This window comes from Paramisgurnus dabryanus, chromosome 3 (genome assembly GCF_030506205.2).
Source record: "Paramisgurnus dabryanus chromosome 3, PD_genome_1.1, whole genome shotgun sequence".
In the NCBI taxonomy this organism is placed as follows: Eukaryota; Metazoa; Chordata; class Actinopteri; order Cypriniformes; family Cobitidae; genus Paramisgurnus; species Paramisgurnus dabryanus.
The window spans coordinates 19,285,306-19,429,484 of NC_133339.1; the positions used below are offsets into that span (position 1 = coordinate 19,285,306).

At 37.6% G+C, this 144,179-nt stretch overlaps 8 protein-coding genes and 2 pseudogenes across 13 annotated transcripts in view; 3 read left to right on the forward strand and 7 right to left on the reverse strand.

Moving 5' to 3' along the window:
* Positions 1 to 1,108: 1,108 nt before the first annotated feature.
* LOC135733707 (GTPase IMAP family member 9) lies at positions 1,109 to 3,265 on the forward strand. The gene is made up of 3 exons (XM_065252499.2): positions 1,109 to 1,229; positions 1,498 to 1,572; positions 2,401 to 3,265. Exons 1-3 carry the CDS (start codon positions 1,109 to 1,111, stop codon positions 3,246 to 3,248), a joined length of 1,044 nt encoding a protein of 347 aa, XP_065108571.1. The 3' UTR covers positions 3,249 to 3,265.
* A 5,936-nt stretch (positions 3,266 to 9,201) lies between these two features.
* On the forward strand, positions 9,202 to 11,062 carry LOC135733706 (GTPase IMAP family member 9). The gene is made up of 3 exons (XM_065252498.1): positions 9,202 to 9,277; positions 9,718 to 9,753; positions 10,212 to 11,062. The coding sequence occupies exons 1-3, from the start codon at positions 9,202 to 9,204 to the stop codon at positions 11,060 to 11,062; spliced, it is 963 nt and encodes a 320-aa protein (XP_065108570.1).
* A 1,476-nt stretch (positions 11,063 to 12,538) lies between these two features.
* Positions 12,539 to 19,136, reverse strand: LOC135733704 (interferon-induced very large GTPase 1-like; annotated as a pseudogene).
* Positions 19,137 to 38,193: 19,057 nt separating this feature from the next.
* On the reverse strand, positions 38,194 to 42,294 carry LOC135768326 (uncharacterized). Its single transcript, XM_065277563.2, has 5 exons — positions 42,151 to 42,294; positions 40,693 to 40,948; positions 39,593 to 39,691; positions 38,417 to 38,553; positions 38,194 to 38,297 (listed from the first exon to the last, which is right to left on the reverse strand). Exons 1-5 carry the CDS (start codon positions 42,265 to 42,267, stop codon positions 38,241 to 38,243), a joined length of 666 nt encoding a protein of 221 aa, XP_065133635.2. The 5' UTR covers positions 42,268 to 42,294; the 3' UTR covers positions 38,194 to 38,240.
* Positions 42,295 to 45,812: 3,518 nt separating this feature from the next.
* Positions 45,813 to 61,486, reverse strand: LOC135733980 (uncharacterized). The gene is made up of 7 exons (XM_065252832.2): positions 61,238 to 61,486; positions 60,652 to 60,821; positions 58,426 to 58,591; positions 57,877 to 57,987; positions 52,800 to 52,928; positions 46,731 to 46,867; positions 45,813 to 46,462 (listed from the first exon to the last, which is right to left on the reverse strand). The coding sequence occupies exons 2-7, from the start codon at positions 60,790 to 60,792 to the stop codon at positions 46,409 to 46,411; spliced, it is 738 nt and encodes a 245-aa protein (XP_065108904.1). The 5' UTR covers positions 60,793 to 60,821; positions 61,238 to 61,486; the 3' UTR covers positions 45,813 to 46,408.
* LOC141281887 (uncharacterized) lies at positions 54,800 to 55,948 on the reverse strand (annotated as a pseudogene).
* A 5,575-nt stretch (positions 61,487 to 67,061) lies between the features above and the next one.
* LOC135733702 (interferon-induced very large GTPase 1-like) lies at positions 67,062 to 72,200 on the reverse strand. Its single transcript, XM_065252496.2, has one exon. It carries the CDS (start codon positions 71,987 to 71,989, stop codon positions 67,652 to 67,654), a length of 4,338 nt encoding a protein of 1,445 aa, XP_065108568.2. The 5' UTR covers positions 71,990 to 72,200; the 3' UTR covers positions 67,062 to 67,651.
* Positions 72,201 to 80,344: 8,144 nt separating this feature from the next.
* The window catches only part of sp100.4 (SP110 nuclear antigen, tandem duplicate 4), a 93,668-nt gene continuing 29,833 nt past the window's right edge, over positions 80,345 to 144,179 (reverse strand). The window contains exons 1-16 of one of the 5 annotated variants that reach the window (XM_065252828.2): positions 86,225 to 86,420; positions 85,834 to 85,956; positions 85,527 to 85,628; positions 85,261 to 85,394; positions 84,581 to 84,634; positions 84,435 to 84,485; positions 84,215 to 84,265; positions 84,029 to 84,059; positions 83,678 to 83,842; positions 83,415 to 83,548; positions 83,213 to 83,278; positions 82,945 to 83,060; positions 82,717 to 82,819; positions 82,503 to 82,565; positions 81,533 to 81,661; positions 80,345 to 81,424 (exon numbers count right to left, since the gene is read on the reverse strand). In XM_065252828.2, coding sequence (XP_065108900.1) covers positions 81,356 to 81,424; positions 81,533 to 81,661; positions 82,503 to 82,565; positions 82,717 to 82,819; positions 82,945 to 83,060; positions 83,213 to 83,278; positions 83,415 to 83,548; positions 83,678 to 83,842; positions 84,029 to 84,059; positions 84,215 to 84,265; positions 84,435 to 84,485; positions 84,581 to 84,634; positions 85,261 to 85,394; positions 85,527 to 85,628; positions 85,834 to 85,948 — 1,383 coding nt within the window. In that variant the 5' untranslated portion in view covers positions 85,949 to 85,956; positions 86,225 to 86,420 and the 3' untranslated portion in view covers positions 80,345 to 81,355. The other 4 variants (XM_065252826.2, XM_065252825.2, XM_065252831.2 and 1 more) reach the window with 4 other exon arrangements.
* Positions 89,260 to 113,121, reverse strand: LOC135733978 (interferon-induced very large GTPase 1-like). The gene is made up of 6 exons (XM_065252822.2): positions 113,092 to 113,121; positions 103,865 to 103,942; positions 103,540 to 103,677; positions 102,886 to 102,921; positions 94,215 to 94,246; positions 89,260 to 94,079 (listed from the first exon to the last, which is right to left on the reverse strand). The coding sequence occupies exons 3-6, from the start codon at positions 103,670 to 103,672 to the stop codon at positions 89,340 to 89,342; spliced, it is 4,941 nt and encodes a 1,646-aa protein (XP_065108894.1). The 5' UTR covers positions 103,673 to 103,677; positions 103,865 to 103,942; positions 113,092 to 113,121; the 3' UTR covers positions 89,260 to 89,339.
* Positions 125,303 to 138,393, forward strand: LOC135733977 (interferon-induced very large GTPase 1-like). Of its 2 annotated transcripts, XM_065252820.1 has the most exons (6): positions 125,303 to 125,338; positions 128,014 to 128,087; positions 128,278 to 128,416; positions 129,055 to 129,090; positions 133,155 to 133,186; positions 133,325 to 138,393. In XM_065252820.1, exons 3-6 carry the CDS (start codon positions 128,284 to 128,286, stop codon positions 138,071 to 138,073), a joined length of 4,950 nt encoding a protein of 1,649 aa, XP_065108892.1. In that variant the 5' UTR covers positions 125,303 to 125,338; positions 128,014 to 128,087; positions 128,278 to 128,283; the 3' UTR covers positions 138,074 to 138,393. The 2 variants fall into 2 exon arrangements, with proteins under 2 accessions (XP_065108892.1, XP_065108893.1); XM_065252821.1 differs by lacking the exon at positions 125,303 to 125,338 and having other exon boundaries at positions 127,956 to 128,087.

Consider the following 144,179-nt stretch of genomic DNA (forward strand, 5'->3'; position numbering starts at 1 on the left):
TACTTTAATGTCATACGCCGTTTAATCTCCGCAGCGGCGAATGAATTTGCCCTTCGCTATAGCTTTACATAAAGAGGAACTGGAAATAAAAGTTTTTTTTATATCATAACGCTGAATAAACTTTTAAAAGGGGAATTTTGAATTATGACAGCCATTAAATTGGCTATGTGAAATAGTTTCGTATTACTTTCTAAATGTGAAGTAGTCCATAAAAAATGCAGTATAGAAATCTGCAACTTACTTTCTTTATGTTTCAGGTTTTGCTTATTTCGGTCACAGCATTGTTTTGTAACATCCCACAGCAAAAAAGACAACACTTAACAAAATAACTCTTATGAAAATTAACCATGGGTAAGACAAACAAACAAAAAACAAACAATCAACATTAAATAAATAATGGTTACTACCAAAAACTTTTGAATGCTTTTCCATGACCATTTCAGCTAAATAGTCAGAAAAACACATTAAATTAATAAATATATGTAATTAAGTAAAATATGTATTTATGCAAATTCATTTAATCACTTTATTGTGACTTTATATTTGGTTTCCCAAAAATGTTACTTTGTACATGGTTGCTATTTGTTATTTAATCCTGTAATCTAAAGACTGAAACAGAGAAGTGCATACCAAACACACTTAGTTTATATAGTTGACTAACATGTTGAACAAGTTTTCACTGTCTGAATGAAACCCTTGTTTTGCCCTGACACTAAACAGGACCGGCCCCCTTAAGGTCCTGAACCGATACCTGTTGCAGATGTTTGCTTTTTACTAAACATCTACCTTGTTCAGCAAACTCATATCTTTAACTGCCAATGATGAAACCAGAGTATTTGCTGTAGATGGTTTACATACAAGCCTTAAGGTGCAGAACAGATCGAATCTAACAAACAGTATTATCAGCTGGAGACTGCAGAGAGGAGAACTTACTGTAAGGACAAAGGACTATGGCATGATACACTTTATTCATATAAATAAAGTATCCATATTACAAACTGGATTTTATGCTAATTAGTTCTCATCAACAACTGGAGATTTTAGCACAATACAACTTTTCATTTCTACATTAATGTGAAACTTTTTTGTTTTTATAAAAAATAGAAAAATGACTCTTGTGGATAAACTAAACAGTATGAAGATAAATGAAGAACTAGAAGATTCGGATGATGAGTTTAATGACTCCGAGGAAGATGGGATTGATTCTGCATTGGATTCATCACCGAGTCGTGAGTTTCTGTAGGACTTACTTTCTCATGTAGTCAATGTCAATGTTAAAATTCATTAACTTTTTCAGTGAATGTGAATGGTGAAGGTGCCAGTCACTAATATAAGCATGTGACATACTTTTGGGTGAATTATCCCGGCAAATTACAAGACAATTATTATCTATCTAAGTTCTCAAAATGTTTAAAACCTGTACCAAATTGTTGTGCATTTGTAAGATGATGTAATCATGTCGAAAGGAAATTGAACAACAACTTTGTTTATTTATAGTTGTGGCAAAGGAAGAATTGTATGAAAATCTGCCGAATGCTAAGAAAACCTGTTTTACAACATCAACGTTACATGGTGAGACACTGAAACGCATCCACATGTAAATCATATTTCTTACAAATATAAAATTTTTATAAGTAATATGTCAAGCATTTGTCTATAATTTTGTATGTCGATAACTGTGATGCCTAATGAACTCCAAACTCATGCACTGAACACTACATCCCACTCGGACCACATACTGTAATATTTAAAACTGTATACACTGTAAAAAATAATGCAGCATTAAGTTTAAACAACTTGAGTAAATTCAACCTATTTTTTTAAGTTTTGACTTGTGATAAGTTGCCATAACTTAAAAAATCAAGTTGTAAGTTAAAAAATGTTTAACCTATTTTTTAAAGTAACATATAAATATTCGTTGATTTAATATCATTTTTCTACAGTGTACAAAAACGTTTTCCACTTTGCACATTCACAGTGTTGCCTCTTTATATTTATCCTCAATCCTTTGGACTCATAATGCCGCTTTCATTATTATAGTCACCAGCTATACAGAAGTTATTTATATGTATTTTGTTTCTGTAAAATGCACCTTCTGTGTTTGTACCTCATTTGCATCTTGTATTGCATTGTGTAGACATTTGCATTGAGCTGGTCTGTTTATACTTCGTCATTTGCACCATGCGCTGTATTCATAGACATTTGCATTGAGCATGTCTTTGCTTCTCATACCTTTGCACTGCATAAAAAACTCTATTGCATTTTAAATACAATATGCACAATCCTATATAATGTGTACATATTATCATTTCATATATATATATTTTTTTACTTCTTGTTGGCTCTGTACTTTAATAAAGTTGAATCTAATCTGATCTAATGCACGTAATCTATTTATAGCTGGGACCGATGAATTGCGTGTCCTGCTACTGGGAGCAAGAGGGGCAGGAAAAAGCTCCACTGGAAACACCATCCTCGGTTGCCACACCTTTAACACGGACATGCAGTTGAGCAGAGTTACGCAGGTCTGTGAAAGGGCTTTTGGGATCATCCACGACTGGCCTGTGGCCATAATCGACACTCCAGGTTTAAACAGATTCGGGTGTACTGAGAGAGAAGTGACCAGAGAGATCCTCAAGTCCTTCTCCCTCTATGCTCCAGGACCACATGTTTTTCTGATGGTTATGCCTATAGGAAACTTAACTCAAGATGATCAGAGCATGCATAAGTTGATCGAAAGCATGTTTGGCAAGAGCATCTGGAAGTACACCGTTATTGTGTTCACACATGGAGATAGATTGGGGAACAAAATACCTAATGATGTCATCGCATGCTCCGACGAGGGGCTTCGCGAGTTCATCCGTAAGTGCAGCGGTGGGTTTGTGTTTTTCAATAACAAAGACACAGACAACTACGCGTATGTGAGTGAACTTTTAACGAAAATTGACACTCTGCTGGCCATTAATGGGAAAGGATGCTACACGACGTCTTTTTACCCGTCGGCAGAGAGAAAGATAAGAAAGAAAATGGAGAGGATTTTAGAAAAGAGAAAACAAGAGATTGCAAAAAAGGAGAAAGATCTGGGGATGCTCTGCCAAAGCGAGCTGGAGTTAGAAAGAGAGAAGCAACAAATGTGGCGAACTGAAGAAGACGAAGCAAGAAAACGGGCTGAGAAATCATCCAAACAAAGAAAGAGCATAACCAAACCTCACGCATTTGGCCGAAAGACTTCCACATTTATCAGCTGATTTAACAAATCCATTTACATTCTCCCTCCCATTTTTTTAAACAAATATAATTTCTGAAATTGTCTGCCAAATTGTATGTATTTTTATATACATTCAGGCATATATACTAGAGATCGGGCTAGTTGTCACATAAGGTTGTTACAACAGTTATATCTTTATAGTTAAAAGCAGTGTTTCTTAGCTAAGGGGGCAGTTGCCCACTTTAATGTAAGAGGCCTCAACAAACTTCCAAGGAGGCCTTAAAGGCAGGGTGCGTGACTTTTGAAAAATACTTTGAAAAAGGGAGTCAAGCTGAGTACCAAAACACACTTGTAGCCAATCAGCAGTAAGGGGCGTGTCTACTAACCGACATCGTTGCCTGGGTTGCGTATGTGTGGCGCGGGTCTATAAAAAAGGCCCAGATTCTATTGGGTTGGGGGCGTGTTTGTTTAGGTGATTTAAAATATCAACATTAGCTTTCAGAGATCATGCACCCCACCTTTAAGGTGACTTAAATGATTAAAAATAAGACAAAACCAGCATTTAATAACCAAAACCATCTAAACATCAAGATATTTCTCTATAGTTATGCCAAGCAGTATATTTTATTTTGGTAGAAATTGTGAGTAGGGTAGCTTTCAAATATTGTTGTGAACAATAGAAAGGCCTTGAAGGGAAAAAGATCGAGAATCCCTGGTTTTAGGAGGTACAATATAAGTGAAATGTCCAGGCTGGGGAAGGTTGTATGTTTTTATATTGAGTATTCAGGAGCTTCTGTTGTTATTTTGAACCAGGAAGATGCAGCTCATGCATTTTTTGGGGGCATCAACTAGGGATGCACGATATATCGGCCGGCATATCGTTATCGGCCGATAACTGCTTATTTTTAATATTATCGGTTATCGGTCTTACAGCAAAATTAGGCCGATAAATGAAAGCCGATAAATTATGGATTATTTCGGTTTGTTGAACCACTTCACTTGCTCATTGCTGGCCATGTGGAGTTTTGATTGGTGCTTTCTGTGATATAGCACGAAGATGACACGTGTTGCAGGCTTAAGAAGAGTATGCTAGTCTAGCGCAAAGACAAGATGTCCGCGGTCTGGGAGTTTTTCATTGTGAAATTAATATGAATATTTATCGGCCTATATATATATATATATATATATATATATATATATATATATATATATATATCGGTTATCGTCCCCCAAATACAAAGAGTTATCGGTTATCGGTATCGGCCAAAATTTCCATATCGGTGCATACCTAGCATCAACGCTTTATTTTTCTTATGAAAAAGGCAAAGCAGATGCCATGGGAATAACTGAGCATCAGATAACAACCAAAACTTCTGGTTAGATGAAATCCTTATAGAAGGAAGTGACAGCATCACACAAAGGTCAGCCATCCAATCTAATCTAACGTTGTTCCATGTTTCAAATAATTGAAATAGTTTGCATACTAAAACGTAATGATGTGTATGTACTGATAAACAGTTTGGGAAGTCAATATAAATGCCTGACATATGGCACAGTGGCACATAAAACATTACTTAATGTTAATGTAACTTAACATTTTATTTTAATAAAAGCTAGGTTTTCCTACATGTTTCCAGTGGCGTGTTTACCCACCACGCAAACCACGCAATTGCGTAGGGCCTCGCGGGCTTGGGGGGCCCCCTACTGGCCAGAAGGTGTGCGAAAGTATTTTACGTTTATTCCGACCCAAATCTAAGGCACGGATAAAGCACGCACGCGCGAGCGAGAGATCTGCAAGTATGCACGCAGAATAATATTTGCGCGCATCCTCGCAAGGGCACAGACTACTTCATGAGCGAACTCGACTACGGGACAGCGCACCTCTGCACAGCGCGCACAAAAGCAGCCACACAAGTGCTGAAATGAGCGCTCGTTCGACTCGCTCTGTGCTCTCGTAACCGCACAACATTTACTCGATGGTCAAGTTTACTTTAAAGACTTCGGGCTTCACACTTGTGATTGGTGGTTTGGTTTGATCAGTGACACGCATCTTTTGTTCCACACTCGTACAGGTACTGTATAAACATGATAAAGACACCACGCAGGGGTTTAAATCATGTCTAAAATACATAAATCATTCATATATGTCTAGTCTATATGCTTTGTTGTACCTCACAGTAAGTTTGTTTTTGCAATATGAACATGAGAGTTTTATGTGATTCCCATCCATAAATTCAAGCAATAACCAACTTACAATATTGTTTGCTGGTGTTTGTTAGTTCAGTTTGTTAGATCAGTCTGAATAATAATCTAATGCTTCCTCTTTTTCCTCATTTAGTTTTTTTAGTAAGATGTCAGATACTGAAGTTGCAGTTTTAATTACATTGTTTTAAATACATCCTATAATACATTTGCAAGCAAAAGATATATCTGAGAGGGGCGTGAAACATTTTTTAAACCAAAAATTTTTGTCATACCAAACTAACAATTTAGTGTTATTTTAAGCAGTGTAAAACAAAATAAACCCGGTTTATATATCTCACTTAAGTCTATATACTGAATATTATTGTTGTGCAATTCAATTGAAAAACCTTGGGCAATGCTGGGGCATGGGGGGCCTTGGTTCTTGGACTTTGCATAGGGCCCCCAAAATGGTAAACACGCCACTGCACGTTTCCTATATGTTTAAGTGCTTTATTATATTCTGTACCATTATGACTTTATCACAGCATTTACATTGGGAATAATACATATAAACGCATAACCAACACTAACCTGACTGTTTTTGCTGCTATAGTTCCCAATAAATATAATACAACTCTAAGTAGGGGAGAGCGTGGTAAATGCTTTAATCATTCAAAAACTGTTTGACACAAGCAACACACATATCTCTGCTACAAATGAACACTTAAAGTTTATATAGGTAACCTACCAATCGCATTCTGTATAATTACACTAAAAGTGACAGAAGTACAAATGTTACAGCTTACCCCATAGGTGCGGTGTGTCGTAATAGACAGAGGGTTTGTTGTAACACTTTCTAGAAGCTTTTATATAAATATTCACAAATAATTCAATAATATTGCATCTGTAAAGGTTGACATTGTTTTATATTTTTCAAGAATAGATAGATATCTATCCATCCATGATCCTTTATCTTACCATCCTTGTATTATACATCAATGCATATGGATAGATATTTTTGAAAGAGTCGCACAATAAATACAAAAATCACAATTGTCAATAAATTTAAATAATGACATTGTCTGCATTTCATCATCATTGAATACTTAGTTACACTGTGTTACAAACCCTGTGTAAAAAAAATTTCACGTCTAGTTATCATTTACTAAAATTTGTTTACATATTTCAAAATGGTGCTATGTTTTAAATAACAAGACAGTGATTAAGATAATATAGGGTTGGATTTGGTGACTTATTTACACCCAGCTCAGATATAGAAAAAACATTCGAAGAAATGTATTTTATGCCTCCAGAACACTCTTTGCCCAGCATTTTAACAAAACACATCAAAACATTTCAAAAATTCAGGAGATCGTCTTCTGAGTGAGTGAAAAAGTCCTAAAGCACATTTGCTTGGCCCTGTGTAACTATGTCAAGTAGCTGTGCTAGTTTGGGCCCTGCTCACCCCTATGCAACACTGGTTTGACTACATGCTCAGGTTATAACATCTGTGAGAGTCACAATTCTGCCCTCTGCTGGTTATCAGAATGAACTGAACTGCTACATTTCTGGATTATAAGAGGGTTGAGGGTAACTCTGAAGCATATACTGCAATGTGTTTAAGTTTGACAGACAGGTTTATAAATACATAGAGGTTTAAAGAATGAAGTTGCGCACACTTTAGAAGGGTTAGCCACCAAAAAAGGTGTTTATTTATAACATTTATATACAACATTGACAAAAGCTTAGTATTAAGTATTTGAACATCATTTTAGGATAGCAGAGCTAAAGCAATATTGTTTTTATAATTTGTGCCAGGTGTAGGGTTAAACGTTAAAACATTAATTTTGGAGAACTCAAGGAAAAAAAATATTTGGATTTTTATTTATTAAAGGTGCAGTGTGTAAAGTTTAAAAGGATCTCTTGGGAGAAATGCAAATAATATACAAAACTATATCATTAGGGGTGTATAAATACCTTTTTATAATGAACCATTATGTTTTTATTACCTTAGAATGAGACTTTTTTATCTACATACACCGAGGGTCCCTTATGTGGAAGTTGCCATTTTGTGCCGCCAGTTTCTACAGAAGCCCTTAACGGACAAACTTTTTTACTAAGATTTCTCCATGATGATACGTTTTCCCGGTGGTGGCTACAGTAGCTTCTTTATGCGTTTCAAAAGTGGGGGGTGAGCAGTGGACTGAACCGTTTGTTGCAATTCGCAACCTGACCACTAGATACGCAAAAATGTACACACTGCACCTTTAATTTCCAGGTCATGAAGATTATTTGTACAGTAACTGCAAATTTTGTCAACTGGATTACGAACAATGCATGAATCATACCTGTAAGAAAAATAGTAACAGGTAGCAACTTATGAAGAATTTTTTTGACTGAAGTGGAAACGTTATCTCAGTACAGGTATGTACTTCCTCTAAACCAATCCTTCCTGTAAACCAATCACCATCATCATGCCATTATAAATCCTTACGTTTCTAAAAAAAAAGACAAAATCTGCAGTCATATTTAATATCAGTGGAAAGGTTCACAAGGTGTTAAAATTACAGAAAAATAGTATTGTTTATTAATGCAGGTCTTGCATTTTGTGCACAAATACCTGTGTGTCAGATAACAAAAACATGTCTGGTTGGATAAACTCCTTGTAAAAGGAAGTGACAGTATCACTCACAAAGACCAGCCCTCCCATCTAACATACTAAGGTATCGCAGGCTTCATACAATTGACACAGTTTGAACCTAAACCTTAATTATTTCTAGCTAAATAGAGTATCAGTAAAATGCCTGACAGAAGGTGATAGAGATGATTCACCGCACTTGTGCAAATCTTACTGGTTAAACAAAGACTGCCAGTGAGGGAAGCGTTTTTGTTCTTTGACGGTGGATCTGGATTTCAAAAATATTGTGAGTATATTTTCTTTATAGTTTATTTAGTTGTCGGGGGATCGTTTGGGGGGAATAAGACACAAAGTAGTGTATATGACCTTATCCCACACTCTCAAAAAGTTACAAATGCTTTTGCTGGGCCGGTACCCTTTCAAATACACCTTTGTACCTAAAGTGTGCATATTAGTACACAAAAAGAAGTACATATTGCTGCCTCAAAAATACATATCTTTTAAAGGAGCTTTTAAAAAGGTATACGGTCCCAGCAATTTTTTGGCCAAAATATGTTTTAAATATGCTAAATACAGTTTGTAGAAAGTTGAGCTTAATTAAACATATTTTGAATTTGATATTTAGTTTTAACCTTTATATTTTAACTCAAAATGTATTTTTAGGGGCAACTAATACATTTTTTATTTTACAACCCATATGGTATAAAATGTATAAGTATGTATAGAATATAAAATTATAAGTATATTTTTGCACTTGCAAATATATTTTAACATTTTCAAACCTTTTATATTTACAGGATTGTAACATACAAAGTTGTTCTTCAATGTAACATGATTATGAATGCTTTAAATATATATATGAAATATATTTCAAAATATACAAAAAAACATTTTTCAAAATATATTTCAGTAGGCCTAGACATATTTTTTATCAATTTTTGAATATTTTGAAAAAAATGTAAAATTATATTTGAAAATATATTTTTTGCCATATGTGTTTGTACCTTTTTTGACAGTGCAGGACACTGGGACAAAATGTTGTACTGTTAATTGTTTAAGCATTTTACAAATAATTTTATATTAAATGATTAAATATGTTTCTTTCCAAAAGGAATCAAATTGTTTAAATATTTCTTTAAGTCTATGAATTTCTTTTCTATAAAACAGAGCAATGACTTCAGAGGAGATTCAGTTGGCCTTTGTAAATATTGAGAAAGACACTTTTGAACTGGAATCAACACTGAGCTGTGAGTTATAAATTCAGAGGAAACCTGGGCTTGTTGTCACAGTTTTTACTCTAGTAAATATACCTGTATATGGTGAATAAACATTTATGTTTGTACTTATAGTTATTGAGATATAACCCGTCCCCATGTGTCAACTAGCCCAGGCCTGTCCTATATCAAATCATTTCATTTTTAACATTAAACAATCATTCTGACAACCTGTTCTTTTGATCAAAATGTTCTTGTATTATAACAACTAAGTCATATTTTAAATATTTTAGTTGAAACGGAAGAACTGTATGAAAATGTGAAAAGTGATTTAAAATCTTTGCGAGGTATGTTACAAAGTTTAATTTTCAGAGCAAATATATAAATTGCTAATTACTATACGATACATTCTAAAATAAAGCCTATATATATTGTAAATAGTGTATTATGTTGTGTTTTATCTTTTTTGATAGACTTCGGGACTAATTCAAAATCACCATCTTCGCACGGTAAGCAACATGGTGTAAAATCTATTGACTTGGCAATCATAATAAATTATTTAGCTGCTATGTTGTACTCCATGTGCAGAGCTGTCAGTACACAGGGAATTAGGCCAATCTGACATAACACCAAAAACCAGAAAAACAGAAACAAGATAAAGGAGAGCAAGTCAGAAATGACACCTTTTCACATTCCTGACATAAAGCTTGTTTCAAACAGTAGGCGTACGTGCATACATCCTACTGAAAAAAATATTTTTGACATGCACACAAAAAATGCTGGGTTATTTTCAACCAAGCCTTGGGTCATTTAACCCAGAAAATGTTAATATGGGTTAAAAAAACTCAACAGGTTAAATTACAACGGGTTGGGTTGATTCTTTTAGACACAACGCTGGATTGTAAACGCATTTATAAAATAGTTTAAAATCTTCAAGTATTGTAGTATGTGCATTATCTTTTTCCAGGTGAGACAGAAGAATTGTGCATCCTGTTACTGGGAGCGAGAGGATCGGGTAAAAGCTCTTCTGGAAACACCATCCTCAGGTTTAACGCTTTCAACACAGACATGCAGTTGAGCAGAGTCACACAGATCTGTGAAAGGGCATCCGGAAACATCAACGGCCGACCTGTGGCCATAATCGACACTCCAGGACTGGTTAAAGTCAATCGAATGGAAAAGTCTGTGATCAGTGAGATCTTAAAATCTGTTTCGCTCTATAAACCAGGACCACATGTGTTTCTGCTGGTTCTACCTGTAGGAAACTTAACTATTGAAGACAAGAACATGCATAAGTTGATCGAGAACATGTTTGGGAGGGACGTTTGGGAGTACACTGTTATTTTGTTTACACACGGGGATCGTCTGGAGGGGAAGACTCCAAACGATGTCATCGCCAGCTCAGACAAAGACCTCAGGGACTTCATTCGTAAGTGCAGCGGTGGATTTGTGTTCTTCAATAACAAGGATGTGGAAGACTCTGAGCAGGTGAGCAAACTTCTGGAGAAGATTGAGACCTTGATGGCCGTTAATGGCAGAAGCTGCTACACAACGTCCCTTTTCCCAGCTTCAGAAAGGAAGATAAGAGAGAAACAGAAAAAGATACTGCAGCATAGAGAAAGAGAGATAGCACAGAAGGAGAAAGAGCTGGAGGAGAATTATGAAGATGAGGAGTTAGAGAGGAAGAAACGCGAGCTCTGGAGAGAGGAAGAAGAAAATGCACGGAAACTAGCGGAGAATCCACAAAGACACAAATCTTTGTCAGGAAATCTCACCAAAACCCATTTATCTGTAACAAAATTACAAACAATTCACTGATTTATCACTTTTGATACAGTAGTTACCAGGGCCGTGCACTGCAGAGACCTTTAAAGCGGCAGGTCCTTTAAATATAAAAAGGGCACATTCCTCGCTGACATGCACGCACACGATTGAAACAAATAATAAAGCAAAACAGAATAGAAAAGATCTAATACTTTTCTTTATTTTCCTTGCAAATAGAGTAAGACAAAAAATCTATATATAGTTTTATATCTATATATTTATGCACAGCAAAATCACCATTGTTAAATTTATCAAATTTACCAGCAATGCACATTTAACACTGATGATTTTGCTGTATTTGGCAGATGCTTTTATCCAAAGTAACTTACAGTGCCTTACAATGTATACATTTTGTGTGTGTGTGTGTGTGTCAACAGTATGCAGTTTTGATTATATATTGCATTGTGATTTGTGTTTTTTGTCATTTTTAAAATATAATTATATTCTAATCCTGTTCTGAATTTATTCTTTTTAATTATTTAAATAATAATAAAAACAGCATTTATGAGGATAAATCAGAGAATTACAGTATAAAATCTGTGTGAGTCTGTTTACCAGTGATGTGAAAACTATTTTTATGTCACTCTACGTTTTTTTTTTTTTATAAAAACTGTTATAATAGTTATTTGAAGTATAAATAGTTTTTAGTCAAAAAACAAAGACCAGTGGCCGGTTGCATAAAACTTTAAGACTAGTCTTTAAAGTTAGTCATGAATTTTTTTCTTCAAGACTGATCATAACTGTTTTAAGTATGTTACATAGAAAGGTAAATTGGTCTAATTTAAATCCAAATAATAAGACTGATTAGCCTTAACTAATTGCTAGTTAGTAAGAATCATTCTTAAGACACAGTCTTAATGTCACGGCTATGTTTATGCAACTGGCCACAGGGTAGGGTTGCACAAGTCGTTCGTAAGTTCTTACTTAAACTGCGACGTAAAGTCCAAACTAGAGGCTTAGTAACTACTAGCTAGTTTATAACTAACTCTTTACTTTATTTGGTTGCACCATTTGTTCTTAAGGCAGAACGTAGCTAGTAGGTTGTAAGTTTGACGTCTATTTTTCTTAACCCAATCACAAGCCTTCTAATAAGTAAACAGGAAATAGTCTGAACAGCACATTATTTTAAACTCATTCTTGACTGGCCTAAACTGAAAGTTAAAAAAGGTGGTAAAGCATACGTTATCGAACTCAAAAAATTACACTTTTAATTGAAAATATCTATCCCACACATGGAGGAGAAAATAAACAGAGTCATGAAGAAATTCTTATTTTAATTGATGGATACAAAGAAAACAAAACTGTTCTTGAAAACTCGTTGACATAAAAAAACTCGTTGCATAAAAAAATTGTGAATATGAGGTTAAAAGAAAATAAAAGAAATTCACAGGCAGTGCTTTTCCCAGCATTTGACATAATTCCACCTATAGGTTTACTATTTAGAAACACAGTAGTCTAGTTTAAGTACTATCTGACTAAAATCTGGAAAGCTCCCCCATTTGTTGAATCATCCCTCATTTGTTAGTCACTTTGCCTAAAAGTGTCTGCTAAATGAATATAATGTAAAATCTACTGCTGAAGAAAAATACATCCCAAGACTAAATTATAGTGGTAAAAGTAATATCATTGTAAATAACCACATGCCGTTCAAATTGAGTATCAAGAAGCACATTCCTAATATTTTTACAATTATTTCATTAAAGCAAAACTATAATCAGAGAACATATTTGTAAAAAACTCAGCTTTAGATGTATTTATCCAAACATTCAATAGCTTCCTCTTTTGTAAAGGACCTCCAATTTTCTGGAATTGTACCTTCACCATCAAAAGTTTTGTCATAGCGCTTTTTCAAATCATCCTGAAATCGACACATAAACCACTTCCAGTAAGGCAGCTCTGAGAGATCAGGTGTGATGGACCAGTTAGCAAACTCAGGACCTGCGGTTCTATACTCCTTACATAAAACTGTATCATCTGAATCATCACGTGGGTAAAAAAACATGTCACTTGCCACTAAAGATGTGCAGAAATTCACACAAAAAATGTTTGTATTCTTATATTTCCCCCCTGTCATCCCAGTGTTTCGATGAAAGGGAGCAATATGATCTCCATTATGGTCTTCCATTGTGTTAACACAGACAACTTTACAGAGAGGACATTGAACCCAACAGCACTTACAGAAATGTTCAATCAAAATCTCATCTGGTTGTTTCCTGAACATGGTCATGTTGATATCAGATGCATTTATTAAACTTCTGTTTAAGTCTTTTGTGATGTGGCAAAGTTCTTTCTTTAAAACCTCTTCTAGAAGTTCAAAGTCAGTGATGTCCTGACAGCTGTCACCTATCAGATGTTTGTTTTTGTATTCAAGCTCATCTTTCAAACAGCATGAGAAAACATCCAGCCACATATTTGCATCTCCTCTTTTACCCTTGACCTTACCTGTTGCTGTTTCAGCAGCTGTAATAACACGTTGCTCCTTGTGTTTAATGTTTGTTTTTAAAATGGCAAGAGCTGAGGAATTCTCTCCTGTTATGTATGCTCTAACTTGAGCTTTGATAAAATCTTCAATGTAGTCTCTGGGATGATGAATGTACTTAATAAACTTGTCAAAGTCCTCCTCCTCTGCTAAGGTTTTCAGAATGTGTTTCTCCAGGTTGGATCTGTTGCCTTGGAAAGCTGGAATATTTGTCCCCATCTCTCCTGCAAGATCATTTGCAGTTTTGTTGTAAACGCTCTGGATAAAGGCTTCTTTCAGTTCACGAGAAATCAAGGATCCAAAAACTGCAGCGGATGTAACACCTCTGCAGAAACCTTGAAAGACGCTGTAGAATTCAGGTTTCTTTTTCTCTAAATAAATCAATGGATTATTAGACTCCATGTAGAGATGATGAAGTTCTTTAAACATCATGCCTGCCTTTTCACACACATAAATTGTCAAATCCACAATGAACTCTTTCTTGAATTCATATTTCGTGCAATTACACATATGTTCTTGTACATTCCTTTTTATTAATTGTTCAATTTCTTGAATGTAGCTTGGTTTGTAACCCATCTTTGCAACTGATTTCGACCTGACCTGGTTCTCAGTTTTACGAATGATACTTTGCACCAATGTCTTTATAGACACTTGGTCATTTGGTGTTAATGCTTTGGAGCCATTAAAACATTTGGTATTTTCAATGAAATTTACAGAAGTGGTGAAATCAGTAATTTCAATATTGTTACTGTATTTGGTTAATCTTTCATTTACAAGTGATGCTCCATAAATTTCATTTAGGATTGTAATTATATCATCTTCTATGTTGACATCTTTAAAAGGTGGAACACCCCCTGCTAGTTCAGAGACCCACTTTACCCACACTGAATCAAACTCTCTAGTCAGGGCTTTCTGATCAAACTCTTTTGAGCCTAGAAGCAAGATCTTTTGCTTTCTCAAAGAGTTTCCTTTCACACAAAGTTTTCTCCCTGTCCAGTTTTGCAAGAGCTTCTCTTTGTTGGATTATGTTATCTAGCCTTCTTTTTGCTTCTTTCACAAGCTCAGAATTTAATTCTTTAATTTTCTCTTGAAATTGAAATCTCCATTGACTCAGTATGTCATTGTCTTTGTGTTCTTCGAAGTAAAGTTTCATAGAGTTGTTGACTTTTTTAGTGGTATCTGCTATCTCCTGCACCAGGTCTCTACTTTCAACTTTATGCAGTTGCCTGTTGTTGATTCTGTTATGCAGTTTATCTTCAATCTCCAGCATGGCACTCCTGAGACTCCAGGTCCACTTTGCATACTCCTCTTCTAATTTTCTGTACACTGCAATCTCCAGAGTATTCTTAAAGCTGAAAACAAAGTTTTCATTCATAAGTGCATTCCAAAGGTCACCAATCCGATCTCTGAATTGTGCCAGTGTTACACCATTAGATTCAGAAGCATGAGAGAGTATAGCTTTCTTAAGCTCCTGCACATTTTCACTGTAGCGTGGATTGGGTGGAGCCATAGGTGGGCTGCCCTCCCAGAGTTGGGCAAAATACCGCACATCAGACTTTATATCAAATTTAATGACATCACTGAAACATTCAGCATCACAGACTTCCTCCTTAGCAGCCAACTGAGTCATCTTATCCAGTTTCTCTTGTAAACGTCTTTTTCCTACCATGTTCTTCTCACCAGCTGTGATATCTCCAACATTCTGATGCACAAACATGCAGCTGGGATTCAGTCGTACCTTCTTCATCCTCAAAAAGGCTTGAACAACAATCTGAAGGACGTCCTGCATCTCTGCTGGATTTTCACCAAAGATGTTGATCAAAGTTATGTTTCCAACACCGACCACAAATGTTGCCAATTGATTGTCCTGCTGTCTTGTTGATCTGCCAGCTAATTCCAGTGCATGAAGCCCCTCAGTATCAACAATAAGAAGGTATTCAAAATTTAAATCTTCTTTCAGTTCTTCTGACACCTTGACCAGTTGCATGAAGGCTCCTCTGGTGCACCTGCCAGCGCTGACTGCAAACTGCAATCCAAACATGGCATTCAGCAAAGTGGATTTGCCAGTACTCTGAATCCCCAAAACAGACAAGACAAAGACTCTCTGGTCTCCTAGTATTTTGATAAGCTCATCTAGAACAGCTTTAACCCAAATCAGAGGAACATGAGCTGCATCACCATCCATCAGCTCCAATGGGTATCCAGAAACCATAAGCTCTGCAGCAACTTGTGGGAAAGAACTTACATTGAATTGCTTCCTTATATTAGTATTATTTTCCACTGATTCATTCCATGATTCATATATCTGGCCAATCTCTCTCAGCAAGTGTTCCAAGCCAAATGTTGCTGCATTAAGTTTTTCTGACAGTTTTTCTAGTTGTATTTGTTCGTCTGTAAATTGGTTAGATTTGTCATGTTTCTTTTTCAGATCCAAAACGTTTGACCATTTTTCATCATACTTTCGGTAAAGTGCACAAAGGTCTTCCGAAGTATACTCATCTAGAAGTATCCCAAGCCATTTTAAGAAATTCAGCATCTTGTCAGAGTTTTTGGAACTTTTCTCAGTGAACAATTTCATTAAATTACTGACACCAGATGCTCTCTGCTGCTCTCGAATTTTATTCATCTCCGTTTGTTTTTGAATAATATGCATTTCAATGTTGTTTCCTTGAGGTCGATGCAGTTCTTTGTTTTTTAGACACCATTCGTGCCACAATTTTCCCTGACAAGGCAAAAATTGTTCTTTGATTTTGGACACATTGTTTCCTTCTAATAGTTCTATCATCTGCTCCGCTGCGTCTTTTCCACTCTTGCAGTCGTCCTCATTCTCATCCACTATAATTCCTGTGTAATTGACCAAATCTCCAAGTTTTAGTAGAGGCAGTTGTTCAGAAAGGCACTCATTGATAGTTCTTCTAAGTTCCTCAGATACATCAGACTTATTTCTATCTTTCAAGCCGATTATATATATTTTTCCCCTTTGTTTCTTAGTAGCAATTACATCCTCTTCAGTAAGGAGACAAATGAGAGGCTTTGCATTCTTGTACAGCTCCTCCACAATTGTCATACTTCTGTGATTTCTATCCAGATGAGGCAAAATCACAACATTTATGGAGGACTCTTCAGTGAGGATTTTTAGCTGTGTCTCATGAGCTTGTGCATCACCATGAAGATTACAGAACGCAACACAATCTCTAAATTTATCCGTCTTTTCTCCAGACGGGCAATACCAGGCGATCTCAACAACTCCGTCCATCAGCAGACGAGATTTGCTGCTTCCACGGCAGTGCCTGTGAAAGAAAGTCTCATGCCGTTCATTGATCAAACTGTTCATGATTTGAGATTTGGATGTAAAAACTGCTGAAAACCTGAAAAATGCAACCATAGGTGTCTCTGCCTGGTAGATTGCCTGACTTTTGCTTTCATTCTTCTCATATAACTTCCAACTCTTCTTGATTTGTCGGAAGGTCCATAATGGAAACTCAATCTTTTGGTAGAAAGGATTGGGCACAAGCAGAGGAACAGCATACTGACACTGTGAGAGTTTGGTTACTATGAGCTGGCGAAGAAAATGATCTGCATGGAGAAACACTGCCATCTGAATGTCCATTGGGTGAACAGGGTGTATTTTATTCCCTTTATCATCAGGTGCATACCTCTTGAAAATGTCTTCACAATCATCTGATGCAATGACCAGTTGTGTGTGAATTTGTCTTGCTCTGTAATCCATCATTAGTAGTCGCTCTATGAAAGATTGAACCAAGTTCTTCTCCTCACAAGGTTCATATGTCTGCAACGATGGTGATGTAACCTGGAGAAAATCTTGTAATTTAAGTTTGTGCTTGAGATCGAGTCTACTAAAAAGCTGGCTGGTGCTTTCCTGTTTGATAGTGTCCTTGTCTTCAAAATGGTTGGATTCATGTCCATCAACTCCATATTTGTTGTACTCATCCTGCAAAATCAGTAAAGAGCATTTATTGTTCTTTTTGTCTCATTTCAGAAATAAATTTGATATTTACACTGTAAAAAAATGCAGCATGAAGTTTAACCAACTTGGTTTTGCAAGTCAATTCAACCTTCTTTTAAGTTTTGGCTTAAAAAAGTTGACATAACTTAAAAAATTAAGTCAAATAATTTAAATATATATATATATATATATATATATATATATATATATATATATATATATATATATATATACGTGATTGGGCGAGTGACGTGACTAGAATTAGTTAAAGGGGTTGTATAATTCTTTGGTACATAACTTCCGATTCTGAAAGTTTCATCAATTGTGCACAATGACCAGTGCAACTGCATAGAGTTAAGTCTATTTAGTGTTTTTTTAGTAATGCAGTTATTTTGGGAAAATGTGAGTAATTGTAATATATTTGGGGGGGGGGCACTTCAAATTTGGTCGTGTGTGTGTGTGTGTGTGTGTATTGTATTACCTCATAATATTCTTGCATGTAAATGTTGTTGCCTTCAAACCAAAACAAATGGTACAAATAAAATGTTTGCAAAAAATATGTTGCATTAACAATAAAACAATTAATTAAATTAAACTGTGCAAATGGAGTTAACATTAGAAATAATCACTATAAAATGTTTTTAGATAATCAATTATTAATAATAAATGTTATTTTTAAATTTATTGAATGAAAAAGTTTAAAAAATCATGGGCACATACCTTCTGGTGATGCTATTTTTTGTTTTTTTATGTTGGCTGGAATAAAATTAAAGAAATAACAAGGTAATTATCGACAAATTACCTGAATCATAGCCAATGAGTGCGAGGTAATCTTTGATGGAATGTAATTGTTAATGTAAAATATAATGGGACTAGGTGTTCTGGCTTAGCATTTCTATCATCTCACAGAAGAGTATTAAAGTTAAAATCTTTACTGATTATAGGGGAGAGTTTTCATTTTGAGCTAACATAATCTTCCAACCAGTTTTCCAAAACAATATACAATTTTTAAAACTCTTGCTAAACTTATAGGTGTGCTCGACTTCATGCGACGCTGCATAGACCAACAGGTGGATGACATCAAAGTACCGTGAGAGTGATTCGAGAGCAAACTGCTCCATATGATTCTCGAATCGCCCTTGTGGTACTTTAATGTAATCTCCCTGATGGTCTGTGCCACATCAAGTTAGCTTTCTGCCTCAGTAAACAGTCTTGGGACAGTGCTAATGTGGAAGAAATTAAGTTTATTACAGCGAGAAGTTTGTTAAGGAGTCATTTTAGTGAGAGCCGTGACACGCACAATGTGTGTTTTGAGCGAATCAAACTACTAACTAAATTTGTGCTTAAAGAAGTTACACTCTAAAAAATGCTGGGTTACTGTTATAGGTCAAAAAGGGTCAAGCCCAGAAAAAGATTATATTTGACCCAACACCAACAATAGGTTAAAACAACCCTGAATAGGTTAAATTACAACCCCACAGGGCTTGTCCCTTTTTGACCCAACTCTGGGTTGAAAATAACCCAGCAATTTTTCAGAGTGTACTTAGAAAGATCACCCTGTATTCTGGGGTTAAAAACATATGAAGGGCAAGACATGTACTTACTCTCTTGAACTGATTCATTACTCTTTCTTTTCCTTCCTCCAGGTTGCGGTTCTTGAGATTTTTTAAAATTTGAGGTAAATAAATTCCAAAGAAACCTTAAAAAATTTTCTGCAATATATAATATATTTAATTACTTTACGTTGAGGCCGAACATACTGTAGAGTATAAACATTTTAACTGGGTTTAATGAATTTACTAGTTCAACAATAAATAAAATGATTGTGAGTCTGTTGTACTCACCCATAGTGCAAAGTTTTAATTGTTCCCTTTTTACTTCCAAAAGAGTGTTTCTATATTTCAGATAAATAGACACCCCAGGAAAAATATAACTGTCTCTTTATAACCAACCTTACAGTATAACAACTTTGTAACAACATGATCAGAATGTTGGTGGTGTGGTGAAGATTGTCACAAAGCTGTCAAAATATTGTCTTTACACCAGCCTTCAACCAGCCTTTACCATTTCTTTAACCTAGAAATAAAAAAATTAAATAAGAATATTTGATAAGTGATTTGGACACCTGAAAGTTTAAAGTGTACAATCAATTTTTACATCGGTTGTACCATGTAAGGACCTTTAAGGATCACTTGGGGTTTCCTTGTTTGATGTAATGTCATGTTTATTGTTTTTTCTTGTTAACTTCTTAATAAAAGGCCCATGTTTGAGATTGTACCACCATGACATTTGAAAACATCCAAATTTCATCAATTATCCCAATAGCTATTTGTGAAATGTGATTTATAGGAAAGGTTTTGAATGTAAAACAACAACAAAATATTATAATTTTTAATAATTTTTTTTTTTTTTATTAAACTGTTAATTTGTACAAACAGTTGCCCCGCCTGCAATTTTACAAGTGTGAGATACCAAAACATAAATAAATATTTATTATTAAAAAAACACCGAAAACTTAACTTTAGCTAAAAAAATGTATTATGTGTTGATTTTCTGTTCAAAAACACAAGATGTGTTAAAACAATACAAAATATGTTGTTCCAAAAATAACACAGACATGTGACTACTTAACTAAACAAACTAGACAAAATGTGTTGTTTTAACACAACCGTTTTAAATAAAGAATAAAGTGGCACATTTGATAAATGTATTAAGTATTTTTCTTTAAAGTAATTGAAAAAATTAAATAATGAACTTGGACAAAAAATATGCAAATCATGTTATTGACCCAACTGACAAACAAATGTACTCAAATTGCACACAAAATGCCTGCTTTTCATGTCATTTCTGCACACCTGCTGCAGGAAGACAAAGCACTGTTTTGCTGCGACCCTGATCACTTTTAATAAAAAAAGAAATTGTTTTTCCTTCTTTAAATTTAACTTCTTATAATGTATAATGTAAAAAAAATTACATTATGTGTCATTTCATTTTGAATTTGAGTTCAAATAGATAAGAGGGACAACACAAGATGTGTTAAAACAACACAAAGTTTGTTGTTCCAAAAATACACAGAGATGTGTTTAGTTAAGGACAACACATTAGATGTGTTTAACACAACCATTTTAAATAAAGAATAAAGTGGCACATTTGATAAATGTATCAAATGTTGTTATCTCGATATCCTGACATGATAATCCAAATGTCATAATGTAATTTTCTGTCCATAATATTTATTGTATTTTGAAGTGGACTAATGCATGAGTTGGGGTCTTCGCCGTTACCACACGTGCAGCTAATGTGTAGCCGATAGACTTAATAAATAAATAAAGTTGGATGGTTCATGTCCGTGAATTTAGGGACCATATCTAAAGTAATAGGCTACTGTACATGTTTCTATCTTCAATAGTATTTAACAGGGCCCGGTTCCCCAAAACGTTCTTATCGCTAAGTAGTTCTTAACCTATTCCTTAACCTTTCTCTTAACTCTATGGCACGATTCCCAAAAGGTTCGTACGCTAAGTATATCTTCTGTAAGTCACAGAAGTCTTTCGTAAGGTTGGTCTGGACCATTCGTAAGCTCTCTCTTAGCGTTGTTTGAGCGCAAAACGCTATCGCCGCAGTCTTTAGAAATCAGCGCAGCGCAGTACAAGTCAAACTATGGTATGCTGACAATGATTTTATGTTATGGACATTTTTAAGACTTATAATAAAATATGTTTGCAATGGATACAGGACTATTTATGCAGTTGACTTTATTTGGTATCAGAACTAATGAATCAAAGACGGCGACGGTGTTTGTTCCTCATTGAAGTCTGTTCCTTCTATGTTTATAGCGTTTTCATCACCTTACATTTATAATTTATTTAGAAAGATTAAAGATTTCAATTGGTTATACTAAAAAGCAATAATATCATGTATTCTATTATACAATTTATTTAATATTTCATATTTGACAGTTTTATGTCTTTTAACATATAGCCTGTCTTTTTCTTTTCTTTTTTTCTCTACTGTTTGTTTTAAAACTGTTATGTTTCCAAACATAATAATTATATATTATACATATAATATGATTCATACTGTAAAAATAATTGACTTACAATCAAGAACAGTCAAGATACATTACATAAATGCACACATATACATCTCAGTAGCCATTAAAACTTTCAATGTATATAAAGAATAAACGTATAATGTGATAAAAATGCTATAAAAATACTACACTAAAGGGAAACATAGGGGGAACAGACTTCCACACAACACCGGCCGCGTAACTGTTTAGTCCATGCCAATTTTTTTATTCGTCAACCCTTAAACCTTTTGACATTTTGCCTGACGTGGCTAAATAAAAAAATCGCCTTCCAAGACAACTCATTATGGAGCTGCTAGATCTTCTCAGACCATATTCTCTATCTAACTAGGTTGCTTTTTATTGAAAACATTAATGGTAAGCAATACCGCATTAAACAGAAATACTGCAGCTGCTTGCCAATCAATTCTGATTGTTAAGTACCTTAACATTCGTATAAAAGTGTATTACATATTTTTTTAAAGTCAAAACCCTTGTCAAGAAGCGGCACAAGTGGCACAACGGGATAAGGAGGGTGGATAAAGAGCGAGGGATACCTGGTTCGTCTACCCGTATTACTGACAATTTGATCATTTAATTAATAGTCTATATTTTACGGATAACTTAAACTATGTTAAAATAAATGTTACTGGAATAATTTGAGTTATGTTCCATTTGTATATAACGTGTTGTCTTTCTTAACGTCGTAATGTACCTTCGCGTGAAGTGGAAAATCGATTCCTGAGTAATCGATCGCAAATAATTCAGCACCTTCACTCAAGGGCGTAGGTTTGATTCTGGCATTGGTGGGGACATAAATAAAATGGTCGCATTGCAAAAACTGTTTATCACCGTTTACTTGACATAAACAACAGACAACTCAGTATGCACTTTACTCAGTGACATCTGACTCGCCACCCCCGGTGCCATCCCAAATTTATTGTACTATAATAAACAATTTGTTATGTCCTAGAGCCTAATAAACAGTAACCGTTAAAGTCTTTGTCAAAAAAAAAAAAATAATCACATTGTAACATATATGTAGGTATGTATATCATGCTGTTTCCTGAACAACGTTTATAAACATTTCTGTAGTTCACATTAAATCTTCTTTTCATTAACAGACAGTTAATCAGTGTGAAAAAAATAGTTTAAGTTTAAAATGCAACCTTACATTATGTCTACATCTGTGCAAGTAATAACCACAGTGCAGTAATGTAAAGCATTCAGCAATTATGACATGAATTCATGTTTTTACCATGTTGGGGTTATTTTCTTTCATGGATTAGGGAGCCCCTAAATAACCTTGCCACCCCATTTATAAAAGGTTGACACAAGTTTGCAACTCCTCGCAGGTTAACATGAGATTGTCGTGTATTGGTGAAAACACTGTCCCTGAATCATTATGTGACACAACTTTTTTTGTGCATGAAACAGTTACAGTGGGTATATTACTTTCTGCCTCACTTACCTGTAGCACGAATAATCACACGCATCTTGTTGAGTGAACTTTGGCGCGTTGCACAAAGTGAAACCATCCTATCACACGTAGCGAGTAAGTCCATCATAAAGTGATGTGAAATAGAGAGGCGGGACTCAAGAAATGCTAATCCAATCATTTTAGCAATGTGAGTTAGAGAGGCGGGACTAAAGAAATGCAAAGCCAATCATATTAGCGATGTGAGTTACGGAGGCGGGCATTGCAGAGAACGAAAGCTGTTAACCGTTTGTGTACCACATAGAGCGTTATTTTTACTGAACGGGATTGCAAACGATTTCTAATCTCATTTAAATGATTCCTGAAAAAATATATAATAAGTAAAAAATAGAAAACACAAGAATAAGACGGACATCAGTGGTTATATATAAATACAGATTAATTGTTTGGTCGAAATTATTGCTAGGGACAATTCAGTCTTCCCTGAATATTGGTAGGGACATGTCCCTAGCGTCCCACCCTAAATCTACGCCCATGCCTTCACTTGGGACAGCGCCATTGTACGTCGTACTTAGAGGCAGCGTGTTAAGAAGCTTCCTAAGAGACACTTCGGGCAACACACTTAGGAACATCAACAACTTTGGTAAGATATATCTTTTTGAGTCTTCTTAGCACGCTAAGAGTGAACGTTATCGGGGAACCGGGCCCAGTTTATTTAAAGGAACAGTATGTAAGAAATTTATATCAATTTATCATTAAATGGCGTTGATATGTCACTAGACATTAAGAAATCATTTTCATTTCAAATACTTATATCACTGACAACAGCAGTCCAGCCAGGATATTGTCATTTAAAAAGTGGAGTTGCAGCCCTCAACTGATGTTTATGTTGTCGTTTGGTATATTGGCCACCAGTTGTGTGATTGCAGTACCAGTTTTAGCCACACGTTTTGTGATTGCAATACCAGTTTTGGCCACAATCCTACATACTGTTCCTTTAAATAAATATCAAAAATCTAAAAAGTGTGCATTATAGCTGACAACCACATAAACACATTGGTTTTGTTACTGTTTTTGGACCTTCAGTCATTCCATTTAAATGCTGTTAAAAGTAGAAACATGTATACTAATGAGTAACTTAAAGACGGTCCCTAAATTCACCACTGTAAAATTGTAAACATTGACAAATCTATTTCAGCTTGAGCGAAGCAGTTAAATCTTATTTGTTCATCCATGCTAATACAGCAAAATATGCTTTTGCTGTTTACAAATAAAACAACACGTTCTGTAAGCTTTAATCACATCTCAAGAATACAACTTTTGTTATGTTGAGATCACAAGAAAACAACTTTTGTTATCTTGAGATAACGAGAAATTAGGTTGTGATCACGAGAAAACAAGCAAGCAAAAATAATAATAGTGCATGGCCTCTCTCCGCTTCCGTATTAAACCTAAAAAACCTTGACATGGTTCATCATTGGAAAGCCGAATCATATTTTAAAATGTTTTAATAATAATGGTAATTTAATCATTTGTGACAAGAGTACCGGTATGCAGCAAACTGATACATTGATACATAGGGCCCTATTTTAACGATCTGAAACGCAAGTGCGAAGTGCAACACGCAAGTGACTTTGTGGGCGGATCTTGGGCGCTGTTGCTATTTTCCCGGCGTGAGAAATAACTCTTGCGCCGGGCGCAAATCAATAAGGGGTTGGTCTGAAGTAGGTTCATTATTCATAGGTGTGGTTTGGGTGTAACGTCAAATAAACCAATCAGAACGCTATCAAACATTACCTTTAAACGCAAGGGCGCAAGTTCCATGGCGGGTTGCTATTATTATGACGGATTAACCAGGCGCACGCCAGGAGCAGTTCACAGCCGAGGAGACCAACGTTCTTGTAAGAGCAGTCAAAGACAGAGAAGTTGTTTTGTATGGGGATAGGAGAAACCCGCCCAAATCAGCGTAGGTTAAACAGACGTGACATTAAGGTTTCTTATGAAAACATTTTAATTATTATTTACATAAAAAAAACGTAATACACACAACAAACTTATGAAAATATTTAAATCGTTATTTGCATGAGAATTTTTTATCGCAGCCACACAATAAATAAAAACTATCACCACAATGCCCACCACTATGATTCCCCTTATCTCGTGTATTAATATTTTTAAGTGTAACAATTTAAGATTCGCAAAAATAACTGTTGCATCTGTGTAGATTAGATAAACAAATTGTGTGCGCGTTGTGCACGCTATACATTATGGTCAAGCATGCGCCCTTAAAATAGCATAATGAACAACGTGCAACGCGCCACTGACTTTAGACTATTTTTTTCTGGTCAGTGGCGCAATTGTTTTTTGAAACTGCAAAATAGCATCAGGGATGGTTTGCGCCGGAACACGCCTCTTTTTTTGCGCTGAACCGCCCAGGGAGCGCAAGTTCATTCCCTAGTTTGCCGGCGTGCGTCTGTGAAGGGAAAAACCCGCTGTGCGCCGGTGCAAAATACGAATGATACATGCGTCACTGACAAAGTCAATTGCGCTGGGTGCAAGATAGGGCCCATAGTGTTTTTTTATTAATTTGTTATTGCATTATTTTAATTATTAAAATACATTTAAACTGCTATAACATTTATTCTGTTTAATATTTTTTCCAGTGAAAAAACTTAAATTGTCTTCTTTAAACAAGACCAAGATTAGGCTTCTAGACCAAAAAATGCCAGAGTTATATTCATTTGAACGTGCAGATCAACTTTTCACCCCCCCAGGGGTGGGTGACAGTAAAGAGATTAAAAGTGAGGAGACCAACAAAGCAATTCATCCCTAAGAGGCAATAATATAAAATTCAAACAATCTGCCAAATGCGGATTGTCTTTCACCTTTAAAAAAAGTAAAATTACTGTTTGTGAAAAAACACATCTTTGTGTAAAAATATAAGCAAGTAATTTATTTGTAGTTTTAGTTATTAATTTCCACTATAATTTAGACAAATGATGAGTGAAAGCAAAAATCTTTGTTAAGAGGTTAATGTTGAAAACCTAACTCTAAGAAAAGATGTTATTTTTACACATTGTTTTGTGTTTTGCTATTTAACACATTATGTGTTGATTTTGTGCTCAAATAAATTAAAGAGACAACACAAGGTGTGTTAAAACAATACAAAATGTGTTGTTCCAAAAATAACACAGAGATGTGACTACTTCAGTAAATTATGAACTTGGACACAAAAATATGCAAATCATGTTACTGGCCCAACTGACAAACAAATGTACTCAAATTGTACTCAAAATGCCTGCTCTTCATGTAATTTCTGCACACCTGCTGCAGGAAGACCACCCTAATCACTTTAAATAAAAAAAGAAATTGATTTCCTTTTTTAAATGTTACTTTAGAAGAAATACATTTTCACTACATACATGTAGGCCTTTTCAGATGCTTTTAACCCGTTCCCCCTAAGGAACATCTTAGTTTACTTCAATATTTTGGATGTAAATGTTTATCGAATCATGACAAGCTATATATCGTTGGAAAGGTTAAAGCCTCTAGAATACACATATCTTCAGTGTTTTATCAAATAAATTATGTAGGAATAGTATCCGATTCATTTATGATAAGAGTGTGCCTCATAACATTTATAATCCTGCTAAATGCCTGCCAAATCCTGCATATGAATTCTAATAATCTAATCATGACAAGCTATATATCAGCGGAAAGTTCTTTGAATGTCATTTTCATTTGTCATCAGCATTTTGGGAAAAGATTGACATAGTGCAAGTCATTTTCTTAAAGGTCACGGCCCTCAAGTGGGCCCATGTTGTTTTTACATATTTATAACACTAATACCCTATATCCTAAACCTAAAATTCTTGACAAACTATGTATCTTTGGAAAGCTCTAAGATTGTAGTTTTTATATTTCATCACAATTTTCTGACAATTATGACATATGAATAATGAATAATGTGAGAGTCAGTTTCTAAAATGTCATGAGATACAGGGGGGGCACTTTGTAATTACATATTTGTAACACTTATTACTTATTCTAAACATAAAAATCCTACCAAATTACATCAGTGGAAAGCTCTACCCATAGGAGTGCATAATAATTTCATATTTTCATTACACTATATCCTATTATAGATCTACAAAAATGTTGACAAACTATATATCATTGGAAAGCTCTAAGATTCTAGGTTTCGTGTTGTAAAACATTTTAGCAGTAGTGTAAGTAATTTAATAATCTGTGACAAAAGTATGCAGCAAACTGTTGACACCTAGTGGCTTTTGTTGTTAAAATCCCTAAAAAGTGTTACAAACCACATTTTTTAAAATTTGGATAACAACTACTTGGGATTTATGGCTTCATGTTTACATAATTTTTTTGTGAAACATTTAAATTTTTTACATTTATTTATAAAATATATTTGTTATTGCATTATTTGTAATTATTAAAATATGTTTAAACTGCTATAAAAAAAATTTTTCTGTTTAATATTTTTACCTTCCGATACTTCAGTGCAAAACTGTAAATTGTCTTTTTATAAAACAAGGCCAAGATTAGGCTTCTAAACCAAAAAAATGCCAGAGTTATTTGAATTTGAATGTGCAGATCAACTTTTCAACTCCCCCCCCACCTCATACGGGGTGGGTGACAGTAAAGAGGCTAAAAGTGAGGAGACCAACAAAGCAATTCATCCCAATAAAGAGGCAATAATGTTAGATTCAATCTGCTAAATGCTGATTGTCTTTCACCTTGAATAAATAAAAATGTACTGCTTGTCCGAGAAAAAAACACATCTTTGTGTAAAAAAGTAATTTATTTTTACTTTTAGTAATTAATTTCCACTATAATTTAAACAAAAATTGTATTATGAGAAAAAAAATTCTGTAAAGAGGTTAATGTACTCACGCTGAAGTCCATTTTCAGTGTTCAATCACAGTTGAAAAGAAGTTGGAAACAACTGAGCTACAGTGTAATGTTTAGTAAGATTCAACAGCCTGACAACTTTCCTGAAGGCGGGGTATTAGAGAAACATTTGAATAAGTGACTCAGCAATCCTCTTAACAATACAATGAGTAGCAAACCCATCCACTGCAAGTTGAATGAACACACACCACACGCAGAGCAGCTATCACTGCCACACCAAAAACTTCAATCATTGAATCCTGTCATAGTGACCGACTAAAGGGGAACGTCTCGGTAACCCTAGTTCCCTGAAACAAGGGACTGGAGACGTCACGTCCCATCACCACAGTTTGCAGACGGCCGGGCACTGGATGCTCTGCTTTCTCAGTGAAAAAAGCTGATTTGGTATTGCACCTGATGCTCATTTTGTACTTGCGCGGTGGGGCGGCGCCAGCAGATGCAAATACCTGCATGCCAAGTTTATTGTCGTCTCTGCTCCCTACCTTCAGGGAACGAAGGTTACATACGTAACCGAGACGATTTGGTGACTTACACCCAACTCAGAAATGGAAAAAACAAAGATATTTACTTCCAAAACACTAGGGATGTGCCTGAAGCCGAATACCTAATTCGGAAGGGCACGGATAATGGCTTCAAAACGAATAACGAATTCATCCGAATAACAGAAAAAATATTCGCCCAAACATAATCACGTGTTTACTGGGACTGCGCTAAATTATAAAACCCTTAAAGCAACACTATGTAGTTTTTTTACCTTTAAATAATGTCTCTAAAATCATTTCAGTGATAGAACAACTTTTAACTGGACAAATTGTACTGTTGCTGCAACCTGAGCAGCCTCCTAGCTGCTACAAGCACACTCTGAAAGTGGCGGTGGAGGGTAGGAAACACAGCTCCGCCCCTCCCCCTGCAGTGGCGGTCCTGGCTAGATTTACGCCCTGGGCGAACCATCCCTTCGCCGCCCCCAGAAAAAATAATTACCCCCAAATCCCGCCACCAACATGTATTATTTTATTATATATAATCTTAAATACAAAAAGGTAACAAGAACAGAGAAAAACAAGATAAATAAATGTAATACAGTACACACACACACAAACACACGTCTGTTGGCCATGGCTGCTGTGGAAGTATCTGACTCCTCATTTTTGCCAGTGGGTGCTCTAACTCCAAAATATTTCAGAAGTGCCCCTGAATTTACAATTAAGATACAATATGTAAGTTAGATACACTTACATCACACATGCATCAGTTACCCAATTAAAATGACCATAACACATATTTTATTAGTTTATAGGATGTTAACAAATGCTAAGCATACACTACAAATTATTTAAAACGCTATCACTGTGTAGCTTACAAAATGGCATGTCAATTTATATTAGAAGTTATTTAAGTTCACATATAGCGTATATAGCAATAAAAAAGGACACAGTCAGGAGGTCTGTGTGAGTTTGCACTTGTTGTGTTGCAAACACAAGACTGTGTGTTGCCTATGGGTGAATTTAGTTGCATGACATGGTGCCTCAATTCTAATAGTTGCTAGTTCAGCAAAACTAAAACCAAAAAAACAGTCGTGTTCTGTGGCTAATAGCAACATATTAGCAAGAGGGCGAGGCTAATATAAATAACGTTAGCCTATTTCCTACTGTCACTCACGTCGTCACTCATAAATCGGCATACCTTTATAATTTTTCCTCATCTTCTTTTCTTCTTTTTCTGATCTGGGCAACTTATGGCTTCTTTGGTCTTTTAATTCGATCCATGGCATGATGATGATGAAGACTCGACATCATTAACTTTGCATTACATTTTGCCAACAACATCCGTTCGCCCGTCAATCAATCGGTGTCACGTGACGTGAGTCACGTAGATGACTCTACAGATGTTTTTTTTTCACAAAATCCAGTTGATAACATGTTCGGAGGTATATGGGTCTATGTTAATTTTAGGAATGAAAAATACAATTTATGTGGAAGCAGACGCAGCAGTTTGTGTTGTGTGGCCTTTGGCCTGGGATCAGTCTATCCCTCGCTCGCCCCCTATAAGGTGAGCGAGCGATTTGGAGTCGCAAGTTGGCCCGCCCCTTTCTCTCGTGCCTCTTCTGACACGCACACAACCTGTGTATGACTCTCAGCACTAACTTGACATGGAAATGAGCGTTAGTCTAAAAAACCGCTTTAATGTTTTTTTTTTTTTGTTTTTTTGAATGCGCTCGTGCGCCCTCACGTAGATTGCGCCCTGGGCGTTCGCCCACATTGCCCATAGCAAAAACCGGCCCTGTCCCCCTGCCTGAAGAAGAGTGTCTGATACCAGGCACTGTTGCGCTTTTCAACCACATGGGGGAGCTGTAAGTCATTTTTACATGGAAACTACATAGTGTTGCTTTAAAGCACGAATAATGTGTGTGTGAAGTGAATGAGTGCATTCTATAAAATGACATGAATTACATTTTCTGCGCGTCCATTATTTAGAAACGCAAGCTGTTTTGGAATTAGTTTAAAATCTCAAAAACGCTGCTAATATCAAACTTCTTTTAACCCAACTGTAAAAAATGACCCTTTTAGGTTTTTTTTGTTTTATTTAATTACACAAGACCAGAAAACCTTGATAAAATGCTGAACTCTGATAATAAAATATTCGTTAATAACTCCATGGGCTCTATTTTAACGATCTGAAACGCAAGTGCGAAGCGCAACGCGCAAGTGAGTTTGTGGGCGGATCTTGGGCGCTGTTGCTATTTTCCCGGCGTGAGAAATAACTCTTGCGCCGGGCGCAAATCAATAAGGGGTTGGTCTGAAGTAGGTTCATTATTCATAGGTGTGGTTTGGGCGTAACGTCAAATAAACCAATCAGAACGCTAGCCAACATTCCCTTTAAACGCAAGGGCGCAAGTTCCATGGCGGGTTGCTATTATTATGACGGATTTACCAGGCGCACGCCAGGAGCGGTTCACAGCCGAGGAGACCGACGTCCTTGTACGGGGGAATCCCACGCTTGCCAGCATAAATCGGGCACGCCGTGTAACGGGAGGTGGATCTGCCTCAGGACTTGACGCCAGCAGAGGACATCGCTGCGTCCACCCTCACCGCTGAAAGGGTTTGGGGGCTTTGAAATCGGACCCAAGAAACGCAAGCAAGGTCCAACCCCAAAGTACTCTTACAAATCAAGTTCATATACATTAAGGTTTCTTATGAAAACATTTTAACTATTATTTACATAAAATAAACGTAATACAGCCACACAACAAAGTTATGAAAATATTTTAATCGATATTTGCATGAGAATAAATAAAAACTATCACCACAATGCTCACCACTATGATTCCCCTTATCTCGTGTATTAATATTTTTAAGTGTAACAATTTATGATTTGCAAAAATAACTGTTGCATCTGTGTAGATTAGATAAGCAAAGTGTATGCGCGTTGTGCACGCTATACATTATGGTCAAGCATGCGCCCTTAAAATAGCATAATGAACCACGCGCAACGCGCCACTGACTTTAGACTAGTTTTTTTTGTTAGTAGCGCAATTGTTTTTTGAAACTGCAAAATAGCATAAGAGATGGTTTGCGCCGCAACACGCCTCCTTTTTGCGCTGAACCGCCCAGGGAGCGCAAGTTCATTCCCTAGTTTGCTGACGTGCATCTGTGGAGGGAAAAACCCCGCTGTGCGCCGGCGCAAAATACGAATGATACATGCGTCACTGACAAAGTCAATTGCGCTGGGTGCAAGATAGGGCCCCATGTCTCCGTGGGACTCACAGATGATCTTTTTATAACTTCAAGTTAAAGCAAGCTTCATTGTCAATCTAGGTGAATATAAAATAAATAAGTACATAGATAAAAATATGAAAATGTAACATTTTAAAAGCAAAAGTTAAACTGAAGATTACTATAACATGAATTACAATAAATATAAAAATAAAGTAAGTAAATAAAAACTGAAACATTTGAATTAAATCTTTCTAATTACATATTGTTTAAAATCATGTCAAAACTGTCAAAACTGATTTTTAAATAAGAGAGCATATTGTTATTTGAAATTTTAAACGAATATCTGATTATTTATTAATTTAGATGAAGATTAATGAGAAAGGTTTTTTTTAACAATTTGTTCTGTTCGCGCAAACGCTATGGACTTGGATAATAAGCAAGTTTGTTGTAATGCTTACTATGCTTTCGTAAATTCTTGTCAAATTTTTGAACTATTCTGTCAGTGCACATACTTGCGTGTCTGTGCGTTGCGTTTTGGATCTGTCAGTCAGCGCGAGTCTCGTCGATCTTAATAACTTTTTAACATAAATTCCTGCATGTTATTAAATCGAAACCAAGATGTCAGACATGACACGCATCTTAGTATATTAGGTTCATCATTTCACTATCAGAAAACGTACAAATAACGATTATTTTAGATGTTTAATTACAATTTGAATCACTAGAAGAGGGATTAATGTAGGCTATTTATTTTTTCTGAAAACCTCCAACTCATTTAGACAGAATGGGTCACAAAACACTCTTTGTCCAGCATCTAAAAGGGACACTCCACTTTTTTTTGAAAATATGCTCATTTTCCAGCTCCCCTAGAGTTAAACATTTGATTTTTTACCGTTTTGGAATCCATTCAGCTGATCTCTGTCTGGTGCTAGCACTTTTAACATAGCTTAGCACAATCCATTGAATCTGATTAGACCATTAGCATCGTGCTAAAATATAACCAAAGTGTTTCAATATTTTTCCTATTTAAAACTTCTAGGACTTTGCTGATGTAACATGGCTGCAGCAGGCGTAGTGATATTATGCACTGCCTGAAAATAGTCCCCTGCCATTGAAAGTAACCAAGGGGACTATTTTCGGGCAGTGCGTAATATCACTACGCCTGCTGCAGCCATGTTACATCAGCAAAGTCATTTTGTAACTAGAAGAGTCAAGTTTTAAATAGGAAAAATATCAAAACTTTCACAAATTCAGGAGATTGTCTTCTGAGTAAGAGAAAAAGGCCTAAAGCACATTTGCTTGGCCCTGTGTAACTAAAGTAGCTGTGCTAGTTAGTTAACCTGCTCACCCATATAGTTTTTCACTAATATCTACATTTCATCACTAGACAGTTCATTTGCGACTACTTGAGATGATCACATTTTAGGACTTCTGAAATAAGCGCTTACTCATCATACCTATAAGGTTTTATGTGTGCAACACCAGTTTGACTAGATTATAACAGCTCTGAGAGTCAAAATGCTGTCCTCTGCTGGTTATCAGAATGAACTGAACTGCTACAATCCTGGATTTTAAGAGGGTTAAGGTTTACTCTGAAGCATCTACTGCAATGTGATTAAGTTGGACAGACAGGTTTATTAATAGAGAGAGGTTAAAATAATGGAGTAGTGTCCTGAAGAAGGGTGAGCCACTAAAAAAGGTGTTTATTTACATACATCATCATCATCACATTGACAAAAGCTTAGTATTAAGTTTTTCAACAACATTTTAGCATAAGCTACAGTGATATTGTTTTTATAATCTGTGTTGGTGTAGGTTGTAGGAATCATTTGATTTGGATTTTTATTTATTTATTTACAGCTCATGAAGATTGTATACCGTAAATGCAGATGTGCAAAGGTGTTAAAACAACATAAAACACTATAATGTTTATTGATGCAGGTCTTGCATTTTGTGCACGAATACATGAGCAGTGTGTCACAAAAACATGTAAAAGGAAGTGACAGTATCACTCCCAAAGACCAGCCCTCCCATCTAACATATCCCCACCAAACTTCAAACCACTGACATAGTTTGAATATTAAACCTCAGTTATGTCTAGCTAAATAGAGTTTTGCCTATCAATAAGATAGAAATGTTTCTTACTGGACTTCTTACTGGTTAAACAAGACTGCCAGTGAAGGAACTGAGATTGGCATTTTTGTTCTTTGATGGATCTGGATTTTAAAACTATTGTGAGTATATTTTCTTTATAGTTTATTAAGTTGTTATTGGATTTTTTAGGGGAATAAGACACAGAAAGTACACTTAAAAAAACAGAAAAACTGAATCAAGATGAAGGAGAGCAAGCAAACATGTCAGATACGACAGCTTCACACATTATAGACAGTAGGCGTATAGGGTGAGCGGGGCACAAACTAACATGGGGTTAATTGTAACACGGCTACTTTAAATATTTATACAGGCCCGATCTGTGCTTTTGGTCTTTTTCTTTTACTGTCAGAAGATGATTAGAGGTAAACTAAAAGATAAACAAAATTTTCTAGCAGGTGTTACAACAAACCATCAGTTTGTTTACAATTAGCCATATGTTGTACAATTTGCACTCCTGTCACTGTCAGTGTCGGTGTAATTGTACGATAACGGTAGGTCCCGCCATGGGCGGAAATCCCGGGGGGGTCGGGGGGGACAGGACCCCCCCTATCTGAGGGTTGTCCCCCCTAAATTATCATTAGAATATGTGTATTGAAAATAATTTAATGATTTATAATACTTAAACTAGTTGTGTAAGAAGTGAAACAATACAAATGCAAACGGAGCAACAACAAAAAAACGTTTTAAATATTTGGATTCCCCCTCCCTTGCCTCACAGTGGTTTGGTCCACTGCCCACGCCCCTTTTACCTCACCACCACACATTCCGGTGGTAGAGAAGTGTACGGAGCCGACGCGTTAATAAGCTATATACAATACAACGTTTCCCATCACTTATCAGTTTATCCTCATATGTTTTAAAACTGGACTATTTTGACATATAAACATGAACATATTTCGTTTTCTGAGAACAGAAGCAGATAAACGATCAAGAAAACATTTTTATGCATTCATGCAGAGGTGAGGCAGAGCTGAAAGTAACAAATTACATTTACTCACCTTGCTGTAACTGAGTTTTTTGTGTACTTTTACTTTGAGTAGTTTTTAAAATCTGTACTTTACTTTTACTTAAGTATGTTTAAAGTATTGTTGGTTACTTCGCTACATGTTAAATCATATCCGTTACTGAGTAAAAATAAATAAAAAAGTAAGGTGATAAAGACGCGCCACGGTCGGATGATTGATTGATGGGCGGGGGAACGCGCAAAAAGAACCATGGAGAGGGACGAGACAGGCGCAGGCTAATGCAGACCCTCAATTCAATTCTTACGAAAGAAACCCCTGGCCATTGACGCAAAGCGATTGTTTCATTCAGGTAGGGTTCATGCTCTTGAGTACGGAGTTTGAGAATTGCCGACCGTGTTTAACCGCTAATTTGCACGATGCATTTTTAATACATGCGCATTATCTTCCGAGGTCTAGCAGCTTCGCGTCAAGTCAAACAACTTGAGAACGTCCTCGAGAATGCGCAGATCATTAGACATTGCAGAGAGAGAGAGAGCGCGAGAGAGATAGATTGAAAGACATCAGGTACACAGGTCTGGGAGCTAATAAACGTGTAAAGGATGTATAGTGTATAGCCATGGCACTCATCTCATTATATGTTCATTTATGTATATAGTTTAATAACAATGTATGTTACCAGCAATACATCAATTACAACCTTCATATAATGATTGTATTTACTAGCTGCTGACCTCATATTATTTTTGCTTCAAAAGTGCATAACTCACCTGTAAAAATCATTAAATAATTCCATAAATGTTTCTTAGTTATAAAAAGCTTTTTATTTTATTAACATTTGTTATTGCACTTTAATTGTAGAGATGTTTACAATTAAAAACATAGTTTGAGATGTATATATCCTTCCTTTGTGAACTATACTAGAAACCTCTCCCCGCTGTAAAAAAGTAACTCTTAAAATTAAAATGACTTTTTACTTGAGTAGATTTTTAGACCAGTAACTTTACTTTTACTTAAGTAAAATATTATTAAAGTAACTTTACTATTACTTAAGTAGAAAATTGTATTACTCTTTTCACCTCTGCATTCATATGTATTAAAATTAAATTTGCGTCCGTTCATAGAGAAAGAGAAACGTTTTCTATCTGTACCCATTTCCTTGCAAGTACAATTTTGCCTGTATTATTGGTGTCCCCTTCAAAAATTGTTCTTGAAAAATTTTATGTTTATTGTCCCCCCCAACATTTAGATGAGATTTTCGCCCCTGGGTCCCGCAAACAAACTTTAATTGTTAATTTTTAGCAGAGATGTGTGTGTTGATTGTGTAAAAATATTAATCTAACTTAAATTAATTGTGAATGAAAAAGCCAAAGTCAAAAAGCGTTAGTTTGTTCCCCACTCTCCCCTACTGTTTAGACGACTTCTAACTGAAGAACATGTATTTGAAATGTTGCTTTTGACATACACTGCTGGGTTATTTTCAACTCAGTGTTTAGTTAAAAAGGCACAAACCCAACCACTGGGTTAAATTAATCCAGAAAATATTTCGGTTTACTTTTTGACTCAATGCTAGGTTGAAAATATTGCAATGTGTACACTGTAAAAAATAACCCAGCACTTTTAGAGTGTATACAGTACATATTCATACACAGGGATAGTATTACCTATGGCTTATAATTTCAAGCAAGAAGTTACATGTGTAATTTATTATGATTTAAAAAACAACAGTTCTGAAAATGTGTAAAGACCTCAAGTAGTGGATGGGGAAGACTCCAAACGATGTCATCGCCAGCTCAGACAAAGACCTCAGGGACTTTATTCGTAAGTGCAGCGGTGGATTTGTGTTCTTCAATAACAAGGATGTGGAAGACTCTGAGCAGGTGAGCAAACTTCTGGTGAAGATTGAGACCTTGATGGCCGTTAATGGCAGAAGCTGCTACACAACGTCCCTTTTCCCAGCTTCAGAAAGGAAGATAAGAGAGAAACAGAAGAAGATACTGTAGCATAGAGAAAGAAAGATAGCACAGAAGGAGAAAGAACTGGAGGAGAATTATAAAGATGAGGAGTTAGAGAGGAAGAAACGCGAGCTCTGGAGAGAGGAAGAAGAAAATGCACGGAAACTAGCGGAGAATCCACAAAGACGAAAATCTCTGTCAGGAAATCTCACCAAAACCCATTTATCTGTAGCAAAATCACAGACCATAAAATGATCCAACCTTCATGATATATATTGTATGTTTTTATTGATAGAAATTTAACATTTCCTCAAGTGACACTCGAGAGAAAGAACTTTGTATTAAGTTTTACATAGTTTCCTGGCTGCGTGTAAACTCTATTCTATGCAGGGTTTATTTTGTTACTGTATATTATTATTGTTTATATTAATTATGTTTACTATTATATTTGTATTAAAAGAGTTTCGTTGCAAAACGAGATCCGTTTTTAAATTTTTTGTCAAAACATGTATTATTATGTTATCATGTTATTATTTTGTTTTATGGTGCTACTAATTGACCGATTTGTGGCCAGAGAGCCGTGCATCTGTTTGCGTATCCTGTGCGCTTTCGTCATTGGCGGAGAAGTCGGTCAATCCCACCTTTCCAGTAAACACGACTTGTGATTGGACTGTACGTCAGCAGACAGCAAAGCATTGGCCAAGAGCAGAAGGCCCTCCCTCCACGCTTTTTTTTAAGTTGTGAGGTTGCGAGGCTTTATTTTCGCTCTGAGTTTCAGAGCAGAGCTGCGTGACAACGCTGCCACAAATCACGTGAGTCGCAAGCTCGCAACTTTGTGGGCGTATCTCCGCAAAGTGGGTGTTGTAAACTTAGCTCTGAAAAAATAGTCTGCAAAGGAGTGCAAATGTAATGTAATGTAATAAGTTTAGCCCTTTCAAACCTCAGTTTTCAGAGTTTCAAAACTTTTTTTAACCTATTTGCACACCAGTTTTCAGTTCACCATTTACAAGGTTTCAAACCTGGAAAACAAACTATACAGTGGGAGAACACTGACAAATTTGAAACTCTGAAAAATTGTTTGCGCAACATCGTAAAAAAGATGTTGCGGTTCCAAAAAAGGAAATCTCAAAAACAACATAATGTTTGCAGATATATTTTTATTTTTTTACATTTTGCAAGCTTGCAAATCTTATTTTTCGATGTTGCAAAACTTTTTTTTGTAAGATTTTGAGTTTGCGAACACTAAATTTCAACCTTTCAGAGCTTTATTTTCAGTTTTGAATCCTGGCAGGATTTAAATCCCATAAAGTTCAGGAAGTAGTGCAGCCTATCGGAATGCACAACCAAAAAACGAGAATTCTGAAAATTTTGAAAGTTTTGCAACGAAACTCTTTATTTAGTTAATAATTATTAGTAAGTGAAAGAATGGTAAGACACATTCAACAACTAATTAAGTGTAGCACACATCCATGAAGTATGAAATTAGAATAAATGAAAATATCATTTACGGGCGGTAACCTTCATTCCTGTAAGTTTAGGCAACTTTAAAAGACCCATCTGAAAACAAGTAAAGGGACCAAGTTACAACACAGGTAACCTATAGTTTAATGTTTAATTTCCTTATTTAAATTAAGTAAAAGTGGGCAATATACATGACCAGTTATTCCTTTTCTCACCTTATTGAGAGTCTTAAGGGTGTATCCATAGCATTTTATGCTTTTTTTCCAGTCTTTTTGTGTCCCCTTTCCACCCAATTTCTCAAGTTCTCCAGGGGTTATGTACTTTCCCCCAATGGAAATAAAATTCTTTTCATCTGAAAGGAAGAGTGAAATGGGATGTGAGATAATATTCATCAAAATCTACACTTTCCAAATTATTTTGAAGATTAAAGTCATCATTGAAGTTTTTTCTCTGGGCACTACTTATAATCTTAAAGCTTATTTTTTTTAAATACTTTTTTTATCTTTACATTGCTCCTTTTTTTGCTACATTACATTAGCTACGTTTACATGCAAACAAATAATTAGTTTGTAATCACATTGATGGCTCCATCAGATTGAAAAGCCTTCATGTAAACACCTTAATCAATACGATTGAGGTCGATCGGATGCAAATTTGGATCGTATTGAAGGGGGTGGTGTCCTATCTGTGATCCGATCAGCAGGAGAAAGTACGCATGCAAACGCGTGAAATGTAATATTTTCTCAGTCGTATGCAAAAATATATTGTGCACATACAACGAAGAATTGTGTTTCAGTTCACGTCTATATTTACCTGTGATGATTCTTGTCACAGAAACATGCAATAGCAAGGCAACTTTGACTTTGTACATTTATCCATAGATAAAGTAAAGCGTGAACTCGACGAGAGATGCTGTGCATTACGTGGCGTTGCCAAGTCCTCTGCTTTTTTGAGTGCAGATTTGGGATACAGTTTAAATTGTTTCCACACGTTTTTTCCTGCGAGTTAAAGATGAAAGGATGGCATTTGGGCTGTAAATACCCATTGGGATGCTTTTGGGATATTTTTGTCCATTGAGCTGTTTTTTTGATACACGAATCTGGGAACCCTGGCTGTGCGCTTGCACAGACGTTTGTTTCAGATTACATATAATGTACATGCAAATGAACATTTAAATCGGATTGCAATGTTTAGGCCGCATGGAGACTGTATTGTTCCAACCTTTAATTGGATTAAATTCAGTCGGATTGACAAAATTTTGTGCATGTAAACATAGACAGGGTGACAGAAAATGGTGGGATATCATTTTGGTTTTAGTGATGCCCTTGGAGAGGACAAATACTGTATGATGGAGGGTGATTTCAGCTTCATAAAATAATAAAGTAACTTACTGAAGAGTCTTTTTCTGACCAGTACAGCTTTTTTATCCCCACATGTTACAGGCAGCAGTTTCTTGTGCTTAATCAAGGTGTTGAGATCCTTTTTTCCCTCTTGAATGAAGAAAATTGAAAGGACAAAAATGTTGACTAAATTGTACATGGGGGTTGATGTTGTTGCATACAGTATAACGGAGAACTGACCATAAAATTGTACATTTGTGCCGTATACTATGGAAGGTTTTCTCTGCTTACAGAGCTGATTCAAACGCTCATTCAAATAAAACAGCATTTGCATTAGATTCGCACATACAAAACAGTGTTTTAAGAATTGTTTACATTTCAAAACAAAGGAGGAACCAACAATATAGATAGAAGTGACTGGCCCATTGAAATACCGTTTTGTATGTGTGCAGTTCATTTACGCGTCAGCTCCATATTGTCTTAACTGAATGCTTCTCAGCTCAATGTACAGAGTATAGACGCAGAGAGAGACACAGAATGTGTACAGAGAGGTTCATCCAAACGGAAAGAAACATCGCTAAAGGGGTCTAAAAGTTGTTAAGTCTAGCAATAAAGTCAGCAAGCTGGCATGGCCACACTGCCTCAGACAGTAAAAAAGTGCAGCATGAAGTTAAAACAACTTGGTTTTGCAAGTCAATTTAACTTAATATTTTAATTTTGGCTTGTGATAAGTTGACATTGCTTATAAAATCAAGTTGAAATTGTTAAACTTACTTTTTTAAGTTGAAGTAACATAAAAAAGGTTTCTTTTTTTACAGTACACAGAGTCTTTTGCATAGAAGTTGACTTTGAAAATAAAAACTATTTTTGGGTGACCATTAATAGAAAACCTTTTAAAAAGAATTTGCAGTTTATTTTCACATTTGCCTTTCAATTTGATTATTCAAGATGTAGTGAAAATGCATTATCATATATTTTAAATTTTGGCACAATTTTGTATAGGCTACAGTTTTCTATAATAAAATTGTAAAAAAAAGTTTGTTTCATTAATTCATTTAAAATTGTCAGAAAAAAACTTCCATAGTATACACACATACACAGGTTTGGTTTCTGGTGTAGGCTATATTAGTATTTCTGCTCAGTTAACTCACTTTTTTTTATTTGTCCAGCTGTCTTCTGGGTGTTAGTGCTCTGAGATGATGGTCCAGCTTGGTTACTCTCACTGTTGCTCTTCAAGCCACTCGTGTTTACATTTTTGATCAGTTCAGACAGTTCAGGATACCTTGTCAAAATATGCTCCTGGTTCACACACTTCCAGAACTTTTCAACATGAGGTTGTTTACGGCTTTCAATAAACTCCAAAAGTTTGTACACACTGTCTTCATTGCTATTGAGCTCATATATTTTCTTAATGATAAAAGAAGATATTAAACAGAAAAATGTTGAGAAAAACCAGTCACAGCTATTTTAATTACAGTAAAGTTTTAAAAAAAATTCTATATCTGTAAAGTTGAGCAATGTAGGCTAACGTGCATTATTTGTTGCTGCATTGACTGCAATCTGCTGTATTTCTAGCTGTGGTACAACTGTGTATTAAAAGTTTATTAGAGTTTAGAAAATGTACCACTTGCTGGTATAAAACAGTACAAAAAAAAACCCTTGCAGGCAAAGTCCTTTAATGTACAGTACTGTACAGGGCTGAGTTTCCCGATTTCTTTATTAACACAAAAGAAAGTACAGTAAATGATGACAAAATTACGAGATATCTGGCAACCCTAACAATGGTTACCTGCTGAACGTGCTGCCATAGCATAAAATGCAAATGGAGTCAGGAGCCGTTTCTCGATGTCAAAGATACTTCCTTGGCAGGACTAGTCCTTACAAGTCACTTCCTTCAGAGGCTAGGCGAGGCTCCTCTTAAGCATTCGGAGAAGACGTTAAATGGAACAGGCTAGCAAGTGCACGTCATTGCGTCATTGCGTGATTGAAAGGTGTGCTTTCGGTGCTGCGCGCATAGGATTGTGGGTGATTTCAGCGCGTGAAGAGCGCGAAGGATACGCATATGCATCCTTTCCTGTATATGGGATATTTCTCGAACGAAGGACTCAGTCCTTGGCTGAAATTTCGAGGATCCTCGACATTGGAACAGTCCTTTGACGGACGTCGATGACGTAGCATCCTCGAAATTCTGGCTTCCGATGATCCTTCCTTGACATTGAGAAACGGCTAGGGTCTTGAGAAAATCGATTTGTTACTTTCGCCCTGTGTTACTTTCGACCCCGCTCTCCCCTATAGATTAAGCCAAGACAAGTTGCCAGTTGTCATACAAGTGACCTCGAAACCTCTTGCGTTACCATGCACTTATGGATTCATGATTACTTCAGATCACTCATAGATCTATAAGGATTTTCAAATACTACTTAAGTTACAATGCTTTTGGAAAACGGCCTTAAGCCTGATTTATATTATCGTTTTTACGACCTACTTAGGTCTACGATACTTTTGGAAAACGCAGCCCTGAATAGTCTTGTTTATGTGGGGTAGCATACAAAAGAGTAAAAGTTATTATTATTTGACATCCATGATAAGGGTAACAAAATCAAGCTTACAAATTGGTTTTCTGTAATAATATCATTGTCCTTGAGATGACGAAGAAGCATCATTGGGTCTTTGATTGTAGCCATCTTTGTCTTGTTTTGGCGGAAAAGGTCAAATAAGTTATCCATAGTATTGTTGTTTTTAATCCACTTGCTTCTGCTAAAGAGAACATACAAGTAGACTAACTGACTTTTATCAGAATTTAGAAACTAGAGTGTAATGGTTCTGTCATGTAGTCATGTCTCTTATTTTGAAGTTCTCATGTTCATGTCTTTTATTTTGATATCATTCATTGCCATGTTTGTCTCTAGTTTCCCTGTTCCCTGATGTGTCATGTTCTCATTGGTTCCCTTGTTCTATGTGTCATGTTTTTATTGGTTCACTCTCTGTATATACAGCCTTCATGTTTCCATTGTCTCTTGTTGGTTATTAAATGTAGTTGTATGTGCTGTCTTCGTGTCATGCCACGGTTATTCTTGTTCCTGTTTCTGTTTTATTGTCATACCATGGATTATTGGATTATAGCAAACTTAACTGCACTTAGATCCTGTCTCATATCATGTTTGGACAGACACATTACATAGATGCTTTCTAAAAACCTACAAAATCTACATATAAAACTCTTCTGTAAATTTTTTGTCATTAACAAATGGAAAACGGTATGGGTGTGTATGTGTGTGTTATTCATGTTCTAAGTTGGATTTCTGTCTAATCTGTTTATGTTATTCTTGTTATTCAAGCCAGCCATCGCTCCAGGCCCAGACCACAACTCAGAATCTGATCGTTTTTAAGTTAAATCAACAAAAATTACATTTTTTTAGCAAGTTTTCACTAGTCAAGAAAGTTTAAATGAATTGTAATTTTAAGTTAAATTAACTTAAAAATGTAAGTGCAAAAAAGATTTTTTTTTACAGCGTGACAGTATTAAAAACAAAAGAAAGATCCCGAACACTGAAACTAGTAAAAAATATAAAAATAAAAACAATAGTGTTCTAAAATATCTTACTGTAAGTTTCATTATCCCTTAATTAAAGCAGTGATTCTCAAACTAGGGGGCCCCCCGGGGGGGGGGGGGGGGAGGGGTAGTTGTGACTGGGGGCCCCAGTTTTATGACATTTTATAAAATACATTAATTTATCATGAATTCTGTGTAATTGAACTTAAAAATAAGCCTACTAACCAACAGAACTACTTTGTACAATTTAATATGTTTTGTTTAATTAAAATGTTAAATTTTAGAATTGTTTTGTCATACCTTTTCTTTGGGGGGCCGCAAAGGAATGCACCGTACAGAAGAGGGGCCGCACGCTAAAAAAGTTTGAGAACCACTGCCTTAAAGATTAATGTTTATCCTTCATACCCTCTAAAATATCAATGTAAAAGCAATTTTACAAAGCACACTATAACAATTGGTACCAGACATTAGACTACTTATCTCTATGTAAAGCAAAACAATCCTTCTAATCCTGGTAATATGCAGTGCAATTTCGGTATGGGAACGTTGATGTCCTTTGATAAAGATTGTGATGATTAATAGTAGTAAATTAATAAGATTAACAGAGGAAAGGTGTAAAACTTACAAATGTATTTTAGTGCAAAATGTTGGGTGTGATAATGAAATTATGAATGTTATATATAATATAATGTTTAGTATAATATAATGTAATATATAATATAATATATAATATAATGTCATATAATGTTACAAATAATATAATATTGTACACTAAAAAACATTAAAAATCACTACCTGACACTTCTTCACACTGCAGCTCCAATGTAAAGCAGCTCGTTGACATTCCTGTTTTAATGTAAACACCACACCTACATTTGGAAATGGAAACTGAACTTTTCTCATTTGAGCTGGCACATTCAACTTACAGTATATAACATTCAACCTATATAACTATATATTTTTTTTCTATTAAAGGTCCCGTTCTTTCTGTGTTTTTGAAGCTTTGATTGTGTTAACACTGCGCAGTATAACCTGTGTTCATGTTTCACGTGTAAAAAACACGTTATTTTTCACACATTTTACTTATCTGTATAGCGTTGTTTTCAATGTCCTAAAATGGGCTGATGTCTTCCTTGTTCTATGAAGTCCCTCATTCATAAATTCAAATGGAGTTCTGATTGTGTGGTTTGTTTATTGTGTTGTGATTGGATAGCAGCATAGCTTGCCATTAGCTTAGCTGGTGACTGACATATTCCTGTGGGCGGAGTTTAGCAAAAAAACTGTTCTACTGACGTCATTAAAGCAGGAAGTAGAGGACTGTAGTCCAAACCAGCCGTTCCCTGTAGGCTTTGAAAGCGATTTCTGTTAAAGAAAATAAATCGCCTGTCAGTAAACTTTGAGCTTTATCATTTTACAGGTATTTTTATGCTATTTTAGCAACATTACACACTTTTAGGGTTTAAAAAATGGGATCAGAAAAAACGTCACTTTGAAGGACTGCAAGTAATAACTGTAATTTGGCGAACTGTAATTAAAAATTAAGTGCTTTGCATTTTTTTCTGCATTTTGTGTAAAACTTTAAATTTGAAAATGTATGGATAACATTTATTATATTATATAATAACAATTATATTTTAGCATTAGAAACCCGGCCTACTGTGACTAAAGAGTACTGTATACACACACCTTTTATTTATATATTTTACTTTTCCTTTTTCTTTTCATTAACAATTCTAGTTTAAGAAAAATGGCATACTGAAGATTTACATCGAGGGTGTAGTTGTGTTATGACAACCACACCAACACACACAAACAATGACAAAAAAAACTGGGGGAAGGGTTATTATTGTTTTTGTGGTGCTGAAAATGGGAAAACTCATTCAGCATGATCTTTTACTTGCTTATGGTTACTTTTAGCTTGCATTCACAATGCTATGGTCCAGTTTAAGGTATCATATTTAAAATCACACATTCTTAAGATATAAAGAGCAAAGCGAACAATTGTTTTACTTTTTAAATCCCGAAAAGAATTTAGAGATGCATCCTGATTGGTTTGACTTTTATTCCAGATGTTTTTTGGGGGGAGGGAGGTTGGTAGGGTTCAGACAGAATTTTGTATTTAAGGATTATTTTCCAGCTCAAATTTAGCTTAAATTTGAATAAAAATCTCTCTTACCCTTAAATAAAATTGAGTTTGAGTTAACAATATACAACAGTATTATGATTTCTTTACAGCAAACAAACCCTACAAAATAACTTTACCCCAAAAATCAATAAACTAGCAGTTTAATGCATATTTGCCTGTAAGCACTAATTATGCATTTAATTGTTCATGATTATGATATTGAAATGGGTCTGTCCCTTGATAAAGATTACAACATTAGTTATAATCAAACTTAACTAAGTAGTAGCTTTGTTTTAATCACATTAAATGTAATTTTCACACAGATCTATGAGTCCAAATTTTGTGCAAGCAGGTTATGTTTTAATGTCTTTTTTGCCTTATGCGTCAGATCAGACGCATTAAATTTTCTGTATTTGTAAATATAGAAACAGTTACATGAACATTTATGGTTTAAAAGATATTTTGCAGGATCTAACCCCACGCTTTCCCTCAACCCAACCAGTTCCCAACCATACAAAACACAACAAGCAAGTAAAAGTACAGTCAAATGTATTTATTACATTAAAAAACAATATAAAAGTATTAAAACGTATCGTTTCCAATTCTACTTGACAAATATTGATGGCTTTTCTGTCACTTTGGATGGAAGAGTCTGCTAAATGCCTAAATGTAAAATGTATTACAAACAATTCGGTCGCAAACCTTGCAAAATGAAGCCATACGATCATTTTATATGAAGAAATCCATGAATGCAACCCACAGTCAGATCTCATTCTAACATAAACTGGAAAATTGGAGCGTGGTGCAATTTGTCACGAAAGCCAATAGCGCTTAACATTCTTAGCTTATCTGATGCAAATGCAGTTGGTCACGAGACACACGAGAGCCAATATTTACAATCAAAGATGACATAACATCACTTTTCTGCAGCACCTACAAGTAGGTCTACAACGGATCTCGTATTTATAGTTTTGCATCTTTTCTTCACATAAATCAATCATGTGACCCCTGTCCTCTTGCAATATTTGATACTTTTTGAAAAAATTGTGACTGTCTCGTAAGCTGTGTTTTCTATCATATAAATAAATTGGTACGTTATTTCCCATGACTGAATAGTGTAGTGCGTAATATAAATACAAGTTATCCTGGCGGTTTAAATTAAAAATCATATATATAGAGGATATGTTGTTTATCTACGAAGAACAAGTTTTCCCTCATGAGGAGGCACCTTCAAAATGTCCCTCTGAAAAGAAAAAGAAAATACACACAAAGTAATTCTTTAATAAAAATGCACTGAACTAATCAAAATATTATAAACATATTTACGACATCATGTATTTTACTGCACACAGTCACACACATAAAAAAGCAAGCGTTTAGAACATATGGTTAAATTGGTTTTAATTCAACATACGGTTATTAAATTGTAATGAACACAAGACTTGTATTCCGCATACTAGAGCTCAATAAATAATATAAACAATAAATTAATAAAGTAATTTTATTCTCACCTCAATGAGAGTCTTAATTTGGGTACCTTGGCATGTTATACTCATTTTCCAATTCTTTACATGACCTTTTCCACCCATTTCCTCAAACCGAAAAGGTGTAATTAGTTGTTCTTCTATTTTAATGATTTTTTGTTCTCCTGAAACGTAAATGGACTTTTATGCAATTATTGTGCAAAAAATGATTATCAATCAATATACAACGATAGCTGTCATGGCGGCCAAGGAACGGGTGCAGGTAAACGTTGAACTCAAAAAGGTTTATATAAACAAAAGCCCACGTGGGGGAAAATTACATAACATAAATTGATAACAATAACTGACGAGACAAACACACTACTTGACTTTGACTTAACAATGACAAAATTGTCAAACAAACCAACAAACCAAAACAATTCAGCAAAGGACAGAACACACTGGGGCCTTAAATAGGAAAACTAAACAAGATAACAAGGCAAGGTCAGGTGAGGGGAGCTAACCAATAAAAATAATGAGGACACAAGACACGGAAGCACACAGCCCCAACAGAGGTCATGTGCTGCTACCACACAAAACATGGGTATCACCACGATCCTGCCACATGAACTATGAATTACTGTTACATTCTGGCAGGATCATGACAGATAGCATTGTATTGATTTTTAGCATTGCATTGATTTCTCATTCTAAAAACACATTGAAAATATGCAAGTATTGTTTAATTCTTCAATTTATAGCCAATAGGAAAGGGAATCTAATGAAAAAATAGGTCTTTTTAAAATATATTTTGGAGCGTTCCAAGACTAAAATGCTTGTTTGAGCTGTCTTAAAGGGACACTCCACTTAAAAAAAAATTATCATTTTCCAGCTCCCCTAGAGTTAAACATTTGATTTTTACCGTTTTGGAATCCATTCAGCTGATCTCCGGGTCTGGTGCTAGCACTTTTAGCATAGCTTAGCACAATCCATTGAATCTGATTAGACCATTAGCATCGCGCTCAAAAATAACCAAAGAGTTTTGATATTTTTCCTATTTAAAACTTGACTCTTCTATAGTTACATCGTGTACTAAGACAGACGAAAAATTAAAAGTTGTGATTTTCTAGGCAGATAACTATACTCTCATTCTGGCGTAATAATCAAGGACTTTGCTGCCGTAACATGGCTGCAGGAGGTGCAATGATATTACGCAGCAGCCGAAAATAGTCCTCTTAGTACCTTTCAATGGCAGGGGAGTTATTTTCGGGCACTGCATAATATCATTACGCCTGCTGCAGCCATGTTACATCAGCAAAGTCCTTGATTATTATGCCAGAATAAGAGTATGGTTCATAGCCATATCTGCCTAGAAAATCGCAACTTTTAATTTCCCGTCGGTCTTAGTACACGATGTAACTACAAAAGAGTCAAGTTTTTGATATGAAAAATATTGAAACTATTTGGTTATTTTTTAGCGCAATGGTTATTGCGCTAAAAAATGGTTTTATAATGGTTGATAACAGTAATCACATTCAAATCCAGACTCAAATACATCTGTTTAATGATGACAAATACCGATTTCATTTCCGTCATGATTTTTTTTCGCTATTTTCGATTTTGTCGAAAAAAAATAAAAACGAACTAGTCCTAGGTTTTTCGACCGATCGAAACCATTCCAGTGTTGTAATATTCCTTGGAGGGTGAATATCAAAAGTTATCAAAAAAATTGAACTTTCGACTCACAGCCACGCCCAAACGCCCCCAATTGGCGGAGCCTCTTGGATTTAAATGGCTATAACTTGGGATTGGAAAGAGGTATCGACACCAAATTTAGTACACATATACAGGGGACTATTCTGGGGTCATGTGCAAAAAATTTGCGCATTTGTCTCTTGGCCATGAAGGTCTGTGTAAGAAAAAATTCGGCCTGTTTAAGTGATTGTGTATTATGCAGTGTTTCAGATATCTACAAGATCTTCATATCATTTAATAGAGGTACTTATAATGAACAACTTTTCCCCAAGAAGCACTTGTCTCAGTCAAATCGTTTGTTTGATATTCATCATTTTCTTTTAAACCTACTTTTGCGAACTAGTCCTAGATTTTTTGACCGATCTGAACCAATCAAGTGCAAAAATATTCCTTAGACACTGAATATCAATAATTATCAAAAAAAATGGAACTTTGCACTCGTGGTCGCAACACCACGGTCAAAAGTACGAAGAGGCGGGGCCACAAATACTTAAATGGCTATCATTTATGATAGGAATGAGATATCAACACGAAACTTGGTACACATATGTATAGACCAAGGCTGAGGTCACATGCAAAAAATTGCAGAAATTGTCCACTAGGTGGCGCTATAACCTAAGAAGAAAGAACGATTACTATTGCATATGTATACGACACATAAATATTTGTCTGACCTACTTGTTATTTTGCACATAAAATCTGCTTTCAGATTCTTATAATGGTCTTTTAGGATAATTACATATCTTAGAAAACATGCCGACCAACAGTCAACCAGCATTAACCATGTACAGCGTAATGGTCAAGCGTAATGGTGTGCGATTACAACTAAACTGACGGGCCTGTTTGTCTTATGTTCTCAAGTGTCTGTGAAGATTTTTGGCTCATTATTCAAGAAATATTTGCATCTAGAACAACGGGTGTTACCTTAACTGTTCCCTAGATCAGTGCTTCTCAATGTTATTCCTTTGTATATTGTTGTTTGTGAGTATTAAGTCTTATTGACCAACACTGCAATTTTTGCTTGCTTTTGTAAATGTGTGTGTGTTTGTGTTGTGTGTCTGTGTGTGTTTTAGGGCATGTACACACACTGGTTGTATCAGGGCTACAACAACTTACAGTAGGTTGCCCAAAAAGAGGGCTAAACAATTAGCCACATACTGTGCCTTGTCTGCAACCATATATGCTAAAGTCGATGCCATTTATATCCATAGCAAGTGCAAAAATTGCAGAGATTTTCCACTAGGTGGCGCTATAACCTAAGAACAAATAACGATAACTATAGCATTGACACATAAATATTTGTCTGACCTACTTGTTATTTTGCACATAACATCTACTTTCAGGTTCTTATAATGGTCTATGAGGATATTTATATATCTTAGAAAACATGCCACTCAACAGCCAACCAGTATTAACCATGTACGAGTCACGCCTAATGGTGTGTGATTACAACTTAACTCATGGGAGTATTGGTCTTATGTTTCCAAGTGTCTGTGAGGATTTTTAGTTCATCTTTCTAAAAAACCTTTGTGTCTAACACAATGTGTGCGAAGTAAACAGTTCTCTAGATCAGTGGTTCTCAACACACCCGTTTCAAATAATCAGCACAATAGTAGAGATCTCTATGAACTGAACTGATTGTGTCAGATGAGAGAAACATACAAAATGTGCAGGGCAGTGGTCCTCCAGAAACGGAGTAGAGAACCGCTGCTCTAGATGTTTATGTTTATATGAAAAAAACTATTTTGTTTTTTCTGTCCTCTGTGTGTAAAGATATATCAAATTTAATGAATTTGAATACCTGCTGTTGTATGCATAGATTTTATGTGATGTCACACGGTGGTGTAGGTGCCATTTGTACGACTGAATTGCAGCACCCATGTTTAAAGATATGGATTAAAGTTTTCCATTATCTCCAAAACTCTCAGCATCATCAGAAATGAATTGCTGCTATTAAGAGGATATATGTCAGGCTGTATTTACATCAGTAGCATTAGGATTCTCTTCTACCTTCCATGACATAAACGTGTCCTGACATGATGTATAATACAAAGTAGTTACATTTTTATACGTTCTTTTCAAAGTATTGCACCCAAAACCTCATGTAATAATGCAATTGGTTATTATTCACATAAATGACCTGCTAGAACCCAACTAAATAGCTGCAGTTTATGAAAGTGAACACAGACAAATGCTCCCCAGCAAATATGCTGCAAATCTACTAAATGACATGACATTTGTTATTGACACAATTTGATATTGAAAACATATCTGGATCAGTTATTTATTGGCCCAGCCTAAAAATCACAAGCCAATAATTGCAGAGCTATACCACTATTTGACCATTTAACATGACAGAGCCTAAAAATTTAATTAATTAATTAAATTAACATTGCTTTATTGTTTCCAAATCCAAAAATCAGTATTCTCTTATATACTCTCTGTGTGAAACACAGACCCTCATTAACATACTTAAGAGCATGCTTATTAGGATTTGAATTAAAAATGTGTCTATCTTTATTTACTTTTCAATATTCACTACTAATTTTATGTTAATTTAATTGTAAAATTATTATTTATTATTAAAAAATGTATACTCAATGAAATTGTGTTCACAGGTTTCATCAATGGATACATGATTTAACTTTATGAAGTCATTGTTATTATGTTAAATAAACATTTCGTCAATCATTCTGACGGTATCCGTTTTTACAGTCATGTGACATTCTGACAAAGGTGAAACATTTAAATAGGTTGATGAACTCTTGAAGGACACCAAGCATATGGAGTTATGGTGATTTATTTCAAAGTATTTTTTCCTAACCCTGCCATTTCTGCTTCTGTGTGTAAATGCATGTATGTGTGTAAGCTTATTCTTCATCATTGTTGTGTTATAGGTTAGCCCTGTGAGACCTATATCTTTATATCAGAACATCATAGAGAAATTGTGGTGGGCTGTTTTGTCTCATGTTAACAATTTTTGAAACATTTTGTGTGGCAAATCTTGCCACGGCATGGACCACATCATATTTTCTTCAGAAAATGTACCTAATTGGTAACATGTTAGTATTTCAGATTCTCAGTAGATTTGATAACAATGCAGCAAATCTGCACAGGCATGCCCTTAAAGGTCTTAAAGGGGTCATATTATGAGATTTTTTTAAAGATGTAAAATAAATCGTTTGTGTCCCCAGAGTGTGTATGTGAAGTGTTAGCTCAAAATACCCCACATATCATTTATTATAGCATGTTAAAATTGACACTTTGTAGGCCTGACCAAAATTGTGCCGTTTTTGGGTGTTTCCTTGAAAATGCAAATGAGCTGATGAAATGCAAACACTGATCACAATCATGGTGGTTTGTTGCAATTGAAACTCAATTGAGCTGTCAATATTTTTTTTCTCTCTGCACTAAATGGCAGTGCTGTGGTTGGATAGTGCATATAAAGGGGGCGGTATTATTGTAATTCTACCTCACAAAACAGGCCAAATTTGAACGACCTAATTTTTCACATGGTTGCAGAGAATGGTTTCCCCAAACAAAGTTACTGGGTTGATCTGTTTCACATTTTCTAGGTTGATAGAAGCACTGGGGACCCAATTATAGCACTTACACATGGATAAAGTCAGATTTTCACGCTATGACCCCTTTAAGGTCCCAAATCGCTTGAACCCTGGCAATCGCTGCTTGCAGCTATATTTTCTCTTGTTTTTATTCTTATTTTTAACTGTTTTATACTTTTATTCCTGTTTTATTATTTTTCACACATTTAAACAGTTTTTATTAAAATCACATTTATTTTCTTTTAATTGATATTTTAAATTCATGTATCTTTGATTTTTTGTTTTCTCATCTTTATGTATAAAGCACTTTGAATGACCTCTGTGTATGAAATGTGCTATACAAATAAACTTGCCTTGCCTTGCCAATGCTAATTGTCTAATCAGATTCAATAAATTATGCTAAGCTTAAATAAAAGTGGTATCGCCAGACCGGGAGATTGGCTGAATGGATTCCAAAAAGGTAAAAATCAAATGTTTAACTCTAAAATTAGGATATTTTAAAAAAAGTGTAGTTACCCTTTAACTGAAAACAGCCTGCACTCACATATTTTAAAATACAGAATGGCGGTGCCATGACTTTCTTTAAGATTTGTCATAATAATGTTTTGTAAGGTATGTTTATAAAAACTACTTAAATATTCTAATATTACTTAGGCGTAATCCTATTTAAAGTTTAACCTTGTCTGGGAAACTGCCCCTGGATGTTTACATTATGTTCATCCAACTTAAGATGGTGTTACAGTAAATGCCTATTCAGAATGCAATCTTATTTTTTACTGAGTGAAAGAATAGATCTTACGTTTATACAGGCCTTCTCGGTCCAGTAAGGCCTCAATTTCCCCACACTTAACAGGAAGCCATCTTTCATTAGAAGGGATGTCCCACAGATTCTGTGATGTGTCCATGGGATAAAAATCCCTTTGGGTCTCTTGTGGGAAGACAGAGAATGGATGAAATGACCAAGCTGCCATCTTGTATGCATTATGGTGTAGTAGTAAATGTATAGACCAATGAGCCCAAACATTCTGGGGTGCGTTCTCCGATAACGTTCTCTCTTAGCGCGCTACGAAGACTCAAAAGGTACACCTTAACTACAGGTATACCTTTCCTACGTGTGTTCTCCGAACTATACCTTAGGATGTTGCTTAAGGTAAACCTTCTTAAGTTCAACCTTAGCGGGTGCTGTCCATGGTGGAGGTGCTGAATAGGTTGATATCGATTACTCGACAATCAATTATTCACTTTATGTAAGGTTTCGCTGCGTTATGAGATAGCGGTGTTCTTTATTAAAGAAACATTTTAGAAATAGTTCAAGTTAAATTTATTAGTAATATCTGTTAAAAAATATTTCAAATTGAAAAACAACTAAATTCAACCTTCTATAATTTATATCAAACCCGTGCAAAACCCGCAACTTTATTTCCAAACGTATCATGTTTAAACTGCTCTAATTCATCCGCTATGCCTTCACTTGAAAGGATAAATTATATTAGGGGTTCCCAATAAGTGCGTTGCCCAGGGGAATAAAGTGGGTCGTGCAAGTAATTGGTTGTGCATTACACTTAAAATATATAAAAACAAACTGTTGTTGTTCATTATTTCACGCGTTAATTGTGCTTGGACAGTGGATGCGCAAGCAGCCTCGTTACAATGCGGATAAAGCTTAATGGACGCATTTCTGGAGCCTGTCTGTCTACCTCAAATATAACATATAACATATAATATATAATAAATATATATTATGATTACTTTAGATTTTAGCTTTGATTAGTTTTAATGTGGAAATTGTGTTGACTTTAGGAGACTATAAGCAAGTTCGCAGTTTGTTTTGAATGTTTATAAAGAATATGGCATGCAGTTGCCTCAAAGTTATAAAACATTAAAAATAACATGAACAATCCTAATTAGTTTCTTATTTTTTATTTTACCCGATTTATTTATGCAGCTAAAATACTTGCCGGTAGACTAAGATTTAACGGATATGAAATGCACAAATGAAATCGTAGGATTCGCTGTATAGCTGTCATGATTCTGCCCTTTTGTCATTTTATTATTCCAGTCTTGAGGCAGGATCATGGCAGGCCCAGGTTGTTTGTGTTTGTATGTCTCGTCTCCTGACTCCGTCCCCTCGTTTCCCTGTTAATCATCCCATTATTGTTTAACCCTTGTCACCTGTTCCCTCTTGATTTGTTCCCTATTTAATGCCCTTGTGTTCTCTGTCCTGTGCCGATTCGTTTTGTAAAGATTCATGTGATACTTGTGCTGTCTTGACTCTAAACCAGTATTTGTGCCTTTGTCTGGATTTACCTGTTTATCTGTAAGTTAGTGTATTGTCAGGAAATTGTTCAAGTTTATTGTTTTGTAGTCAGGTCTTGTTCAGTCCTAGTTTAGTGTCAGTTTTATATTTATTGTCTGTTTATCTTTGCCTTGTTTTACCCCCTCGTGGGTTTTTGTTTTGTATCTTTTGCTATAATAAAGCCTGTTTGTTCATCTATCCTGCAATTGGGTTTTCACTCTCTCCTACCTGGAGATTCCTGACAAGACGAATCGGCCATTTGAGAACCCAGCAGGTAGGATGAACATGTCTGCCCTACGAGCCCACCAGGCTCATCTTCTCTTCGGCCTCAGACAGGGGGAGGCCGATGTGCGGTCCTTTGCTGCTGTCTTTCACGCTGCTGCTAGGGACTCAGGGTTTAATGAGGCTGAACTGAAGTGTATCTACAACCGCTGCCTCAACGAACCCCTCAAACCCTCAGAGATGAGAATGTTGGAGCCCCTGGGCTTTGTGGATCAGGTTCGCTACACAATGAATCGTGAGGAGCTCAGGGGTCCAACTGTGGTGAGACCACCTACCCAACTGCCATCTGTCCCTGAGGGCTGTGTCCTGGCCGTCGCTTCCCTGGAAGATCCAGGTCTGCCCACTGTGACTCCAGAGAACCCTGCTCTGTCAGTCAGTCTGCGTGGTAAGCGAGGAAGGAGGATTTCGTGGGAGTCAGTGTCTGATGGATCCTCCACAGAGCCCACCATGCCCACGGCGAAACCCACCTTATCTGCTCCACGACCTAGAAGGAAGAAGAGAAAGAAGCGAGCTTCCAGTCCATCTACTCCGTCTCCTCCTGGGCCCCCTGTCACGGCTCCACAGCCAGCTGCAGCGCCCCCTGTCACGGCTCCACAGCCAGCTGCAGCGCCCCCTGTCACGGCTCCACAGCCAGCTGCAGCGCCCCCTGTCACGGCTCCACAGCCAGCTGCAGCGCCCCCTGTCACGGCTCCACAGCCAGCTGCAGCGCCCCCTGTCACGGCTCCACAGCCAGCTGCAGCGCCCCCTGTCACGGCTCCACAGCCAGCTGCAGCGCCCCCCTGTCACGGCTCCACAGCCAGCTGCAGCGCCCCCCCTGTCACGGCTCCACAGCCAGCTGCAGCGCCCCCCTGTCACGGCTCCACAGCCAGCTGCAGCGCCCCCCTGTCACGGCTCCACAGCCAGCTGCAGCGCCCCCCTGTCACGGCTCCACAGCCAGCTGCAGCGCCCCCTGTCACGGCTCCACAGCCAGCTGCAGCGCCCCCTGTCACGGCTCCACAGCCAGCTGCAGCGCCCCCTGTCACGGCTCCACAGCCAGCTGCAGCGCCCCCTGTCACGGCTCCACAGCCAGCTGCAGCGCCCCCTGTCACGGCTCCACAGCCAGCTGCAGCGCCCCCTGTCACGGCTCCACAGCCAGCTGCAGCGCCCCCTGTCACGGCTCCACAGCCAGCTGCAGCGCCCCCTGTCACGGCTCCACAGCCTGCTGCAGCGCCCCCTGTCACGGCTCCACAGCCAGCTGCAGCGCCCCCTGTCACGGCTCCACAGCCAGCTGCAGCGCCCCCTGTCTCGACCCCTGTCTCGCCACCGCTGCCGGATGCAGCGCCCCCTGTCTTGGACTCTGTCTCGCCATCTGTGTCTGCCTCCGTCTCCATGTCTTCCTTGGACCCTCTTCCCTACCCAGCCAGCCCTGTTTTGTCTCGTCCTGCTCCCATGTCTGCCCCCTTTGCTCCATGGAACCCAACCATGTTCCCGTTCGTTCCCCCTGTCAACCCTGCCACTGTCCTGTCTCAGTTTGTCCACCCTGGAACTGTTCCTGTCCCGTCTCAGTTTGTCCAGTCTGGAACTGTTCCTCATGTGTCTCCTCCCAGACCTATTTCCAAGACCCCCACTAAACTTGCCCGTACTCCTCGTCCTCGTCCTCAGCCCTCGTCTGATTCCCCTGGTCCTAAGACTTTTTGCCCACCCAAGCCCACCCTACCTGGACCTTCTCCTATAAACTCTGTTCCCCCTCCCCCCCCTCCCTTGTTTATTTTTATTGTGTCACCCCAACCCTTTTGTAATTCTCCATTGTTTGCCACTGCTGTTATTTGTCATGTTTCATTGGGTTCTGTCATGTATGCAGTCTGTCATGTCCCGTCTTTAGTGTTTCCCCTGAGGAGCGTCTGGGAGTCGCTCCTTAAGGGGGGGGGTTCTGTCATGATTCTGCCCTCTTGTCATTTTATTATTCCAGTCTTGAGGCAGGATCATGGCAGGCCCAGGTTGTTTGTGTTTGTATGTCTCGTCTCCTGACTCCACCCCCTCGTTTCCCTGTTAATCATCCCATTATTGTTTAACCCTTGTCACCTGTTCCCTCTTGATTTGTTCCCTATTTAATGCCCTTGTGTTCTCTGTCCTGTGCCGATTCGTTTGTAAAGATTCATGTGATACTTGTGCTGTCTTGACTCTAAACCAGTATTTGTGCCTTTGTCTGGATTTACCTGTTTATCTGTAAGTTAGTGTATTGTCAGGAAATTGTTCAAGTTTATTGTTTTGTAGTCAGGTCTTGTTCAGTCCTAGTTTAGTGTCAGTTTTATATTTATTGTCTGTTTATCTTTGCCTTGTTTTACCCCCTCGTGGGTTTTTGTTTTGTATCTTTTGTTATAATAAAGCCTGTTTGTTCATCTATCCTGCAATTGGGTTTTCACTCTATCTCCTACCTGGAGATTCCTGACAATAGCTGCCAGTTTCACCAACTCATCACCCAAAATATATTCTTTAAATAGTTTCTTAATCCTGTAGCATTTAATAGTTCGCAGTTGATGTCCCTTTGGAAAACATAGTTAAAAATCTAACAACCATCAATGTAATGATGTCTAATTATGTGAATGGTTTATTCTTTAAATATAAAAATATTTGCCTAATTAAACACGGAGTGTTTTTTTTTTTTACAAATATTTAGTTATATAGACTGCAATGTAAGCTTTTATGAAGCCCCTAGTGGAGTCATGTGGGATAAGGTATAGCTAAGAGTGCTCCAGACCAACCTTCCGAACGAACGACTTACAGAAGTGATACGTAACTAAGAACGTTTCGGAAAACACGTATTAGCGATAAGGTACAGCTTAAGGTACAACTTAAGAACGACGTAGCGTTAAGGTAGTTTCGGAGAACGCAGCCCAGATCAGTCCAAAAAGCAAGACCACATGCAGAGAGAGTGTGATGTGTGACCTTGTTGCAATGCAGGTATACCTCATTATGGCAATAGTATTCCTTTGCTGTAGCTCAGAGGTAGAGCATTGCATTAGCAGAACAAAAGGTCATGGGTTTTAACCCAGGGAACACACACACACACTGATAAAATGTATAGCTTGTAATGCACTGTAAGTCGCTTTGGATAAAAGTGTCTGCTCCGTAAATGTTAATTCCTGATGGCATATGGCAAAACTATTCTTAAAAAAATAAATTTCTGTGATTGTCTGTGCCTGTTTTTTTCTTTACTTTTTTCTTTCCCTTTTACTATTTTTCATACATTATAGTAACTACAAATAATGGTTACACTTTACCTCCTGGCATTGCCGCACTATTTTAAATATATGTATACCTGTAAAAGTGGTGCTAGGTTCTTCTCTTGCTTCTCTTTTGTTTGATCTTTTAGTGGCTTCATTTGCATTCTCCACAACATGACTCCCAGCAGGTGAATATTTACGCAACTCTGAAAAAAAGAATGTGTGCCCCCCAGTTTCTTAACAAACATAAATTAAAGCATTATTGATGAGGTAAATTCAATCATAAACTTTGGATAAATGCACTTTATTAATTAAATTGTTGTATTAATGACTGCAATTATCAGGTAGTTGTCTTCAGTGCGCAAATGAAAAATGGCACTGAAGACATTTACATGAGATTAGGTAAGAGAAAACTGAGTAAATTTATGATCGTTAGTCGATTTAATAATAAAAGTCAAATGTGTATATACAGGCAATAATAGGTAGCAGTAATAAATAAGGTAATAAACAAATGAAAAGGAGCAGGTAATCTGTGGACACAACGTGTACATTATTATGCTATCCTGGCGCCGGGCCTGAATGTAGATTCACCAACTGATTGACTGACAGATAAACAGACAGAAAGAAATATTAACAAAACTCACCCTGCTCTAAAGATTGAGTCAGTTCAAAGATTTGAGGGTACCGCTCCAAGATATGCTTCTCATTCACACATTTCCAAAATCTTCTAACACATTTTGATCCCTTTTTTTCAATATAGTCCAACACCTTATAGACATTTTCATCACTGTTCTCCGGGTCAAGTGCACTCTTCATTAAAGAAGAAAAGAGACATAAAGGGGTGGATGAAACATATAAAAAAAATTATTATAATAAACAAAAAGGAGAGAAAAAATGTCATCAAAGAGTTGGAAAGCAAAGTTTAAAGCATAAAATATGTTTGTTTGCTACTCTAAAAAATTATATGTCCACCGGTTTCACATAACTGGGTTAATTTGCATTTACAGTAAATAACATAATTTATTCCAATAAAAATAAGTAGTTTTAATGGGGTAATGTTTAGTTAAGTCAAATTAACCTCCTAATTTTTTTTCAAAATAATGTCAATTTTTTGCTAATGATCGGGACTTTGCTACCTATCACAACAAGTTTTTTTTTATTACAAAGCAACATGATGGATATTCGAAGCACTCACTACCACATCAACTTCAAAAGTAAGAAGTATAACAAATTTGGATGATTTGTAACCTTATTGTTTCAGATGTTTACTAAAAACACTCTCTCTTGAAACATACAGTGGGGTATGTGCTATGTGTTCAAAAAACCATATAATTAAAGGAGCGGTGAATCAAAAACTCAATTTTAACTTGATAATTTGTAATATAAGAGGTCATCATACTTAAATGAACATCCTACAAGTTTCAGAACTGAAAACGTCCGTGCTACTGAAATATAACCGTTTTTGGCACCAAGCCAGCTAAACACTCCAGTGTGGAATTCGGAAATCTATGACGTCAAAGTAGAATTGAAGCTCCTCCCCATAGCCAAATACAATTACCACTTTTGTAGCCCCGCCCACAGCTTCGCGTGACACACGTGTGTCTCAATCAGTAAACATGTCTTTAAAGATTGACAAATGTACCCAAAATGACTTTTAAATAAATTTTTTCTGAGAGACTTTTATTTTGACGCGGTGATCTGTTATGATAGAGTAACCATGGTAACGAAGACTAGGGTTGTGGAAGAACCGCGTGGGAACAACACAGAAGCTGAATATTTTAATTTGGAGGCTCGGAAAATAACATTAGGAATGTGTGAATAAAGGTTGTTTTTGAAGAGTTCCAGCTCGCGTGGGGAGTGTTTGATTACCTTGTGTACTGTGCGGATTCACTTGTAAAGAAGCAAGTCGATGCTGGATTTGCAGAGAGACTGTGATTAAAAGCACCACTAATATTGGATCTGACGAAAATGACACAGCAAGTAAGACATTTTACTTTATTTAAGTTACTGCGTTTCACTATTGCTTTGTTAGAAGAGATCGCTTGATATGTCCTGTTGTAACATCCGTGTCTAAACACGTATGTTTGACTGTTTTAATTTACTAAAAACATTAAACGATTGATAAAGGTACAACACTTAACAATACGATTGTAATTTAACGGTAGAAATATGCAAAGGAAGGACTTATCCTCTGCAATTTAGATTTTGATGCCCGCTTACTGTGTTGTATACGGTAATTTAGGCAAGTTGCGTTTGAACGGTCAAACACTCAACAAAGCTTTTTTATCATATAACTGTGGTATGTAACGTTACGTGTATCTAAGAGCAACCTCACAAGCACAATAGAAATATACAAAGTTATTGATAAGGATTTATCAGCCGCAGTTTAGTTATGATGCGCGCTTACTGTGTTGTATACGGTACTTTGGTCACTTCGAGTTTAAAGTTTTGTTACTACTTTACTATACGTATTGTCATTTATGTGTATCATCTTTAGCACCCAGAATCTTTTGTGGCTCAAACATATATGTGTTCGGCTGCTATTTTCACACATTAATGTTTTTATAACATTTCCCCACATGTAATGACGGGGAATGAAGCCGTCCAATCATAGCAGTGGGTGTTTACGTCCAGCTCTTCAATGCGGCCCGCCCCTTCAAACGAAGCTTTTCTCCAGAGAGCCACTAATCCATGTTACAAAATAGCCTATAACTTATTGTTTTTGATGTTTTTGAATGTAAAAACCACGCGAACATCATAAGTAGACCTCAGACAACAGTATAAAACAATAAAATCGACAAATTCAACGCCCCTTTAATGCTTTTTCAGTGTTTCCACATTTTGTTTATTTGTTGCATTGTGACACTTACTTCAAGATGAGCTTCTGTAATGATTTTATTATCTTTAAGATGGCGAAGAAGCATCCCTGGGTCACTTATTGTAGATATTTTTGTCTTGTTTTTGCAGAAAATGTCAAATAACCTCTGATCTGTGAAAAATTCAAGCTCCATATTGTAGAAGTTAATGTCGTTGCTTCTGGCTATAAAGAAATAGACGGACAGTGAGACTTTATGCCACTGAGTCTGTTAACAATGTCTAATTCTTTATAAAGCAACAATAAATTCTGCATAACAAATTTGGAGTCAACACAACACAGAAAAAAATAAAAACGGATCTACAAAAAGATAACAAATTTTATAAAAGCTATTTAAAAGATTAAAAGATGTATAATTAACAATAATAGTTATACATTAATTAGGTAGAATGTTTAAAGATTCTGTGCCTATGAAATACAGTGAATATGTTTTATTTAACACTTCATCATTTTAAATCCTGTATTGAGACAAATATTTAAAATTTGTTAGATTTTCAAATACACAACTTTGCTTCCTGTTTTTCCATAAACATAGGCCTTCAAATGGATAATATTTTAAGATATGAATCGCATCACTTTACCTTATGGCTTCTGTTCTCCTGACACCTTAGTAATATAATATTTCTTCCTGGTTTGTCGTTCAAGTCAAAACTAGTTTCCAGTCACATGACCTGTGCTGCGCCCTGGAGGTAAAAACATTGAGCCAACATGGCGGCGTACACAGAGCTATTCGTAGGATGCAGAACTGCTCATTTTATCTTTCTGGTTTTCTCTTTTCATCAGACTGAACACAAGCAAAAGGATTTCCTAAGCATTTTATTTACATTTAGTTTATCTACATGCTTATTTACATCTAACACTGCATTTAAACATTTTAGCTAACTTGAATGGGTTTGAAATCTAATGTATAATGAATGTCAAATGTAAAACTCTGGTAGTCTTATTATACTATAGTTAGTGTAACGCAGAAATTGTTAGTAGTACTTTTGGGTGGCGCTAAGAGATGCATCCTACTTGGGGGGTTTGGTGTGGGGAGTGGGTGTTGGGGGGGGGTGCAACACAGAAAAGTTTGCGAACCACTGGTGTAACTAATCAAGCCCAGTTCATTGCCTTAGTTAATGACAATATTAGAGGATCTAAAGATTTGATTTATTGTTAAAAATACAATAATTAATACATCCTGCGTTCACGTGTAAGTGTACTTTGACAGCTGTCATTTCCATTACAGATTTGCACAAAACCTATGCAACTTTTTCTAAATAATGTTTTTAAGTTATATAAAAGATCTTTATTTTCAAACCTTTATTTTCTATCATGCATTTCTCTACTTCTCTTACCGTTAAAGTCCAATAAAACATTCACACTTATACTGTGTCTGATACCTCTCCCTCATTCACTCATTCACTATTCCCTATATAGAGAATGACAATAGAGTCCACTATATGGGGAAGAAGCAAATGAAAATGATTGAGCGATTTCGTACAGTGACGTAAATACCATGAGTGAGAGAGCTATCGCAGAGATTCGTCATAAACCCTTACACCCACAGATATTTATAAAGGCTTGATGTGTTACAGTGGAGTCTTTAATGTCATCACCTGGCGGCCATCTTACCACAGGCAGCTTACTCACTCGTAGCATTGAGTTTTAATGGTGCCGGTACTTTAAAATTTTCTACCAATTTTCAAACGGTTTGGTTTCTTATAGTGATGCACCGATGTATTGGCCACCGATATTTATTGTCCGATTTTTGATGAATTTGAAACCATCGGCATTTCGGCAATAGCTTAAGAAAGGCCGATACCGATTGTTTATTAATTAACTGCATAAAGAAATCCATTATATATAAAAAATTTTGTTAATAAAATAAATGCTGAATAGCAAAAACCACTTTTGAAGGTTGGCATGCTGTCTTATTATATTTGTTTTAGCTTAATTTGTGTGGTCAAGTAAAAGTAGGCCTACCTGCACTATTAAAACTCAATGCTATGAGTGAGCGAGCTGCCTGTGGTAAGATGGCCGCCAAATGCGGACGTTCCACTCAATTGGCCAGCAGCGTAGGCGAGACATCTAGCCTTTATACATATCTATGCTTACACCTGTGTGACTATTGATTGTAGCCTACTGTGAAATGGTAAAGTCCAGAGTCGTATAAAGAGAGAGTTATGACACGCTTTTGAAGTCGCCGTTGTAAAATCACAAAAAAGCTCGCCGACGTGATTATTTGTGACAGTGAAACATAACAGAAACACACTAAATTAATATTTAATTTATTATTTATTTATTAATAGTACACATTAAATGTTAAAATAATTATACATGATTTTCGAGGATACACCACTCGTATTACCTACCAAACACAATGAATCACATAGCAGCAGTGTGACTTTCTTATGAGGCTTTTAGCTACTCGCTATTACCTCTTAGTGCAGTGTTCTTCACTCCCAATCCTGGGAGTGCCCTGCAGAGTTTAGATCCAACCTTAATCAAACACACCTACCTGTGATTTTCTAGTGCTCATGAAGACATTGATTAGCTTGCAGGTGTGTTTGATTATGGTTGGAGCTAAACTCTGCAGGGCACCGGCTCTCCAGGGTTGGGAGTGAAGAACACTGCCTTAGTGTTACTCGTAATAGATAGAAAAGATATGATAAGTATATATTAAAGTAGATGGCAACCAGTAATAAAATATTAAACAATTAAATCTATATTATTCACACATTATACACGATTAAAATGTGTATTAGATGTTAAATAAAAGATATAGCAATTATTTTGTTTTTAAAAGGTAGAAAATGACTGACAACAAAAACTAACAAAAGTTATAAACCTACATTTTTGGTGTTTACTGTTAGCAAAGAACCTATATTGACAAGAAGTGAAAGCCAATAGAACGTTCCATTGCCACACCAGCGCCCACCAGCAGCCCTACGAATCCTCCATTTTGGAATGAGAGCGACTTGGGAGTCGGCTAGAAGTGATATGTCGTTTGCAAACGAGCGCCTCCCCAACACTATCCACTAGCTTCTTGTTGTCGCTATGGCAATATCAGCTACTTTATAAAAAAAGTACATTAAAGTCGTTAGTATGTCACTTTAAGTATTGGTTTATACTATTTTTTTCTGAATTATTCTTTTATATTTTCTAAACTTTAAACAATTGTCGCCTGGCGTTGGGGTTAGAGTTGGGTTTGGTTAGGTTTGGTTAGGGATGTCATTTTATGTAAATCTACAATAGGACAAAATAGTTGAGTAACTAATCCGTGAGAATGCCACGGAAAAATGCGGAAATCAGTGAGAATGGCACGGAAAAATTAGCAAAAAATTTCGTGACTATCCAACGAAAATTTGTGAGATCAGGCTGCATATACATAGACATATACACACATATACATTACTCGAAATGGATTAAGTTAAACAAAAACACACCCACTGTCCAAAAGTGACAATTATAGGATAACAGACATAGCAATGCATCATGTTCTATAAGATTATCATGTTTGTAGTGGGATCCAGGAGATGAATATGTACAAAATATATTTCATACCTAGTGGAGTTGGTAACTAATAATAGTAGTAAATGTGTAAAGTAGCATAAAATAGAATTACATAATAAGCCAACCAAAAACTACCTCAAATGTGTATCTATTTAATGATTGGATTCCACAACTGGTAACAACAACAACACAACACATACATACAAGACAAAACAGCATTTATTGTAGGTGCAGGCAAGTGAACAAAATTTACTGATGGCTTAATTTAAAGTGCGTGTTGCAGGTTTTTTTTTTTTACGAATTTGTGCAACTTGCTTGTGTGTAATAACCATTTAAAGTGTTATCCATTGTATTTTATGTTGTTGGGTATCACAAAACCCGAAAAAGTATGAAAAAGTACAGCGGTTTGCAATGATTCTCCTTTCCCCCACAACGCACTGTATGACGTCACGCTGGGGAGAGAATTTACCAAAGCCGCATTGAGAGCATTGAGAATGACTATAGAAAGACGAGTAAAGTACAGTTCTGATAGCGCAGATTATAGATAGATAGACAGACAGACAGACAGACAGACAGACAGACAGACAGACAGATGGATAGGCTAGTATAGAGAGATAGGCAGACAGCCAGATAGCATAACGTTAGCATATCTTCGTGTAGAAAGTAAACAAACAATTAACATACTCGTGCATGCTGGCTTGAGGGGGTCTATGATCCTGCCTGAAATGGGTGTAACTTTATGCGATCTTCAGCACAAACGGTTTTGGCAGCATGTCTCTAATCCTGGAAGGTGAGTGAGGCACGTCACATCTGTTTGCGGGGACCAGCGACCCAAACGCACTCACTTTCTTACAGCCAGTAGCGGAATGGCAATCGAGAGAGTCGGGACTTTCCCGGTGGGTCGATCTGATAATAGTTATACGTTTCGAGTTAACAACACCGTCTGGCGGCGTGATGTGCGCCAGTTCCCGCAGCCCGCTGGTCAAAGTGCAGCCTCTCTGCTCAACAAAGTATATGAAAGTGCTCAACCTGTTCGGCAGGTCCAAACATGTACAGGATTTATTAAAATACGGTGATCAATGAGCGGTTCCTCCTCAAATGGCATAGTCTGGCGTGATGTAAAAAGCCGCCGAACGCCTGTTTATTACAGTATGTATGCGGTCGGATCCGAGTGTGCTGCAGCTGCTGACTGCTGCGTATAAAATGATCGTGTGATTCGTTATAATCGCATAAACAATATAACAAGGCATCCTTTTATTTCACAAAACAATATATTTGAGATATTATTTGATAGACTAGTAAGTGTGGATTAAGGATGTTTAAAAATCTCTAGCCTGGTGGTCAGGACATGAATGGATCAAATCAGCAGATTTGCGAAGTTTTATTTATCTCCACAGATATCATAAATAATAATTAGCATGGTAACTTTGCAGTATAACACATTATATATTTCCTAGGATGTATATATGATTTCCAAATTGTATACGTAAGTATTAAACAGCAATAAATGTCTCATCTATCTCTATGGCTCTGGCTGAGGCTTTCTCCACTTCTACCCAACGTGACGTCATCGCAGAATTGCGTAAAAAAAACGTTAATACCAAAAACTTAAAAAAAGTGTTCTTTAAGACCATTTTTGAGACATTTTAAAAATTATACACATATCTTGAGTGATTTATGTACCCATTAATCGACAGTGGTGGTTAACCTGCAACACGCCCTTTAAGAAACTTCCTATTGCGCTTCTGAATTGGCTGTGAGATTCGTGGAGAATGAATTGGCTGTGAGAATTTTCATTCCAAAATGGCGGCCGCGCTACCGAAGCGCCACCTAGTGGCTCTTGCCAAAAACGCATCAGAGTTTCGTCTCTTGTTCTTCTAATCCATACTCTTTGCTGTTAGTATCATTCAGCTGATTCCAGTTATGTATTCGTTTCCGGTTGCATCATGGAAAATATGAGTGAGCGAGTGTCGAATGAACCCTCAAAATCAAAGTGCATTATGGGTAAAAAGTAGTGAATAAATGTAGGGAATTAAGTTTTTCACTCATTTTTTGGACACCACTACAAAATGGCCGACACCCGATATAGTGCACTATATAGTGGATAGTGAGCGATTTCGGACTAAGCTTTAAACTTTGTGACTCCAACATGTTTGCCTTAAACACTAAACACAGCATTACAAGACCATTCATTTTATTGCATTTCTTTAATCCGATTTCTTTTTAAAACCAGAATGAGATTCGTACTGCTTGCTTAGGGCTCTTAGCAACTTTTTTTGAGGTCACGTTACAAGCACACAGGTTGGCAAAGCCTCACAAGCCTCCGTACAGAGCCCCTTCCCCAGATAATCGTCAATCATTGGGGCCATATTGAGTGTTGCATTTCACCCAATTTATAGCAATAGAAGTGCCCAATCATTGTATCCAATATGTTTAGTATAACCAGAGAGAACATACAGTGAGTAGTAGATGGAAAATCATGTTCAAATAAAAAGTTAAGTTAAAAAGGTTTGCTAGTTTTTCATATATTTCTACATTGTGTGGTATAGTATGTGGATGTGTTAGGTATTGTAACAAGATGTTGTTTTACAGTATAAGAGTGTAACATTATACAGTTGAATTTACAGGTACATAAAATGATTTGTGTTTTACAATTGCAAAATAGTATAGTGTAAATAAAACAATTAATGTATTGCTTATTTTTCATAAAGGAATCCTGGTGACACTGGCGCCACTCTTGGGAATTACACAACCCAGTCTCACAAAGTTGCGTTTTAATAGCAAGAAGTGTGAAAATCGTGCAATACATAGGCCAAATTACACTTTGGTGTGCCTATGATACGCCAGTCCTTCCCATTCACTTAAACCGTGCATCTTTTGTTGTCGTTTTATTTATTTATTTCTAATTTTTTTGCTATTTTTGCCATTTTCACTTGGGTTTAGGGTTAGAACAACTTTTTGTTATATAAAAATGACACTCTAACCCAAACCCCAATTCTAACCCCAACTCCAAGCGACCGTGGTTTAAATAAAGACAAAACATGGAGAAACCTGTATATTAAATAACCTCCTTAAGCACATCTCAAATCCAACCCTAAACCCACGCGAAAATGGTTTAAAAAACAGAAAAAATTGAGAAACCAATAAATAAAACAACAAAAAAAGATGCACCGTTTAAGTGAATGGGAAGGACTGGCATATGCACGCCAAAGTGGAATTTGGTGTATGTATTGCACGATTTTCACACTTCGTGCTATTTATACGCATCTTCATTAAACTGGGTAGGCATTATAGCTCCAATCGAAACTAAGTTTTTGCTTTTTAAAAGCTTCAGAGTCAGTCTAAAACATGTATCACAGGTACTTGTCCAACATTTTACATAGATCCACCTACCTACTGTATAGGTCTACACTAAACATTAAAAAAAATCGTTTTTTTATGTGTATGGACCAGGGAATATGCTACATATTTTATACACCAGTAACAATCTGCTTCTCACTTCATAAATATGTATCCAAACTTTTGAGAGCTTTCTCTTTTGTGAAGGATCTCCAATTATCTGGAATTGTACCACACCCTTCAAACGTTCTGTTATAATACGTTTCCAAATCATTCTGAAATCTACACACAAACCACTTCCAGTATGGCAGGTCTAAATAATCAGTTATGATGGACCAGTTTACAAACTCAGGACCTGCCGTTCTGTATTCTTTCCATAAAACTGTATCATCTGAATCATGACAGGGGTAAAAAAACATACTCTCACTCGCCACTGAAGAGGTGCAGAAATCCAAGCAAAGATTAAGAGTACCTCTGTAAGTCAACCCTCTCATTCCACAGTTTCGATGAAAGGGAGCAGTATGATCTCCAGGATGCTCTTCCATTGTATTAACACAGACAACTTTACAAAAGGGGCATTGAACCCAACAACATTTACAGAAATGCTCAATCAAAATCTCATCTGGGGATTTCCTAAACATTGCCATTCTAATATCAGATGGGTTTGTCAGGTCTTTGTTTAGATCTTCTATGATGTGGCGAAGTCCTTTCTTTACAACCTCTTCCAGAAGTTCATAGTCATTGTTGTCCTGACAGCTGGTACCAGTCAGATGTTCTTTACTGTATTCAAGCTCATCTTTCAAACAGAATGATAAAACTTCCAGCCACATATTTACATCTCCTCTTTTACCTAAGACCTGAGCTGTTGCGGTTTCAGCAGCTGTGATTATGATGTTCTCCTTGTGTCTAATGTTCACTTTCAAAATGGCAAGAGCTAAGGAACTCTCTGAGGTTATATATGTTTCAACTTGAGCTTTGATAAAATCTTCAATGTAGTCTCTGGGATGATGAATGTACTTAATGAACTTGTCAAAGTCCTCCTCCTCTGCTAGGGTTTTCAGAATGTGTTTCTCCAGGTTGGATCTGTTGCCTTTGAAAGCAGGAATATTCATCCGCATCTTTCCTGCGAGATCATATGCAGTTTTGTTGTAGACACTCTGGAGAATGCCTTCTTTTAGTTCATTACAAATCAAGGTCCCAAAAACGTCAGCAGATGTTGAACCTCTGCAGAAACTTTGAAAGACGCTGTAGTATTCAGGTTTCTTTTTCTCTAAATAAATCAATGGATCATTAGCTTCTCTGAACATCTGATGGAGCTCTGCAAACTTCATACCTGCCAACCTGCACACAAAGAGAGTCAAATCCACTGTGAACTCTTTCTTGAATTCATACTGGGTGTGGAGGCACTTGTGGTTTCCTACATTTGTTTTTACAGATTGGGCAATCTCTTGAATGTAGCTTTTGTTGTAACCCATCTTTGCAACTGATTTGGACTTAACCTGGTTTTCAGTTTCACGAACAATACTCTGAACCAAATTTTTTATTGACCGTTGTTCTTCTGATGGAAGGCCAAATAGTTGGGTTCCTAAATGGATACCAAATTTTTTAATGGGATTTACATATATGGAGAAATCAGTCATTTGAATTATCCTTTCAAATTTGTTTAATCTCTCCAACACAAGTGTGTCTTCATGAATTTCAGCTAGAATTTTAAGTATATCATTGACAATATTAATGTCTTCATGAGGGCGAACATCCCCTGCCAGCTCAGAGACCCACTTCCACCACACTTTATCAAACTCTGTCTTCAGCTCATTCTCATCAAGTTGCTTTTGTTTAAGACTCAAACCCAGCTCTTTGCTTTTCTTAAAGAGTTTTCGCTCATGCAGTGTTTTCTCCCAGTCAAGTTTGGTGAGAGCTTCCTTTTGACAAATTAAGTTATCAAGCATAGCACTCCTGAGACTCCAGGTCCATTTTGCACACTTTTCCTCTAATGCCCTGTACAATGCAATCTCAACAGTATTCTTAAAGCTGAAAACAAAGTTTTCATTCAAAAGTGCATTCCAGACATCACCAATACGATCTCTGAATTGTCCCAGTGTTACACCATTAGATTCAGAAGCATGAGAGAGTATAGCGTTCTTAAGTTCTTGCACATTTTCACTGTAGCATGGATTGGGTGGAGCCATAGGTGGGCTGCCCTCCCAGAGTTGGGCAAAATATCGCACATCAGACTTAATATCAAATTTAATGACATCACTGAAAAATTCAACATCACAACCTTCCTCTTTAGCAGCCAACTCAGTCATCTCATCCAGTTTCTCTTCTAAGCGTCTCTTCAGGTTCTTCTCATCGGCTGTGACGTCTCCATTATTCTGAAGCACAAACATGCACCTTGGAGTCAGTCGCACCTTCTTCATCCTGAAAAAAACTTGAACAACAATCTGAAGGATGTCCTGCATCTCTGCTGGATTTTCACCAAACATGCTGATCAGGGTCATATTACCTAGACCAACCACAAATGTTGCCATTTCGTTGTCATGCTGTCTTGTTGATCTGCCAGCCAATTCAAGAGCACAAAGCCCCTCAGTATCAACAATAAGAATGTATTCAAATTTTAAATATTTTAGTTCTTCTGACACCTTGACCAGCTGCATGAAGGCTCCTCTGGTGCACCTGCCAGCGCTGACTGCAAACTGCAATCCAAACATGGCATTCAGCAAAGTGGATTTGCCAGTACTCTGAATCCCCAAAACAGACAAGACAAAGACTCTCTGGTCTCCTAGTATCTTGATAAGCTCATCTAGAACAGCTTTAACCCATATCAGAGGAACATGAGCTGCATCACCATCCATCAGCTCCAACGGGTATCCAGAAACCATGAGCTCTGCGGCAAGTCGTGGGAGAGAAGTAACATTAAATTGATATACTGTTGCTTTATTCTTCTTGACAGATTCATGCGATTCATAAATCTGGCCAATCTCTCTCAACAAGTGTTCCAAGCCAAATGTTGCTTCATCGAGTTTTTCAGACATTTTCTCAAGTTGTATTTGTTCTGATTGCTCAGATTTATCATGTTTCTTTTTCAAATCCAACACTATTGACCATTTTTGATCATATTTATGATGAAGTGCTGAGAGGTCTTCTGATGTATATTCATCCAGCAGGAACCCAAGCCATCTGATGAAATACAGCTTCTCATTATCTTTGCTAGAGTTGAGTTTTTCAATAAACATCTTCATAAATGTAGTCACACCAGATTCTTTCTGCTTTTCTCTGATTTTAAACATTTCCATTTGTTTTTGGCTGTTATGCATTTCAATGTTGTTTCCTTGAGGTCGATGTAGTTCTTTGTTCTTCTGACACCAATCGTGCCACAACTTTCCCTGACATGGCAGAAATGTTTCTTTAATATTAGAGAGTTCATTGTTTTCTAGTAATGTTGTCATCTGTTTTGCCATTTCATGTGCCCTCTTGCAGTCTTCATCATTCTCATCTACTTTGACTTCTGAGTGTTTGACCATATCTGAAAGTTTAAACTTGGAAATTGTTTTTGAGAGACACTCATTGATGGTTCTTCTCAGTTCTTCAGACACCTCAAATTTATTTATATCTTTTAAACCGATTTTATATTTGCCTCCTCGCATCTCTGTAACAACAGATTCCTCTTCAGTCAGAAGGCAGATAAGTGGCTTTGAGTTGTTGTACAGATCTTCCACAATTGTCATACTTCTGTGACTTCTATCCAGATGAGGCAAAATCACAACATTTATTGAGGACTCTTCAGTGAGGATTTTTAGCTGTGGCTCATGAGCTTGTGCATCACCATGAAGATTACAGAACGCAACACAATCTGTGAATTTATCCATCTTCTCCCCAGACGGGCAATACCAGGCAATCTCAACAACTCCGTCCATCAGCAGACGAGATTTGCTGCTTCCACGGCAGTGCCTGTGAAAGAAAGTCTCATGCCGTTCATTGATCAAACTGTTCATGATTTGAGATTTGGATGTAGAAACTGCTGACAACCTAAAAAATGCAACCATAGGTGTCTCTGCCTGATAGATTGCCTGACTTTTGCTTTCATTCTTCTCATATAACTTCCAACTCTTCTTTATTTGTCGGAAGGTCCATAATGGAAACTCAATCCTTTGGTAGAAAGGATTGGGCACAAGCAGAGGAACAGCATACTGACACTGTGACAGTTTGGTTACTATGAGCTGGCGAAGAAAATTATCTGCATGAAGAAACACTGCCATCTGAATGTCCATTGGATGAAGAGGATGCATTTTATTCACTTCATCAACAGGCGCAGACCTACCAAAAATATTATCAAAAGCACCACTAGGTGCTGTATCTAAAACTTTTGTCCTGTGTCTCTTCAGCTGTTTTCTTTCTTTTATTTGAATGTATCTTGCTCTGTAATCCATCATAAGGAGTTTCTGTATGAAAGTTTGAACCAAGTCCTTTTCCTCACAAGGTTCATGTCTCTGCAACATCACTGGTGTTACCTGCAGAAAGTCTTGTGAATTCAGTTGAATCAGACTAAGATTGAGTCTTCTGAAAAGCAGCTTAATTTGCTGTTTGATCTTGTCCTTGTCTTCAGATTGAACTGACTCTACTCCCACAGCCTCACACTTGTTTTCTTCTTCCTGCTATATTAGCAAAGAATTTAGACATTATTTATTTTTAAGACCATTACTAGTCTGTTATTTGAAATTTAATACAATGATAATGGTGTACTAGGTATTGAGCCCAATAGGCTCTCCTGATTTTGCCAAGTGGTTGATGTCCTCAGGGCAATGTTATGTTGACCCTGGGACAACATTTCAATCAACCAATCAGATATTTATAATAAGTTTACAGTGTGTTTTAAGTTTAAGCTTACAACCAGGATTAGCTGTTTCTAGACCATTGTTTTTCACTTATCATGTCCCTATGATTTTAGGGTTTGGTTATGGTTAGGGTTGGGGTATGGGGTGGGTTTAGGTTTTATTTAGAAAAATGTTGTCCCTGGGTCAACACAATATGTTGCCCTGAGGACATCAACCTTCAATAATCAAAGGTGTAAATGCTTTTGAGCGTGCATGTGCGTGTGTATTACCTTATCATATTCTTGCACATGAAAATAGTTTTCTAAACAAAAATAAACAAAGAAAAGATTTTAGATGGTAAAAGAAGGATTTAATGGAGGATAATAAAATGCTGTTGTGGATAATTTTGCCACATTCTCCTATAGTGTCTTATAAAATGCATTGACAATCTTGACTCTTAAGTGCTAAAGAGAAAATTGGGAAAATTAATTGAATTATAACTTTGGGTTTACATTTTCTACCATTAGAAATAACCACTGTTTACTGTTTATTTTAAATCAAAATGTAAATGTAAATGATTTTTGGGGTGTACTACTGTACACTGTACACACAAACACATGCTGGGCTGTTTTTAGCCTTGCTTGGTAATTATTGGACAGAAGTGGGTCCAAATTTACCCAATGCTGGGTTGTTGTTGCCCAACCATGGGCTGTAATAAACAAACATAGCAGTATGTTCTGCCCAATATTTTTTGTAACCGCAAATAACTTTTTATGCTAAGCAACGCACTAACTATGTTAAAAAACTGCATAATAAACTAAAAAAAGTTGGATTTTTCAACTTAAAATTTCAATTCAGTTTAATTTACATTTTTAGGTGTAACCAATTAAAGTAATTTTTTAAGTTGATACAACTTTTCACTTTTTACAGTGTAGAAAATTTTTAATTGGGTCACTTAAACTTACCTCCTATTAAGTCCCTTTTTTGTTTTTTGATGATGGCTGGAATAAAAATAATAAATAAAATAACAAGAGAATGATTCACAAAATCTTGAAATAAAACGTATTATGCAAAATCCACTTTTACAAGTTGTTTTGGTCAAAATTTGTGTTTGCTGTGTGTGTGAACATCAACCCTATAATGAAAAAATCCACCCTTTCCTTCTTTTGTAATTCCCACTAAACCAAAGCAGTCTCATTAGATATGCTGTTTTGATTCTTTTGTTAATGTGATGAAAAGAGCCACTTTTTTCAGCCACTGAATTTTACACAAAAGCTTTTCTAAATGTGTTTGTCATCACGTTAATTTGTAGCACTAATGAGGTTTTGCCTCATAATTTTAGCTTTTAGTAATGCTTTACTTTACAATACTAAAAACAAAGGTTTTACACAATTCCGTAGATTGTGGCTTTTGTGGCTGATTATAGGCCATAAAGAGACAAGAAAAATTTATTATTTTAAGAACCGTTTACTGAATGGTTCATACACAAATCAATACACAAATTTCCAATTTCTGTTTCACATATAATTTAAAGATTTTTAACAGTTGTGTAAGCTTTTCTCTCATAAACACTAATTAAGGTGGGTACTTACTTTCGTGAATTGATTCATTACTCTTCACCTTTCTCTCTTCAGGTTCTGGTTCTTGCATTTCCATTCTCTCGTCATGATTAGGATGTGAGGTCAAATAACGCCAAACATACTTCAGCATTTTTCTGAAAGATAATAATAATTAATTACTTGACTTGGGGGGAGATTCCCACAAGCATCATTGGTCAAATATGGTCGCAAGTTTTTGTCGTTACAGCATTGTTGAAGTGTTAATTAAGTTAAAAAAATGTCCTGAATTAGTTCCTGCATAGATGTATTAATGATGGTCCCCATACACCAGTACCCATATTTGTAAAGTGCAAAATAGTAAAAAAAATCTAAATGTAGGAACCAAAATGTAAATTTTTTTTAAAATGACATATCATGCAGCATATGCAATGAACAGGCAAGTATAATACAAAATAGTGAAAGTTGAAGTCCCTTACGCATTAGGCTACTTACAATGAAGGCTGCTTACAGGAAGCTATAAATAACTATTATTACTTTCATTTACTTTATATTGGGACCCACCCTCTTTTTAAAACCAATGGTATTGGACCCACTCACTTCTAATTTTCTATTTTGTGCATGTCTCATTTAGAGTCCATATAAATTAAACTCCATTTTGTGTTTTCACTACTTTCGCCAACTGCACTGCCGCGAGTGATGCAAATTGAGGTGAACGAAGGTTTTAGGCAAAGCAAGTGTTTATTTAAAATTCACCAGAATTCAAGAAAATGGCATCTACTCTGGTAAAGGTTTTGGGACCCCACCCAAATTTTTTTGCAAGCTTGCAGTTTTTCCACCTACATCCACTTCAAATGTTAAATCTTTCTGGTTTAGTGTATAAACACATCTGTCTTATTACTACAACCACATATGAAATAATAACAAAGCTTAATGTCTTTATCCTCAATGGCACAACATGTTGGACTGGTTACTTGGTTTCAGATGTCAGGTGCATCATGAATAGCAACCAAATTTACTCAAATTTACAACACATGCGTTTTACATCACTTCTACACACCTGCTGCAGGAAAAGAAGGAGAGAATAGCTTTGCTAACACCAACATGAATTCAATGTTATTAAGAAATTATCTTTCATCATGACATAACTTTAAAGATGCCACGTTTTTTATTGCTATAATGCAGTGGTCTCCAACATGGAGCCCGCACGGAGTCTGTGATTTGCCCGCCAAAGCACATTCTATTTATAGCCTCAATTGTAATATTTATTTATTACATATTTTTTATATTAGCTTGGCTTCTTTTATCTACATTTTAAACAATGATTAAACAAACCAAAAAGTAAAATCAAATAAAATGAACAAGTAAAAGAAAAAGGTTTTGAGAAAACTATATCAAAAAAGTAGCTCTCCAGATTGTTTTATCCATGGTCTGCCACCATGGATAAAACAATCTGGAGAGCCCTTACTCACAAAAAAAGTTGGAGACCCCTGCCCCAATGTCTTAAAAAGCTTGTGAATCTCTACACAATCAGGTTTACCTTCCATATTTAAAATAAGCCACATCATTTTTCATTCAAAAGATTTATAAAGAATTATAAATAAATGATTTGTAAATTAAAAATTTTATCCAAAGCCACTTAAAAAAGTAAGGAGAACATTAACGTCAAATATTCTAACAAGGCAAAATTTGATAAGTGCCCTAATAAAGATGGTGTTTGATTTTCTAAATGCCTTAATATTTGATCTTTAAAATAATCTAAACAATTATTTGTACCAAAAAGACATCTCTTCATGCAAAGAAATAGGCAAGCAATTTTATAATATGTTCAGAGATAAGCAGCAGTCATTGTGCTAAGAGGAGGTAAAAAGAATAAATAAATAAAAAAATTTGAATAAAAGATTAAAATACTCACACTGAGTTTCTTTTTCTTTTCACAGGGACGTTTAAAAGAGCAGAGCGACAGGAAGATTTAAATGCCGCCCATAGGCTGCTGGGGGCGTGTGTTTAAAAACATTTAAATAGTGACATGACAATCCACATAATCCTCAACAATAACACACACAGCAAACGAAATAACAGAAGTGAGTGAAGAGTAAATCTTTCAGCACCTGGCAGTGGAACAAAGGAATTTTAAAGAACAAATTTGATTTTATAATAATGCACAATGGGTTTGGCAAGTACGGATAGGCACATACTTTTGATTTTTAGAAAATTAACAATAGAAGAGGAATATAAGAATCAACCTATGTATTTGGCATAATGTTAATTGATTTTTGATATAATGTTTATGATTGATTTTGTTTTTTAATTTAAGAATACGTGGCATATACTTTTCCTAAATCATTTGTGAAAGGCTTATCTTTCTCCGTCTGACAACTAACGTTGAAGAATATATTTTATGTGTCACTTTTTCAGTTTGTGTGACATAAATTAATTTACTGAAATAGGGGAGAACCGGGGCGAAAGTAACCCGGGACAAAAGTAACAAAACGATTTCTCCGAGCCCTGATTCCATTTGCATTCCAAACAATGACAGCATTTTTAGCACGTAACCCTTGACAGAGCGGAAAAATTGCGTTATATACTCACCATTTTGCACGTTTATGTCCAAAAAGGTGTTTTCAGAAGTAAATTCCTAAAGCGGTCATTTTTTTCTTGTAACGCATTGTGTTTCTCGTTTCATGTGTTAGTACTTAGTGCACTAACACATCCTGAAGTTTGACTTCTCAGAGTTTTTCAAAATAAAGTTAATTGTGTTTAAATGTCAGGAGTTCTTGTCGGGATCACAGTAAGAGGAGAGTGGGGTAATATGAGCCGATTTTTTTATATGTTGCCTTCTCTGCATGAAAAAATGAGACAGAAGTCAAACAAAAACATCAAACCTTTATTTAAGGATGTCTTATGTTAAATAAAATGATAAGAATGCCTTTATAACAAAGGGATTTGAAAAGGTGGCTTCTAAGGTGACACCAGGCCCGGTACTAGGCTTGCTGGACTGGGGGGGCAGTCAGGATTTTTGGGTGGGCAGCCATTTCTCGACTAAAATGATTCATACACTAAAATTATGGATGTTTCAATCCAATATTACTTTGCATGTCTTATAATAAAAGGCAATTTATATGTCATTTTGCACGTTCACATTTTAAAAGTAGATGCAATTAGATTAATGATTTATAATGTTATAATGATTACACTAGTTTGACACATTTAGTCACAGTTAATGAAATCAGGCAAGCAGGTGATATGAATACAAAGCTGTACATATAGCTATATTTTATTAATGTTTACACTGCATTAAATCTATTATTTCACTTATAGATAAATTAAAGCCATTCTTATACCTACCCTACCCAACATATGCCTTTATTCTAAATAAACACTTGTTAGGAACTTTATTTCCACTACTCAAACATTTTCTTCATGTAAAATAATGTATTTTCAATGTGATAAGCTGTATTGTCATTAATTCCTGACGCTATCATTGCTGCTGCAGCAACCTCAAATATCATTCACAACAAAGCACAATGCTTTAAATAATATATTGTTGCATCATGCAAGCAATTTGACATGCATGACAAATTCGTCAAAGGTTATCCTGTTTGCCTATAACAGCACCAGACAAAAGCACAAGCCCTAAAATACTGTAAGTGTGATTTGCGACGAGACCAAAGATAAGTCAAACTGCTTTGTTTATAACACAGCAAATGAGATATTATAATACAACGCAACATTATAAAATACAACGTTTTACCTTACGATGACCTTGCGAAGTGAAAGCTCCTCTTGAACTTAAAAGTCTGTAGATTTTTGCGTGTGAAGTTTTCCTCAAACACGAGCTAAATGAGCTGATGAATGACGATGACAAAACCGCTAAAATTTGATTTTAAAACTGCACGCGATGCTCAGCTGTTACAATACTGTATATTTACTGTATAACCATCTTATATCATTAATATCTACTATATAGTATGCCACAACCAAACTGCATATTCTAATTTTAATAAACAGAACTACGTCTAAAACAAACACATGAAATGCTGCTGGAGACTTGCCATTGGCTGTTGTATTTGCATGAATAAATAATGAGGTGAGTCTAAGAAAGGATAAGGGGCTATTTTGGGCATGTTTTACTATAAAAAAAGTTTTAATTTAATATGTGTTGGGTTATTACGTTTATGTAATACTAAATTGCATTGTTTTTGATATATATTTTAAAGATGCGTTTTTTTTTTTATTTACCGTCATAGAGAACAGTAGTACTTTTCTTGTGACTTAAATACTGCTGAAAAGACCTCCAAGGTTTGAATAAGCTAATCAGACGTTAGTGGGCGGGAGCTGTAAACGCTAGCGCTTGCCTAAAGAAGACTTTTTTTGTGTAAAGAGACTCCGTTATTTTAAGGTTGGCTGGACATTTTTGGGGGGGGCACAAGGAAAATCTGAGGGGGCAATGCCCCCCCAGCCCCCCTGTAGACCCGGCCCTGGGTGACACACCAACTTTTTTTGTTTAAACCTGAACATAGTTTAAAAAAAACTTTTCTTACATTTCAATTTAAAGGTGCCAAAGAATGCATTGAAATCAGAGGTGTCATGCCCATTCAAACTGAGGGGGCACGTGCCCCCTTGGTTTTTTGAGCCAAATGGATGTTGCATGCGACCTGAAAATCAAACAAGCGTCCATCAATCAGTAACTTGTCTTTTAATCTGTTTAATATGCAAAATATTATTAATTCTGTGCTGCATCCTTGTCACTTTTCAGAGATTTTTGCCGTTATGATAGTGTTTTGAACATGTTACATTACTTTCTGGCGGCAGGCGCTGCAGTCAGAGCAGCCGCAGACGTCATCAGCGTGAGCGCGCTCACGAGCTTTCATGTTGCTGCTGCATTTGCCTATCTGAGGAATTAAAACATGCAAGAAACGCTCACAACATTTTCAAACCCCAGTACGTTAATGTGCAGTTAACCTCCTCTGTGTAGAAAATGTATGGTTTAAAATGTGACCGTCTCAACGTTATATTAGTAGAAATTTTCATCAGAAAAGATTAATCTTCTTGGCACAACGCCAAAGTTCGCCAGAGTTCACGTGGGCACGGGATCACACATGCTCACATATGAGGTAAAATTTAATGCAAAAATTTGTTCCACCAATCATTTTATCTAAACATATTTTTAAAAATCATTATTGAATATTAAAATCAATCAAGTTGCTATAGCTTATGTCATTTTCGTTGGTTGCTCTAGTTGCCATCAAACGATGCTTTGATGTACAGAATCTGTCAAAATGTATACTCTTACCATCCATACCACCATGAATGTTTCCATTGAATCGTGGTGGATTTAGGAAATTATACTTTCAGTGTTAGTAGTAGTATTTTGTAGAAGACACACCAATATAAATGTTATGCACCAAAATTCAGGACTTTATTTAAGGAGATGAAAGAAATGACTTAGGAAAAACCCAGATGCACTGATTGTCTCACCCTGATATCCCCAATTTCTGGGGACAGAAATAAAATAAAGTCTCATTACACGATAATGCCAAGGCTTAGTGGGATAAAATTAACTTTATAATTTCTTACATCTATCTTAAACAAAATAGTGAACTAAAAATAAAAAAATGACAAAAACTGGGTATTATATGATCTTTATTATTCATTACACCCCTTCTACTATACTCCTGACACCTACCTAACACTGAAACGGCTCAACACCCACAAGGCGGCGTGAGTTTCGAAACTCCTTTATCCGGAATCGATACTCAGACCAAACCAATGACATGTTTCACACAAACCGAGGCCTCGTTTGTCAATGGTCATGAGATTTCTACATTAACGACACGAGCCTCGAATCAAGAAGCTTGTTTGACTTCATGAGGCGCCGCAAGAACCGACAGCCAGATGACCATAAAGTACTGTGAGAACGATTAGAGAAATCATACGAAGTCTAATTTTGTCTCGCTCTCGCGGTACTTTGACGTAATCCGGCTGTCTGTTCTAGGCTTCATTTGGCACGCCCATTTTATCTCGGCACATGCTCCTAAGCATCGATATCCCTTCAAATATCCCATCACTAGTGGTGGGCAATACTGTAAAATTTGGTATCGATTCAATACCAAGTAAATACGGGGACAGTATTGCCGATATAGATAACGATACCAATACTTTTTACTTTTAGAAGCATTCTTCAAACTTGAACTTACATTTTCCTGTGAGTGTCATTATTTATCAGATGAATGTAGCCTATAATTTATATGCTAAATCTGAATACATTTTCATGACTACTATTTTGGGATTAATGTGCATGTTAAACATATTTTAAACCAAATAAAAATATATATATATATATATTTATATTCTTCACTAGTTTTAAGTTTTAGTTTTAAGTGCTCAAAATTATTACTGAAGCAGAGATTTTAAAACTTTTTTCAGTTATGGATTAGGACACAATTATTAAAAATAATAATAATAATAACGTTATCTTTATTCACATTAACAAAACAAATTAAAATGTTTCCCTTTCATTACACTCTTTTATGTGAATGTATAAACAAAGTGCAAACAATTGTTTGAAAAAGTAAATAAAGTGCGTAAATAAATTTCAGCGCTGCTGAATCACGTGATGACAAGACAATGAAACAAAGCAGAGCAGGGAGGAGCAATCTGTAGGAAATCGTCTTTCTATAAAAAACAAAAATGAATAAATAAAATTAAAAAAACACATTAGCATCGTTCCTTTTCGATACAATCTTAGTATCTGAAGTATTAATACTTTAGGATTGATCCACATACCCCTACCAATCACTACAAACAACAACATGATTTCTCCGGAGGACTTTCTGCTGTTCAACATCTTCCAGGATGGGCGGCCTCTGGAGGAGAATATGGAGGATTTCATGGACAAGACACATCTGGTGAGCTGGAGTGATACATTTTTTGGTTGGGGCTGGATGATCATTTACTTATGATGTCAGCTTCATTTGATATCTCTTATCAAGATAAATAATAATAAGTTAAAATGACTTGTAAATTAAACAAAAAACAAATTAAGGCATCAAATTCTTTTTTTAAAGTGCAAGTCAATTCACTATAATGATTTGTTAGTTAAATGAAATATCAGGATACAATATAATTAATATTTAAATAAAAAATATAATTTTTATTAAATTTGAGCTGACAGAAATGATCTACCAATGTAACAGTGAGTCTCAAGGTAAGATCTACACTTAAACAGATTCATCCATGAATAAGACCTGTTTATCATTAATCTACCTTCTCCACAAAGTAATCACAAAGGTACTCAACAGGTGAGTACCACTTTAATACATTGCACTGTAATATGTGGTCCACAGCCCTTTGTCAGTCAAAATATTCCAGTTAAATTGTTTTGTGGTGTGGGGCCAGGGTGGGCAAAGGTCCTGCTGTAACGCTCATTTCTTTCATTTCTGCACAGCTTTATTTTAGTTTTAAAATCAGTCATGTGTTTTAAGGCATAATGTTATATAAGTTTAAAGATGGTCTTAAACTCCTCCTTAAACAAATGCTCCATTCTGCTGAAGTCATTATTCTACAGAGAAAAGACACAAAAAACAATATATAAAACATAAAAGTATGCAGTACATTTTAAATACAAAAGGTTAGGACTTTAGATACCATAAAATGCTGTAAAACTCACCCCTTCTGAGGTGCGGTGTTGAAAAATGTGTTCAATATCTGTGACAAACTCATCCACTGTTTGGTAATTGTCATTCTGTAAATTCAGCTTGATGTCATCTGCTTTACATTTACTCTCATTGTCTGAAACCTAAAAACCATGAGTGCATATTAAAACAAATAAACCAAACAGTCAATAAAACTTGATAAACATGCAACACAAACATAAACACAAATGAAAGAATGTTTATAAAAGACATTATCAAAACATACACAGAGTTTAAAATGAGTAAATAACGTTTTTTTTCATAAATTGGGTAATCCATCTAGTGGATAATCGCGGTATTGCAGATTAACATAAAAATTCACCAGGAACACGATTTTTGTATGCAAATGTTTTCTCTTAAAGGGGTCATATTATGAGATTTTTTTAAAGATGTAAGATAAATCTTTGGTGTCCCAAGAGTGTGAAGGTGAGGATTTATCTCAAAATACCCCACAGATAATTAATTACAGCATGTTAAAATTCCAAATTTGTAGGTCCGAGCAAAAGTGAGCCGTTTTTGGGTGTGACATTTAAAATGCAAATGAGCGGATGAAGTCCAAACACTTTTCACAATGATGGTGATTTGTTGTAATTGAAACTCAATTGTGCTGTCAAGTCCTTCTTTTCTCCCTCTTACTCTCTGAACTAAATGGCAGTGCTGTGGTTGGATAGTGCAGATAAAGTGGGCGGTATTATTATAATTCGCCTTGCTACCTACCTCACAAAACAGGCGAAATCTGAACGACCTAATTTTTCACATGCTTGCAGTAAATGGCTTACCGAAACAAAGTTACTGGGTTGATCTTTATCACATTTTCTAGGTTGATAGAAGCACTGGGGACCCAATTATAGCACTTAAACATGGAAAAAGTCTGATTTTCATGCTATGACCCCTTTAATTGACTAGATTATTTGTCAATGGCGGGGAAAGAGTTAAGTGATTTACTTTGGTGCAGGGCTCAGCAGCAGTCCACTCGTGCAGCAGATATAACAACAAATACTGGCAGTGCTGAGAAACCAAACACACAAACATTGTGAATGCATACAAGCTATACATTTTTATCAGTATTTGCATTGAAAAGTTTTTGCAAGTTTTTTAGCTCTTTATTTGTTTCTTTACAAACAAAAAGTAGCATGTCTGTGTTTGTATGCAAGCGTACCAGTTTGTAATGAAAAAGTGGACTGTTTAAAACCTCCTGTCGTGTCCTTTGATTCGATTCCTCCATTTTTCTCATCACACAAAATGTACAGGTCCATTGGCTTCTGTTCACAGCACACAGAACACAATATAATATTACACATCTCTTTAGTCTGCCTAAAGATACTATATATTTTCTGTAATTTTCTCTCTCTCTCTCTCTCTCTCTCTCTCTCTCTCTCTCTCTCACCCAGAGTCGATGTCCACAGCAGCTGGTAGGTGACAGTGTGGATGAAAAGCTCGTGGACACTCATCACAGCACACAACCTCTTCTTCAGAGTCACAGACGTAACAGTCGTCATCATTCTGTTGGTCCTATTATACATTAATTACCAGAATTAAAATGTATATTGACAGCCATTTTTATGAACAACTCTTCAACAAACTTTGTCACAGTCTGTACTAACTGTTCAACTAGTCTGCTAAGATGTGTTGAGTTGTTATGAGTACTGGCTTACGGTTTGATTGAGTTCTTGACAGACATCACAATCACAGCTAACAGCATCAGGTTCCAAAACTCTTCTCTGGAAACCAGATAACAATTCACCAATTAAGAGTTACATGTCAATTATACATAGGTTATAAGCTTTTCTTCTTCTAAAGGGGTGCGAATTTCTCTTTTTCTGATTTTTAATTACTCTTTACAATCACTGTTTGTACCAAGATAAGTTTTCCAAGCGTTGTTTCATGAGCCACAATGTCTTTCTTCCATATCCCATCTTGTTTGCCCAGTCTGAGGAAATCCTCAGGTGTTAGCCATAAATCCTCAGTCCTTATGCATTTCCCACAGTGTCCTGGGAAAATTACATCACAGCACAACATAGAAACTCTGTGGGGATTTCCAGTTCATTTTTGATATATTCACTTTTTTGTCTTCATATCTTCAGTAAGAACATTATATGACACACTGAGATGAAACACACCTTTAGCAAAGCGTTTTTTGTGTAGAATGCCAGTGACAGAGCCACAGGTAACAGGTAGGGTTGGACCTTGAAACATGGTAATGTTAATGTCATCATCATCATCATCATCACTGTTGTTGTTGATGTTGTCATCATTGTTCTCATAGTGCACACTTTCTTCTGATTCTACAACAAATACACAATCATATAGACAATATATCATTTTTATTCTGAATAACTGTATTATTTAATTATCTTAAATAATACACACATAATATATATATATACTGAAAATATAGTAAATATTTGTACAATTTATGTTTATATTAATGAGCAAAAAAATGCATCATCTAATATTATTATTAAACTAACCAGAGCTGGAGGAAACCAGCTTTTTCCTAGCCTGTGAAATAAGATGCAGTTATGTTAGTTTTGAGGATTACAGTAAAAGCTCTAAAATGTCATGACAGTCTCATGTTTAAAAGTCCAACTCTGGGTTAAATGTGAATATCTTAAGATTGATGCATATATTGTGGACAAATGGTGTCTGAATCAAACCTTTTTTCTTCTGTGCGTGCCAGAATCATGTGAGGATTCAGAAGAGTTTCTCTGTTAATATAAACAGACAACATATGGCTCTCCTTAGGGCTTTATGATTATGATATACCAAGAAGGACCTTAGTGAAGACATCCGGGACAAATGATGCCTTATGTAAACATGTCCCTTTGTAGTGATGACATCTACAGAATGAAACACAAACAGTCATCAAGGTTTTACCTTTGTTCTTCTGAGCCTGACAGTGACAGGTGAGCTTTCACGAGATTCACTCTGTGAGATATAAAACACAAAGTCAGTTACTATTTTAACAAAATATATCATCTATGGTTTGTGGCTATGCGTGCTAGTTACAAAAACAGCCAAACCTCGTCATGTTGAATTCTGCTTTTCTTAAAGTCTGGGCATGAAATAAATTTATCCTACAAACATGAAGAAAATACAAAGACAGAATGTGTCAGGTGAGCTTCTAATGAACATTTTCTATATTTATTTTCTGCTACATATGAAGAGTTTCGTTTTTTTTATGTTTCAGAAATCTCGTTTTTTGGTTGTGTATTCCAATTAATATCAATTCAACTGGAGTTGGTTTGTTTTGATTTAAACCTTCATAACTTAAAAAATACAGCTAAGTAGCACCATAACACAAAATAATAACATGATAACATAATAATAAACATGTTTTGACAAAAATGTTAAAAACTGAGTTATCTCGTTTTGCAACGAAACTCTTCATATATTTTCTATTCTTTTGTGAAATTATTATTATTAAATTTAATTATTTATTTCATTCATGTTATAAAAAGATTTTAAGAATGAACTAAGAATGAACAATACTTCAACAACATTTATTAATCTTAGCTTATGTTAAATAGTAAAATCTTTTAAAAAATCAAAAGTTGTAGCTCTTAACATTATATGCACAATGAACTAACATGAACCGAATTGTATCAGCCTTAACTAACATTAACAAATAAATGCTCATATAATAAACTACAGTATATCGTTTATCGTTAGTTATAATACAATAATAAAATGATATTTTTACATCTATTAGATTCTGGAGTGGAATTCCACAGCAAAGGATGCTGGTCTTCCACTTTTTGCTTTTCTCCTTCCCTCCAAACTTCTCAAATTCACTGGGCTTAAACCACTGATCTTCACTTAAGATGCATTTCTCTCCTGAAGACACACAAACAATACATCTAAAGTTCAGTCTGCTTGACGTTCGTTTTTTCACTATTGGAAAGTCTTGGAAATGCATCCAAACAAAACTTTCCTTATTAAGTAGAAACACATTAAAAAGGCACCCACTGTTATAAAATTTCTCAATAAACAAGGAACCTTCTTTATCCCCGCATGTGACAGGAAGCAGAGATGTCTCTTCTATCAGTTTTTCTAAAGACTGCCTAGAATCTAAAACAAAGGTCATGTGTCAGGCTTCAACAGGAGTGGACTATGGGTCAAACATATAACAGCTTTGAATATATTTTACAAAATGTCTTAAATGTACTGTTTACATCAAACCACTGCATGGTTTTGTAATTTTTTGTCACTTTTTGTGGCATATTGACTCATCTAGTCTCGAGGATTACTGTTCTTGTCTGCTTTGTCTCCTTACATCTTTGTGTTGTCATTTTCCGTTTTCTACGTTGTTCTGCTTTCTTTCTTTCATTCTCACTATAGTCCGATTCTGAACTGCTCTCTGAACTCAATGATGATTCTTCTTCCATCATCAGTTGTTCTTTAAAACAAACATAACATTGACAGCATTTTAAGTTCGTGAATGTAGTCTTTGCAAAGTATTTAATGTGTTTTATATGACTTTTTTAAGACAAAAATTATATTGCATTTGGAGTGAGCATTGTTCAGTATCTCCCTCACAAGTTTGACTTACACAGAAACGAAACTGAAAGTGACTTCCTGTTGTTTTGGGTTTTGCGTGACTGCAAGTCTAAAGAAAAAAGAAATCCTTCTTTTTTCAGTTTAATGAATTAAATTATTGTACTCACCTTATGGTGTCCAAGTGGCCTCTTGTTTTTCTTTCAAACAGACCAAATTTACACACATATTATCTAATCTTTTTTCTTCTTCTCAGATTAACCACGCCCCTCAGTAGATCTGACTTCCTACTGAGTCACCGAAATACATTACCCTTCTGACAGTTCTTGATTTTGAAGAAATACTTGTGAATGAACTCTCTCTGCTGCCAATTAATAGGCTGCCTCCAGTTGCAAAACCTTAAAATAATGTTACACTTTCCTAACACAACCAGAAACCACTGTTTAGTCTTACTTGTGAAAGGTAATTCCAGAGACTCTTTTTGAGGTACACCTCCAAATTGCACTTGACGGAGCCACTGTGGCAATTTACTTCCAGTTGTTATGATATTAACGAAAACTTTGCCAACACTAATATGTCAGCACCATTGACCCACAATCCAGAAGCAAATGCGTAGTTATTCAACTTCCCCCGTACCTGCATAGATATCAACAGCGCAACCGAGTTGTAGGTTGCCAGGTTGCGGTCAAAAATGGGTTAAAATTTGTATGATTTGTCTTAGGGATGCGCGATAATTTGCATGTGATAGTCATTGCGCATCTCATTAGTAAAGCCGGTTCCTTGATTAGTAGTAAATCGCCATCACCTGCTTTCAGATGGAACCCCATTTACTACACAAAGCCGTAGTTCACTGACAAGCTGAGCACAGATTATCGCAGGGCTTATTATAAGTGAACTATGGCTTTGTGCTGTAAATGTGGCTCCATCTGAAAGCAGGTGATGGCGATTTACTACTAATCAAGGAACCGGCTTCACTGACGAGATGAGCAATGACTATCGCATGCAAATTATTGTGTATTCCTAATGTGTCTATTGTGTTAGTAAGCGTAAGTTCAGGCAACTGGACAACCTTGGAATAATAAAGTGATCTGATTTTTCACATAAATAGGTACGGCCGTTTAATTTACGTGAGATTTCTGGGAGAAATAACTAAACGGGAGGGGGCGGGAGATGAAATACGGGAGACTTCTGGGAAAAACGGGAACGTTGACAGGTATGGTCCCATTGTCTTCTGGAATGAGGACAGGGAAAGGCGTGTGCGAGCTTTCGGAGGCAGATCACGCGTTGCCTCAAGTTCGCTCTATGTTTTCAATCCAAGAGGTCAAAAAGAATAGTTTCATAATGCGATGCATGCTGTGTGGTGTGCACCAAAACGAAACTAACATCTCAGCGTACAGAAATTCAAACTCTAACCTGAAACAACACGTAGCGGTAAGTTGCCTATTTGAACACTATTAATGGATAGTTTGGTAACTATGGGCACTTTTATTGTAATACTATTTCACTTAAAACTTATACAACTTATTCCACTAACCCTAACCTCTTCTCTAACTCTAACCCTTATAGTCGTATGTTCTAATGACAGTTAGTTGACATATAGTTGCAAATGAATGAAAGTTAGTTGACATGTAATTGCAAAGTTATTTATAGTTAGTAGAATGTCTACAGTATGTGGACTATCAAAATAAAGTGTAACCAAAATACTATACTGTAAGTATCTGCTAAAATCATGGTTCCTACCAAAACAAAAGCCATGGTTAATTTGCCTCATGATGATAACTGTATTTAGGGCTCACAATGAATATGAAATGAGAGTTGCATTTTACTATACTAAATATATTACTTTGATTGTAATGTTTACTTTGAACTGTACAGTAAATGTGATATGCACAAAAGCAGAGGTATACATTTTTTTTCCAAAATATGAAATTGTATTCCTAAAGGCAGGACAAAGACAAATAAATAAATCTAAATTTGTCGTATTGTAGTATGTGGCTCTTCAAATGTATTTCAAAACCTGCTGTGGCCCAAGAGTCAAAAATATTTGACTACCCCTCGTCCAACGGTTGGCACAACCTGGGCACAGCCACCTTAAAATGTGATTGCTGCCCCCAGAGTTCCCCTAGCACCATTAGGCGGGAGTTCTGCCAATCTGATGCCTATGTGCCATTTGATCAGAGGGCTATCAGTTACTGCCTGATCATTAATAACTGTAGGCTACATGTAAAGTTTGCCTTTTCAGCACTCAACACCACCATTAGATCAAAGTGTTCAAAGGTCAATAATCAAGCTGTCTAATCAGCATCTTGATATGCCACACCTGTGAGGTGGATGGATTATCTCGGCAAAGGAGAAGTGCTCACTAACACAGATTTTGACAGATTTGTAAACAATATTTGAGAGTAATATGTCTTTTGTGTACATAGAAAAAGTCTTAGATATTTGAGTTCATTTCATGAGAAAGGGGGCAAAAACAAAAGAGTTTATAATTTTGTAAATATCACAGTGTATGAATATAGACCATAACGTTTAAAAGCTGCAGACCTTTTGATTGGAATTCGTCGTTTTCAAAAAATGCTAATTTTTGGTTCCTCAAAAGACCATTCAGTCAAAGGTTCTTAAAAGAACCATCCTTATTTTTTTGAAACAGAAAGGTTCTTGGATGTTAAAGGTTCTTTGTGGAACCATAAGCAAAAAATGTCGTCAAACAGATTTCAGGAAGAACTGGCAACCCTCCTGGCCATTATAGCTCCAATCCTGACTATGTTTTAGCTGTTTAGATGAAAAACCTCAGACTGTAAGCTAAAACATGTATCACACTGCTTTATTTAAAATTCAAAAGGTACTTTCCAGCATTTTACATAGATACACATACAGTATAGACCATTTCAATAGATGTAAACAACACTGGTCCAGAAGCACTTCCTGTTTCAGTTTTTAACACTAGATAAACGTTGGGATAAAATACAACCAACAGAACATATCAAAAAGTTAAACAAACATCTTAAAGATAATGATATATGTGCATTAATAAAAAAACAGTCACAAACTGAAACAGGAAGTGTTTCTGGACCAGTGTTGTTTACATCTTTTGAAATGGTCAATACTGTAGTTCTACAATAAACTTTAAAAAATTGTATAGTTTTTTTTGTATTTGACTGTAACTATTAAATATGATTTTCTATGTTAAAATAGGGCACTTTACTTTTCATTTAAAGTGTATGCATGGACCAGGGAATATATATGTAACATATTTTATACACCAGTAAAAATCTGCTTCTGACTTCATAAATATTTATCCAAACTTTCGAGAGCTTCCTCTTTTGTGAAGGATCTCCAATTATCTGGAATTGTCCCACATCCCTTGAACGTTCGGTCATAGTATGCTTCCAAATCATCCTGAAATCGACACACAAACCACTTCCAATATGGCAGCTCTGAAAGATCAGGTGTGATGCACCAGCTTGCATGTTTAGGACCTGCTGTTCTGTACTCCCTCCATAAAACTTTGTTATCGGAATCATGAGATGGATAAAAGGATCGGTCACTGGCCACTGCAGATGTGCAGAAACTCAAGCTCAGATTATTAGTATCTCTGTAAATCATCCCTCTCATCCCAGTGTTTCGATGAAAGGGAGCAATATGATCTCCAGGATGGTCTTCCATTGTGTTAACACAGACAACTTTACAAAAGGGGCATTGAACCCAACAGCACTTACAGAAATGCTCAATCAAAATCTCATCTGGTGATTTCCTAAACATTGTCATTTTAATATCAGAGGGGTTTGTCAAGCCTTTGTTTAGATCTTCCGTTATGTGGCGAAGTCCTTTCTTTACAACCTCTTCCAGAAGTTCAAAGTCAGTGATGTCCTGACAGCTGTCACCAGTCAGACGTTCTTTATTGAATTCAAGCTCATCTTTCAAACCGTATGAAAAAACTTCCAGCCACATATTTACATCTCTTTTACTCAAGACCTGAGCTGTTGCGGTTTCAGCAGCTTTGATAATGCTGTTCTTCTTGTGTTTAATGTTCGCTCTTACCATTGCAAGAGCTGAGGAATTCTCTGAGGTTATATATGCTTCAACTTGAGTTTTGATAAAATCTTCAAAGTGGTCTCTGGGAAAACGAATGTACTCAATGAATTTGTCAAAGTCCTCCTCCTCTGCTAGGGTTTTGAGAATGTGTTTCTCCAAGTTGGATCTGTTGCCTTTGAAAGCAGGAATATTTGTCCGCATCTCTCCTGCGAGATCATATGCAGTTTTGTTGTAGACACTTTGGAGAATGGGTTCTTTCAGTTCATTACAAATCAAGGTCCCAAAAACTGCAGCAGATGTTGCACCTCTGCAGAAACCTTGAAAGACGCTGTAGTATTCAGGTTTCTTTTTCTCTAAATAAATCAATGGATCATTAGCTTCTCTGAACATCTGATGGAGCTCTGCAAACTTCATACCTGCTAACCTGCACACAGAGAGCGTCAAATCTACTGTGAACTCTTTCTTGAATTCATACTGGAGGTGGAAGCACTTGTGGTTTCCTACATTTGTTTTTACAGATTGGGCAATTTCTTGAATGTAGCTTTTGTTGTAACCCATCTTTGCAACTGATTTGGACTTAACCTGGTTCTCAGTTTCACGAACAATACTTTGCACCAAATTGTTTATTGACTGCTGTTCTTCTGATGGAAGGCCAAATAGTTTTGTTCCTAAACGGATCCCAAATGTTTTAATTGGATTTACATATATGGAGAAATCAGTCATTTGAATTATGCCTTCAAATTTGTTTAATCTGTCACACACAAGTGTGTCTTCGTAAATTTCACCTAAAATTTTAAGTATATCATTGACTATGTTAATATCTTTATGAGGGCGAACATCCCCTGCCAGCTCAGAGACCCACTTTCCCCACACTTCATCAAACTGTGTCTTCAGCTCATTCTCATCAAGATGTTTTTGTTTAAGACTCAAACCCAGCTCTTTGCTTTTCTTAAAGAGTTTTCGCTCATGCAGTGTTTTCTCCCCATCAAGTTTGTTCAGAGCTTCCTTTTGACAAATTAAGTTATCAAGCTTTCTTTTTGCATCTCTTACAAGCTCCCCATGAAGGTCCTTAATTTTCTCTTGAAATTTCATTCTCCATTGAATCAGTATGTCTTTTTCTCCATGTTCTTCAAAGTACTGCTTCATGGACATTTTCACCTCTTCATTGATCTTTGACATCTCTTGCTCAAGGTCTCTACTTTCAACTTTATGGAGTTGCCTGTTGTTGATTCTGTTGTGCAATTTATCTTCAATCTTGAGCATGGCACTCCTGAGACTCCAGGTCCACTTTGCATACTCCTCTTCTAATTTTCTGTACACTGCAATCTCCAGAGTATTCTTAAAGCTGAAAACAAAGTTTTCATTCATAAGTGCATTCCAAAGGTCACCAATACGGTCTCTGAATTGTGCCAGTGTTACACCATTAGATTCAGAAGCATGAGAGAGTATAGCTTTCTTAAGTTCCTGCACATTTTCACTGTAGCATGGATTGGGTGGAGCCATGGGTGGGCTGCCTTCCCAGAGTTGGGCAAAATACCGCACATCAGACTTAATATCAAATTTAATGACATCACTGAAACATTCAGCATCACAGACTTCCTCCTTAGCAGCCAACTCAGTCATCTCATCCAGTTTCTCTTGTAAACGTCTTTTTCCTACCATGTTCTTCTCACCAGCTGTGATATCTCCAACATTCTGATGCACAAACATGCAGCTTGGAGTCAGTCGTACCTTCTTCATCCTTAAAAAGGCTTGAACAACAATCTGAAGGATGTCCTGCATCTCTGCTGGATTTTCACCAAAGATGTTGATCAAAGTCATATTTCCAACACCGACCACAAATGTTGCCATTTCGTTGTCATGATGTCTTGTTGATGTGCCAGCCAATTCAAGAGCACGGAGCCCCTCAGTATCAACAATAAGTAGATATTCAAATTTTAAATATTTTAGTTCTTCTGACACCTTGATCAGCTGCATGAAGGCTCCTCTGGTGCACCTGCCAGCACTGACCGCAAACTGCAATCCAAACATGGCATTCAGCAAAGTGGATTTGCCGGTACTCTGAATCCCCAAAACAGACAGGACAAAGACTCTCTGGTCTCCTAGTATCTTGATAAGCTCATCTAGAACAGCTTTAACCCAAATCAGAGGAACATGAGCTGCATCACCATCCATCAGCTCCATTGGGTATCCAGAAACCATGAGCTCTGCGGCAAGTCGTGGGAGAGAAGTAACACTGAATTGATATCCTGTTGCTTTATTCTTCTTGACAGATTCATGTGATTCATATATCTGGCCAATCTCTCTCAGCAAGTGTTCCAAGCCAAATGTTGCTTCATTGAGTTTTTCAGACATTTTCTCAAGTTGTGTTTGTTCTTCTTTCAGTTGCTCAGATTTATCATGTTTCTTTTTCAAATCCAAGACTTTTGACCATTTCTGATCATATTTATGATGAAGTGCCAAGAGGTCTTCTGAAGTATATTCATCCAGCAGGAACCCAAGCCATCTGATGAAATACAGCTTCTCATTATCTCTGCTGGAGTCAAGTTTTTCAATAAACATCTTCATAAACATTGTCACACCAGATTCTTTCTGCTTTTCTCTGATTTGAAACATTTCCATTTGTTTTTGGCTGTTGTGCATTTCAATGTTGTTTCCTTGAGGTCGATGTAGTTCTTTGTTCTTTTGACACCAATCGTGCCACAACTTCCCCTGACATGGCAGAAATGTTTCTTTAATTTTAGAGAGTTCATTGTTTTCTAGTAATGTTGTCATCTGCTTTGCCATTTCACGTGCCCTCTTGCAGTCTTTATCATTCTCATCTACTTTGACTTCTGAGTGTTTGACCATATTTGAAAGTTTAAATTTGGACATTGTTTTTGAGAGGCATTCATTGATGGTTCTTCTCAGTTCTTCAGATATATCAAATTTATTTCTATCTTTTAATCCAATTTTATATTTGCCTCTTCGCATCTCTGTCACAACAGATTCGTCTTCAGTCAGAAGGCAGATAAGTGGCTTTGAGTTGTTGTACAGCTCTTCCACAATTGTCATACTTCTGTGACTTCTATCCAGATGAGGCAAAATCACAACATTTATGGAGGACTCTTCAGTGAGGAATTTTAGCTGTGTCTCATGAGCTTGTGCATCACCATGGAGATTACAGAACGCAACACAATCTGTAAATTTATCCATCTTCTCCCCAGACGGGCAATACCAGGCGATCTCAACAACTCCGTCCATCAGCAGACGAGATTTGCTGCTTCCACGGCAGTGCCTGTGAAAGAAAGTCTCGTGCCGTTCATTTATCAAATTGTTCATGATTTGAGATTTGGATGTAGAAACTGCTGAAAACCTAAAAAATCCAACCATAGGCGTTTCTGCCTGGTATATTGCCTGACTTTTGCTTTCCTTCTTCTCATATAACTTCCAACTCTTCTTGATTTGTCGGAAGGTCCATAATGGAAACTCAATCTTTTTGTAGAAAGGATTGGGCACAAGCAGAGGAACAGCATACTGACACTGTGAGAGTTTGGTTACTATGAGCTGACGAAGAAAATAATCTGCATGGAGAAACGCTGCCATCTGAATGTCCATTGGGTGAAGAGGATGTATTTTATTCACTTCATCAACAGGTACAGACCTACTGAAAATATGATCAAAAGCATCACTTTGTCCTGTATCTAAACCTTTTGTCCTGTGTCTCTTCAGCTCATCTTTTCTTTGTTTTATTTGAATGTATCTTGCTCTGTAATCCATCATCAGGAGTTGCTGTATAAAAGTTTGAACCAAGTCCTTTTCCTCACAAGGTTCATGTCTCTGCAACATCGCTGGTGTTACCTGCAGAAAGTCTTGTGAATTCAATTGAATCAGACTAAGATTGAGTCTACTGAAAAGCAGCTTAATTTGCTGTTTGATCTTGTCCTTGTCTTCAGATTGAACTGACTCTTCTCCCAGAGCTTCACACTTCACACGGTTATCTTCTTCCTGCTATATTAGTAAAGCATGTAGACATTGTTAATTTAGAAGACCATCACTTGTCTGTTATTTGAAATTGAATACAATGATAATGGTTTACTAAGTAATCAATTATCAAAGGTGTACGTATGTGTGCATGTGTGTTACCTTATCATATTCTTGTACATGAATGTTGTTTTCTAAACCAAAATAAACAGAGAAAACATTTTAGGTGTTAAACGGAGAATTTAATAAAAGGTAAAAAAGTTGTTAAGGATTTTTCTTGCTCATTCTCCTATAGTAAATAAAAAATAGTAATCATAAAATAACTTTTAAAAGTGCTAAAGAGAAAAGCCATTGAGGAAATGAATTAAATTAAAATTTGCTAATAGAGTACACTTCTTCCAATTAGAAATAACCACTTTTTATGGTTTATGTGAAATTAATTTGAGATAAAAATGTAAAATAAATTAGACTATTCTAAAACACGATTACTTCTTGTACTTTTTAAGTTTTTATATTTTATTTTCATTCCCTTTCAGTCGTAACGTAAGGTCGCGCCTAACATTATGGGAACATGCTTTGTGGGATAAATTGACTTTGAGCAACTTGTAAAACTCCTATGAACATTAGCATGCAGAATTTGCATTTCCTGGCACCGCCCGCTGTGCAAGTACAAAACGAGGGGCAGGTGCAATTCCAAATCAGCTTTTTTTCGCTTCGAAAGCCGGCAGTTAACTACTATTGAGGAGGTGGTTCCCCCTCTGGCTCTCAGCACTCCAGCAGAGGTGCCGATGGAGATGGCTGGGTCATTTTCTACGATGGTATCTGTTGGTCTTCCCGAGCAATGTCACTGCATCGGAGATGAGGGGGTTTCTATAATTGTAGCCAGCTCGGATCCGCTCCCACCTTTGGGCCTTGATGATTGGTACTTGATGAAGCTGAAACTGCTTGTTTGTCTCAGCACTCACCTCTGGTACCTTTCTTTACCGAAGTGCATGATGAGCTGACTAGATCATGGGGAGCCCCTTTCTCCTCTTATAATCAGCCTTTTCAGCCCCCACCACACTTTTAATGTTGTGGCCGCTGAGGGCTACATTGACGTCACGACAGTGGAGCGGCTGGTTGCGATGCAGCTGGGTCCAGCCACCTCTGCTACCTAGAGGGACAGCCAGCCCTTCCCTCGCTGGATTGTAAGCAGTCGTCCGTGTTAACGACGTCTGCCTATTAGGCCTGCGGGGAGGTGACCTCCACACTTCACACCATGAGGTTGCCGCAGATCCATTAGGCTATGGCTCTGATGGACCTGCACGAGGGAGGGTCACGACTCAGCTGTCATACCTTTGTGCAGCCACCGCACTCTGTGCGGTCCAGGAACCCCATCTCTGGCTGTGTCTGGTGGACATGAAGGAGGTCGACAAAAATCTTTCCCTGAATGCTCCTATCTGCCAGATCGTCCTCTTCAGTGTAAGCAGCCCTGAGTGTAAGCAGCCCTGAGATGGGCGATCTGGAGATGGAGGGGATCGCTCTTCGGGAGATGGTGATCGCACCACTCCCTCCCCCAGAGATGGACCAGGTGGAGAATCATTTGTTTTATTATGTTTCTGTTCAGCCAGCACCCACTTGTCCACAAAGAGAGCGATTTCCCCCTTTCTCCAGGTGTTTAGAGGAACTCTAAACCACAAACCGTCTGTCCTCCCCTTTTACTCTATCGGCAGCGGGTGTGTCAGGGGAGCTTGGGTACCTCGCTTTGGAGTCCCACCTACCCAGCCGCCCATCAGTGGAGCCAGGTGAGTGTTACACCACACAACGCATTCACTCGTGTAGACACAGCGCACACACCAGCGATCACCTAAGCTCGTCTGCCTCACTGTGGATAAACAGGTAGTGCTGTTAATTCCCCTCGCTTAATATGTAGGAGCCTGGCAATCAGCTTTCCAGCCCTTCGTGTTGGATTTTACGAACAATCTGACTCAATTAACCCCCCCCCAAATTTTCAGGGATCCACTTTACTACGGTGAAAACCGATCTTTACAACCGATCTTTGATTGTATTTGCTGAACCGTGCACTTCACAAAATTCCATTCAAGATGGTAATGCATAAAAGGCTCCTGCACCTCCTTTCAGAGGGTCGTGGGGCATATGGCAACAGCCACGGCCGTGACACCGCTCGGGCTGCTTCATATGAGATCACTTGAGTGCTGGCTTCACGTCCAAGTCCCGAGGAGGGCATGGCACAGTGGTCTGCACCGTGTGGTTATCACATCAACGTGTCGTCGCACTTTCACTCCGTGGTCAGACACATCATTTCTCTGGGCTGGTGTACCCCTGAAACAGTTTGCCAGGCATGCTATTGTATGCACAGATGCCTCCACCATGGAATAAAGGGCCATGTACAATGAGCTTGCTGTCTCAGGGGTTTGGACATCACCCTAGCTGTACTGGCACATCAACTGCCTCGAGTTGTGTAGTCAGAAGCATCTGAGGTCCCTTCATGTTGTTTACATCATGGGTTTGCTGAATGTGGCAGCCAACGAGCTCTCATGCCCTGAGAATGGCGACTCCACCCCCAGCCAGACCAGTTGATTTGGAGACATTTCGGAGAGGTGCAGATTTGCCTGCCCAGAAAAGACCCACTGTAGTCTGTTTTATGCTTTAACCGAGGAAACACTCGGTATAGATGCACTGGCACAAAGCTGTCCGCAGGGCGGAACTCATGCTTCTCTCGACAGCCCCCCGGCGGATTCCCCTGAGCAAAGACTTTTCTTTCTTATTGTGGTGGCACAATATGACAGCAGCGTCCCGACCTGTGGAACCTTCTTACTGCGGAGGTTCTATCTGGTTTGCCCCAAGGGGTAGCGTACACCATCGCTTCATTCCGAGCACCGTCCATGGGACATGCTTACACTCTGCCGTGAAACCTCTTCGTCAAGTGGAGTTCCTCTCCGTGAGATAACCCCCCGAGAATTTCCAATCAGCATCATATTTTCTTTCCTTCAGCAGCAGTTGGAGAGGAGGCTGTCCCCCTCCACCATTAAAGAAGACATTGCTGCCATCTCTGCTCACAATGCCCCGATAAACGGCAGGTCTGTGGGACAACACAACCTGGTCATTAGGTTTTTAAGAAGAGTGAGGAGATTAAATCCTCCTCGCCCTCCCTCTATTCCTCCATGAGACCTGTCCATGGTGCTGAAAGCTCTCCAGGGTGATGCCTTCAAGCCTTTACAGACAGTAGGCATCAAGTTTCTCTGTATGAAAAGTCTGATCCTGGTTGCACTGGCCTCTGTAAAAAGGGTAAGGGACCTCCATGCATTTTCGGTCAACGATTCGTGGCATGTTGTCTCCAGCATAACACTGAGACCCAGGCCCCGCTACGTGCCCAAGACTACCACCACTCCTTCTGGAGATTAGGTGGTGAGCCTACAAGCACTGCCACTGGAGGAGGCAGACCCAGCCCTGGCTTTGTTGTGTCCTGTATGCACACTGCAGTTGTACGTAGACCAAACTCAAAGCTTTAGGAATTCAGACCAGCTCTTCATACCAAACAATGCAATACACCTTTATTGTCAACCGTGGTTGAAATTTGTCTTTGACCACACCAGCAAAAACCAAACACACTTACAAACACATACTACAGAACACATAAAAACCATTATACTAAATCACATACCTTTTTGATTAATAAATTAAATGGCAGAAGGTACAAAAGATTTTTTATAAATATTTGTTTTTGCTCTAGTCATTAAAATTGGCCAGAGGGCCATAAAACAAACTGATCACACAGAGGATGAGTTGGGTCCGTTGATATATTCTTCGCTTTCCTGAAATTACGAGTCCTTCTCCTCCCACTGTAGTCCAAGACCGAGTCAAAACCGAGTCTTTGAAGGACAAGTCCGAGAAAGCAGAAATCGGTCTCGAGACCGGTCTCGACTCGAGTACCACATCACTAGTCAGTACACTCTCCACCAATGATTTGTAGGCAATCTCCAATATGTTTTGACTAACTCCAAACCTACAGATCCGTATTAAAAATAGACGTTACATGCATTTTTTCAAAATATTATTAGTGTTATCCACAAAACTCAACTTACTGTCTATATATGTGCCAAGATATGAATCTGTTACGGTGGACAGCAGAAAGGAAAAGCTGTCACTTAGCTGAGGATGTCTCACTGGATAGTAGACATCATCGCCGTTGCTTATCAAATGCAGGGCACGCCATGCCCGTTTAACTTAAGAGCACACCCCATGAGAACACATCTTGAGGTGTAAGCCATACCTGTCAAGACACCCATTATTCCCGGGTTCTCCTGTATTTCACACCTATCTCCTGCCCCCTCCCGTTTTGTTTTTTCTCCCAGAAAACTCCCATAATTTAAACAGCCCTACCTCGTTTTATGAATAATCACATGAATATATTATTCCAAGGTTTCCATTTGCCAGTTCTTGTATGAAACGCATCCTACTCACACAATAAACACATCATTTAAAAGTTGAACCCATTTTTGACCGCAACCTGGCAACCTACAATTCTGTTGCGCTGTTGATTTCTGCGCAAGTAAATGGTGGAAGTGGAATCAACCATCAAATTTTAAAAATGGTATTAGAAAGCTCAAGTAATGCTACGGCTAAATTTTTTTAATTTAACAACAGCTGGAAAGAGGAGTTTAATTTCTTACTTACTATGAATCGACATTGGCAATTCCCACATTTTTGCAAAGTATGTCGCGCTGATTTTAGTATCGGACATGGATGGGAAAAAGATATAACGCAGCATAATAAATCACAATGGGACAATCGCACTGTGAAGGCAAAGAGCATAGACATTAATGAAATAACTAGACTTGCGCGTTGGCTGCTGGATTGTGGGTCAACGGCGCCAACATATTAGTGGTGGCAACTTCTTTATTAATCTTATAGCAACTGGAGGTAAAAATGCCTCCGTCGTGTGCAGTTTGGAGGTGTATAACCCGTCACACGCCTTAAAACGAGTCTCTGGGAATTATCTTTCACAAGTAAGACTAAACCGTTGTTTCTGGTTGTATTAGATCATTAGATTACAATCCTTATAACATTATTTTGAAAGAGTTGTCAACTCAAAGCAGACTAATAGCTAGAGATGTCTTTATTTAGCTATGAATGTTGTTTAATTTTTTTTGTTTTTATAAAATTGTAACAAGTTAAGCTATATTAAATTTGTAGGGTTTCCTAAAGTGAAACATATGAGGAGGTACTGAGAGGTTGCTGAAAGTAGAGAAGGGTTTTGCATGTTATATTTTTTGCGCTATAAGATTGAATGCAGACTGTCACTCTTTGCTAACCCCCCAGACCACCAACCCCTCCCCTGGAATCCAAATGTTGACAGGTATGGTGTAAACCTCACCCAACTTACTCTGTGGTCTACCAATGATTTTACTTTAGCTGTATTTGTGACTCTTGCCAGATTATTTTTCTGCTTACAATTAAGATGCCCACACCATGAAGTTAAATTATAGGTCAGTACTAGTGGGACGAGGCCGAGTCAAGACCGAGTCCGTTGGTTTTCAAATAGAGTCGAGGCCGAGTCAAGACCGAGTCTTTGAGGAAGCAAGTCTGAGTCCTTTAGAAGTCAAGACCGAGTCGAGATCAAGATCATAAAACATGTCAGTTTTCATATTCATGATTTAATATCACCCCAATTAATAATCAACAGTTAGGCCTACAGACTAAGCTAGATTGGGAATTGTTTAGAGGAGCAGTCTTAACGTCTTAATATGGACTATGCTTTTACTATCATTAAAAAAATCCCTACCACATGCATCATCTTCTGCCTATTTTTCTAGAGATAAATAAACGTCTCTGATGGCAGTATCTTTGCATTGCACCATGGGATATCATTTTCAAATAATGCACGTCAACATTGCATTTTATTATTATTGTTATGTGTTTTTTATATGAACATAAAAAAATGCATTGGTCTCGAGGACTCAGTCTGAAATGACGAGTCCTTCTCCTCCCACTGTAGTCCAAGACCGAGTCAAAACCGAGTCTTTGAAGGACAAGTCAGAGAAAGCAGAAATCAGTCTCGAGACCGGTCTCGACTCGAGTACCACATCACTAGTCAGTACACTCTCCACCAATGATTTGTAGGCAATCTCCAATATGTTTTGACTAACTCCAAACCTACAGATCCGTATTAAAAATAGACGTTACATGCATTTAAAAAAAAATATTATTAGTGTTATCCACAAAACTCAACTTACTGTCTATATATGTGCCAAGATATGAATCTGTAACGGTGGACAGCAGAAAGGAAAAGCTGTCACTAAGCTGAGGATGTCTCACTGGATAGTAGACATCATCGCCGTTGCTTATCAAATGCAGGGCACGCTATGCCCGTTTAACTTAAGAGCACACTCCACGAGAAGTGTTGCATCAACTTGGGCATTGGCTTGTGGTTCCTCCCTTACAGACATCTGTAGAGCTGCAGGTTGGGCAAAACCTAACATGTTTACCAGATTCTAAAGTGTTCATGTCGAGCCGGTTTCCTCTCGTGTTCTCTCCTTAAACATGTAAAACACTGAAAAATCTGATTGTGTGTCGGCTTGCAGTGCCATTATGGCGCTAATTTTACAAAAACAAGAATTTGGTACTCCTCCACGGTCCTTGGCAGTCGATGTTGTGGAGCCTTTAAATTTTCTTTATTCCTTTACACCATTCCAGTATCTTTGGCCAGAGGTGGAAAGTAACGAATTACATTTACTCACGTTACTATAATTGAGTAGTTTTTTTGTGTACTTTTACTTTTTTAAGTAGTTTTTAAATCTGCACTTTTACTTTTACTTAAGAATTGTAATGAGGAGACATGAGACAAAGGATCCATTTACAGTTTTATTGATGATCACAGGTAGTACAAACAAAGGGGTAAACCAGAATCATAAACGATAGACAGGCAGGGTTGGGGCAGGCAGATAACAATCGAAATCCAGAGACAGGCAGAGATCAGAGGCAAGCAGATAACAATTAATAATCCAAATTACAGTCCAGGTCACAACAAGAAATACACTCACAGGGAATAACACTCAGAAATGATCACACGAGGGGCAAATCAAGACTTTGCACAGTTCAATGTTCCAGAGGGGTTTAAATAGCCAGTCTGATTGGCTGCAGGTGGTGCTGTGATCAGTCCCAGGTAAGTTAGCCTGGTTAGCCAGACCTACATCAAGATGTAAGGTCTGGCAACTCTTCACACAAACGGCTCAATGCAAGGGGCGGGATATAAGGTTGTCCCTCAAAATGCCTTTGCACGCAATAGGATAGCGCTATGACCAATCAGAGCAACGAAGAAGGTGACGTAGTTACCGTAACCAGTCGGCAAAACTCCAAACACATCTTTCTTGCTTAAAAAGGACTTCAGTAGGGTTATTTGCTCTTCTCTCAAAGAAAAACATAAGTCTAAGTCCTCCAGAGTCGCGGCCAAAGCCGCTTCAAAAGAAAGCTGTTCGCCAGTAGCAGCAGCCATTCTTTGTTTTCAAGTAGGAACCGTTGCAGCTCTGTCGTCATCATGTTAAGCCCGCCCCACAGACGCTACACACGATGTGATTGGCCTGACCAAATTTTGGTTTTTGGAGCTGTTAAGTGTATTGTGAGGGCCTAGACTAAACCCTGGCAGCAAATATATTTTGCGGCCGCTAGGGTGCGTCTAGATTTCTAGGCTACAGGTAAGTGGCATGTTGAGAAATGTAGCAAACGTGGAAAATTAACTAAAACTCTGGTGAAGGCGGCAGCGCCCTCTGTCAACCGGGAGGACACGAAGAGGCGGGTTCATTAGTAACAAGTATGTTTTGTTTAAAGTATTGTAATTTGCTAAATTTTAAATCACATTTATTACTGAATAAAATAATATAAAAACAAATGTGACAAAGGCGAGTGTTTCAGTCCTATGGAAGGTATGCTTCACGCCTGTGAGTACGGATTTTCCGCCCGGGTTTCCGCATGATATCAAGAACGTCAGAATGCACAGGGCCATTAGACACAGCAAAAGAGAAAGAAGAATAAAGGTCTTAGGCATCCAGTATCTAGGTCAGGAAAACTATAAGACTTAAAGGATAAATGTATAGGGCACTCATCTCATTATGCTCAGTATGCCAATTATATATATAATGTTTAAAAATATTACCAGCCGTATATTATTAAAGCAAATTTACTTTTACTTGGGTACAATATTTTGTTACTCATTCCACCTATTTCTATGGCTATATTCATGGCAAGAACCAGTTATTGTTGATCCATATACAGGTTGCGCGAGGGAAAATTTGCCTAAGACGCCAGCAGATACAAATACTGCATGCCAATGTTCATTGACGTTTCACAAGTTTCTCGAAGTCAATTGGTCCTGCGAAGCACATTCGCAATACGCCTGTCACAACGTGACGTCTCCATTTCCTTCCTTCAGGGAACGAGGGTTACAAACGTAACCGAGACGTTCTGTTGTGTTTCATTTTATTGATTGGCTTGTACTACAAGCAACAATAATTGTGCAGGCACATCAAAATCCATGATGTGTAAATTAAAACAACACTTTAGCACGTCATACCAAATCCAGTTGCTGCCCCCAACATATGCAAGGGTCTGCATAGAAACTTTGCAAGCTAAAAGTCATATGTGACCTGGGCATTGGTTGTAAACTTTGTAATCTTGAAGACCTTTTATACTAAAACAACATCCTTACACACTAACTAAGGTTGAAAATGTAAAAAAGTTAAACTAAAACTTTTTTTTACATTTTTAGTTGTTACCAATTTAAGTAATTTTATAAGTTGACAGTTTAGGACATAATGATTTAATCACTTAAACTTACCTCCTATTGACTTTCTTTTTTGGTTTTTGATGTTGGCTGGAATAAAAATAATAAATAAAATGACAAGATAATGATTCACAAAATCTGGAAAGGGCACATGTTATGCAAAATCTACTTTTACAAGGTGTTTGGGCATACATTTGTGTTAGCTGTGTGTGAACACAGTAACCCTGCAATGAATTTTTTTGTAATCCCCATTAAACTAAAGCAGTCTCATTAGGCATGCTGGTTTGATTCGCTTGTTAATATAACATCACAATGATAAAGCTCTGCCCACAACCACTGACTGACTGGTTAATATCACCCAAAAGCTTTTTTAATAGTGTTTGTTAGCGATAATGGGGCGCTGCCTCATGATTTCTGCTTTTAGTAATGCTTCTACTGCACATTAAAAATAAAGCTGCTACACAATGCCATAGATCACTGTTTTGACCCCCTACTTGCCCACAATATTGTCATGAAGTGAAAAAAGTTGGGTACCACTGCCATATGAACCATTTTTGGCTGATTCTTTAGACCATAAAGAGATAAGAAATTATTCTTTTAAGAACCTTTGACTAAATGGTTCATTCACAAATCAATAAACAAAGTTATATACACAACTATTAAAAATCTTTAGTTAATTAATACAAGCAAATAACACATACTACTTACTCTTTTGAATTGATTCATTACTTTTCTCCTCTCTCTCTTCAGGTTCTGGTTCTTGAGCATGTGTTTCCCTTTTGTCATCCTGATTTTTAGGATCAGGATTTGAGGTCAAATAACTCCAAACAGACTTCAGCATTTTTTCTGCAAAATAATAATAATTACTTGACCTAAGGGGTTTTTCCACAGGCATCATTGGTCAACTATGGTCGCAAATTACATCTTTACAGCATAGTTGAAGTGTTTGAGCAGTTTAGATGTATTAATATTGGTCCATTAATCTAAAGTACCCATATTTTTATAATAATTATAATAAATTAGTTGTACTTACCCAAAAAACAGTAGTTCCTTTTTTGCTGCCCAAATAACACAAGTTACACCAGAAACATTGTGACCACCATTGTGTTAACTTAAAAGGAAGCAAAGACACACAAAAAGACAAACAAATTCAAATTCTCAATCTGTGTCAAACTAATGGTAACCTATAGGAGAGAGCAGAGACAGTTGTAACACCCTGACCACGCTGATCTGTTGCAAGCTTAACAAAATATATATTAAATAGAAGTGTAAAAAGATTCAAACAAATCAAATTGTGATTTGTTTTAAACTTCCAGGCTCTTTCACAACTCATACTGGGTTCAGCAGTCTGTACTTTAGCAATATGTAGTCCTTAAATTGAGATCAGCACCAAATGCAATGAACAGGCAAGACAAGTATGAAACAGAATTGTGAACAGTTTCAGTTCCTTACTCATTAGGCTACTTACAATAAAGGCTGCATTCAGAAAGATATATTTAATTATTATTACTTTATTATTACTTTAGACCCACCCACTTTTTAAGACCAAAGATATTGGATCCACTCACTTATAATAAATGTGACCCGTGCTGACAAAATGAGTCAGAATAAGCACATTTTCCAAAATTAGTTATTGATATTTTGACATTCTGACAATAAATAACAACACTACATGTGTTTGAAGTTGACAGAGTCAGCAACGAAAAAAAAATCGAGTTAAGGATTTTTGAAAGTTAAAAAGCAAAATCATCCATACCTTAAAATTACGCCTGTCTAGTGTTCTCAGCCACGATTAAACTCTTTGGTGTAGGCTACATTTCCCTTAGTGCATGGATCTAATAAAATGTTACGTGACATTTCCAGTCTGGCAACACTGAACACACCACACATCGCATTGGCACTATGGTTTAGAAGGATGCCGTGATTCTCTGATTCACTTTTGGTAAAACAAAAGTAAGTCAGGTGCAAAATTTACAGCGTCATCCAAGTTATCATCTCATATTTAAACCAGAGACCGATACTTGACTGAGAACAGGTGAGAGGACGAGACGACACAGCTAACGTTAATCGCTAAAATGATAGCAAAAGACTTAAAGCTGCTTGATGTTATAGCTTGTGCTTTGACCAGACGTGTTTTAAAACATGCTTATGATTATGGTGCACATCCACGACAGGAGTTAAATTTTCTATCTAGTAAAGTTAGTTTAAGTATAGAGGGTTTTTTCACTGACGCGACGTCACGTTCTGGGCGGTAACCCGGATGCGCGGCCATTGTGGAGGCACTCGGTGTAAAGAACTGAGTACAATGAAGTATTGTGCACTTTGGATATTTTAAGTGAATGTAGACATGTTTAAACAACAGAAAACGCATCCAAGATGCAAAGGCATATAGGGAAGGACTTGGACCACAAGAAAAGGCATGATATTTCGAGAAATTACAATTTATAGGCGGTGCAGATCCCTGCGAGCTACCTCCCTCTTTTCGGATTTGTGACAACCCAGCGATTTGCATAATGTCAGCTTTATTTATATAGCAAATTTATAATAGGCAGTGTCCTACCAAAGTGCTTTACAATAAAATAAGCAGCACACAGTAAAACAATAAAAGCAAAAATTGTTTTTACCATTTACCTTAAAAATATTATTACAATAGAAAACTTGTTATGAGCAATTAAGCACACTGGCATTAAGGCATTGCAGCGCAAATTTTAGTTGTGTTTAAGAACATTTTGTGCATACACTAAAGTACATATTAAATACTCTTTAAATAAAGCAGAACAAGTAGAAGCATAATTGTTTTATACTTTGTATTGTTAGGAATCACACACAAAACAGGAATCCCAGCGCAGAGGTTTTTAATTCAAAATGTATAATAGAGCACACTCAATGTCATCAGGTAGGAATATAAACGGGAAAACACTTGGTGAATCAGTAATATATAAATAGATAACTCTCAGTGTCCGTGTATGTAATGGATAGACGAAGAGATAACACTAGCGATGCAGACCACAGCGATCTCCTCTGGATGGTCACAATGTGGGAAACACAGCCGGGCTGTAGGACTTTCCCCGAACAGCACACTCTGAGATGTAATCCAGGCGGGCAAACAGAGAGATTCCTGGCGGGGCACAGAGAGAGAGAGAAGCGGTCAGTGTCTTCAGCAGTAAGCACGCTGGACAGCGCACTGCGGCCGTCAGAGCGATGAGCAGAATTACGCGCTAGAGCGCACTGCAGCTGTCAGCGTCTTCAGCAGAATTACGCGCTAATGCGCACTGCGGCTGGACAGCGCACGGTGTGAAATGTTGCTTGGAGAATCCACTGACAGAGAGTTTGTAAAGACCTGACAGAAGTCACACCAATCGGGAGAGACCAACAGCAGGGCAGGGAAATCTGACGGGGCAAAGGCAGCAGAGAGCACGGAGAATAATAAATCTCTAACAGGAAACTGAGACATGACAGGACTGGAACTAGACAAGCTAGCGGCAGGCACATACCAAGACGAACTTGCAAAGAACAAAGGAAACGAGGGGAATTTAAATCAAACCGGATTGGACAATAATAAGAATCAGGTGCGGGACGCCGGTGAGAGAAGTCAGAGGTAATGAGATCACCAGGTGGAGGACGCGCACGTGTGGAGCTGTCAAAACAAAAACACAACACATAGAGAAACAAAGACAAAGCAGCCAATAAGACCGAAATCATGACAGGACTCCCCCCCCACGACCGCCACCTGGCGGTCCATGAGGAGACTCACCCCGTCGCCGGCGGAGATCCTCTATCAGCCCAGGGTCCAGGATGTCCCGGGCCGGTACCCAACACCTCTCCTCCGGACCATATCCCTCCCAGTCAACGAGGTATTGAAATCCCCTACCCCGGCGACGCACATCCAGTAAAGACTTGACTGAATACACAGGGGCACCATCTATAAGTTGAGGGGTGGGAGGGGTGGGGGCAGAGGGAACAGGATTAAGGTGGGAAAAATACACAGGCTTCAGCTTAGACACATGAAAAACTGGATGAACCCGACCGAGTGCTGGGGGCAATCTGAGCCTGACCGTCACGGGATTAATGACCTTGACAATGCTGTATGGCCCAAGGAATCGTGGAGCCAGCTTGCGAGAAGGCTCCCGGAGAGGTAAATCCTTGGACGAAAGCCATACTTTCTGCCCACAGATAAAACGGGGCGCGGTTCTACGGTGACGGTCGGCCGCGGCTTTGGTTCGTCTGGAAACCTGGCGTAATGTAAATCTAGCCTTTCTCCAGGTGCGTTTGCAACGACGGACAAAAGCTAGCGCAGACGGAACCACCGCATCAGGTTCCTGTGATGGGAATAAAGGGGGCTGAAACCCCATGGACGCTTCAAAAGGGGACATGTTAAGGGAAGAAACAGGAAGAGAATTATGGGCGTATTCAACCCAGGGTAACTGTTGGCACCAGGAGCTCGGATATTGCGATGACAGACAGCGGAGAGCTCTACCTAAATCTTGGTTAGCCCGTTCACATTGCCCGTTGGTCTGAGGATGATACCCTGAAGACAAGCTAGCTGTGGAGCCTATTTGTCTACAAAATTCCTGCCAGAAACGAGAAATAAACTGAGGACCCCTATCTGAAACAACGTCTGTGGGCAGACCATGTAAGCGAAAGACGTGCTCGATCATAACCTGGGCAGTTTCCTTGGCAGTGGGCAATTTGGGCAAAGGGACAAAGTGAGCCGCCTTGGAGAAGCGGTCGACAATGGTCAAAACTACAGTGTTTCCCTTAGAACTAGGCAAATTGGTTACAAAATCGATAGCGATATGTGACCAAGGACGAGAGGGAATGGGTAATGGTTTGAGCAGACCAATAGGGGCTTGATGAGAGGCCTTATTACGGGCACAAACCTGACAGGCTAACACAAACTGTCTGACATCGGGACCCATAGAGGGCCACCAAAAACGCTGACGTACGGTAGCCAACGTTCTCCGAACCCCCGGATGGCAAACAAACTTGGACTCGTGACCCCACCGGATGACCTCGGAGCGAAGCGCATTCGGAACCCACAATCGACCCGCTGGGCACCCTTCTGGCACTTCCCCCTCCCGGCCGGCCCGTCTCACCCGTTGTTCTATTCCCCAGCGCAGGGCACCCACCACCCGCCCCTCCGGGAGGATGGTTTCGTCCCCAGCGGAACCGGGGCTTTCGAACAAACGAGAGAGAGCATCGGGCTTAGTATTCTTGGAACCGGGCCGGTACGAGAGGGTGAAGTTAAATCTGTCAAAGAAGAGCGCCCAACGAGCCTGACGAGAAGATAACCTCCTGGCTGAACGGATGTATTCGAGATTCTTATGATCCGTCCAGACCAGGAAGGGCTCCGAGGTCCCCTCTAACCAGTGACGCCACTCACCCAAAGCCAGTCTGACCGCCAGCAGCTCCCGATTGCCTATGTCATAATTTCGCTCTGCTGGGTTTAACCGATGGGAGAAAAAGGCACAGGGATGCACCTTGCCATCCTTAGCAGACCGCTGAGACAAAACGGCGCCTACCCCGACATCCGATGCATCCACCTCCACAATAAATTGAGCAGCCGGATCTGGAATAGAGAGAACAGGAGCAGAGATAAACCGGGACTTTAAATTATCAAAGGCCTCCTGAGCGCTGGAATTCCAAACAAACCTCTCCTTAGTGGAAGTGAGAGCAGTAAGAGGTTGAGCAATCTGACCATAATTTCTGATAAATCGCCGGTAAAAATTGGCGAAACCCAGAAATCTTAATAATTCCTTACGGGAGTCGGGGACTGGCCACTCGGCCACCGCTTTGATCTTGGCTGGGTCAGGACGGATCTCACCGGGGGCAACAACAAAACCCAGGAACGAAACCGACCTACGATGGAATTCGCACTTCTCCGCCTTGACATACAGCTTATTTTCTAACAACCGGCGTAAAACTCGGCGGACATGCTGAGTGTGTTCCTGCATGGAGGGGGAAAAGATGAGAATATCATCTATGTACACAAAGACAAATTTGTTAATCATGTCTCTCAGCACATCATTGACCAGAGTTTGGAAGACAGAGGGGGCGTTACAAAGGCCGAACGGCAGAACGCAGTACTCAAAGTGTCCGGTAGGGGTGTTAAAGGCTGTCTTCCATTCATCTCCCTCTCTTATACGGACCAGATGATAGGCGTTGCGTAAATCTAGCTTGGTAAAGAACTGCGCCCCCTGCAGGAGCTCAAACGCAGTAGACATTAAAAGAAGGGGGTACCTATTCTTAACAGTAATGTCATTCAAACCCCTATAATCGATACAAGGGCGCAGGGAGCCGTCTTTCTTACCAACAAAGAAAAACCCCGCCCCTGCAGGCGAGGTGGAGGGACGGATGAGACCGGCACGCAGGGCATCATTGATATACTGGTCCATAGCCTCTCTCTCAGGACCCGATAAGGAATAAAGTCTACCCTTAGGCGGAGAAGTGCCGGGGAGGAGATCAATAGCGCAATCATATGGCCGGTGAGGAGGCAGGGAGGTGGCCCGGGCTTTACTGAACACCTGAGCGATATCCGCATACTCCGCCGGGACTCCGGTCAAATCGACCGCCGGAACCTGAGGAAGAGAAAGAACAGAACCAGAAACAGCAGAACCAAGACAAGACACATGACAAGACTGGGACCAAGACAAAATAACACTATGCTGCCAATCAACGTGAGGATTGTGTTGCGCTAACCAACCATGCCCTAAAATAATGGGAGACAGAGAAGCATGAAGAATATGCAACACAATCTCTTCACAATGATTGCCAGACACAGAGAGACTCACAGGAGAGGTGCAATGTGTAATGCGTGCCATCTGCTGCCCCTTAAGGGACCAGACATCCAAAGGGGATTGGAGAGGGACAACCGGAACACCCCAGGCGCGAACCAAAGCTTCATCTATAAAGTTGCCCTCCGCTCCAGAGTCGAGAAGGGCAGTGGACGGATGATCACGCCCAGCGAAGGACAACATGACGGGGAGTTGGGTACTGGAAACAGGGGAGAGTTTAGAAGTAGTGGCGCCCACCAGAACTCCTGGGCTCATAGAAGGGCGACGGTTCTTTAACGGGCAAGTCTTCGCAAGATGTCCGGGCCTCCCGCAATACAAACACAGAGAATTCTGTAGACGTCTATCTCTCTCTCTCTGTGACAGGCGCATGCGCCCCAGCTGTATGGGCTCCGACCTGACAGGGAGTGAAGAAGAGGGGGAAGCGGTGGCCTCGTCTATAGGAGTTCGCTGGCGAAGAGATCGTCGCTGGTTGCGGAGCATTCTCCGGGCTTCAATCCGGAGAGCCAGATCAATAATGGCATCCAGCGTGGGGGGAAGATCGTGAACAGCGACTTCATCATGGAGATCATCAGACAACCCCTTCGCAAACTGCGCTCGAAGAGCCGCTTCATTCCAGTGGCAGGCCGCCGCTAAAGTCTTAAACTTAATAGCGTAATCGGTGACTGTAAGGCCTCCCTGAACCAGAAGAGCCAGCCGAGCCGCAGCGGCGTCCCCGCGCACTGAACGGTCAAAGAGCCTCTCCATCTCCTTGCGAAAGTCACCAAACGACCGACAGCAAGGATCGCGAGCATCCCACACGGCCGTAGCCCACTCACGCGCCTTGCCAACCAGAAGGGCAATCACAAACGCCACCCGGGTGCGCTCAGAGGAATAGCGGCGGGGCTGGAGGGCAAAAACCAATGAACATTGTGACAAAAATGCCCGGCAAGAGGAGGGATTACCATCATATGGAGGTGGGGCTGTAGCATGAGGCTCCGTCGGTGAGGACTGCAGCTCTGTCTGCGACGACTGACTGGGTTGGGTGGCTTCCAGACTGAGCAGGTCCAAACTTGAGGAAAGGTCCGACATACGGACAGAAAAGTCCTCAACCTCCGCGGGATTCATACTGGCAAGTTCGTCCTGTTAGGAATCACACACAAAACAGGAATCCCAGCGCAGAGGTTTTTAATTCAAAATGTATAATAGAGCACACTCAATGTCATCAGGTAGGAATATAAACGGGAAAACACTTGGTGAATCAGTAATATATAAATAGATAACTCTCAGTGTCCGTGTATGTAATGGATAGACGAAGAGATAACACTAGCGATGCAGACCACAGCGATCTCCTCTGGATGGTCACAATGTGGGAAACACAGCCGGGCTGTAGGACTTTCCCCGAACAGCACACTCTGAGATGTAATCCAGGCGGGCAAACAGAGAGATTCCTGGCGGGGCACAGAGAGAGAGAGAAGCGGTCAGTGTCTTCAGCAGTAAGCACGCTGGACAGCGCACTGCGGCCGTCAGAGCGATGAGCAGAATTACGCGCTAGAGCGCACTGCAGCTGTCAGCGTCTTCAGCAGAATTACGCGCTAATGCGCACTGCGGCTGGACAGCGCACGGTGTGAAATGTTGCTTGGAGAATCCACTGACAGAGAGTTTGTAAAGACCTGACAGAAGTCACACCAATCGGGAGAGACCAACAGCAGGGCAGGGAAATCTGACGGGGCAAAGGCAGCAGAGAGCACGGAGAATAATAAATCTCTAACAGGAAACTGAGACATGACAGGACTGGAACTAGACAAGCTAGTGGCAGGCACATACCAAGACGAACTTGCAAAGAACAAAGGAAACGAGGGGAATTTAAATCAAACCGGATTGGACAATAATAAGAATCAGGTGCGGGACGCCGGTGAGAGAAGTCAGAGGTAATGAGATCACCAGGTGGAGGACGCGCACGTGTGGAGCTGTCAAAACAAAAACACAACACATAGAGAAACAAAGACAAAGCAGCCAATAAGACCGAAATCATGACATGTATACTTCAATCATATTTCTTATACAGTACTACTCTTTTTCCTAAGCTTTGCCAACCACAAGCGCCGCCTCTGATCATTTCTTGCATTCATTTCCCTGTTTTTTTTTTATAACTTTTGAAAGTCAATAATATTCCAAATGTTTTTCTCAATCTGTCCTATTGGTACAACCTGGAACACGGCAATAATTAACAATTTTCCTTGACAACGTTCAGGATATACATCAGTGCCTGTGCTCTGTTGTGATGCGGAGTGCCTCCAATATGGTGACTTCCGCTCTGATGACGTGTCGTGAAATCCTCTACTGCATTTTTTGCAGATAGATGCACGTTGTGTAATACATTTATGTTGTATCAAGGCTTAATATTATGTAGAGATTATCATACAGAAAGCGCATCAGTTATTAACCCTTTAGTTTCACTTCATCATGCACCTTTTCCTGTTAGAGGTTTCTGTTAAAAACATTTAATTCATCAATAATTTAGTATGTGTTCATTTTTCTGTCATAGTTTCTTCAAAATTAAGTTTTAGTTGAGTGTCTTTAATACAGATATTTTCATTTTCACAATGAAGTGTACATCCCCCTTTGATTGCCCAGTCCCCAGTTAATTGAGTACTTGTTTTTCAGACCTATGGATTAATAAAAAAAAAAAAAAAAAAAAAAAAAATGACATACATGCACATCCCTAAAAGAAAGCATCTACTCCAGTAAATGTTTTGGACCCTGCCACAATTTTTTGGCTTTCAATGCACATGCTTTACTTGACAAATCAAGTTTATCCACCTACAATCACTTTAAATGTTAGATCTTCCTGGTTCAGTGTACAGTATAAACACATCTGTATTATTACTACAACCACCTATGAAATAAAAACAATGCTGAATATCCGCATCTTCAATGGCAAAACATGTTGGACTGGTTGGTTGGTTTCAGGTGCATCATGAATGGCAAACAAATTTACCCAAATTTACAATGCCTGTGTCACTTCTACACACCTGCTGCAGGAAAAGAAAGGGAGCTTTGTTTTGGTAAAACAAAAAAAGTTATTTCTTGTTACACTCTATTTTTTTTAAAAGCTTGTGAATTTCTACACAATCAGGTTTTACCTTCCATCTTTAAAATAAGCCACATAATCGTTTGTCATTCAAAAGACTTACATTTTATTTAAATATACATTTCATTTAATTATTATTTTACTATTAATATACATTTATCAGACATTTTTGATCCAAAGCCACTTAAAAAAGGAGAACAATGATGTGACTTATCCTAACAAGACAAAATATTGTGATAAAGATGGTAACTCTGATTTTCAAAATGCCTTAATGTGTGAACTTTAAAATAATCTAAATAATTGTTTGTACCAAAAAAGACATCTCTTCATGCAAGGAAACAGGATAGGATCAGAGATAAGCAGCAATGTTTGTGCTAAGAGGTTAAAAATACTCACGCTCAGTTTCTTTCACAGGGATGTTTACAACAGCTGAGTGACAGCGTAATATGAAGATGTAAATGCCGTTCATAGGCTGCTGGAGGCGCTGTGACGTGGCCAGTGACGTGGCAATCCTCTCAACAATAACACACACATTAAATAAAATGACAGAAGTAGGAGAAAAGTAGATCTTACAGCATCTGGCAGTGGAATAAAGGAATATCAAGGAATAACAAAGATTTTATAATAATTCATAATGGGTTTAGTTATGTCAGGGAACATTGATTTTTATAATAATAACAATATAAGAGGAATAAAGGATCAACCTATGTAAGGTATTTGGGGAAATGCTTATGACTGATTTTTGATTTGGTTTTAATTTAATAATATTTTCCAAATACTTATACTAAATCTTTTGTGAAAGGCTTTTCTTTCTCTGTGTGACAATGACTATATTTTACTTATTCTATGTGACACACAATTTATTGCAGTAACTGATGAATAATCGTTGTGATCCTAAATTTAAAGCAAACGTAATAATCTGTTACAGCTGAGCATGTAGTACCTGTAAAGCCAATGCACTTCTAACTCTCTCCTCTAAAGGGTGCTAATGCTACCCTCATCTGGAAAATATTACTCTCCACTGTTTGCACTAGACATCGTGAATTGTGTACATATGCTGTAGTCACGTATATGTTTATTTAGATTTTGTCAATGTAAAGCATTCAATCAATTAGTTTTGATTAAAATAAACTAGTTTTAAAGTATTTTACCAAAAGTTGGAAAAATTTTATAGTTTGCTGTTATGTACTGTAGATGCTACAAAAACAGACAAACAACAAAACAGCTTCAAGCAATGGTAACTCACTTTGGATTGTTTAGTGTGTCCCCAATCAAAACCAGCTAAAGGTGCCCAAAGCAGCATTACAACCAGCCAAAGGACCAGCAAACTAGCTTGGGTATATTTAAGTATTTTTAAGGGAATGAGTACATAAAAACATAGGCCTATGTAAGGAAAAACTGATGACATTATATATCACCAGACATAAAGGACAGCTCTAAAAAATAAATAAACCCAGGGCCCTGCATTCTATACAGTAGGCTTACAATGACCCAAGAACAAAAAACGATTATCACGTGGTTAGGTAATATAATAAACCTTGACAGGGTTATTTGTTCTTGTTTAGAGACTGTAAGGTGATGCGAAACCCTGACAAAAGGTATTTCTTAGACCAGCAGCAAATGGCTGAAATAAATTTATTTCATGTCCAGTCAACTTCAAGAAAAGTAAAATTGAACGTGAAAAGGTTTGGCTGTTTCTGTAACTTGCACACACTCTCATGACTCTAATGACCAATAAAATCATTTTAGAGCTTTTACCGTAATCCACAACACTGACATGGTTCTGGACCGTTTCTTATTTTTACAGGCTAAGAAAAAGCGGTGTCCCTCAGGCTCTGGTCAGTATAATAATAATAATCATCCATAACCAGAATATCAAATAATATTTTTTCTCATAAAAAAATAATACAGCTATGCAGATTAAAGCTATGGTCTACGATTTCAAAGATTGTTCATTATTAATAAACTCGTTTAGATGCTAGTTATGGTTCTACAGTAAAATCCTAACAATATGAAGAGAAAAAAGAATTTTAAAAATCCATTCAGTCTATTGGGTGTACGGCGGCAGATAAATTGACCAATGTAAACTGTCCGGCCGGACAGCTTACATTGGTTAACTGCTCTCATCAAATCCCCGTACACTTGAAAATCCACCTCGCGATCGCGTCTCCACCCCATCGCTCACCACCCCGTCCCTCTCGTGCCTGCGACATGACATTTGTGTCAGTGTATGTTAGCTAGCGAAGCAGCAACATCTCACTAATGGAAAAAACTAACCGACAGCAGCAAGCTTCTTGTCCCTACAGTAAAGGTTAGAAGAAAAGGGAAGTCTGTAGAGGAAAGAGCAGAGGTAAAAAAAGTGTGAAAAACGCCGGACTCTAAGTAGAATCAATAAAGGGTCCGCAATTGACCGTTGGAGGAAGCTTCAGGGAGATTTGGGGCTGAAAACCGACGCCGACAAGGCAGACTGTTTGTTGAACAGGTACGCATCTATTTATAATTTTATTGTGTGAGGTTACATAAATATATTTTTATCAGTCTGACAACATGCTGCCGGTCGGCAGTGGAATGTTAGCCATTTAGCATCGCGTATCACGGGTCAAAGTAATTATATTTACAAAGATTGTGTGCGGTGTTACATAAATCTTTTTATCAGTCTGGCAACAACATGCTCATGCTGCCGGTCTGCATTGGAATGTTAGCCGTTTAGCATTGCGTATCACGGGTCAAAGTACTTATATTTACAAAGATTGTGTGTGGTGTTACATAAATCTTTTTATCAGTCTGGTAACAACATGCTCATGCTGCCGGTCGGCATTGGAATGTTAGCCGTTTAGCATCGCGTATCACGGGTCAAAGTAATTATATTTACAAAGATTGTGTGTGGTGTTACATAAATCTTTTTATCAGTCTGGTAACAACATGCTCATGCTGCCGGTCGGCATTGAAGCCGTTTAGCATCGCGTATCACTGGTCAAAGTAATTATATTTACAAAGATTGTGTGTGGTGTTACATAAATCTTTTTATCAGTCTGGCAACAACATGCTCATGCTGCCGGTCGGCTTTGGAATGTTAGCCGTTTAGCATCGCGTATCACGGGTCAAAGTAATTATATTTACAAAGTCATTCCTTGAAGCTCAGGAGGGGAAACGTATGCCAAACGTTGTTGTGAATGTAAATAACGTCAATTACAATCATAATTGTAATTGTTCATTCCTTCAAGGCTTTATGTGTTTACTGCTCGGTAAATCTCTGTTCTGATGTTTACTACCAGTGATCAAAGCTTGAATGAGTGACGTTGTTCAGTTCGTTTCCCGGTGGGAGGGATCAGGTAGCACAGAGGGGCGGGATGAGTTTTTTAAAACTTTCTAACTGCCTCAGGCTTTCTCAACCGATTTTCAACATCGTAGACTACAGCTTTAAGAACTTTATTGTATTTGTTGTAGAATCAGAAAGAGACAGTGTCCACTATGACAACAATAACAACAGGAACAGTGGGCCTACCCTTCCTGTTACCTGCGGCTCTCTCACTGGCATTCTACACAAAATATGCTTTGCTAAAGGTGTGTTTCACGAAATGTTCATCACAATTTAACCTCAAGATTTCTGTTTTGACAAAAAAATTCAAATATGTCAAAAAATTAATGCAAATTGCCACCAAACATTTCGCCAGATTCGGCAAACAAGATGTGGCATGGAGAACTGGCTCATGCATGGCAAAGCGCTCGGAAAACTTATAATGGTACAAAACTGTGGAGAGTAAAAAAATCAGAAAGAGAAATGTTATTAGCTAACAACCTAATGCATATAAATGTAACATGTATGTAGGCTAACTGTTATTATGTTAGCTTGACAAAGCCAAAGGTGTTGTATCTAAGATTATTATTATTATTCTGATCCCCAATTCTTCTGACTGCAACTCTTGGTAGCTTTCAAGCTACATCCACCAAACTTTCGACAAGATTTATGTTATATCTTTTTTAAACCAGAACAGAACATTTCACATAGACTTAACATTGCAACAAACTTTGACGGGTCATAGCTGCATGATTTTTTAGAAACATATGGGATACCACATTTGAAGAAGCCGGCAGGTTCTGTAAGAACATGGGTGTAAACTGTAACCTGGTGTGTGAGAGGCCCCCAAATTTTCCCATAGACTAATAATGGGAAAGGAAATGCCCATAGATTGTAATTATAAAAAGCCCCAGAATGCTAGCTTCATGTTAAATCATGTTAGCATCATGCTAACTTCATGCTAAATCATGTTTACTTTATGCTAAATCATTCTACTGTCATGCTAACTGCATGTTAAAATATGTTAACATCATGTTAAATTATGTTAACATCATGTTAGCTTCATGCTAAATCATGTTAGGATCATGCATGTTTAGGGTTGCCACCTGTCCCGGTTTTACCGGGATTGTCATTCTTTTTAATAACCTGTCCCGGGAAATGTATCAACTCTCCCGGGACACTGAATGTCCCGGTTTTCGAAAAGCTATGTGGATATGTAATTTAGCGCGCGCATGGCAGAGAGGGAGACCGTCTGTGTGTTTGTTTGCCTCATTTAGCGCATGTAAGACAGAGAGCATCCTGATTGGCCTGTCTCAGGACATCAACCAATCAATTGTCAGTGTGGGCGGGCTTTTATCTCTCCTCCCGAACCGAATTAATCAGTGTATCTAGAAACAGGAGCGCCATGGCAGAGGGAGAGTGCCCCAAAAGCGAAAATATAAGACACATTTTACACCAGACTACACGAAAGTGTATCCCTGTCTTAAAAGAGTTAAAATCTTGCATGGTTTACATTTTGTAACAGTGACTTCAGCTTTACCCATGGCGGGTTACATGATTGTAAAATACAATGTTGAGGTGAGTTCCACAAGTTTAATTTCATGTGCATATTTTTTCAGGCCAGCTAGTTGCTATTTAGACCTGTTTAAAGTTGCAATGGAATATAAATAAAAATGGGGGCTTGTGAGCAAACCAATTGGCCGGGTCATCGATATGTCCAGGTTTTCTATCAGACATGGGTGGCAACCCTATCATTGTTTCATGTTAAATTATGCTAGCATTATGTTACATCATGTTAATATCATGCTAGGTTTGTTAAATCACGTTATCATCATGCTAGCTTCATTTTAAATAATGCTAGCTTGATGTTAAATCATGTTAGCTTTATGCTAACATCATGTTACAGTTTTTCTGAATTTTTTGAAACCATCACTCATTTTCTCAAAACCTTAAACACAAATCCCAATTTTAAACAAAATTCACAGAACCCCTGACTCTTCCAGCAAAATCAAACAATTCCTTCAAAACCATTTCACTTGTACTCAAAATCAAACTAAGCTTTCAAATCATACACACATAAGTCTATAATATAAAACACTACAGAGCATCCATTAGACACTACCTTAAAAAATGGAAAACACAACATCCAGGACATCTGCTTACAGAAAAATACATGTTTATTGTACATAACAACACACTTGACAAATACTGTTAAAAATCTATATTACTGTAATCACAAGTTTAGTTCAGTGAATATAGTGAATACTTCACTGTAAGTACTGCAATTAATAGTAATTTTTTTTTAAATGACTGTTGTATTCTGTAAAAAGTCAGCACTCCAATTATTGCATGAAAATAAATCACAATTCATTTAAAGACAATTCATGAACAATCTATTAAATAGAATGACAATTTACAGAAGTTGATTGTACATTTGTTTTGTACAGGTATTTAAATTTACTGTAAGCATATATTTATAAATAAAAGTCACTGTGTGCTTAATGGCAAAAGGGTATTGAACATTGAGGAGAAAAAAACATAAACAGTCATTCCACAGCCTGTGATGTCAATGTCTTCCATATATTATGTTCACATTGTCCATTATAAAGTTGATACTTTCAGCTTTGAGAGGATCAGGAGAGCCGTTGAACACTATGGTTTGTGTGGGACCTTTGGGTTCCTGTAAAACAAACATTTCACCTTTTAAGTGCTTTTTACCAATTAACAGAAGCCATCAAATAGACTTTTAATTAGCTCATAATAACACAAATAAAGTATGACAACTAGGCAAGCGACACTCAAGAACCAACAAGACTCAAAATAATTGATGTGGAGCTGTATGCTATTTAAGGGTAAACAGAGTAATATTTTTATATTTGCATTCAGTGTTACTTTAAATAAAGTGCCTCAAATGCTAATGAAATTACAGAAGACTATACTTACACTATTTACACAGTAAAGGAAGCTGGGATTTCCTCGAAATAATGCTTGCAATAACATAAGTGCAGCATTGCTCACCAGACCTACAAAGATACAAATTATTGTACATTAGGTATAGAAATCAATTACGGGGACATTTTACATTCACAGCTTTCTTTCTTCAGCAGAACACAAACACAAAAAAGATTTTGAAGAATGTCTGTAACCTAACAACGCTGGTAACCATTTAATGGACACAAAACCAATGCAGGTCAATAGGCACTACTGTTGTTCGATTACCATACTTTTTCAAAATATCTTCTGTTGTGTTCTGCTGAAGAAAGTGACGACAATTTTCATTTGTGGGTAAACTTTAACTCTTTCTCAGCCAGCGTCTCTTAATTAACAAGTTAAATCTTCAATGGCAGGGAAAAAGACGCACGCAGCATGGGGTCAAACTGTTCATACCATCCAGGCTTTATAATTTAATCTAACAGGGCTGAAAAATGACGACTTACCTCAAATGAAGTGAGCACTACAAACACAAGCCTCTTTGATATTTGCATTGTTCCAGTCTGCACGTTAATTGCTTGCAGCCGCAGTTGTTGTATTTTTTGTTTTTGAGATTATGCATGAATCGCGAAAACTTAACGGAAGACCTGGTGCGATTTTCACAGCCCACGACTTAAGTAGGCATTTTTGACGATACCGAATAATACGCAACTCAATCTGCTGTAATGGCTTTTCTGACCCCGACATGCGCAGTGGGAACCGCCTGTGACGGGAACCGAATGTACAAAATAAAGAAAACACCTGGTTATTCACCAAAAAGGCAAACTGCACTGTAAGTTTCATGCTAATGTACAAACTTGCATAAAAAAGCTCACAGGAAATAAATCATACACTACATATTAATAGCCTATTTGTTGACTCTTTCTTTATTTGACCACAGCCTATTGACACAAAAAGGTTTGTGATTGAGTTGTGTAGGTCTGTAATTATTGTGTAATCTTTAGTTTACACTTCAGTCAAACGTGAATTATAGAACCTTTTTAATAAAAATGGTTCTTTGCCCTCCAAGGGTTCTATATGGAACCCTTTTTTTGGTAAAAGGTTCTATTGGCCAAGTGTAGAACCCCAGGGTTCTTTATAGAACCTCAAGGAACCTTTTTTTAGAGTGTATAACATTATGCCTAAAATAATGTTGTTTTGTAGGGAAATGACAGAAATGAAAACAATTAGATGAAGCCCACCCAGTCAGGACCTTTGGCCACCCTGGCCCCACACCACAAAACAATTTAACTGGAATTTTTTGACTGACAAAATGCTGCGGGACACTTGTCGAGTACATTGGTTAGATAATTACTTTTTGGAAAAGGCAGATTAATGATAAACAGAAGTTTTAGTGTAGATGTAACCTTGAGACTCACTGGTACATTGGTAGGTCATTTCTGTCATTTCAAATGTATTCAAAATTTATTTTATATACTTTAATTGAAATATTAATGATATTGTATGCTGATGTTTCATTTCATTAACAAATCTTTATAGTGAATTGACTTGCTTATTGCTGCTACATTCAAGCTCTTATGCTACTTGATTACAATATTTTATACTTTTTGGACATGTATATCACCTTATAAAGACTTTTTAGGATTTTCCCATAAATGTGTCATATATCACTGAAAACAGAAGAATCTCCGCGTTACAATGGCTGGGCTATTTTAAAGCAATGTTGGGTAAATATTGGACAGAAAACACTGCTGGGTTAAAATTGACCCAATTCTGGTGAGGCGCAGGCCAGACAAGGCGATGGATCCAAATGCAGTATTAAGTTTATTAAAACCCCAAAAGGGGTACATGAGCAGGAACAGGAACAAAGACAAGAACACACAACATCAAATAACGACTGACAAACAGACTACAGTTCTCAACGGGTCGGGCCGGTCCGACAAACCCGACGGGACCCGCGAATTCGAACTGAGTCGAGTCGGACCTCGGGCTTAATCTTTTACGCTCCGTGAAAAAAAATATTAATCATCACTGCTGTTCACCGTAAAGAAAGTCTGGTCTGGCTGCTGCAACGTGCATCACAGAGAGGGGCGGGGATAGCAGTAAGCTCCGGGGCGGATCAGCAATGGATCCAGACCAGAGCTGCCGGCTTCAGAGCGGATCCGTTGCGGATCCGCCCCGGAGCTTATTGCTATAACTGTGTGCATGCCTGTTGCCTGGAGAAGAAGAGATGGAGAAAAGTAAACTTGCCGCAGGTGAATTCACCGTTGCTTGCTACTACAGGAGGAGAAGCCACTGGCTGGGTACATGTTTGAGTTCTTTTTATTTATTATTGTGTGATTTTTTTGGCATATTTATAAAGTCTATATTTAAAGTTTATTGTTTCAGTTGTTTGTATTGTTAAAAGGCGTGAACATTAAAGCTTGATTTGAATTCCCGTCTGCTGGTCATGATAATAGCCTACGTGTATGAGAAAAAAAAGGCAGGGGGGGTCGGCGGCGTCGGGCCGCGGGTCGGGTTCGGACAGATAATTCACGTTGATGTGTCGGGTAACATCGGGCCCGGGCTGTAAAAGCCACGGGCCGGGTCGGGTTGGGTTGTAATTTTCAGGCCCGTTGAGAACTCTAAAACAGACAATGAACAGGCAGGGGATTTATACATGACAAGAACCAATCACAGAACAGAAACAATGCCGGTGGAACCTGGGACCAGGGCGGAACCGGCGGAGGCTGGGACCAGGTGTGGAGTCGGCAGAGGCTGGGACCAGTACGGAGCCGGTAGAACCAAGGACCAGGACAAAGCTGGCAGAACCAGGGCAGAGTGGGCAGAACCAGGGCAGAGCGGGCAGAATCAGGGACCAGGGCGGCACTGGCAGAACTAGGGACCACAGTGAAGGAAGACCCGGCCAACAACAAAGCACAGTCCAGGAATTATACAAGTGACCCTCGAGGACCATAACGAGTGAGTTTTGAGTAGTTCATTGAGCCTGTAACAATAAGTCAACGAGTGCAAAATCTAGAAAGTTTGTAAGGTGTGAAATGTGCAAAAGGTCTCTGGTGTGCTCCTCAAAGAACCGATTACCTTGGCATAGGCTGACTAGGGCAACTACTGGATCCATCTATGGTCAGTCATTCTGTCACAGACAAAACTCGTGACAGCTGGGTTGTTTTAACCCAAACTCTGGGTTATTATGACCCATGGTATCAAAAACCCAACATTGGGTCATTTTAACAGAGCATTGACTATTATAGGTTAAAAATAACCCAGCAATTTTTAGAGTGTAACATGATATGTGGCACTTACAATAGACAGGTAAAGTATGTTTCAATTGCACTGCAGCTTTAAAAATAAGTTTGTTTTTACATTGGAATTTCTTAAAAACATGATTTTCTGAGAACAAAATTCATCAAATTGTTGACATGGCCTTACTCAGTGAATATTACAATATACTTTTTGCATACCATTTACGACTATATCCCATAAATGTGTCATATTTTACGAAAAAAGGAGAATCTCAGCTTTACACTCTAAAAATGTCTGGGCTATTTTTAAGCCATGTTGGAATCAGAACAGAAACAGAACAAGGCAGATGAAAAAAGTGCAGACCTAGATAGGACTCTTGACATAAACCCCCAAAAGGAGTGGCTTCCAGACACTCCTTAACAAACACAAAGTGGTGAAATGGAGGCGGAACAGGGGGAGGGATGGTGGGCCAGGCCGGTGAAGAGCCAGCAAGAGGCTGGGACAAGGGAGGAACCAGCAGGACCGTGGGCAGGATGAGAGCGGAACCAGGGGCCAGGGGAGGGCGGGCAGAACCAGCGCGGTGCCGGCGAAACCAGGGACAACCAGGAATTGAACAAGTGACCCTTGAGGACCATAATGGGTTAGGTGAGTTTTAAGTACACTCTCAGAAATAAAGGTACAAAAGTTGTCACTGGGACAGTACCCTTTCAAAAAGGTACAACTTTGTACCCAAAGAGTGCATATTAGTACATATTGGCAGTTTAAAGATACATATTTGTACCTAAATCAAATGGGCCCCTTTATTGGGGCCTCCAGGAATAACGTTCAGAACCACTGCTGTATAAAATAATACTTATAATGATTCTAATTCTATTATTAGATATAATTATTACACGGCTCTCTGGAATGCTTGATTCTGATTGGTCAGTTGAGAAATTTGCAGGTTCGTTCTTTTCAAATAATAACGGCTCCAAAGTAATAACGCATAGCCGGTACTACTTGTACGATTAAAATCGCTCCGCGCCATTAAAGATTACTAGCTGTTTGGCGCCATCTTGTGACAAACACTGGACAACCATAATTTTAACATGTACCGAAAAACAAAACATTTAAACAGTGGACAGAAGAACGAACAACGACAAGACACAGAGAGCTTACTGAGACTGAACTTGACAAAAAAGAACATGACAGCTACGAAGCCAACACACAAAAAAATACAGAATGGTCATTAAAACTTCTCAAAGACTGGCTAAAAGAGAAAAAATGGAGACAGACAAGTATGAAGCAGAGGATCTTAATAAGGTATTACGATCATTTTATGCATCTGTGCAAAGTTTCGCGGGAGGATATAAATGTTAATTTAAAACAAATATGCCAATAAAATGTTTCAAATTCATATTCATGTCCAGTTTTTTCTTATGTGGCAAGTAGCCGTGTAATAAGCGGGATAATGTAGAGGCAGCCGGTAGTTATCGGGAAATAAGCCCCTTCAGTGTGATACAAGTCCTGATCACACTGTCGGGGCTTATTTCCCAATAACTACCGGCTGCCTCTACATTATCCCTTACTTATCCTGCTCTTGGGTCATTCTTTGGGGAAGAAAAACAAGATTGGACAGAGATCACAGGAGAAAGATGCAGAAAATGAATCCGTGGCTAAAAAGAGGAAAACTGAGATTAGCTGTGAGAGTAACCATCCTAGACCATCACCACAAAACAAGTATAGCCAGAAGACGACATCCGAACTATTGAAAATGGGTAAGTTTGTTGGACAAAATAGACAATTGACCTTTCTCTAAAAATAATTGGTTAATTTTTTTTTTAAATGAAGGTGCTTCACAATGCCACTGGTTCAAAAAATTGGGTAAAATTATCCCAGAAAATGTTTAAATTTGACCCAAGAATGGAATTTTAATTTAAAACAACCCATAGATTAAATTACAACTCAGTGGGTTTAGGTTTGTCCCTTTTTGACCAAAAGCTGGTTGAAAAAACCCAGTATTTTTATAATGTGTAGAAAAGACACAACAATTTTTGTATATTTCCATCAGAAAAGCAAGTATTTTATGGACAATTCTCATTTGTGAAATATAACAAAAATGAAATGGCTGTATATTCACAAATAACCATACCTCCCCACTGCTGCTGGAGGCCACCTTTTGTCCCATATTTGACAAAGTTACCAGTTAAGTCAAAATGCGAGTCGGGGTAAACCAATATGAAGTAGTCTCCAGAAATAGTTAGCAGGAACAACGAGATTTACCATAGCTGCAAGTTGTTTTCTCTCTGTGTTGTTTGTCAGTTTTTACCCCTATATGTTTGTTGGGGTAAATCAATTATATAAAAAAATGGTAAGATGTAATATTTGGTTATACAGCATTGTTTTTTGAGCACCTCAAATACTTTTGAAAAGTATTCCAGGTTTAGATAATGCCCTGTTTATATATATATATATATATATATATATATATATATATATGTATATATATATATATATATATATTTGCTATATTCTGTACACAAATCACAATGTTTATTGCAAATAGTGGAGAGTAATCTTTTCCAGATGAGGGTAGCATTAGCACCCTTTAGAGGAGAGAGTTAGAAGTGCATTGGCTTTACAAGTACTACATGCTCAGCTGTAACAGATTATTATGTTTGCTTTAAATTTAGGAGCACATCGATTATTCATCAGTTACTGCAATAAATTATATGTCACATGAACTAAATAAGTGACACATATAATATACTCAGTTGTCACAACGATTTGCAAAATATTCTTAAATTAAAACCAAATCAATCATTAACATATCAAAAATCAATCATAAGCATTTCCCCAAATACTTTACATAGGTTGATCCAGAAACACTTTATTCCTCTTCTTTTGTTATTATTCTAAAAATCAATGTTAGTCCCTAACATTACTTGCTATTATGCATTATTATAAAATCTAATTTGTTATTCTTTAAAATTCTTAATATTCCACTGCCAGATGCTGTAAGATCTACTTTTCTCCTACTTCTGTCATTTTATTTAATGTGTGTGTTATTGTTGAGAGGATTGCCACGTCACTGGCCACGTCACAACGCTTCCAGCAGCCTATGAACGGCATTTAAATCTTCATATTACGCTGTCACTCAGCTGTTGTAAACATCCCTGAAAGAAACTCAGCGTGAGTATTTTAACCTCTTAGCTGCTTATTTGTGATCCTATCCTGTTTCCTTGCATGAAGAGATGTCTTTTTTGGTACAAACAATTATTTAGATTATTTTAAAGTTCACACATTAAGGCATTTTGAAAATCAGAGTGATCATCTTTATCACAATATTTTGTCTTGTTAGGATAAGTCACATCATTGTTCTCCTTTTTTAAGTGGCTTTGGATCAAAAATGTCTGCTAAATGTATATTAATATAGTAAAAAAATAATTAAATGAAACGTAAGTCTTTTGAATGACAAATGATTATGTGGCTTATTTTAAAGATGGAAGGTAAACCTGATTGTGTAGAGATTCACAAAATTGTTAAAAATTCGAGTGTAGCAAGAAATAACTTTTTTTAAATAAAAAAATAGCTCCCTTTCTTTTCCTGCAGCAGGTGTGTAGAAGTGACTTGAAACACAGGCATTGTAAATTTGGATAAATTTGTTTGCCATTCATGATGCACCTGAAACCAACCAACCAGTCCAACATGTTTTCCCATTGAAGATGCGGATATTCAGCATTGTTTTTATTTCATAGGTGGTTGTAGTAATAATACAGATATGTTTATACTGTACACTGAACCAGGAAGATCTAACATTTAAAGTGATTGTAGGTGGAAAAACTAGATTTGTGAAGTAAAGCATGTGCATTGAAAGCCAAAAAATTGTGGGTGGGTCCAAAACATTTACTGGAGTAGATGCTTTCTTTTAGGGATGTGCGTGTTTGTATATTAAGCCTTTATACAACATAAATGTATCACACAACATGCATCTATCTGCACAAAATGCAATACTTAAACTAACTTATTTACTAGATAGAAAATGTAACTCCTGTCGTGGTTGTGCACCATAATCATAAGTATGTTTTAAAACACGTCTGGTCAAAGCACAAGCTATAACATCAAGCAGCTTTAAGTCTTTTGCTATCATTTTAGTGATTAACGTTAGCTGTGTCGTCTCGTCCTCTCACCTGCTCTCAGTCAAGTTTCGGTCTCTGGTTTAAATATGAGATGATAACTTGGACGACGCTGTAAATTTTGCACCTGACTTACTTTTGTTTTACCAAAAGTGAATCAGAAAATCACGGCATCCTTCTAAACCATAGTGCCACTGCGATGTGTGGTGTGTTCAGACCAGTGCTGCCAGCAGTGTTGGGTGTAACTAGTTACTAAGTAATTAGTTACTGTAATTTAATTACTTTTCCCTTGAAAAAATAAAGTAAGGGATTACTCTTATTTTCCTTGTAATCTAATTACAGTTGCTTCTGATGTAAATAAATACTGTGTATGGACTCTTAAACAATGATGTATACTATAATACAATAGTGGATTTAACATGGTTTAAGTTTACAATTCTCACTATTAACTGGTTGATTATTAGCATTAATAATAATGAGATGCTGGCTGTTTATGAATACTTAATAGCACATAATGCCTGATTCTGCAAAACCTTATTCTACGTCTTTAACCCTCCCCATTTCTACCAATACTTAAAATTATTAACTTCTTTAGAATTAATAAGAAGAAGTTGTTGGAGTATACTGAGGCAAAAGTAGTTAATAGTTAGTTAATAGAGAGAATTGGACCCTAAAGTGGGACCAGAATAATTGATGTACTTTTATATATTATTTCTTCGAGCCATTTCAATCCTTGTGTCATGTACTAAATAGGATTCAGAAAGTAATTAGTTATTTTTAATTAAGTACTTTTTGGAGAGAGTAATTTTTAAAGTAATCTAAATACATGATTGAAGATGTAATTAGTAACTAGTAATTAATTACTTTTTTGAGTAACTTACCCAACACTGGTTGCCAGACTGGAAATGTCACATTGATGTTATGTGTAACATTATATTAGATTCTTACACTTAGGGACATGTACACCAAAGAGTTAAAACGCGGCTGAGAACACCAGACAGGCGTGATTTTAAGGTATGGATGATTTCGCTTTTGAACCCTCAAAAAACTTTAACTCAATTTTTTTTTTCAAAACTGACTTTGCTGACTCTGTCAACTTCAAACACATGTAGTGTTGTTATTTATTGTCAGAATGTCAAAATATCAATAACTCATTTTTGAAAATGTGCTTATTCTGACTCATTTTGTCCGCATGGGTCACATTTATAATTAGGGCATTCCTCAAGTGGAATGGATTTGACTGATGGCGCTCCGACCCAACATACAGTATACAAAATTAGAGAATAAGGGAGTGGATCCAATATCATTGGTTTTAAAAAGTGGGTGGGTCTAAAGTAATAATAAAGGAATAATAATTAAATATATCTTTCTGAATGCAGCCTTCATTGTAAGTAGCCTATAATGAGTAAGGAATTGAAACTGTTCACAATTCTGTTTCATACTTGTCTTGCCTGTTCATTGCATTTGCTGCTGATCTCAATTTAAGGACTATATTGCTAAAGTACAGACTGCTAAACCCAGCATGAGTTGTTTGAATCTTTTTACACTTCTGTTTAATATCTATTTTGTTAAGCTTGCAACAGATCAGGGTGGATCAGGGTGTTACAACTGTCTCTGCTCTCTCCTACAGGTTACCATTAGTTTGACACAGATTGAGAATTTGTTTTTGTGTGTGTGTGTGTGTGTGTGTGTGTGTGTGTGTGTGTGTGTGTGTCTTTGCTTCCTTTCAAGTTAACACAATGGTGGTGACAATGTTTCTGGTGTAACTTGTGTTATTTGGGCAGCAAAAAACCTTTGTTTTTTGGGTAAGTACAACTAACAATTTATTATAATTATTATAAAAAATATGGGTACTTTAGATTAATGGACCAATATTATTACATCTAAACTACTCAAAACTTCAACTATGCTGTAAAGATGGAACTTGCGACCATAGTTGACCAATGATGCTTGTGGGAATCCCCAGCAGGTCAAGTAATTATTGTTATCTTGCAGATAAAAATGCTGAAGTCTGTTTGGAGTTATTTGACCTCAAATCCTGATCCTAAAAATCAGGATGACAAAAGGGAAACACATGCTCAAGAACCAGAACCTGAAGAGAGAGAGGAGAAAAGTAATGAATCAATTCAAAAGAGTAAGTACCCGTCTTATTTGCTTGTATTAATTAATGTTTATGAGAGAAAACTAAAGATTTTTAATAGTTGTGTTTATAACTTTGTTTATTGATTTGTGTATGCACCATTTAGTCAAATAATTTCTTATCTCTTTATGGTCTAAAGAATCAGCCAAAAATGATTCAAATGGCAGTGGTTCCTCAACCTTTTTCACTTCATGACCCCCTACTTGCAAACAACAATATTGTGGGCAAGTACGGGGTCAAAACACTGATCTATGGCATTGTGTAGGACCTTTATTTTAATATTGTACAGTAGAAGCATTACTAAAAGCAGAAATCATGAGCCAAAGCCCCATTATCGCTAACAAACACTATTAGAAAAGCTTTTGGGTAATAACCAGTCAGTCATTGGTTGTGGGCAGGGCTTTATCAGTGTGATGTTATATTAACAAGCAAATCAAAACAGCATGCCTAATGAGACTGCTTTAGTTTAATGGGGATTACAAAAAAATTTCATTGCATGGTTATTGTGTTCACACACAGCTAACACAAATGTTTGCCCAAATACCTTGTAAAAGTAGATTTTGCATAACATGTGCCCTTTCCAGATTTTGTGAATCATTATCTTGTCATTTTATTTATTATTTTTATTCCAGCCAACATCAAAAACCAAAAAAGGAAGTCAATAGGAGGTAAGTTTAAGTGATTAAATCAATACACTGTCAACTTATAAAATTACTTCAATTGGTAACAACAAAAAATGTAAAAAATCTACTTAAAATTTCACTTAAGGTTCACTTTGGGTGAAAAATGTAAGTTGAAAAAAATTACATTTATAAGTTGTTACAAATTAGGTGTTCCAACTTTTTACATTGTACTGTGGATTTTTACATTTTCAACCTTAGTTAGTGTAAGGATCAATCGATTTTGAGAGACTTGTGAAATGCCAAAGAACATTGGCATGCAGTATTTGCATCTGCTGGAACCTCCCCTACTTGTCATTACTTGTTCCTTAACCCATGATAGTGATCTAGGTAAACTGGGAAGTGAACCCATCTAGGCGGAACTAGGAATGCTGCGGAAACCCCTCCCTATGATGTTTCAATGGGTGGCATAATATAATATGGAACAACTGCAGAGGTTTTCACATATCAAAGTCTCTGAGTAGTAACAAATACCTGAAAGAGACGCAGAGTGGACTCTGCTAAGGAAAAAACGTGGGCTGGTAGTATTAACCTACAGCACTGTTGCCTCACAGCAAGAAGGTCCCGGTTTGAGCCCTGGCTAGGGCAGGTGGCCTTTCTATGTGGAGTTTGCATGTTCTCCCTGTGTCAGCGTGGGTTTACTCCGGGTACTCAGGTTTCCTCACACAGGCCAAAAACATGCAAGATAGGCAAATTGTCCCTCTCCCAACCTGTGTATGGATCAACTTGTCTGAATAAAACTTGTGTATGGATTAACTGGTTCTTGCCTTGAATATACCCGTATATGTTGGAATGGTATAAAGAAAAAAGAAGAAGAAGATCAAAAGGCTCTGCAACATCGACTGCCAAGGACGGTGGAGGAGTACCAAATTCTTCTTTTTGTAAAAAGGACTAATGGCACTAAATTAGCATCATAATGGCACTGCAAGCCGACACACAAACAGATTTTTCAGTTGTTTACTGGTTTAAGGAGAGAACACAAGAGGAAACACTATAGAATCTAGTAAACATGTTAGGTGTCGCCCAACCTGCAGCTTTACAGTTGTCTGTTAGGGAGGAACCACGAGCCAATGCCCAAGATGATGCAACACTTCTCGTGGAGTGTGCTCTTAATTTAAACGGGCATGGCATGCCCTCAATTTGGTAAGCAAGAGCGATGATGTCTACTATCCAGTTAAACATCCTCTGCTTAGTGACAGCTTTCCCTTTCTGCTGTCCACCGTAACAGATTCATATCTTGGCACATTTATAGACAGTAAGTTTTGTGGATAACACTAATAATATTTTGAAAAAATGCATTCAACGTCTATTCCTAATATGGATCTGTAGGCTTGGAGTTAGTCAAAACATATTGGAGAGTGTGCTGACCTGTAATTTAACTTGGGCATGGTATGGGCATCTAAATTGTAAGCAGAGAAATAATCTGGCAAGAGTCACAAATACATTTAGTAAAATTATTGGTAGACCACAGATTAAGTTGGGTGAGGTTTACACCTAAAGATGTGTTGGGAAAGCGGAGAATATATTAAAAGACCCAACTCCTCTCTGTGATCAGTTTGTTTTATTGCCTTCTGGGAGGCAATTTTTAATGCCTAGAGCAAAGACAAATATTTATAAAACATATTTTGTACCTTCTGCAATCGAATTTATTAATCAAAAAGGTATGTGATTTAGTATAATGGTATTTATGTGTTCTGTAGTATGTGTTTGTAGGTGTGTTTGGTTTCTGCAGGTGTGGTCAAAACCAAATTTCAACCACGGTTGACAATAAAGGTGTATTGCATTGTATAAAGAGCTGGTTGGAATTCCTAAATCTGACAAATGAGCAGGAACAGGTGCAGACAATGAACTAAATGAGCAAAAGCTGACAAAAGCTTTGAGTTTGGTCTATGTACCACCGCAGTGCACATATGGGACACAACAAAGCCAGAATTGGGTCCTACAGTGGCAGTGCTTGTAGGCTTACCACCTAATCTCTAAAAGGAGTGGTGGGAACCTTGGGCACGTAGCCTGGCCTGGGTCTGAGTGTTACGCTGGAGACAGCGGGTACGAACTGTAGCCATGAATTGTCAACCAAAAATGCTAGGCCAGTGCAACCAGGATCAGACTTTTTATACAGAGAAATTTGATGATTACTGTTTGCAAAGGCTTAAATAGAGCACCCTGGAGAGCTTTCAGCACCATGGACAGGTCTCATGGAGGGATAGAGGGAGGGCGAGGAGGATTTAATCTCCTCACTCCTCTTAAAAACCTAATAACCATGTCGTGTTGTCCCATTGACCTGCCGTTTATCGGGGCATGGTGAACAGAGATGGCAGAAATTTTGTAAAGTGCACGGTTCAGCAAATACAAATCAAAGATCGGTCTTAACCCCCTGCCTTTCTTTTCAGGTCCTCTCCTTCACCAGCATGACCACAACCTCTGCACACAGTATGTGTGCGTCCACATTTTTCACTGTAGTAAAGTGGGTGCCAGAAAATCGGTGGGGGCCCTGGGTGAACTGAACCCCATAGCTGAGTCGGATTGTGTGTAAAAGCCAATACGAAGTGCTGGGAAGCTGATTGCCAGGCTCCCACAGATTGAGCGAGGGGAATTAACGGCACTACCTGTGTACCCACAGGTAAGGCAGCCGAGCGGAGTGGAGATGATCGCCAGTGTGTGTGCTGTGTCTGCACAAGTGAAGGCGTTGTGTGGTATAACACTCACCTGGCTCCACTGATGGGCAGCTGGGTAGGTGGAAATCCGAAGTGGGGTTCTCGACCGCATCACTGAAGAGGATGGTCTGGGAGATAGGAGCATTCAGGAGACGATTTTTGTCAACCTCCTTCATGTCCGCCAGATACAGCCAGAGATGGCGTTCCTGGACCACCAGGTTGTACATTGTACAATGCACAGAGCACCAGGTCGGTGGCTCCACAAAGGTCTGAAAAGACAGCTGAGTCGTGCCCTCCCACGTGCAGATCCACCAGAGCCATAGCCTAATAGACCTGCAGCAACCTCATGGCGTGAAGTGCGGAGGTCGCCTCCCAGCAGGCCCAATAGGCAGACGTTGTTAACACGGACGACTGCTTACAAGCCAGCGAGGGAAGGGCTTGCATTGCAAGCAGCCGCTCCACTGTCGGGATGTCAGCATAGCACTTAGCGGCCACTACATCTATAGAGTGGTGAGGGCTGCAAAGGCTGATTACGAAAGGAGAAAGGGGCTCCCCATGATCTAGTCAGCTCATCATGCACTTCGGTAAAGAAAGATAGCAGAGGTGAGTGCTGAGACAAACGAGCGTTTCCAGCTTCATCAAGTACCAATCATTAAGGCCTGAAGGTGGGCGAGGATCCGAGCCGACTTCAGATATAGACCCCCCCCTCTGTTACAGTGACAAATATGGAGTCTTGCTCGGGAGGACCGACAGATACCGGAGGCATTGTAGAATATGTCCCAGCCATCTCAATTGGCACCTCTGCTGGCCGCGGATCTGAGTGCTGAGACCCAGAGGGGCAAACAGCTTTTCAATAGCAGTCATCTGCTGGCTTTTGAAGCGAAAAAAGCTGATTTGGTATTGCACCTGCGGGGTGGCGCCAGCAGATGCAAATACTGCATGCTAATGTTCATTGGAGTTTTACAAGTTTCTCAAAGTCAATTTGTCCCACAAAGCACGTTCCTAATACGTTGGGCACAACGTGACGCCGTAGTGACTGACTGAAAGGGAATGAGAATTAAAAAAATAAAAACAATATATAAGTACAAGAAGTAATCGTGTTTTAGAATAGTCTAATTTATTTTACATTTTTATCTAAAATTCATTTCACATAAACAGTAAACAGTGCTTATTTCTAATGGCAAAAAGTGTAAACTCTATTAGCAAATTTTAATTCAATTTATTTCCACAATAGCTAATATTGTCACTGCATTTTATGATTACTATATTTTATTTATGAATACTATATTTTATTTTCTATAGGAGAATGTGGCAAGAATTATCCATAACAACTTTTTTACCTTGTACTAATTCCTTCGTTTAACACCTAAAATGTTTTCTCTGTTTATTTTGGTTTAGAAAACAACATTCATGTGCAAGAATATGATAAGGTAACACACATGCACACCTATGTACACCTTTGATTATTGATTATTACTTAGTACAACATTATCATTGTATTCAATTTCAAATAACAGACAAGTGATGGTCTTCTAAATAAATAATGTCTACATGCTTTACTAATATAGCAGGAAGAAGATAATTGTGTGAAGTGTGAAGCTCTGGGAGAAGAGTCAGTTCAATCTGAAGACAAGGACAAGATCAAACAGCAAATTAAGCTGCTTTTCAATAGACTCAATCTTAGTCTGATTCAATTGAATTCACAAGACTTTCTGCAGGTAACACCAGCGATGTTGCAGAGACATGAACCTTGTGAGGAAAAGGACTTGGTTCAAACTTTTATACAGCAACTCCTGATGATGGATTACAGAGCAAGATACATTCAAATAAAACAAAGAAAAGATGAGCTGAAGAGACACAGGACAAAAGGTTTAGATGCAGGACAAAGTGATGCTTTTGATCATATTTTCAGTAGGTCTGTACCTGTTGATGAAGTGAATAAAATACATCCTCTTCACCCAATGGACATTCAGATGGCAGTGTTTCTCCATGCAGATTATTTTCTTCGTCAGCTCATAGTAACCAAACTCTCACAGTGTCAGTATGCTGTTCCTCTGCTTGTGCCCAATCCTTTCTACAAAAAGATTGAGTTTCCATTATGGACCTTCCGACAAATCAAGAAGAGTTGGAAGTTATATGAGAAGAATGAAAGCAAAAGTCAGGCAATCTACCAGGCAGAGACACCTATGGTTGCATTTTTCAGGTTTTCAGCAGTTTCTACATCCAAATCTCAAATCATGAACAGTTTGATCAATGAACGGCATGAGACTTTCTTTCACAGGCACTGCCGTGGAAGCAGCAAATCTCGTCTGCTGATGGACGGAGTTGTTGAGATCGCCTGGTGTTGCCCGTCAGGAGAGAAGACGGATAAATTCACAGATTGTGTTGCGTTCTGTAATCTTCATGGTGATGGACAAGCTCATGAGACACAGCTAAAAATCCTCAATGAAGAGTCCTCCATAAATGTTGTGATTTTGCCTCATCTTGATAGAAGTCACAGAAGTATGACAATTGTGGAGGAGCTTTACAACAACTCAAAGCCACTTATCTGCCTTCTGACTGAAGACGAATCTGTTGTGACAGAGATGCAAAAAGGCAAATATAAAATTGGATTAAAAGATAGAAATAAATTTGATGTGTCTGAAGAACTGAGAAGAACCATCAATGAATGCCTCTCAAAAACAATTTCCAAATTTAAACTTTCAGATATGGTCAAACACTCAGAAGTCAAAGTAGATGAGAATGATAAAGACTGCAAGAGGGCACATGAAATGGCAAAGCAGATGACAACATTACTAGAAAACAATGAACTCTCTAAAATTAAAGAAACATTTCTGCCATGTCAGGGGAAGTTGTGGCACGATTGGTGTCAAAAGAACAAAGAACTACATCGACCTCAAGGAAACAACATTGAAATGCACAACAGCCAAAAGCAAATGGAAATGTTTAAAATCAGAGAAAAGCAGAAAGAATCTGGTGTGACAATATTTATGAAGATGTTTATTGAAAAACTCAACTCCAGCAAAGATAATGAGAAGCTATATTTCATCAGATGGCTTGGGTTCCTGCTGGATGAATATACATCAGAAGACCTCTTGGCACTTCATCATAAATATGATCAAAAATGGTCAAAAGTGTTACATTTGAAAAAGAAACATGATAAATCTGAGCAACTGAAAGCAGAACAAACACAACTTGAGAAAATGTCAGAAAAACTCAATGAAGCAACATTTGGCCTGGAACACTTGCTGAGAGAGATTGGCCAGATTTATGAATCACATGAATCTGTCAAGAAGGGTAAAGTAACAGGATATCAATTCAATGTTAGTTCTCTCCCACGACTTGCCGCAGAGCTCATGGTTTCTGGATACCCAATGGAGCTGATGGATGGTGATGCAGCTCATGTTCCTCTGATTTGGGTTAAAGCTGTTCTAGATGAGCTTATCAAGATACTAGGAGACCAGAGAGTCTTTGTCCTGTCTGTTTTGGGGATTCAGAGTACTGGCAAATCCACTTTGCTGAATGCCATGTTTGGATTGCAGTTTGCGGTCAGTGCTGGCAGGTGCACCAGAGGAGCCTTCATGCAGCTGGTCAAGGTGTCAAAAGAACTGAAAAAAGATTTAAATTTTGAATATCTTCTTATTGTTGATACTGAGGGGCTCCGTGCTCTTGAATTGGCTGGCAGATCAACAAGACAGCATGACAACGAAATGGCAACATTTGTGGTCGGTGTTGGAAATATGACTTTGATCAACATCTTTGGTGAAAATCCAGCAGAGATGCAGGACATCCTTCAGATTGTTGTTCAAGCCTTTTTGAGGATGAAGAAGGTACGACTGACTCCAAGCTGCATGTTTGTGCATCAGAATGTTGGAGATATCACAGCTGGCGAGAAGAACATGGTAGGAAAAAGACGTTTACAAGAGAAACTGGATGAAATGACTCAGTTGGCTGCTAAAGAGGAAGTCTGTGATGCTGAATGTTTCAGTGATGTAATTAAATTTTATATAAAGTCTGATGTGCGGTATTTTGCCCAACTCTGGGAGGGCAGCCCACCAATGGCTCCACCCAATCCATGCTACAGTGAAAATGTGCAGGAACTTAAGGAAGCTATACTCTCTCATGCTTTTGAATCTAATGGTGTAACACTGGCACAATTCAGAGACCGTATTGGTGACCTTTGGAATGCACTTATGAATGAAAACTTTGTTTTCAGCTTTAAGAATACTCTGGAGATTGCAGTGTACAGAAAATTAGAAGAGGAGTATGCAAAGTGGACCTGGAGTCTCAGGAGTGCCATGCTCAAGATTGAAGATAAATTGCACAACAGAATCAACAACAGGCAACTCCATAAAGTTGAAAGTAGAGACCTTGAGCAAGAGATGTCAAAGATCAATGAAGAGGTGAAAATGTCCATGAAGCAGTACTTTGAAGAACATGGAGAAAAAGACATACTGATTCAATGGAGAATGAAATTTCAAGAGAAAATTAAGGACCTTCATGGGGAGCTTGTAAGAGATGCAAAAAGAAAGCTTGATAACTTAATTTGTCAAAAGGAAGCTCTGAACAAACTTGATGGGGAGAAAACACTGCATGAGCGAAAACTCTTTAAGAAAAGCAAAGAGCTGGGTTTGAGTCTTAAACAAAAACATCTTGATGAGAATGAGCTGAAGACACAGTTTGATGAAGTGTGGGGAAAGTGGGTCTCTGAGCTGGCAGGGGATGTTCGCCCTCATGAAGACATTAACATAGTCAATGATATACTTACAATTTTAGGTGAAATTTATGAAGACACACTTGTGTGTGACAGATTAAACAAATTTGAAGGCATAATTCAAATGACTGATTTCTCCATATATGTAAATCCAATTAAAACATTTGGGATCCGTTTAGGAACAAAACTATTTGGCCTTCCATCAGAAGAACAGCAGTCAATAAAAAATTTGGTGCAGAGTATTGTTCGTGAAACTGAGAACCAGGTTAAGTCCAAATCAGTTGCAAAGATGGGTTACAACAAAAGCTACATTCAAGAAATTGCCCAATCTGTAAAAACAAATGTAGGAAACCACAAGTGCTTCCACCTCCAGTATGAATTCAAGAAAGAGTTCACAGTAGATTTGACTCTCTCTGTGTGCAGGTTAGCAGGTATGAAGTTTGCAGAGCTCCATCAGATGTTCAGAGAAGCTAATGATCCATTGATTTATTTAGAGAAAAAGAAACCTGAATACTACAGCGTCTTTCAAGGTTACTGCAGAGGTGCAACATCTGCTGCAGTTTTTGGGACCTTGATTTGTAATGAACTGAAAGAACCCATTCTCCAAAGTGTCTACAACAAAACTGCATATGATCTCGCAGGAGAGATGCGGACAAATATTCCTGCTTTCAAAGGCAACAGATCCAACCTGGAGAAACACATTCTGAAAACCCTAGCAGAGGAGGAGGACTTTGACAACTTCATTGAGTACATTCGTTTTCCCAGAGACCACTTTGAAGATTTTATCAAAACTCAAGTTGAAGCATATATAACCTCAGAGAATTCCTCAGCTCTTGCAATGGTAAAAGCGAACATTCGACACAAGGAGAACAGCATTATCACAGCTGCTGAAACCGCAACAGCTCAGGTCTTGAGTAAAAGAGGAGATGTAAATATGTGGCTGGAAGTTTTTTCATATGGTTTGAAAGATGAGCTTGAATTCAATAAAGAACGTCTGACTGGTGACAGCTGTCAGGACATCACTGACTTTGAACTTCTAGAAGAGGTTTTAAAGAAAGAACTTTGCCACATAATGAAAGATCTAAACAAAGGCTTGACAAACCCCTCTGATATCAGAATGACAATGTTTAGGAAATCACCAGATGAGATTTTGATTGAGCATTCCTGTAAGTGCTGTTGGGTTCAGTGTCCATTCTGTGGAGTTATTTGTGTTAACACAATGGAGGAACATCCTGGAGATCATATTGCTCCCTTTCACCGAAACTGTGGAGCAAATGGGATGAATTTTAGAGGTACAAAAATTCTTTGCTTGGATTTCTGCACATCTTCAGTGGCAAGTTACAATGATCGGTTTTATCCATCTCATGATTCAGATGAGACAGTTCTATGGCGGGAGTACAGAACTGCAGGTCCTGAGTTTGCAAGCTGGTGCCTCACACCTGATCTCTCAGAGCTGCCATACTGGAAGTGGTTTGTGTGTCACTTTCAAAAAGATTTGGAAAAGTTCTATGCTAAAACTTTCAGCAGCTATGGTTCAATCCCAGACAATTGGAGATCTTTCACAAAAGAGGACGCTCTTGCAAGTTTGGATAAATATCTCTAAAGCAGGAATATATATTGGAATCATTATACATTGATAATCAGAAATGAAAATGTATTAATGTAAAAAATGTATTGAATGGTATAGTGTAAAATGATTGCACCCTGTTCTTTTTATATATTTTGTTTGTTTGTTTTGTATGGTTACTCTTGAAAGAAATAATTATTTAAAAAAACTTTGTATGTACTGTATGTATGTACTTCTTGATACTTTTTTTATTATGAAATTATTAAATAATATTTCATTGCATTTAAATATTTCCTACTGATACTCCTACAGTTTATTAAAGTATATGTGTATTTAGGGACTACATATAGAACTTAAAACTCATGCTGTGATAAATGTAGTACTGCAACTACAGTCATGCTCAAAATTATACCCTGTGTAAATATGACCAAAGAAGTCTGTGAAAATAAATCTGCATCGTTAATACTTTTGATCTTTTATTTTAAAAAAATCTACAAAAAAATCCAACCTTTCATTGGAAAATAATAATTTTAAATTAGGGAAAATCTCATAATGATAGAAATATTTTTCTCTAATACACACTGCTCACAATTAATCATACCCTTTTATTTATTTATAATTTTTGCAACCTCCTTTTCCCAAGAGACAGCTCTGAGTCTTTACCTATAATGCCTGATGAGTTTTGGAGAACACCTGGCAAGAGATCAGAGACCATTCCTTCATGCAGAATCTTTCCAGATCCTTTAGATTCCAGATCCATGTTGATGCTTCTTCTCTTCAGGTTATCCCACTAATTTTCTTTAGGGTTCGGGTCTGGGGAATGGGATTGTTATGGCAGAAGCTTCATTTTGTTCTCAGTGACTCATTTTTTGTGGTAGTTTTGATGTTTGTTTTGGATTATTGCCCTGAAATAAGATCCAACCATGGCCCATAGCATGATTTTTAACAGGGACAGTCAGGTTTTGATTTTTTATCTGTTGGTATTTCATAGAATCTATGATTCCATGTATTTGATCAAGATGTCCAGGACCTCCAGCAGAAAAATAGGCCCACAACATTAAAGATACAGCAGTATATTTCATTGTACACATGGGGTACATTTTACTCATGTGTGCACCAAAGTAATGTTGAGTGTTTGCTGCTAAAATAGAATTTTTTTTTTGTTTAACATCCGTGAAATCTCTATTCTTATTTTACTAGACCTTAATGCAGCATTTGGCACAATAGATCACACAATTTTACTTGATCGACTAGAAAACTATGTTGGCATCAGTGGTCAGGTGTTAGCATGGTTTAGATTGTATCTAACTAATCGCTATCACTTTCTTTATGTAAACGAGGAAGAGTCATATCACACCCCGGTTAAATATGGTGTACCGCAGGGATCAGTTCTAGGTCCTATCCTATTCTTGTTATAGATGTTACCTTTAGGAGACATCATCAGGAAACACAACATAAGTTTTCACTGCTATGCAGATGATACCCAGCTTTAAATCTCCTCACATCCTAGCGAAACCCACCAGTTTTCTAAGCTAACTGACTGTATTAGCGATATAAGTGACTGAATGGCAAATCATTTCCTTATGCTAAACTCCAATACGACAGAGATTATTATTATTGAACCAAATCGGTCCAAACAAAATATGTCCGCTTACAATGTACCCATAGATGGCTGCACTGTGGTGTCGTGTTCAACAGTCAAGAACCTAGGTGGCTGCCTAGGTTTGTCATATCTCCAATGTCTGCCGCATAGCATTCTTCCATCTTAGAAATATGTCGAAAATACACCATGTGCTGTCTGCATCAGATGCAGAGAAGCTTATCCACGCTTTTATGACCTCAAGATTAAATTATTGTAACCCGTTACTCACGCAAATCAGGTAAATACATTTCAGCTGGTTCAAAACGCTGCCGCAAGAGTGCTCACTCGATCTAAGAAGTATGACCGCATTAATCCCCATAAAATTGTTAAAAATCGTACCTATTATATTATAATATATCCACTATAGAATCATCTATGTCTGGCTCTCTCAAAAGGGGTTTTCCCCTCCTAGGACTTTTCTCCCACAGGTTTTTTTTAACATTTGCCTTTACTTAGCACCCTCTTACATAAGTTACATTTTTACTACAATTGTAGTATGGTTAATCTTAACCGCTGTATTCTGCGTCTTATGTTTTGAAGAGTATTTCTGTGTTTTCCTGCATCTACTGTATTAATGTAAAGCTGCTTTAAAACATTTAAACAATTGTGAAAGCCCTATATAAATAAAATTGAATTGAAAATTGAATTAAATTGAATTGTCTAATGCAACCTAACGCTGGGCTAACTATGTTTAGCAATGTGGATTATTTTAAGAGACCATTCAAAGGATTGCACACACATCAATCGCTATATGTTTGTTTAGCATTTAAGCTAAATATAGGGTTAAATGTTGGCAATAGGGTTAAATGTTGGCAACTTTTCATCTATAAAACAGAAACTTGCTGATTTATTAGATAAAACCAACACACCAGTACATATGCATCGATTATTTTACCTGATATGAAGTGTGCACTGCAAACACAAGCATTATTATGATTGTCTCCATCCAGTCTGTACGCCGTATTATATCTACATTTAACCACAATTCTCTTCTTGATTTCTGTGAAGGAATGTCTGCGGGGATCTGGTTAAACTTGTTTCTAAGCTTTCCAACGATGTGTAACACATGGAAATCTGATACGATTTTGAGAAGTTGTGGCCATTTGAATGTAGGAACTCATAAAAACTCAAACCTAGAAAATATAGACGGAAAGCTCTTTTTTCCTGCTGGGGGAGACAATAGGGCTCATTTACATCTCATTTAGCATACCCCTGTAAAGCCGTTTTGAGATACAGATATTCTAGCATTATATGTAGTATTTTGTGACAGAAGTCTAGATGACAACATGCAAAAATAAACAGGACTTTTTACCTTTGTGTGGACCACAAGCCGAATCCAGTCTGTTTCAGATGTGTGAATCATCCAATGACCATTTTTGTCCACAAATGCGTATAATCCGTGAAATATAGATATATAGTCTATTGTTTACATCAGATTTCGCATGAACATCTGGTAATAGAATAGAATATACAATCTGAGGACTATTTACATAGTAAGAGTATATGAGATTACACTTTATGTTCCAGTAAACACATGAACCCGCCTTCAAAGTTTGTATTTTAAAGTAGGAAGGTAGTATAATAGATAATCCAAACAGCTTCGTCGAAAACGTGATGTCCTTTAGGGATGTAACCAAATGCTCGCTTGTTCCTCCATCAGCCAATGACTTCATGGAAAATATTGATAGACAAAACATGTAGCCAATTAAATAACGAATTCAACGATCTCTGTGTGACCTTTTTGTGTGTGTTTGACTTCATGCTGCACTGCAGGAACTGACAGACAGATGACGTCAAAGTACCGCGAGATCAAGTCAAAATTAACCAACTCCAAGATTTCTATAAGAACTCGGACTAAATCTAACGTTAAAACATCTTAAACTGTGTTCCAAAGATAAAAATGCCCATTTATTAATGTTCCTAGCTCAACTGGTAGAGCATTGCATTTGCAATACAAATGTTGTGGCTTTGATTTCTAGGGATCACACATACTGATAAAAATGTATAGCTTGTATGCATTCACAGTGTTTGTGTGTTTGTTTTCTCAGCACTGCCAGTATTTGTTTTTATATCTGCTGCACGAGTGGGCTGCTGAGCCCTGCACCAAAGTAAATCACTTAAACATTCATTCATTTGTTAAAACATTAAAACACCAACGCGTATCGGCCCACTGGCCTTCATCAGGGTGTTGGTAACAAACAGACAGATTCACACAACACTTATAATTATATTGATTTCAGGTGTGCCACTCTAACACTTGCAACACAATTTTTGGCCACTGGAGGCAATAGTTCAGATACTGTCTAGTATCAAAAGGTTAAACCATACAAATACAAGACCAAGTAAAAGCTCTCCAAGTGGAAAGATACAGACATCTAGTGTACTCCACACAATATATCACAAAGATCAATAAATGTGAATAGGCTAATTACCCATCATGATTCTAAATTGTTCTAAAACAGCATGAGGGAAAAAAAAAAATTATATATATATATATTTATATGATATAATGCATAGCATTCAAAGTAAACATCCACATGCAACAATACACTGTCCCTATTGAGATACAACAATTACAAAAAAGGTGAGAGGTCAAAATCTTCATTGAGACCTGGATAATCAGTGGCCCTCAAGGAATAAATCCAGTATGTCTCCCTTTGTTTAAGGCGTTTAATTATATCCCCACCCCTGGAATCAAGGCGAATAGCCTCAATGCCAATTACTCGTAAGGTCGAATCCCTCCCATGCTTTGCGTCTATATAATGTTTGGCCATTGGATAATTCACATTTCCAGTCCGGATGGCATACCTATGTTCAGCTATCCTGTCTCTTAGTCTTCTTTTAGTGAGACCTACATAAAAACAGCCACAAGTACACTCTAAACGATAGACAACATGGGTAGTATTGCAATTTATAAAGCTATTAATAGTATAGATCTTATTATTGAAAACATCCTTAAATGTGTCAGTTTTAGCAATATTCACACAATAATTGCAATTACCACAAGGAAAGTTTCCCTTGGGTTGTCGAAGCCAAGTTTCACGCTTAGGAGCAGGGAGGTAACTTCTTACTAACTTGTCTTTAATTGTGGGGGCCCTCTTAAAGCTAATCCTAGGGGGTTCTGGAAAAATTTTTTGTAAAGTCGGGTCACATTCAATAATGTTCCAGTTTTTCTTTATAATTTATAATCCCCAAAGTCCACAAGGATTTGGAAAATCCACCTGGTAGACCAATAATCAGCGGAAATGATTCAATAACAGAACCTGCTTCCAAATTTGTGGATCATTTCATCAAGCCATTTGTTGCAGAGTTGCCTTCTTATATTCAAGATACTACACAGGTTTTAAAGAAAATTGAGCAAATAGGTAACATAGGTTCTTGTATTATGGCTACAATGGATGTGGAGTCTTTATATAGTAATATTGTACATGATGAGGGTCTAGAGGCTTTAAAACACTATCTCTCAGCCAGACCTAAACACTTGATGCCTCCCAGTGACTTTATAGTGCAACTTACTGAGTGGACTTTAAAGAACAACATCTTCCTCTTTCAAGATAAATTGTACAGACAAGAAAAAGGGACTGCAATGGGTGCTTGTTTTGCTCCTAATTATGCTAATCTGTTTTTAGGCTTGTGGGAGGAGCGCTATATATTTTCCCAAGATAACCCTTTTAAAGACAAAATCTTGTGGTGGGGTCGATATATTGATGATGTGATCTTGATGTTCTCAGGCTCAGAAAAAGAACTTGTAGACTTTCATGTGTATGTAAACAGCTTAAATGAGAACCTTAAATTTTGTCTGGATTATGATCTACATGCCATCACCTTTCTGGATCTACGAATTTCTAAAGATGATGAGGGATTCTTAGATACATCTATTTTTAGAAAGGCAACAGATCGTAATACCTTATTGCATGCAAATAGCTTTCATCCTTCATGGCTCATTGATAACATACCCTTTGGACAGATCCAGAGACTAAGGCGCATATGTGATTCAGATCAGGATTTTCAAAATCAATCTATTGATATGCAGCAGCGTTTTCGACAAAGAGGATATCAAACAAAAACTCTCCTTCAAGCTCATAATAGAGCTCAGTCACTTGAAAGGAAGAGCCTGCTTCAGTCTAGACCCAAAGGAGTGTCAACTCAGAAACCTTGTTTTGTCACTTCTTACAGCAAGGAGGCTGTTCAGATTAAACACATTATAAAGAAAAACTGGAACATTATTGAATGTGACCCGACTTTACAAAAAATTTTTCCAGAACCCCCTAGGATTAGCTTTAAGAGGGCCCCCACAATTAAAGACAAGTTAGTAAGAAGTTACCTCCCTGCTCCTAAGCGTGAAACTTGGCTTCGACAACCCAAGGGAAACTTTCCTTGTGGTAATTGCAATTATTGTGTGAATATTGCTAAAACTGACACATTTAAGGATGTTTTCAATAATAAGATCTATACTATTAATAGCTTTATAAATTGCAATACTACCCATGTTGTCTATCG

Excerpts from the sequence above, each read along its gene's own strand:
- LOC135733707 (XM_065252499.2), top strand. The coding sequence starts at position 1,109 with ATGACTCTTGTGGATAAACTAAACAGTATGAAGATAAATGAAGAACTA. Across the intron at positions 1,230-1,497 it reads ATTGGATTCATCACCGAGTC|TTGTGGCAAAGGAAGAATTG; the intron begins GTGAGTTTCTGT and ends GTTTATTTATAG. Across the intron at positions 1,573-2,400 it reads TACAACATCAACGTTACATG|CTGGGACCGATGAATTGCGT; the intron begins GTGAGACACTGA and ends ATCTATTTATAG.
- LOC135733706 (XM_065252498.1), top strand. The coding sequence starts at position 9,202 with ATGACTTCAGAGGAGATTCAGTTGGCCTTTGTAAATATTGAGAAAGAC. Across the intron at positions 9,278-9,717 it reads ACTGGAATCAACACTGAGCT|ACTTCGGGACTAATTCAAAA; the intron begins GTGAGTTATAAA and ends CTTTTTTGATAG. Across the intron at positions 9,754-10,211 it reads AAAATCACCATCTTCGCACG|GTGAGACAGAAGAATTGTGC; the intron begins GTAAGCAACATG and ends ATCTTTTTCCAG.
- LOC135768326 (XM_065277563.2), bottom strand. The coding sequence starts at position 42,267 with ATGGATAACTTATTTGACCTTTTCCGCCAAAACAAGACAAAGATGGCT. Across the intron at positions 38,554-39,592 it reads GGTCAGAAAAAGACTCTTCA|ATGAAAAGAATTTTATTTCC; the intron begins GTAAGTTACTTT and ends TCTTCCTTTCAG. Across the intron at positions 38,298-38,416 it reads CCCTTAAGACTCTCAATAAG|ATGGGTCTTTTAAAGTTGCC; the intron begins GTGAGAAAAGGA and ends ACTTGTTTTCAG.
- LOC135733980 (XM_065252832.2), bottom strand. The coding sequence starts at position 60,792 with ATGGAGCTTGAATTTTTCACAGATCAGAGGTTATTTGACATTTTCTGC. Across the intron at positions 58,592-60,651 it reads TTACAGAAGCTCATCTTGAA|AGTGCACTTGACCCGGAGAA; the intron begins GTAAGTGTCACA and ends TCTTTAATGAAG. Across the intron at positions 46,463-46,730 it reads AAATTAAGACTCTCATTGAG|AGGGACATTTTGAAGGTGCC; the intron begins GTGAGAATAAAA and ends TTTTCTTTTCAG.
- LOC135733702 (XM_065252496.2), bottom strand. The coding sequence starts at position 71,989 with ATGTTGCAGAGACATGAACCTTGTGAGGAAAAGGACTTGGTTCAAACT.
- LOC135733978 (XM_065252822.2), bottom strand. The coding sequence starts at position 103,672 with ATGCTGAAGTCTGTTTGGAGTTATTTGACCTCAAATCCTGATCCTAAA. Across the intron at positions 102,922-103,539 it reads TAATGAATCAATTCAAAAGA|CCAACATCAAAAACCAAAAA; the intron begins GTAAGTAGTATG and ends TTTTTATTCCAG. Across the intron at positions 94,080-94,214 it reads ATGTACAAGAATATGATAAG|CAGGAAGAAGATAACCGTGT; the intron begins GTAACACACATG and ends TTACTAATATAG.
- LOC135733977 (XM_065252820.1), top strand. The coding sequence starts at position 128,284 with ATGCTGAAGTCTGTTTGGAGTTATTTGACCTCAAATCCTGATCCTAAA. Across the intron at positions 128,417-129,054 it reads TAATGAATCAATTCAAAAGA|CCAACATCAAAAACCAAAAA; the intron begins GTAAGTACCCGT and ends TTTTTATTCCAG. Across the intron at positions 133,187-133,324 it reads ATGTGCAAGAATATGATAAG|CAGGAAGAAGATAATTGTGT; the intron begins GTAACACACATG and ends TTACTAATATAG.